Raw genomic sequence first — 144,179 nt, forward strand, 5'->3', positions numbered from 1 at the left:
GCATTGACTTCCGCTGTATTTCCAGGTAATGCAAGGACAGCCGCACTTGGTGACATGTGGTGCCATTGGAACTTCTGTCTGGATGGCACCGAAGACTCCGACGAGGCAGAGTTTAGGGCCGGCCTCCAAGGTATCGAAAGAAAAGAAACGGGGTACGGGGATTACGACTACTAGATATGATCCCCTTAAGGTACTTTAGCAGACACTGAGTCTGCGAACATCAGGAATGTTTCGCTAAACAAGATTTTAATGTCAAAATTACGTGATGCTGCTTTTCGATTAAACATCATAAACTTTAGAGAGCTTTTATGCGCGATCAGTTACCAAAACAACCAAACCGAGCTGAAATTGGTAATCTCGATAGAAGTTCCGATCCAGGGTCTCACTGGATTGTATATGCTATAGATCCACGTAGTTTGTATATTTTGATTCGTACGAAGTAGCGCTATCAATAGTCGTTTTAGAATATGTAGCTGCCCTGGAACTAGCTCCCCGATTTTTTGTCAATATTACCAACGTTGACATTAACAGGTGCACCTACATATGGTACATAGGCTCTTGATTACTTAGCGCTATAGCAAGGTCATCAGCACCGCCGCATAAAGCGACACACAAATACACTACTATATATCAGTCTAACGGCATTACCGTCTGTCATTTTAGACAGGTGAAGAATCTATAATGGCAGATATTTAAAGGATAGCAGATGCTGTTAAGATCAAAGGTAAACAGGGTCCAGGTGACATTCATTTGTCAGCCTATGCGACTAACGTTGAGTTCAGTGATCTTATGAACTTGGCTGTGGTTGACAGAGATTAAGTTGTTGTTTTTTTCAGGATCATTATTGATGGTTAAAGACGAGCAATATTAAGTGGGTAAATATCATCAATGGAGTTTTACATGCGACCATCGATAACATAATGTTATTTACTGATAGCAGAAGAATCAGAGATGCAGGTGTATCAATATAGGCGATCAGAAACGTGATCAATAAACATATGACTAAAAGCGGCGATACAATATCTGATGAACTCAGAAAGTAAATAGCACTGTTCTTAAGCTAGAACAAGCGTTTGACGACGACGCTGCAATGAGGAATATAAAGACGTCACAATCGATAAAATATTGAACACATGGCGAGCTGAATATGTTGTTTATGTAAACAGTTTTACAAATCTTCGGAAAAAACTTCATCCACACAATAAAATCAATGATGATTTCTATGGAAGTCGAACAGTCGTCGACATAATGTTCGCTGGAATCTATACAAAATATCAGTGATTCGGTCAACGGTAAAAAGTTAATTACAGCGATTGACTGAGCAGACGGAGATATATCGGGCGCGAGCCCTTACGCTGCTCACCGTTTTAGAAGGCTTGAAGTGCTGTAAATCATATGGCCTCCCATCATCAACGCTGAATACACGGTGGGGTCTAGATCTGCAACAAAGTCCACACAAAATAACACAATCAAGCAAGCCTCTGTGGTGATCATCGTGTTAAGGCTATCACTGTTCAGCTCTGCAGAGGTTGCTGAAGCAAAACGATTAATCGTTATGTTATCGTCCACATATGATAGCCACCGCAGTTGCAGTTGGCGTTACTGGTGTTCTTAATATTCTCTCGAAAAGTAAATTAACGTGTGAGAGTCTGAAATTACGCGAACACGCACAAATGATATCGACGACAACAAATGCACATGCCACTACACCATCACTGATAGCATCAGGATAAACAACTGTGAAATATTATATGATAAATGTATTGCAATCAGTAATATTTATCATTCCGTTCGCAAGTCATTGACGACGCCACATTTAGAATCAGTATAAATATAATAATGACCTCCAAAATAACTAATCGACTGGATCACACTGTCGCTAACACCGCCGCCGACGACTTCAATAATATGAGACACATCATCGCAGCAGGAATTCAACATCAGCTTTCCTCCATCAATAAAGGCATCTAATGTAGGTTTCTTGAGACCGCACTGGCACAATTACTACTTTTTAACAGATAGATATCACAAGACTTGAGCTAATGCAGAGTGCTACTGAGCGTCATCTAGTGTTGATATATATCAGTGATTCCGGATCCAGGAGTCTCCTAGACCCCCGATTGACTGACAAATACCTTAATAGGACTTAATGGCAAGGGGCCAGCTAGGAAAAGGAAGCTTTTACACTGGTCACACGCCCTGCCAAGGTATTTACGTACCAAGGCTAAGCTGAATGTGTCATAACTTTCATTTCTATTTTTAGCCGTGTAGTATAACTCTGCGGCCGGTTGCACTGTATCTATGTACGGAATCTTATTTTTGGACTATACTGCTTTGATGCAGCTGAATGAGTTGTACCATCAGCTACACTCTGTACTGAAGTTGGATAACATCAAAATATTTTCCAACAGAGGTTAGTGAGGGAAATTCTTTTCTTTCAGTGGTTTGGAAATTTATCAGGCAAACATTTCGCATATTTTCCTTTTTGTATTTGCTATCGGTACCTCTTCTGATATTCTCGCTCTGATTAATATAGCCTGAAGATTTTCTAACCCATTTCCAATATCATCACCATTAATATGATCCATAACAATGATGTTATTAATGAAGCCGTTAAAAGATTTATAAACAAATATATGATAGAGATCCTTTTTTCCCTTAGCAATACATGCTATGTAGCCGGTTTTACAAATTAAACCGATGGGTCTTTTTCAGCTGCAATAACAAATCACACCACAGCGAATGGGATGTCTTCAGAATAAATCATCAGTTTAGACTTGTTCCATTGTTACATATTTTCTTCAAGTTATTAATTATTTATAACTAAAATATTACTAATCACTCATCGAACAAAGAGAAGCTTGCCAGTAACTCTTTTTGTTTGCTGAGATAACCTATGCAATCATTAATATCTGTGGCCACAACCTCACGACCGTTTCTTTATTAAGTACAGTTTGCCGCTCTGTATTGTCTACCACGGAATCGAACACAAAGCTCAGAATGAGCTCTACACCCACACAATATTTAATGCAAGGTCTTGGCCCTGAAAATTACCTCTGAATGTTTTCAAAATTATATCCGCAGTACTCGTAGTAACAAGGTTTGTTTACATAGGGTTCTCGATCCCATCATCAGCCACTTCAAGCTGGAAAGGGTGCCCGTTACATTATTATATAATAACCTACACGATCTTTAATTGAATATAACTTTATTTTAATTATATAATAAGCTCCTATCCCTAGAATCATCTGATCGTAAAATACAGTGTACTTATTTTAAACCTAGTATCAGAGAGTCCTTACCTCAGAAGTGGCAGGCATCATGGAATGATGCAGTGAATAACAAACTTCATGCCGCCAAGCCAAGACGAGGAGAATGGACTCCTTCTTACAGAATAATCCGTAGGAAGGAAATAGTCATTGCAAGAATTAGATTTGGTCATACTTATATAATCCTCTCCCGCATCCTAAAAGACGAAGACCCAAAAGAGTGTGTTCTTGCAATGAACCAATCACTGTTAAGCACCTTATCATAGCGTGTTTCTACCTCCAACATATGCTGGATCAGTACTACATTATGCATGACAAGAAGGAACGGTTTGATACAATAAAAGTCTCTTGAAAGAAGTGATCATATATTTTAAAATATAATTTTTATGCTATCACCTTTAGTATTTATATCTAAGGTTTATACCGTCCGTCATACTCAATATCTTTTCATCTAAATCTTCATTGTCTCACGCCATTTACAATCCACGTTCATCGGAAACCATTAGATGTTACCTTTATCATCTTATCGTTTTGCTTTTAACTGCTTGAATTTTTCATTGCTAGTTGATAAGAAACCTTTTATCTCTTATAAATAATCCTACATATAGCCATTTGTACAGCACTAAATAGCCTAATAGTGCTGCTGAGCCGTAATGTTAAGGCAATCCTGGAATTACGAATTCATATAATCTTGATACTGGATGTTTCACGAATTCATTAATTTTCCGATAATGTGTGTCGTGAGAAAGCAGAATGCAACTAAAGGATCACGACTTAAGTAAAAATACATAAATTCCTCAAATTTAAATTATTTTTAATTAGTATTATTGCAAATAATAAGTCCATAGTATGGATATCCTGAATAATGACGATGCAAAATTAAGGTTTATGAAAGTATATAACATGAACAAGATGGAACGTAAACATTATGTTTTGCTTATATTTGATGAATTATACGATGCATTGTTCTTCAAACAGTATATATAACATCGAGAGAAGTTAACCATTAGATCATAATATCCAATGTATGGCAGTCACTTCTCTGATAGACATGGTTATCGTAATAACATGGATGATGTGATCTCCTAAAAGGCATTTGTTTTTCAGAGACGACAAACTCCATTACCGTAGTAGTTTGGAACTTATAAGTGTTGAAATATTATTTTATTTCAATGATTGTCTTCAAATTCCAGAAAATGATATTGCAGATAAATTTGTTTATATCTTATACGTTTGAACTGATCCAATTAAGACATTTATGTAATACATGAAGTTTTCTTCTGAGCTTTGTCCCAATCACACTGTAAACCTTCAAGTGTATTGTTATCTTCTTACTGCTGTTCGTAGAATGCCTCAAACCCATAAATTGTTGTCAACTTTTAGCAGCCTCCACTAGGGTGGAGACTGGCGTTGTCCAAATGCCCCCCCGATAAAAGTTTGAGAGGATTTTGACCCCAATGTGCCATTGATATGATGTGAACTAGGTTTACAGGCCTACATGGATCTTCAAGCTAGATAATTTGCAACACTTACTGAAGTTACATGTCTTCTTGGAATTTTCTACAGCATCATGTAGTCGTATAACTACGAATCTATTTGGTCTGAGTCTCCATCCTCTTCCTTATATGGTGCTTCTTCCTCAAAGTCCGCTGTTTCCTCTTCTCTTTCTTGATTTGTTTCGTGCTTTTGTTCTTGATCAGCTGAAACAATTTATTCCTTACTAGTATAATCGGTATAATAGGTACGCTGACTACAGTTGAGTTTCAGCATCTAAAGTAAGTTTCTTCCGCGGTTTTGTCAAACTGGGTATGGTGCTCTGCATCAATTGAGCGATTTGGAAGAAGTGAGTGAGTCCAGTATAGACTTGATTCAGCAGGTGTTGGCACAGATTGACGGCAAGCAATATAATGGCTTCCTTCCTCCTCTCCCTCCATTTATGCTTTTTCCTGATCCTCTCATTATCCATAACTAGAAACCGTTGTTCTCCTTTACTATATCAATAGACTCATCCCACTTTAATAGGTACATTGTCCTTTATCCACTAGCTGGTAAACTCCAACTACTAGCTAGAGCATTGCCTAGAGGTGTACTGGCAATAAGTGCTGTGGTTGGTATAATGGCAGTATCTGACATCCGATATGGCGACTCGCTTTAGTCGTTAATTTCTACTCATTTCAATTGCTGAGGTGCTCACTAGCTCGTCCCATTGCGACTAAAGTCTGAGACATTCTAAATAAAAATTTACTTTTGAACCAATCATTATGTAATCCCTTTAACACTACCGATAGCACTCACGCAGCCATAATAAAGTTATCCCACAAACCAAACGCATAAAACCCACACAAAAATGATTACACAATCATTCAAACACCCGCATTGACAATCACACAACTATGTACTCCGTCAGAGCATTTGCATTCAAAATGTATTCACTGCACACAATTATAACAAAACATAAACTGAAAATTTTTGACAGCTTAAAAATGATATAACACTTCAGAACTTCATCGTTTGAATGACTTTACAGACAGTTTGTTCAATGAATTTAACAATACGGTAGCAATATCAAATTCAATGCCTAAAGTGAATTTATTTACATGTTTATACGGGATAAACATGCATTCTAAATAATATTGAAGGAAATAAAACGGTCGATTTGTCGAATTTAGACATAGTTTTACTTTTACGATGTAGTCTCTTGGCTGGGTAAGATGTAAATTTAGAACTTGGAGTGACCCACACCGTTCAATTCTGATTCTACTCCATATCGTCCACAATGAATTCCCCTTTTGCGCACAGAAATACATTTTTAACATGGTGGCTTAATGTTAAATTGAATTGTACATTTATTGTTACATGGTACCGAATGCCGACTTATAACGCTTTTGTTTTATCCGCAATATTACTCTATCGTCTCATCTATCAGATGTTGAATGTATTCAGGATTTATCTGTTTGGATTTTGATTGCATTTATATTTTAAAATGTTTACATGGCCATTCATAAGTAACTGTAATAAATCAATGCTATTTAAATCAGCAATTATCAAATGTGTTCATGACTAAAGTATGTACATTGCGCAATCAACTGACTGTCATCGGAATATTCGACAGTTCTAAATATTTATACAGTATATGGTCTCCATATGTGTGTAGCTTAAGACGATTTCGTTTCAAAAAGGACATTAATTATACATGCAATGCATTTTCCATATAGTTGTCTAATTAAGGATTTTCGCACTGAGTGATTTCTGTCTAGCCCTTGTGTCAACTGGCATCATTTAAAAATTGTATTCGAGGTGAATACACGATCGGAATTCAAAATAGACGATACATGCATTGCGTGCGATTGACGTCGATGTCGTAAAACTTAATGGAAAAATATATTTTCTTCGTTTCAATAAAGGCAATATGATATGTTTTACATTGTAGGTATGTTTTGATGCCTGATCATCGTGGTTTCACCCCCTGAGGGTCCGGGGTTGTAGAACTGGACCGACGTGTCCTCACTACGTATCGTAAGAGGCAACTAAGTAGTGACCACATGTTTGCCGTGGGTTGCGTCCCATACCCGGGGGAGGAAAGGATCATGGTAGTTGAGCAGAGGCTTTCCGACGCAATACACTGATTTGGCCTCTGCTTCTTCTAGACACGTAGTCGGGATGGTCACTGTTTCGACTAATCGGCTGGTCACGCCGAGCCCTAGGTAGCATTTATTTACTAGCTCATTTTCTTTATCTGTCTCCTTGTGCCTCTCTTGATACCACCATTGCCCCTACTGTTTACCCATTTAGGTTTCCTTTCTCAGAACACTTCCTAGAAGTCGGTGACATAATCGGGAGGTAATCTTACCTACCGAGTACACCACTTGCGTATCCCTGGCACTTGAAATGTGTCACCATGTTGGACTCGGGTGACAAATCATGTGAGCGACCAAAAATAATGAAAAATCAAAACAAGTAACATCAGCGAAAGAGAACAAAAACCATTTCAGATTCGGATGATGAATCAAGTGGCGTGGAATCCTTTCCTCGCTTCATGGTCATTAAATCAAAGGATGAAGCTAATCCACTTGCCACACTATCGCCGTTTATGGTCGGAACGACTATATATGGATTAGCCGGAAAGCCGAAAAGTCTCAAAAACTGAAATCAGGTGGTGGGTTCTAGAGTGCAAACATAAAGCACATACAGAAAATATCCACAAAATTTAAAAAAAAATAATGATTTTCCGGTAATCTGTTTCTCCCATACATTGCTTAATGCATCAAAAAGCATCATTCGTTGCCATGACATGGATGGAGTCAGCGACCAAGAAATCGTCGAAGGGATTAAAACGTAGGTGTCACTGCAGTCAGTAGAGATTCGTATTAAACGTAACAACAGTCTGCAGGACACCAACACTATTTTGCTCGCCTTCAACAAACCCACAGTACCTAATGTGATCAAAGTTGGATTGTTACAAGTTAGGGTTGTGAATATATACCAAATCCCGTTCGATGCTTCAAATATAACAAATACAGCCATCATGAAGACCGATGCTTGAGAAGCCAAGTATGTGGCCGATAGAGAGGCCCTTCTCATCGGGAATCCGAGAGCAGAGCCACTCCGCATTGCGCTAACTGAGGAAAGGAGCACCATTAAAATTCAAAGGTTTGTGACACCTAGAATCAGGAAAAGGAACCTCAGAGGGTTGAGTATACGTCCAACATCGGCTATCCAGAGGCCAGAAAGCTTGTACAAGCTAGAACTTCCCTCCTCGGCCCGGAACCCTCCATTGTAATAAAAACAACCCAAAACAACGACGGACGCTCAGACTTAGACAGATCAATCCGATTCGCCATAACGCTTTAACATTACTAAGTACAGAAACCAAAGACATCTACTCAAGCAACTTTTAATAATACCCAAACCACCGAAATCACCAAGGAGAAAAGCAAATCTCAAACAAATAGATAGCAAAATTGGTAATTTGTCTTTTCAGTGACTTAACATTGAAAACCATGATGATGCATGCAAGTTTTATCAAATTATTTGTGACAACACCTTTGGTGGCTACAGCACCAGGAAATGTGACTTATGTCCGGTGGTTTCAAATCAACCCAGCCAATAAAATCAATGCAAAAATAATCGGACAACCCCATTTACGATGCCCATTGATTGGGAAGTTTTATTTATTACCGCACCATCTTATCGTTCTGCTTTCAACTGTTTGATTTTATTATCGCTGGTTGATAAGAAAAATTATATACACTCTTGTTAATGCTACACGTAACGATTTGTATGGCAATAAATAGCCTAGTAGTGCTGGTGCGCCGTAAAACTAAAAACATTCACTCAATCAATTCTGTTTTAAAAGTCGTCGAGTGGAATCAGTCTTGCAGTTGAGCTCAGTCTTATTTTGAGAAGAAATATTTATCTAATTTATGTGTTTGAATTGAAAGGTGTTCATATATACTTTTTACAAAAACATTTAATGACATTCTGCAATATATCATGGTGATGCTTCAAGACTGGTGACATATCAGCACATTCAGTGTTATTTGCACAACATCAAGCTCAATTCTATAATTATTTCGGACCAATATAATTTGGGACTTTGATATGAACATTTAGGACTATTTGGGATAACATTTACAAGACTGAGAGTTTCTTTTATGTGCTCACATTGTATTCTAGGGAATTACATTATTTGGTGAATGTAACGAAACTTCCTGTGCTCGTCCTTTTTGTCTTGCTGAGACTTTAATAGAATATAGTCTCATTAGTCATACGACGCTAACCAAGTTGTATCAGAGTCCGGACTGCTAATCAATATACGTATATGTGCCATGGTTGTTTGTAATGTTTGTTTACATTTTTACAAGCACAGATCACTTACGTAGCAGACATACAGAAGATATTAAATTAAATGATGCAAATAGAAATCAAGTGTATTAATCTTTCATTCTGAATACTTTTCTAACGGATAACATAGGGAATGAAATAACTCCACATTAAGTGAGTTCAAATATCTGGTTTTGATATAGAAATACAAAAGAAACACAGGTATTAGAGATAATGGTTTTAGGAAAACCGGAAATCATCATCCCCACCTATTTATGTAGGTTGTCATATGTTATAGTAATAAAGTAGCATATCTGCACATCAGTTTTTAAAACTCGACCTCGGGATGTGATACTTCGTGCCAGTTGTTCAGTCCTCACCTACATGAACAACTACAGGAGAATGACGTCATAAAAATTAAACAGACCTCAGATTAGGTGACTACTGCGCCAATAAGACAACTATTTTCTGCTTCGCCCCCCCCCCCCTTTTCTTTTTTTGTTCCTCTTGAACGTAAATAGTTATTCAAATCGTATTAAATATAAACTAATATGAAAACTGATAGTGTGGTTTGTAGAACCGCTTCTTTTGTATTATATATTATTATATCATTTAGCTACGATGTTCTTGTTCATTCGTGAGGGACTTCAGCCTAAATTTCTTTCAATTTTATCGACTGCGCCGGTGGCCTAAGAGGTTAGAGCGTGAAGGCCACGTCTTCGACCCAGGGCAGAGTCGTGCCAAAGATTCATAAAATGGTACTAGCAAATGCATTTTTCTATGATCAGTACTAAGAATATAGTCGAAGGACTGGTCGGCCTAATGTCAGGATCATACCACTTGATGGTACGTGATTATGCATGGCTGCGGCATGACTCCCCAGTACTGCACATTATGATAAGAGGAAACACAACAAACATGTTAGCTTTATGACTAAATTGGTAAAGCAACGTTAAATCTAAATAGAAAACTCATACGCCTTTAATGTCATACATGTTAGGCAATCATTTCTATCAAATTGAAGGAAAGAAAAACAATTACTCTTTAAATGTAAAGCCCATCTTTACAGGCCAACTTTCCTACTGGTGGCTGCTTAAGCCATGATCGACTGCAATGGTACAGTCAATGCAAATATTAGGAATATATCGCACGTGTCAGATATCCTTTTACCATCCACCCTTGCAAGCCCTGCACAGTGTTGGATGTAGAATATGGCCTCTTGACATACGATCCTACACCCGACGTAAAAGAAAACAATGATTAGTAAACATTAATGATGGGCCATGAAATGAAATTTCAGACAGTTTAGAACTCCATAATGTTTAGGAAACATTACTGATTGGACATGTAAAGACAGTTCATACATCCATCATGCATGGAAAACATAAATGAGAGGGCATGAAAAAACAATGCAGAGGTCGACAATGCATGAAAACTTTAATGATGGGGAATACAAGGACAATTTAGGCATCCACAATGACTGGAAAAGATAATGCAAACATCCACAATGATTAGAACACATTCAGGATGGGGCTTGATCAGAAAATTCTTGCAATTTAAAACTTCATAATGCTTGCGAAACTTTAAAGAAGGGGCATAAAAGACAATTCAGACATATGCATTGCATGAAAAGCATCAATCATGGGGAATAGATAGTTCAGACATCCACAATGCATGGAAAACATTAATGATTAAGTATGAAAAGACAATTCACACTTCTACAATTCATGGAAAACTTTAATTATCGGGCATGAAAAGACAATTCAAACATCCTCAATGATTAGAAAACATTAGTTAATGAGCATGAACAGATAATTCAGACATCCACTTACAATATTGAGAAATATTAATGATGGGACATGAAAAGACACATCAGACGATTTAGAGATCCTAAATACTTGGAACATATTAATGATGGTGCACAAAATGATAATTGACGCAATTTAGACATGCATAATGCACGGAAACATTGATGGTGAGGTATGAAAAACAGCTTAGACAGTGCAGCTCATATAGTGCGGTATTTGTGGCGCGTGATTTCGTGTGTACATGGATTTTACTGCTTCGAGACAATGCACCTACCTTGGAAGATGGCATGACGTACTGGATCAAACTGGTAAGAAAGAAATAGATTCTTTATAAAATTGTTTATTATATTCGTCTAAATGAGCTGTTCGTTCTTTCATTAGTTATCATCTGTGACAACTTGCTTGTATCCGGTTCCACCCACAGGGGCTCGTATCGTTGCTTAAAATTGACCTGTCATACATGTACTATTTACATGTACTATATAATACATGTACTATATAATAACTAATGCCTTGATTATTATATTTCCCATGTCAAAACAGTTCACATTGATGTGATAAGAGATGGTAAATGAAGAACCGGTTTTCTCTTTCTCTATGTCTCTCTCTCTCTCTCACACTATCTCTCTCTCTCTCTCTCTCCATTTCCTTTTCATCTTAATTGTCGAGAGAGAACATTAACTTTTTAGCACAAGAAGAATATGGTTCATTTTCTTGTTTTTTTGTTACAAAAAAGAAAAAGAATTTATTTTTAAAAAGTCAGATCGGCAAGGAAAGGAAAATGGAATACCCCTGTGTCAGTACCTGATACCCTTGAAAAATAAATGGTTGGTCCCTTTCAAACTAGTACAGTTATCACTCTTGATGAAACAATATATCCCCAACATAAAATAAGGCTCTGTACATGACAGGCTCATTGATAAACAAACTTGGTTAATATAGTCTGAATCCTGACTTGGTATCTCACAAGCAGGAGGGTTTCAAAATCACGTTCTAATGAACTAGTCAGCTACAATTAAGACTTAGTGATTCTCAGGCCGATGCTGGTTAGATATCCTTATCTCATCGCTGCTTTTGTAGCCGGATTGGTCTGAATATTAAGGGACGATAACATACACTGACACTATTTTACTTTTTTCTGCCCTTCCTATCATTACTCTTCTGACTCTCCTATCACTTTCATCTTTGACGACACACCATCCGTTGCTTAATAGCCAAGCCCAAGTGTGACTGAGTCAGCATATTTATATTTCTACTCTTCTTTACTAAGCCCTAACGAACTCTATCTGACTTAGGACAATCCCATACATATATAATGCAGTCAGCAACATCGCCATTGATTACATCAACGCACAGTGTTGACAACAGCTTTCTTGGGCAAATAGGTTTGTTGTAATATTTGTTTCACTGATATTCTGTTACAGTGATACAGAGTTATGGACTATTACATGTGTTATCTCCCTGTTATTATTAGCACATGATTAATAGTTGGGAATTTTGAACATCAGAAGACGTCACACGTCACTGTCCTGTGCCATAAACATATACACGTATTATCTATACACAGAGCTAGCTGATATTTGACCATACATATATAGTTCCCACATACAAATTTTGGTGACGTCGTTCATAAATATATGGACCTCAAACTACCCGAGTTAAGATTTGTCAAACTTCGCACCTTCACAGAAGTCTACTGCTCCCCGTGCCACTATTGTAATATATGCTCCAGTAGAAAACAGTGTTTTAAGGTAACAACACTAGTACATAAAAACTCAAATGTACCAGAAAAATGAGAAGAAAAAACACACTTTTACATTCCGAAAGATTTTCGTATATTTATAATAATTTTGAATGGGGAGAGATTTTGTCTCGAAAGCAAAAATAATAAAATTTGGGGAAAATAATGATGGCATTATAGTAAGATTGCTTACTAGTTAGTAACAAAATAGCCTATCAGATTTAGCTTGTGACCCGTTTTAAAAAAGAAATAAGTGGGCAATGTGCATATGCATACATCATAACTCATTCCTCGATAATCATAGACAAAAGACAAAGTTACATGAGAAGATTTTGATTTCAATTTATTAGTATTTTTACCATTATGATGATTATCTTCAAAAGAAATAAATTTTATAGGTAAGTTTGAGTTAAATATCAAGATTCTGTTAAAGGATTGTTGGAAATTGATGTTTAAGTAAAATTGCTTTTATCATCAGATTTAAGATCATAGTACTTTCATACATAAGAAATGATGTTTTTGAAGAATCTAATGCCATGTTTAAGCACAAGATGGGCTATACATGGAGGCCAGTATAACTGGTAGAGGAAGTACCCTGGAAAACCTGAGGAAGAACCAGCGACCCACGAGAACCTGCAGACAAGCTATCTCAAGTACCCACGTTAACCGAGCCTGAGATTCAAATCCACGCAGAAAGAAGTGAGATGGCAGAGATCAGGAACGGTGAGTGCTCTAGACACTGGCTCTCAGGGCTTATAAAAAATATGAAGGACACTGATACAGCTATAAAATGTATTATAAAGGTATTTACAGTAACAAAAAACCACCTAAGAAAATCGGTTACAACAGGTCCTCATGGAACTTGACATTTCATTACAGTATTCTGAACAGTGTTACTGTCTGTCAAATTGCCAACACATGTTCAGTAGCTGACTGTTTTAGGCGGAGGTTGGTTGGTCTCATCGAAATAATTTCTATGGACTTTGATTAGAACTTGACTAATTAAAACAGGATGACTAGTGTAATACATTTTTATGGCAAGTAACTTTTTGTCATTGAGAGACTCGATCTCATGAGAACTGGGAGCTGTGTGTGTGATTTGGATTTTTTAAAGTAGCTTTAACACTTTTTTCAGTTATATTGCTAGAACTGGGAGTTTACGACCTTGACTCAAAATAGTGCATCATCAAAACATAATAAAATGCCCCTGAGATTTTGGAATTAATTGTCATATGACTCTTTAGTTTGGAAATCTGTTGAGAACCCTGCCTCTGTGTGTAAGAAGGGCATACCTTGTCAAAACAGTAGCATGGTTGTTTCTATCTTGGGATTCCTTATCAATGATTTCTACAGAATCGAATCACTAGTGCATAGTTTTTCATACATATGCAGTATTTAATGTGTTTTATGATTAGCTTAATTTGAATCTTAAATGGTGTTTATGATTTAAGTAGTTGTCCTATTGAAGGCCCCGTTAAGTGGTCACTAAAGAATTGAATTTTCAAAGCACTGGCTGCATATTTGTTTCTAAAATTAGAAATTAATGCTTGAATGATGGACTACTATAGAATTAAGGTTGCTTTCTGAGAAACATAGCACTGTTATCCTAGTCTTACTGTGTAAGCTTTCTCCCCTGATAACTATAGTGGGATTGTGCCTGGTAATTGTCTTACTTCCTGAACAAACCGTGCCGCTGGCCTAGTAATTAGCGTGTCTGCCTCGGACGAGGGAGTTTCTGGGTTCGAACCCCGTCATTCCAGTCAATTGGTCTAAATATAACCACTTTGATTTGAATGACCTCATTTTACATGCTGATAATTTTTTCTTCCCATTGCAATCCAATATTTCTCATTCTAGTTAAAAATAGCTGGAAGGGTGATGTTGTCATTGTGCTATCAAACGTCTGTTTGATTATTCTGCAGTTTTGTTTGATCCATTCATATGTCCTTTTACTGACATTTAACCCAGATATTTATCATAAATAGACAGAGTGTCATGCATAACGAAACATTTCCTGTCTGATGTGTTTTACGTATCCAATAAAAAGTTTTGTTTTTAGCTTCTTGAAATATGATGATGAAACTACATGCAAATATACATTATAGCTCACCATTTTCACATATTTGATAGGTCCCAATTTTAAAGGTCAGATGATAGCAAGATATAAGATATATGCTCTTAAGATAAGTAACAGAAAAGAGTGAAAAGCATTATGCTTTGTAAAATTCAACAAAACATTTATTTCCCTAGAATACAAAGTGAAAATATAATTAAAAAGAACTGATTGTATTATGAATTAAATCCCAAATAATCCTATAATTACAGACTCAAGTCATAACCATTTAAAGGCCTGAATAAGTTAAATCCAAAACTGAGGTGCATATGTGTATGCAGTAGCTTGTTGAGTGTCAACGTTCCAACATTGAATCATAGTAGTTGAATTCCAGTTTTCACTATGTATTCCAGTGACTGTCTCAATCCAAGATTATTGTCAGAGCACTTTTGTATTTCCAGAGAAAATAATCACTTCAATTCAATAATATGAAGAGAAAGATTCCAGCCCGGAATAAAGTACTGAACACAACTCATAATTCAACTTGAAAGGGCTAGAGCTTAAAGCATGACTGAAAAATCCTCTCATTTACAAGATTGCATAGTACTCTACTTGACCTCAGGTCACTATTAGCATTTTCTAAAACAAAACCTAATACCTAATTGACAATAACCTTCTAGAATGATCCTGATGCTTAAAAAATAAAAATGTTAGTTATTATTAGAAAGCAGAACCTGGATTATGTGAATTAAACTGAGGGATTTTCAAAACCTAGGCCCGGACCCAATCAAACATATTTACTTCTTTGTTAATAATGTTCTTGATATTAAGCCTATACACATAGATAATATTTTAGCTATGCATTACTATGCATTAAACAAAAATCAGTTCAGGTCAAGCAGAAGATGAACTCAATTTTGCACAAGGTCAAGTCCAACATACAATGTTACATTACAATAGCATGTAATGAAATACAAAGCTATAAAAAAAACAACAAGCATTGCAAATTAAATTTACATGACAGCAGAATTTTGTGAAGATAATATATTAAACCTTTTGCCCCTGGAGTTTAGCACTTGAAATAAATTGATGTTCAATGCTTTAAAAAAAACAAGATGTGATCAGAAAAACCACTAAGGCATTGAATTCCTTTCTTGACGATTACCACAAACAACTAATTGCAAGAACCCTTGATAATCTGTATTGGAAGACGGGTTCATGTATTAAGGATATTGACTTAGTAACATCTAGAAGTTGAAATTACATGATTATAACATGTTATTTAAGTGTATCATATTAGATTGCTTGGACCTTTTGGTGTATGAAAGTAATTATATTTCAGAAATTATAGCACCATCAGAAATATATTTATTACATACTACAAGCGTTGACATGAAAATAAAGAAATCACTGTTAATGCTAACATCTATACTTTCAAAATTGTTTAACAACAAATGGCGATGACTATATCTTACAATATTAAACTGAGTTCATCTTATGTCAAAACTAATTGTTCCAGCATATCTGAATCATATTTAGTTAATGGCGCATTATTCCATTTTTGATTTGATATGTTGCTAGAGATTTTAACAATTAAACTTGTTTACATTTTTTACTGGCTACAACTCATAAACTTTATAGGTTTGATACTGAGGTTAAACCTTTTACATTTACTGTGCTTGTAGGTGATATTCACTGGTAGCTGTTGCTGTTAAAACAAATAAATTGTATGCTACAATAATATATTTGTCAGTGTGCATTCAAGATACTAATATTAATGTTTCCTATTGTCAGTATTGGTTTCTTTGCATTGCTTAGAGTTGTTCCATTTAAGCATACATGGTAACCAGGGAAGGCAGTTTTATAAAACTATATACCACGGTACTTTGATTTCACAGAGTTCATATTAAAATGAAAAGAAATTTCTAAATTGTATCTTTGGGTGAGTAACCACTTTAAACGTGCCTTCCCTGCATTCCATGTATGTTTTAATGGAACAGCTCTTACATGGTAAACAGTTGAACAATTCATATTTCAAATGGTATCAATGTTTGGGGAATGTAAGATCAGAAAGTAAAAGGGAATATTTTGGTTTAGGTAAAAACAGCAAGTCAAGTGTGAAAACAAAAAGGAACAAAATTACTAGAAAAACATGGTACATGGAGGAGAAGGCAGCTGTAGAAAGACAACTGGAACAATTTATAAGAACTGATTCACTACAAGGAAGAGGCAAAGATGAAGTAACATATTATGGCAAGGTGTCCATAGAGCCAGATTAATGGGACAATGCATACTTTAATGCAAGTTTAGTACAATTTTATTGCTACAACCTAAGTTTGTCAGAATATTCTGAAGGCAAAACCTATTAATCATCTTTCCGATGAATCTGTTTATGCGATTGTTCTGTTTGTCAGATGTTTAAAATGTTAATCGATGAGATTATGTTACATACATATCCTTGACTTGTACTATGCACCTTCTTTAAGTGTGTTCAAAGGTCTACTGCCCACGTCTCATTTTTATCATTCTGTTGGACTTAAGGAAAAAAATCTAACTGGAATTATAGCGCAGATAACGTAAACTATGTTTCTTCTTACTCTGAATCTGTAAAGATGAAATTATTTGAATTACTCAAATACATTTACACTTTACAAAGGAAATTGTGACAGTGTGACGCTTCTTCAAGTTTGGAAGAAAAAAGAATTATCTGATTATAATAGAGATTGTCCATGCAGACAGGAATGATATATAATATGATGTTTGCATGTAACAATGCAGCAGTATTGCATATGTCTTCCTTTGATGCCATTTTTAGATGGAAGTTATGTCCTTTCGTTCATCTGTCAACACCCTTTGATTACCCTCAATGGTACAGTTTTTTTGCCTATTTTCACTTTAATACCATTGTAACCAACCTTTTGAATGTTGTTGATGAGTGAACTCAATACACAGGCTGTGGCCAGTTTCTTGTATTTATTCTATAATGACATAAATATTGACTGAAATGACTTTATTTGGGTTGCATCTTTTATATTAAACATATGTGTGGAGATGAACATTTACTGTATGCAGTGAAATATATGTCATATTTGTACATGCATATCTGGCTCAATTAAATTATAATGCATTTTAATGCTGTTACCAGATTTTTTCTCAGATAGAGGTAATGTACCTGATAAAAGAATCTGAGAACCTCCTGTGTCCCTTAATATTTTAAACGGGATAGGTTTGTTAGAATTGCCCACAGGTGATATAGAACCTTTCAACAGAAATGGCTTATAATTTTCAATAATAAAATCAGACCGGTTTGTTTGATCCGACCAATTTATTGCATTCAGTTCAGGACTTTGACCATGAGCTCTTAAAATAGGAACCGTTGGAAAGTCTGTCTTTATTATGTTGCTTATTTTTCAATATTTAGCAATCAGAAATAGCATGAACTTTCATGTTCCAATATAGGTCTATCCAGTTTCCATTTTGAAATTCCTAACCTGTGATGATATATGTCAGGTAACAATTCATCACCACTCAATATACATTCTTAACCACATCATAATTAATACTATGTTGCAATGAAAATGAAGTGTAGATTTAATTAGTTTTGCCAGTAAGCACACTTTGTACAAATATATTTCAATGCTCTCTTGGCCATATTGATCTACTTCCTCTTCTCTAACAATTGATACTAACCGATCATTGTTATGATAGCATCAAAACATAAGCGTGCATGTAAAGGAGGGGACGCTTTTCACTTTTCAGCTCTAATGTTTAAATCTAAGTTGCATTTCCCCTTTTTCCTTTTCTCTCTGTCTTTTAATCTCTTCTATTTTATTTCCATTTGCCCATTGACCACTCCGGTGGCCTAGTGGCTAGAGCGTTAGCCCAAGATGGGAGATTTTGCTGGTTCGAACCCTGACCGAGTCATGCCAAAGATATGAAAATGGTACAGCTTTCTGTGCTAGGTGCTCAGCATTAAGAGTTTAATGTTGGCACTTGCTATCCTGGTGTTAGGATAATGTGTCTCGATAAAACAGCAGCAGTGATATGACTGTAAAATTGTAAAAGTATGATAAATATCCAAATCGCACACACACACACACACACTTCATTTGCATATCTTCCCTCCCTCTCTCTCTCCTTCTCTCTCTCTCTCTCTCTTTCTCTCTCTCTCTCTTTCTCTCTCTCCTCTTTCTGAAATTGCGGTTGTCTTTCTATTCTTCAAATGAATTCCAGTAGTGATGCAAATTCCAAAATTAAACTTGATAGGTAAATAGCCTAGAATGTGTTAATGTGCCAACAGTCTTCATGTATCGGGGTGATATAATCCAAAACGTCTTAAATCAATTCAGTACATTTCCAAAAGAGTGATTTAGTCTTTATAGTAAGAATGAGTACCTTTAAATTCCAGTGAATAATTTAAAGAAATGAATTCTTTCAAATATTAACTGAAATGCAACCTAAATTGGGTCCTCAGAAACTGTGATGTTAAGACGTGCACTAGAGACGTTCTGTTACTTCTCCCACTGTAACAAAAAAGCAAACTTGTAATAACAGAACCAGGATGAAGGTTATTTTGAGAATATTTTAAGTTTTAAACAAGGTCATGTCTGTTGCTAAAACTTCAGTTAAGAACATGTAATGCAGCAAGTACACTTGGAATTCCCAAGAGGAACACGAGTGTCTTAAATTAAAGCTCTAGTAAAGGTTTATCTCGAGTAATATTTATCTTAATATATAATCTAAAATCATAGATACATATTAGTTATGGATTATATTGTTTACACAAAAATAAGAGTTTTGTCAGGTAGGTATTAAACTCAATTACTGACCAAAGTCAATATCACAATTTAGAGATACGTAACAAATAATCATAAAGGCAAACAAATACAAATTAAATATATACCACAAGCGTTGTTAATTGGTCTTAAAGTTGTGTTTTTTTTATGTCAGCGGTATCTAGAGTCTTGACTGCTTCCCACATTTGTATTGAGAGATAAAATCCTTGCATTGTACCACCTGTATAATACGTACAAGGACAAACCACCACCAGTTTTGCTTGTATTGCAAAAAACCGTTGTAACAATGGATCTTTTGAGAACAGTTAAAACGAATGTAAAGTTTACAGCATTATCGGGTTATCCTGCTACCATTGGTCTTAAGATGTATTTCAAACTTAAATAGAGTATGTCTTTAATCAAGGATAGCTGAGAAAGTGAATATAAATTTAACTGTACAGAACTCCGCTCCCATCTTTGGTCCAGGATATTCACATGCACGATCACTTTAAATGAACTATGCTCATTGGATTTATCATACAAAAATGTGAAGATAACATTGTAAAGAAGCACTGTCTGCTGCTACGGCTCGACCTTGAGGAATGCCATGAATGTATGCCACACGTAGTCTAATTGGTTCTAAATCGAAATGATACCACTTAAACATTCAACATGGCCAACACAGCATCCATTATTCTCGCTACTTCTGAGTGGATAGTCCAAAATTAAAACAGTGCCGATCTGATGTTAAGTGTGGCCACCATGGTAGGCATCTTGAAAATCGCTTTCTGCTCCAAAATAGAAAGTAATACAGCCAGAAAAACGTATAAAGTCTAATCTGTTCTAAACACAAATGGTGCTGATATGATGTCTAATATGGATTCAACAGTGTTGTTTTGGTACTATTAATTTGATATTCTTGGAGGAGAGATCATGAACGTGTTACGATATGTGATCTGAAACTGTTTTAATCCAATATATCACATGTAAACAATTGAATATTGATAATGTCAGATGTTCACAAAGTAGGAATAAAAATAAGTGAATTTGATTTTATGCTCTTCCCCTAACCTATCTCGTACAATTGCTATAGTTGTAAATCTCGTCATCAGTTACTAGCACAAGTCATCAATTTGATGCAAAATATAATACACACTCGTATTATTGTTATTAAGACTTTCAGAATCTACTTGCCTGATGCCAGGAAGAAGTTCATATTAGTCTCGGGCATTATTTCGCAGGAAAGTCGAAACATAAATAAGAGAGGTCGCGTAGAATTAGCATTTCTTTATGATTTGCAATTTTTATATTTTGTGATCTCCCCAAAGCACATATATCATTCTTTTTGTGTATAATTACATATATCTCAATCTTCTTTTACATAATGGTCCATAGTTCATATAATCAGTCTATCCTGTTAAAGTGTTCAATTCCCATATTGTAATCCGTGACATAACATGAATATTTTAAGCAAATTTTGACAACAGGTACTATATGTTTATATTTGACCTTGTCAGTTATGCATATATAAATCAAAAATAACATTGCTTTTATAGTGTTGGCAATTTGATATAACAATAATGTTGGTATATTAATTTGTGATCCGCCCATGAAGCAATGATATGCATATATAAACATTCTTGCACCGGCTCCGTTGCTACTGTGTTCTGTCCACTTACCATTCACTAGTTACGTATGAAAATAACGATAAAAATATTGATAATCCCCGTTTTCTAAATGGATACACTGCAATCCTTTCTGCTTTCCGCACCCAGAAACCTGGAGTAAGGGAGATAAAGACTTTGGGAGGCACTAAGCACTAGTCCACCGAGGCGGTCCATATACAAAATATTTAGTTTTTGTTTCTTAAACCTATTATAGTGTTCTAAAATCGAGTATTATTAATTAAATATGAAAATATCCCCCCACCCCCACTCTCTCTCTCTCTCTGTCTCTGTCTCTCGCTGTCTCTGTCTCTCTCTCTCTCTCTCTCTCTCTCTCTCTCTCTCTCTCTGGACCATAATAGCAAGATACGGGAGAAAAACTATGAAAAGACGATCTAACAGGAGAATTTTCGTTTTGTGTCATCCCAAGATGCCCCTGGACTAAAGAGTGATTTTAAATGTTAATTCAAGCCGATTAAACGGTGAGAGAGAGAGAGACAGAGAGAGAGAGACCGAGAGAGCGTATGGTTGTTAGTACAGTTTTTAAAGAAGAATAATGATCAACTGTAAATATATTAAAATATTTTAATTACGTCTTGTTTGTTCATCATTTCGCATGTTTCTAGTCCCCACTAATTTCTATATGCTGGTCCTTGAAGGGCTCAGCGTTCATGTCAATGATTGAGCTAGTCATGTGTTTGTAGTGCTCTGCTTTCTTCATTAATACCATCTTTCAATTTTAAATCATAAATATTTCTTATATTAATTGTGACAATGTAGAAAGTAGAAACTCAAAAAGAAAACACTCAGCTTATAAAACTGCTAGGGTGATTTTAAATAACAACAAAAGGCACATACTGCATTTTGTAGTGGATACGCTTGGTAAGGATGCGAGTAACTCATTCGCTCGGTCAATACACAGTTGACTGGTATCAATCTTAAACTCCATTCACAGTGCAAACCCATGTATTAGCATGTGATATAAATATAATATATGTACAGTATGTACGTTGTGTCAGTTATAAACCACTCGTATTCATTTTTCATTGAAAGGATGTTCGACAAGCCTCTTTTTATTTAAATGAAAAATGTATAAATTTCGTGGTACGCGGACTTCAAGCCCTAACATAACCATGGAAAGATTGCGGGCTGCATTATATGCCGAGATTGTTTCTATTTAAAATCATATTCGCAATGGTACGCGGACTTCAAGCCCTAACACAACCATGAAAAGATTGCGGGCTGCATTATATGCCGAGATTCTTGACCCTAAACAATCGGCTTTTCAAAGATTATTTTGATGTATGTCGCCTATTTATAGTAGTTAGGTAATACTTGTACATGTTAATAATGTAAATCGTGTGAGATTTATTTTACAGGCATACTTAATAAAGAACGTATCCATAATTATTATAGCCATTTCTATTTTTTTAAATGCCCAAACAATCAACCTAAACACTACTAACCCATCGGCATATGATTTTAAGGCATAAACAAAATAAAAATTATCTGTTAAACGAATTGAACGCAATGTCCCTAACCTCCCGTTTTAGTTTGCCTAATAATTAAACTTTAGTTGTGATATATTGTCATATAATGAGTCAAGCGCATATTTCCCAATCGCAGCTTCAGTTCCAGTGAATTTGAATTGAGAAAACTGAATCATAACATTAGTGTTTCTTTGGTGTCAACTTAAATTTTTAAAAATCACATTTTTCATTTTAATAGATGATTTGACAATTTTTATATGTTTGATATTCTTAAGTTTTTATTTTACACTATCTAGACTTGATGCATATTTTTATAAAATGTTATTTCACACTTCCCAACTGGATGATAATTTTTGATTGTGTCAATAAAAGAGGTTACAAAGTTGCAAAACAGTGCCGAAGGGTTTGTTTTTTCAAACATAACTTATATTTAATACGATTTGAACATTTAAGCTCGTGTATATGTCTGTATATAGTTATAATTATATAGTTTCATAATTTTTAAAGAAGTATACGGCAAAAATGAAGTGATACAGATATTGCATGGCTTACAGTTAACCTTACTTTCAAATTTCTAACATAAACTTTCATTCCTTCTTAAGGTCCTCGAACTATAGTCATATGTCAAGGTCTCACAAGTATATAAATACGCGTATGTGTGAGTGTGTGTGTATACTCATATTGAATAACCGTACATACGTGGAGTACTAAATTTTGTTCTATTTTTGGGCCAGATAGACCATGAATTTCATGCCGAATTAAGAAATATGTATCAAGTTCATAATTACATATTTAAAGTGCCCCCATTCCCATATCTGAATGTGAGCCATCACTAACTTGTGTGTCAGATTTAATAACAGTGGTATATTAAGTCTTGAAAAATATACGTTGTGATATGTTTATAAAACATGACAAACAGAGGAAATTGACTGATCATGCTTTTTATACAATTGGACGATCTGCATTAATGGATTATGTTGCTATAGTAAAATCAAAAGCAAATGTATGCAGTCTTATAAAATTATGAAATATCTAAACATGCAAAAGCATGAAAGTTCAAAGAAAAGAAATGATAATCAGTGTGTTCCCTTGTAAAGAACACGTAATGTTGAATGTCTTTAATCTTAGCCAGAGTGTGTACCTTTGTTAAGCAAATGCACTCTTGAGTGTCATTGATATCACTTAATCAGTGTCTGTCTTTGTAAGCCAAATGTACTCTTTAATTTCATTAGTCTTTATTAATCATATTGTGCCTTTATTAAGCACATATGCACTTGAATTTCATTGGTCTATTTATAAGAGTGTGTTTTTTTAAGAACAATTACTCTCGAATGTAATTGGTCTATAGTAACCAGAGGGCTTGCATTTTTAGGTACATGCAATCTTGAATTTCATTTGACTATTAATCAGAGTATATACATTTGTTAAGCACAAGTGCTATTCAATTTCATTCGTCTATATTAATCAAAGTGTGTGCATTTGTTAGGTATGAACAGTTGGATTGCATTAATCTGTTAATCAGAGTCTGTGCCTTGTCAAGCACATTGATATTCTGACTATACTGTGTAACCCCTCTAACTCAAAGAACCACTATAGACAAATGTGAAAACTGAGTTTCTTACCCTGTCCTCTAGAGCGCGGAGTACCATGATTAGAACTTCTGGCAAGTACCTGGAGCGAGCAATGGACCAATATATTAACACCGAAGAAACTGGTAGCTACGCAATCAAAGGGCTGAAACGTTAATTTCGTATACATGAACAGTTGTTAACAGGTAACAAAAATGAATTGATTAATAGGCCAAAAGGTGTGGTCAGGTTGAAACTGAACGAATTAGATGAATAGATAAGACAGGCGTGAGGACAACCCCACTATGGGAACAAAGTCCCGAGATAGAGTCACTCGGAAACTGGACAAATGATGTTTTAGCCATTCCAGCGTTTACTGACATAGACATTTACAATTACCTGGTACTTGATATGAAATGCAAACATCAGCTGAGATCGAAAGCCTATATAGGAGATAGACATGTACACTCTTTGGAGTCTAGGAATATTTTAGAGTAATGCGGCCAATGTATCGTTAGATGTAAAGTGATTCCATCCATTCCCAAATCACAATAGAGACAAAACCCTGACTACAGTATATGGGTTTGTTTTTTATAAATCGCTGTGAACGTACAGTCAGCCAACTGGAATTGTACAGCAGGGTAAGTGATTTGTCTACGTTATTAAAAATCAAATCAGTGCATGAATTACGACAGCAACAAAATGCTACATTTAATATGATGGCTACCTGGAGTTAAAATATGTTAGCAAATAATAACAAAACCAAACAATAATTAGAAACTGCTTCTAACATGGAGTAGGGAAGGAATATTATATTTGTCTAGAAAGTAATGCTAGTTACAACTGAATTGTAATTATGGGCTGAACAGTGATAACTCGGCTTTGAAAAGATTCTTTGCTTTCTAGTGTGTGTGTACTTAGTTTCGTATACAGAATTCAGTATAATCATGACATCCAAAGTCTATACGAAAGCATATAATTGTGAACAGGTGCCAGCATCAACATACTGAGTTTAATCAAGATGCATTTTATTATGCTACTGGGGAAGAAACGTACACGTATATTTGCATTTGTTTATAATTACAATACATTCTCTTTCATTAAGAAAAAATTCAATATAATGCGTATTTGCAACTTCAACTTTTAAGCGAGGGCGAGGCATGTCACCACATTGGTGCACTGCTATATGCCATTGCAGAAATTACACGAGAGAAAAAAGATGGCACAATTTCCACTACTGCCGAAAAAATAAACTTGGGCACAAAGAAAACTCAAGAAAGATGTGAAATTTAAAAGCCACGTGTTACTAGCACAAATTAATGGCACAAACATTCATAACATTGAAGAAAATACCTGCTTCGAATTAGAAATTGCGCCTTTCAAACCAACTTCTGACGAGAACCGCTTCTGGCACAATCTTCTGGCTGCACAATCAAAATGCTGGTTGTCTGCAATTTGCCAGTATTAAACTAAAATATGAAAGTCCCAAACTAATACATGCCGTTTTTGCTTCTCATAATAAAATTAATTCTTGTGGCGACAAGTGCCAATAATATTTCCAAAACGCACTATATGGATGATGTCACTCCCAGTTACATTTTCCTGATACCAGGCCGACCAGTCCTAACACTAGCCAGTTAATGCTGAGCGCCAAGCGAGGCAGCTGTTAGTACCATTTTTATAAGTCTTTGATATGACTTGGCTGGGGATCAAACCGATGACCTCACGCATCCTAGGCGGTCACTCTAACCACTAGGCCACCGCCGCGGTACCTTCAATTGTAATTTGTCCATAAACCTGTGATAAGTTACACTGTTCTCAACTACAACAACATTAAAGGACATTCAGTTTCACACGCACACACTGCTTTACACTGGCAAAGACATGTTAAAACCCGACCTAGCTTTTTGCAAAGTAGACGCGTTTTCATTGCTGGCTATTTATTTATCATCTGTACATGCTAAGTTAAAACGTATGTCACAAGCGCTTCTGATGTAAAGGAATAAAACTTATTAATTGTCTGAAGCAAGTATATACACACAACATGAGACAATATGTTCTGAGTTTAAACCTATTTAAATGCTCTCTCTCTCTCCCTCTCTCTCTCTCTCTCTCTCTCTCTCTCTCTCTCTCTCGTCTAGTTTCTTTGGGACATATGCATGGAATGCTTCTTCTTCTTGTAATATCGTTACAAATACCTACCGAAAACTTAAATGTCCCTGTTGGAAAACTGATGACAAATTGTTGAAGTTCGTTGGTCATTTCTCTTCCGCAAAATGCTGACACAAATTCCTGTTTGATCCATAACCTGTGAAGTGGAAATCTGCCCTCACTAATTTGAACCGTTTTATCCAAATGTTTCGTCTTCTTGGACACGAAAGAATGTACAAACAAGCTGAATGATAAAAACCTAGCAAAATGTGGTAATAGTAAATGTACACATCAGTAAATAACCAACCATTATCGTTTTATCCATATAATTCAGATTTATTTCCCTTCCTTTGTTAGAACAGCAGATTACGTCAAAAGAACACTAACCGTTATGTAGATCGAAGTTTTCTTTCATTAGCCTCTTAACTGCAAGGGATTACATAGACCGATCTTCGCCATCCAAGAGCATTCGATTCTATATATACTAATATTGTAGTGTTATAGCTGGTCATGCCAGTGGTATATTATTATGATCTTCTGAAACCTGCCATATCTCTTCTTCGGCAAAAGGGGTGAGCTTGAACTGCAGGAAGATATGTGCAGTTACATTGCTTTAACTTCTAATTGTCGATCACGGAAATCACGGGGTTTATATAGATAAAAACTTCATATAAAATAATTTGGAAATAGTGAAGCAAAACTAATGAGCATAACTTATCGATGTCTAACTATTTCCAGATCAGCATCACATGGCCGCTTACGTTCTATCAAAACGTATAAGATGTGGTCAATTTATAAAATTGGGATTACATAATGATACAAAAGTTTTAAAACATCGATCCTAGTAACATTTTGGCAAATAAAACACAGAAAGCTATAAAAAGTGACAAATTTGTATTTATTTTGCATGCAGTTTAAAGCATAAAATGTTTATTTTTCTAAATGTAAAGGGAAAAAAATTACAATATAAATATTTTTAACAGGCCAATAATTTTAATTTAGCTTTTCACTTCAGCGAAATGTTTCCACATGTTTCATACGTTTAGAAGAATTAGTTCACTTCGATGTAATAACATTCTATTGGAGTGAAGTTAAACCAAGTCTAATTATTAAGATGGGTGTCTGATAAAAGGAAGAGACGTTTTGTCAATAAATGGTCTTAACTCCACCTTTTCTGTCCTCAACGACTGCGATATTAACTTCATGGTACTAAGTCTGTGTAACTGATGGAACATGTGGCTGCAAACATGTGCAAGTTTATCTAGGTGAATGTAGCAAATTAAGACAGACGACAAAACAAATCTGATAAATCTGTTTTGTAATATCAAATATTTTTTAACTATCACATACTTTTTAATCCAATGCCTATGGAAATAGTGATATTTGCCATGTGATTTGTGGCTTAAATTTATTAAACGCGCAACTGACAATGTTTTACTTATACATGTTTGATATAACAGTTGTCAATCTGTGTATTGTGAATATTTTTATCTTTGTTTCCTTGCTGTCATTTGTATGCCTTTTCGCCCAAACATTATTAGTTCTTCAAATGCTAAATCATGGATCGGGTGTTGAAGACTATTCGCAATGAAAAAAACTAATTTATGCTCTTCTACCATCATGCTGAATTCCTGGGTTACATGTACAACACCAACACCATAACAAGATGTTTTGAACCAAAACGAATAAAACGTATTATACACGGATTGCAATGATACATGTGGATTTTGAAGGACAAAATTTATATGCAACCGGGATATGGCTTTAGGTGTGGGGAAAAGTAAAAAGCAAAACTATGTCTACTTAATGTACGGGAATATACTTTTATAATATGAAACAGTCTCATCAGGTCAGGAATTTAAGTTTACCTGTGAAATCATATTTCAAATAAAACAACGATCTTCACGACAGTAAACTGTTTATTCACGTGCGAAACAACTTTGGAAGAATTATTTCATTCTCATGCAATAACATTCCACAGACGTGAAGTTGTTGTATATATAATTAATAAAACAAGCGCATGCTACAAGTAGGAGACGAAGTTTCAACTACATAGTCTCAGTTCCGCGCTCTCTGACCTTGCCGAATGCGATAAAAATATTCAGGGTAATACGTCTGTGTAAACTTATAGCAGAATTATGACGAACTTTTCGAAGACATTGTTTATTATCTATGCGAAGGTAGCAAATTAAGAAAGAAGACAAAACAGAAGCTGTGAATTCTGAAAAACACACTGCATTATTCAGCTCTGTTACACACGGTCTTCTCCATCCATATATGGAACTTTGATATCGTTCTGGATCGGGGTGAATTGTCAGTAATATATCGAATAAAACACCTTAAGAAAACGTTCTACTTGTCCATCAATCAGATACATTTACTGTGCAGATATGTCGGGGCTATTACGGTGGATTCTCCTCAAGTAATGGAATTAAATTACCTGGCCTTTGACGTTGATAATGTTTTTGTTTATTTAGGGTTTCAGCAGCTACAGTAATTATTCTATCACAAACAACATTCAACGGCGGATGAATCACAAATTGCCCCTCCTTATTCGACCATGTTGCTCTTGTGTAATTCTCAATCAGATTTGTAACCGTTGTCCGGGCATGTGATATATCTGTCTGTTTCTCCATCAAAATCAATACTCTTCTATGTTTTTCAATCGCATCTGAACATTCGTTCTGGCTCCATGGCGATTGAATGAAACCTGATGTTATAATGGGAACTACAACTAAACATTCATCGATGCATCTGTGTATTTCATCTATGATGAGCATACCAGGTATGAAATTTTCCATTCCAGTGCAAAGAACTTCCTTGTCTGTATTCAGTCTTTTCTTTATGGAGGTCCTAAGAGCTGGTAATATATTATTTTCAACAACATCGTAATCATGACTGGAGTAGGGAATAAATGCCACGTACCGGAAATTATGATGACGGTTTCTAATCTCCCTTTTTAGAATTTCAATATTTTGAGCCTTGCGACGATTTAAGTGAATCTTACGAACCACGAGAATTACAATGCTGAAAATCACAATGACGGAAAGAATTGCTGAAATAGCTTTGATGACAAGGGCAGGAAGCAGACAATCAAATGCAACGCTTTCGTGTAATTTCCTGTCAAGGAGAGAGTTCCTATTTCCATAATTGCAAACCAAACTTTCCGAATTGACGAATCGTATTTTTGTATTGACAGCCCATTTCAGAAAGCCTTCATTTTCACACCTGCAGTCGATTGGATTTTCAGATAAATCAATCGTTAGGTATTGTGGAATAGTCTTACATTTGACTTCAAGACACAAACTCACATTGAAATTGTTACCATATTTATATCCTTTCTGTAATACTTTTCCTATCAAGCGACTGCAAAATAAGATTATTATTTAAGAAGCTAAGTGTGCTTCCGTTGTTGTTTGCTTGATATGAATAAAGTACTTCCAATGTTTGATACATACTAGAAAACAGACCTCCTAGCCGATTTTTACCTAAATCTATGATCTTCAAGTTCAAGAAATGTCTAAAGTTGATACTAAATTCGTTAATGTCATTGTCTCTTAAATCAAGAAGCAGCAATCTGGTATTGGAAATGAGGAAGTTGTTTGGAATAAAACTAAGTTGGTTATTTCGAAGATATATTATTTCCAGCATCAAGTTCTTCCGCAGTAAGTTATTGAAATCACCCATATGTTGCATTTTATACAACTGGTTTTCAGACATGTCCAAGACCTTCAGTGCTGAGACACTACTTACCACTGATGGTGATATGTACTCCATACCGTTCTTGGAAAGGTTGAACTTTACCAGTCTAAGGAAACACTCGACTCCTGTTATTGTCACGTTGAAATGAGTAAGTCTGTTATTGCTAAAATCAAGGACTTCCAAACGATTACACAAGCTGCAATTAGTATATTGCTCTTCAAATTGTAATCGTGACTTCCAAACGATTACACAAGCTGCAATTAGTATATTGCTCTTCAAATTGTAAGCGTATTTCTCTTTGATACGAGAAAACATTTTCAAGAAATAAGTATTTCAGTTATGGAGGCAAACTACATTTGTGAATGTTGACTGTGTTTACCCTAGGATTCGTTATGTACGTTTGACATCCACTAAAATCTGCCACCTCAAGATTTTGGAGGGGACCACCGATCTCAAATCGCATTAACCTATACCAAGGAAGTTTGGAATGTGATATATTCAAATATCTTAAATTGTATAATACATCGTGTAAGCTATCATTTGAAGAAATTCCCGCTATATTGGCATAACTGACATCAAGGTATAGAAGCTGTTTTCCTTCAAGAGCATTCATAAAGTTTTTACCGATGAAACCAGCTTCATGAACTTCTGCTTGAAGATGCTGTAATGACAGATTCTTCAATTTATTGACTTTTCCTTTCAGAGCATTTTCGACAGCAGATAATCTCAACATGAGGTTCCCATCAAGATGTAATGTTTCAAGATCAGGAGTAGAGTCAAATAATGCAGAATCAATGACTTGAAGATAGTAGCATTCTGATATCGATAAAGATCTCAAGTGGTTCAGTCCTTTCAAAAAGGATTTATCAATTGAACGTATAAGTGTGAACATATGAAGGGAAAGTTCCGATACATTTGTCCAACTGATATCTTGGAAAAGGCCATTAGGAAAGGACTCTTTGATAGTCCTCGTTCCAATAAGCGTTAATTTCTGTACAACGATTGGCAAGTAAAGTTGAAAATCTTCTATATGTGATATATTTGTACATATATAAGACGTGCCCTCCAAATTACACGACCTTGATTCACTCATTCCAATAGTAAGAACAATTAGAAGACCAATTAAACATAAAATATTTCCTCGCGACATATCGGAATCGAAATCTTATTTCCTAATACTAAGGATGAAATCCGTAAAGTCTTCTAATAGTTAGGGTCCATGATCGGTCATCCCCACGGCAGCACTTTTGAGATTTTTAATATACTAAGGTCCATTGTGATATCCAGGAAACGTATCAATATCCTAGTTACATTCCAAAGTGGTAACTATTTCTGAAACAAGACAAGTTCGAAGTGATTAGAACACTGTTCGCATTATCATTTCCAAAAGGTTACAATATTTCAAGAGATAAATTCAAATCTTATATTCAAGTATGTTATGAGACATCTTTTTCAAATCATGGAATTGTAAGTATACCATGCCTACCGTAGCGTAAAATTGGAATTGAAGTAGAAATATGATCCTTATATAAAAATTAAAGTGAGAATTTGATGAGATATTTTTGAATGTTTAAATAATAATGTCTTGACTGCGTCAGCTTAATTGCATTGTACTATTTCCGTAGCTGGACGTTGCGAAAAGTCATATCTCTCTCTCTATTTATATATATATCAATTGAACGTATATGCTTCATGTACGTTACTTTAACAAAATTCATTGATTCGCTTTTTTGGATTTAGGAGATGTATATTAGAATCATGGTTACTTGACTCAGCAATACCATAACCTACAGTAATGCCGCAATGAAAGTCAGAAAATGAAATTTCGTATAGGTATTGAATTTAAATATTATTTCTACCGTTTCGTATACCTATTACGGCCTATACAGGTGTTACATTTCCGCGCATTATAGTGAAACTTTGCCGTCTTATACAGGATCAACAATCTTTAAACACTGGTGGTGCTTGTATTGGTTGAGATTCTGGTTTTTGGACTTAGCAAAGTGCATACTGAGGCCTTATCATTCCTTTGATACTTCCACAAAGCGATCCATTATTTATTTATACATGTATGGTTCTGATCATTTTAGTATCTTGGTTCATTGGATATTTTGAGATTTATAACCATTTAGAATACGTTTTTGCATCTTGCAATTCCTGTAGCTCTGGTGATGTGACTTCCTTCCATTAAGTCTACGGTGAGTAATTTCTGCAGCAGGAACTTCCAGTCACATAACTGGAATAAGGGAATTATGAATTGTTAACGATTTATACAACCTGCGTCTTATGATAGCAAATGTTTTCAGCGATTCCATTCAATTTACAATTTATTTTTAAATTTTTATACAGATAATTTTATTTAAAACCGCTAACAGAAAGAGGACTTGTGATTTCCGTTGCACAAGCGTCATTTCCGACTTGCCTAAAAGACAGAAACAAATAAAGAAACTAACCATGGCAAGTTTTTAGAATATACGAAGCTAAGCACTTTATAAGTGTATGAGGCTTACGTTATTGCATATGAATGTATACAGATCCACCTTTAACAGAGCACCGCATATCAGTGTCTATGTTAATATTTAGAATAATATCGGATTGCAATTGGGGTAAATGAGATTTAATTTCCCTAAAACAGTCACGTGTTATATTGAATAGAATCCTTATATAGGTTGATCATAGGACGTTACGTCAACGAATAATATACAGTACAAGAGATGAACGATGATTCCTAAGTAGCTAACTCTTATATGTTAAAACAGTAGAGTTAAATGTTGATTCACTCTAGCTAGGCATTCTACGCATGAAAATTTAATACAAATTATATACACATGTGGAGGATGATTAGATGCCTATCTGCAGTCGAAGCCAATGTAGCTATATCATCACCAATTAAGCCGTATTTTTGTGCAATGTACACATGTGGTATAGTTGAAAGAACCAACATTAGCTTGCGATGAATGCACCTGAGGACTAGTGATCGAATGCGACTAAGGTCGATGTAAGCATAGCTTCTCTGCAGATGAATTAGTGAAATTAACTTGATAAGCTCCGAAATCAACGTTTTCTTAATTAGGAAAATGACCGTCACCAATTTAATGTCAAATCTTTGCTAGTAAGTGAGATTCATATATTTATTGGATATAAATGTATGTCTCAGGGGCCTCTTGTTTCTTGACATATACACCAAGTGAAAAGAAACCTGTAAACATACGATTTTCATAAAACGTTTCATGACACCCATTATATATAAGATTTGCTTTTGCTGACAAAGCTTCTCTAGATTATTTATATATATTTTAGTTTCCATTGATTCCATATGTAATCGACTGTTTTTTTTTATTCTGTATCTATTCTATGTTTGCTTAAAACTTAAAGGCTGGATAGCTTGTTTTTCAAAATAGAAGACAGAAAGAACACGACTTTGAAAGACTGAGTAATGGTTGTATTGAAAGATGCAAACACTTCCTTTGAATAAGGTTTTCTCCCAAAGTTATCATTGATATAATTATGCATTTTTACCATTTCAGTAGACCGCTTCAGTGAGCTAAGTGGTTAGAGCGTCTGTCTCGAATGCGTAATGTCGTAGGTTCAGAAACATCTGACGAATCAGACCAAAATCATATATAATAGGACAAGCAGCTGTCTGTTAGTGTTAAGACTGTTCGGCCTAATATCAAGATAATGAGACTTGGTGGGACCAAATGATACATATCTACGGCATGATGCCCCGGTGGTAAACATCACTATACAATGCCACACAACACGAACTCAATCAGTTGTATTACCTTACATTGCATAGCATTTAAGAATATATAGGATGACACAACAGGATAAGTAGTATTAGTGACATCAGTGGTGTAATCCTAATTTACTATTACGTACACGCCGAAAATAAACGTGACAACAATTTTGACATATTCTAAATAAAGGTTTTACCTTGTACCCATAATTATGTAATCCGTCTAACACTACCAATTTCACCAACAAAACTACGATTATGTAATCCATTCAGTACTACCCATAGCACCCAAACAACCATAATTAAGTTGACCTTCGAAAACATCTACTACAACCAACTCATCATTGTGTATTCAATCCCTCCAAAACAAATAATAACTATCGCACAACTGTGCAATTTGCCAGTGTATAGACATTGGAAAGATACGGACTGCACGAAATCGTAATACATCATTAGATTTAAATTTGTTCACAGCTTAAAATGTGATACAACACTACAATGCATCAGATGAAAAACAAAATTCTGAGAAGTGTTCTATGGATTTATTAAGAACGTAACAATCGCAGACTCAATGACTAAAGTGTATTTGTTTACATTTTTATATGGACTAAATATCTCGTCTAAATAATAGTCAAGAAAATGAAACTGTCGATTTGTCGAATTTTGTCATAATTAAACCATTGCTATGAAGTGAAATGGCAGGTGCAAATTTTAGAACTTGGAATATCACACATAGTTCAATTCTGAGTATCCACATATTGTTCACCAAATATTATCTTATAATAAACATTTTCCCTTTTGTGCACAGAGGCATATTTTCAAAATGGTGGAATAATCTTACTGTTGTTTGATACACAATGCCAACTTAATACGCATTTGCTGTCTGTAATATTACTATATCTTTTCATTTAGTGCTGAATGTATCCAGGAGTTTGCTGTTCTCATTTTGATTGCATTTCTATTCTAAAATATTTACGAACTCATTTTTTCTTTAACTGTTATACCTGATCAATATATAAATCCATAATTATCACGTTTGGCTATGAGGAAATTATATGCATTGCGCAATCTGCTGATTGCAATATGATTATTCATCAGTTCTAAACATTTGAACATTCTGTTGTCCCCATATTTGTATAGTTTTAATCAAAGCTGTTTCAGAAAACACATACATATAAAGAAGGAAGAGCTAATATAACAAAAGCAAACACATGCGCTGGTTATACAGGTATTGGATTTTTCATAACATTTTGTAATTAAGGTTCTTTAAACTATATAATATCTTTATACGGAGAACTCCCTGTGATTATTATAGCTTCCTGATATAACAAAAGCAAGAAAAATATTGAAGAGCGTTCAGTCTAGCTCCTTATGTGTACGTTCGCATCATTCAAACATTGTACATGAGTTGAATAAACCATTGGAAATTAGAAGTGTTCAACGCATAGCGGGTGATTGACGTCGATGTCTAAGCTTTATTCCATCAAACTCTAAGCCTTCTATCTTTTCGGGGTGAGATTCGTTTTTCTCTAAAATACAAGTAATTTGTTTCAGCATAATGCAACTCTCTAAACATTAATTTTAAGTTTACGATTTTCATTTTCGTTTAAAGCATATACCTTTTACATATGCAAGAACATTTCACACGATAACTTAAAAATAATGTGAAAGTCAATTTGTCTGTTAGATAAAATCCCAGGACTTGTTGACCAAACGCAAGAAGACGCATACATTCACACTTCCTTCAGTGACATAAAGAGAACCATTTAGCAATATGGAATGATCGAACGAGCCTTAGTTTGAGATTTAAAAATTAAAAACTATTCACACAAGACAATGCTTACTTTTAAACTTTTCTACCATACTACTCAATATCATAAACCTCCAGTTTTCACTTCTGCATCGATTATCTCGGGTAGAATATACCTGGATTTTACATGCACAAACACGTGATTATTATTCAGAAAAACAGCATTGTGCTTATAGCAAAACTTGCCTACCGTTACTAGTTGATATTGAGAAGGTGTGGTTGGAGACTTTGGAATTATAAATGTCATTAAATAATGACCTTTATGAATTTAATGTCAAAACTGTTTTTAAATGACAACTGCCTCTTAAGTCCTCTTTTGTCGAGGTGCCTTGTTTAAATTTCATAACAAGATTTAGTGTACGCTGTATTGGTCTCATAAACAATGGTGTCATTATTATTATTATTATTAGTAGTAGTAGTAGTAGTAGTAGGTTAGATGAATCTGAGCTTAAGTTTATTAGGAATATGTCCCTTAGCCTCAGGTCTCTTAGTTTTCTCAACTGAAGGAAAACATATAAACATTAGATTATCATAAACCTTCCATATCACCCATTGCATAATTGGATGGTTTTCATTGACTAAACTTCTGTTCATTAATTAAAATATTTTTTAGTTTGCGTTGCTTTCATATTTAAGGGAATGTTCTTTATCCTTAACCGCTTCTCTGTTTGCCTAAAATGGAAAGGTAAGTAGGGCTTTTGTTTATAATGCGAGATTGATTTAGCATGACTTTGAAATTCCGAATAATGGATCTAGTCGGAAAATAAACTTTTTGATTTGAATACATTTTGCTACGACAGTTATAATTGATACAAGGATGCATTGTAATCACATGGGTATATTTTCAAAATGGTGTCTTTATGTTAAATATTTTAAATTAAATTGTGCATTTGCTGCTGTTTAGTACCCAATGCCGTCATTTGTTCTCTGTAATATTAGTGTTTCTTTTCATCTATCCACTGCGGAATTTATCCAGAATTGTGCTGTTCGCATATGGCTGCATTTCATTTTAATATTTTTGAAAAGTCATTTACATTTAAGTCTTATACGTGATCAATATATCAATCCGTAATTATCACGTTTTTCCATAACTAAACAATATGCATTCCGCAATCAGACTGATTTAATTGGAATTATTCGTCAGTTCTAAACATGTACGCATATTATTGTCCCTTTATTTACCTAGATTTAGACGATGTTGTTTCACAAAACACATACATAAAAAGTATAAAGGGTGCAAACGACAAGAGCAAACAAATGCGTTTGTTTATATAATGTAATGCATTTTCCATAAATCTTTTAAATGACAAATTAGGTTATTATCAAACTACAATGAAGATTGTGCGGCAAAACTCTTTTGCTTAATGCAGCTTTGTGATACAATAAAAGCAAAATATATCTGAAAACGATTTATGTGTAGCCCGTGTGTGATCTAGAGGTGAATAAGCGATTGGAATTTGAAATACGTGAATAGCAGGCAAATGGCATCATTTCTTGACAAAGGCCAAACGGATAAAAACATTTCTTCTTTTCAATAAAGTTGGTACGGTCATTTTTTCTTTGCTAATATGTGGTGATCAGCTTCTTCGTCGTGGTTTTAATACGTCAATATATGTGATAAGTGCTACTCTGTTTGACGGAAATTATTTCGGTAATATGGATGAGAGAGATAGAGAGAGGGGGAGATAACTAGATGAGAATAGGGAGGTTGTAAGAGCAAATCATTTTGATTTTTAGCAGGATTCTATCAGGTAATACACAATATTGAGTCTCTCGTTATGCCGTTAGAGGAATGGCTTCTTGTTGAATTATTTTGATAACTGCAATAGGAACACTTTAATAGCTCATAATGATAACAGCAGCAACGATGTTGGCCTGGTCGCTGGTGGCGAAGGCAAAGTTGTTGTTGTTGATAATGAACAGTTTTGATGTGCAAATTCAATTAGTTTTAAAGCAAGATATCTAATCTTGTGCGCGATATATGGATGCAGTTTTATGAGCGTAAAATAGATACGGGTTAAATGTGTTGCTGGACATTCAGTACAGATATTATAAAATAGATTGTGATCTGATGGGCAACTCATCAGTCAATTTAAATGTACAGTGTACTAATACATTACATAAGATTAGTAATGTTATCTTTGTTATAATACCTAATATTATTACCACCAATACGAATTGAATATTTATTAATATTTTGATTTTTACTGCTACAGTACCTAATAATGCGGTTAATATTACCACCTTAAGTACCACAAGACGACAACAATATTAATCTGAAAATTAAATATAAACAAGGACATACCTTCTCCTTCAGAATAAATTCTACTTGAGTTGTATTTGTACCCATGTTTGATAGCTTAGAACTTTATCTCATGTGTAACTATCCGTCTTCTTAAATGTACAACTTGTTTCATAATGGATCGCTATGCAAACCCATTGAGGTATTTATATCATGTCAGCCTAACGTGTGTAATGACGTAGTCAAAGCGATGGTTTTAGAATTGACGATCTTATAGTTGTCATAATACTTATTATACCATTTTATTATAGGTAACAGGATGTAGTCTATGTTAGAAGAAAATGTGTATTGGGTGCTTCCGGCACTCTATTCTGACGTATGTCACAACCTAACAGGAAGGGAAATGCCCACAACATTTGTAACATGATATTGAGTTCTTACCCGCTATAGAAACCCATTTTGTATACAAAGAGATATCCTTCAGTACCGTGCCATTGTAGCGCTAAAGAGATTCGATTTAGTGTCTGAAACGATATCTGTGACTACCACAAAACTGGGAAAAATAAATGAATCATATGAAAGAAAGCAAAGAGCGCACTGTATTGTTTGTATTCGTAGGAGGGGTGAAGGAAAATATTTCAAATCGAATAATTTATGGTATGTCACGGCATGTGAACACGGAAGTTATACAAATCTGACATGGGACTATTTAACGCTTTCTGTTTGTAAGGTAGTGTTTATACATACATACATACATACATACATACATACATACATACATACATACATACATACATGCATACATAGAGAGAGAGAGAGTACGAGAGTGTGAGGGAGAGGGATATAGAACAGAGGCAGGATATGGATACAAATTGTAAAACATATGAGAAGTAGTTAAAACTATAAATCTTACTTTCCTACATAAGTTAATGCTTGTCATTGGGCTTTATAAGACGACATAAACAACAAGCTGGATGCAACAAAGAAGAGAGGGATTTTAAATATTAGCATAAAGGTAATGAGGATGTTGCGAACAAATGTGGTTAGACCATTAATCAGACTGACTAAGACAAGTGGGCTGACGATGACTGTGCTAATGTCCCTGATGATGACATATATTTAGCAACAAAAAAATATCCTATTTCTCACCACTTTTATGACGTAAAAATCCTCCTAATTACATAAAACGGAAAATCGACATACACAAAATGTAGGAAGTTTGATTCTAAGCTTTATTCCATCAGGCTCTAAGTCTTCTCTTATTTCGGTTTATCACTAAAATACAATTAATATTTTCAGCATGATGAATTGTATTACCTTTAATTTTAAGCTTACTATTTTCCTTTTCGTTTAAAGCGTTTAACTTTTACATATACAAGTACATTTCTAACGACAATTTAAAAATGGTGTCCAAGTCAATGTATCACAAACATTTTGAGATATTCGAAATAAAGGTTTTATCTTGTACCCATAAATATGTAGTCAGTCCAACACTACCCATCTCACCCACACAAGTTCGATTATGTAATCCAATCAAAACTATCCATAGCACCCAAATAATCATAATTAAGTTGTAGATAAACAAACATCAAATAAAGGCAACACAGTTTTTTTTTTAGTTTAATTATAGTGGCGTGCGCACAATTGTGCATGTGCCCCTTTTTTCTGACTGCACCGCAGCCTGCTAGTTGTTCCTGGGGAAGGAGATGGTGCCACCTCCCCCAGGCTTTTATGGATTCAAGGAACCCTGATAGTTTGGCCTCAATCTGTGGGTCCATAAAGGTCCCTTACAGTTGAATGGTAGGCTGTCAGTAGTGGGAAGGAGAGCTTCGGAACGGTCCTGCTGCTTTAGATCGCTGGTTTCTTGTTGCATTTGCCTGGTGTTTCTTGCGATTTTTTTTTCGATTATTTTTTCTTCTTCAAAATGTTCTAAAAGGAGGGTGATGTTCTATACTGTTTATAGAGGTTCTTAGTAGAAATCATGTATGAAGAGAGATTTTCAAGGTTATTATGGTATTACTAGTCGAGGTGTTTATGGTGTGCTTCATACGTTATGTTATTTATAAGTTTTTAAATATTACCTCTTGAAGTCATTTATTAATTAATGGTTTAAGAGATTGAATGTTATTTATACTTTATTTAGCAAGAGACCGGAGTCCTAGCCGATTACACGGTTCGTTAAGGACATCTAGGACATCCGATTTTGCGGTTTTCTTAATTTTATATAGTTGCTTCTAAGTGAATTATTTATTAATGCTTTGATAAAATTGAATGATATGTTATGAGTTTTTATGTGGTGGCTTCTAAATTTATTTAGCTAGTTACTGGGTCTTTTGGTTTTGTGGGGATAGTAATTATATTTTGTTCCTAAGTCCTGCTGAGCCTATCAGTTTATTTATATTTTTATATGCTGATTGTTTATTTTTATTAGAGTCCACAAGCAACTCTGGGTATGTGTGTGGTGATCCAATCTCTTTTTGGTTTTTGATAAATATTTTCCGAGCGGGTTGATATTTTGGGCATATACTGAATAGGTGGTGTAGATCTTCGGTGGTGTGGCAGTTAAAGCAGTTAATGGTTGCTGGTTTGGGTCCTATAAAAACTTCCATAACTGTTTGCTGGTTTAGTTTTTCTGGTTATTATCCTGTTTATGGTTTTCTGTTCTAAATAGGTACCCTTAGGTAGCTGTATGTTCCTATCTACGCTTTTGGGGGTTTCATGGTGCCTTTTACCTTTTGTGGAGGAGTTCCAAAAATCTTGCCATGTTTGATCTATATATGTTTGTGCGAAGCTTATTGCTTCTGTAGAGCTATAGTTAAGCTTTATATAGTTTTGATCTCCTAGTTTGGTTTTTGCAACTTTGTTTGGTGTTTCGTTGCCAGAGATTCCAATATGCGACGGTATCCACATGAGCTCGACTAATTGATGTGCTGTGGTGATATCGTCGATTAATTGGCATGCCCTGTCGATGAATTGTTCCCTAGAGTGTGTATTGCGATTTTGGATCGATTTGATAACGCTCAGGGAATCGCTTATAATGACTCCTTTAGGTAATTGGTTGTCTTTGATCCATTGTAGTGATTCAAGTATAGCCCAGACTTCAGTGGTGTAAATGGAGCAATAGTCAGGTAATCTGGATCCCGTTTGTATATTGAATTCAGGGATGACTATTACTGCTGCTGTTCTTGGTGGGTTGTTTGTTTTTGATCCATTGGTATATATTTTAACATAGTCCGGGTATTTTTGGTTGATTTCGTTTACCAGTACAGGTTTTAGTAAGTTTTCTTGTCCTTTTTTATTGCCTAATTTGGTAGCTTCAATGTTTATCCTTGGTGGTTTTTGTAACCATGGTGATTTGTTCTTATCTGTATTGTTTGTTACCTGTTTTTTAGTAGCGGTATCTTTTCTCTTAGTTCAAGGATTTCTTTGCCACTTCGTGTGATGGGTATGATTTTATTTATAGCTATTTTGGTGGGATGGTTGTCTGGGTGGGTATAAAATCGAATGGAGTATCGGAGAAGCAGTTCTTGCCTACGTAATTTTAAGGGTCGTTCTCCTGTTAGTGTTTGTAGTTCTTGTAATGATGTTGAGGAGAGTGTTCCTGTGCATAATAGTAAGGCTTTTCTCTGGATAGAGTCAAGTTTTTGTAGTACATGTTCCTTAGCCGAGCTATATGCTTGGCAACCGTAATCCAGTTTCGATCTAATTAGGCTCTTAGATATCGTGAGGAGGGTTTCCTGGTTGGATCCCCGGTCAGTCCATGTGATGTTCCTGAGTAAATTGAGATCTTTGTTACAATTCTGGGTGAGTTGGACAATGTGCTGTTTCCATGTGAGATGGTTGTCGAAGAACATTCCTAGGAATTTTACTACTTTTACGTATTTGATTAATTGATTTTGTATATAGAAGTATGAATCGACTAGGTTGTTATTTCGTTTCGGGGTGAATATGATTACCACAGTTTTTTCATGAGATATTTTGAAACCCCATTTGTCCGCCCATCTCCCTATATTATCTAGGCTCTGCTGGATTTCTTTAACTACTGTTTTATTGGCAGGATTTCCATTCCTCCATATGCCACTATCATCTGCAAATTGTGACAAGTTTATTTTTGCGGAGGTTGCATTGAGGTCAAGGTCGTTTACCATTAGGTTCAATACTAAGGAACTTATTACACTGCCTTGCGGTGTTCCATTTTCAAGTGAAAATTCTTCCGAATAGGTATTGCCTATTCTTGTGGTAATTTTCCGGCCTGTGAGGAAATCGCCAATCCAGTTGAACAAGCGTCCAGTTATTCCAAAATTGGTTTAATTTGGCCATTAGTCCATTGGTCCATACTAGAACGAATGTTTTTTCTAGGTCTAAAAATACCGCTATGAGGTTGCGATCGGTTTTCCTATGTGCGTTAAAAGCGAGTTTGATGTCGTTTTCCAACCTGAGAAGTTGGTCAGTGGTGGACCGTTTGTTCCGAAAGCCAAATTGATTTATGGAGAGTAGGTTATTGGTTTCTAGGTGGTGTTTTAACCTATTTGCGATTAGTGTCTCCATTATTTTGCAAATATTGTTTGTAAGGGAGATGGGTCGGTACGAATTTATGTTGTTGGGATCTTTACCTAGCTTGGGGATTGGTATTACTATGGCCTGTTTCCATTGGTGGGTAGTTGGCCTTTATCCCATATCCTATTAAAGAGTTTGATTATGGCTATTGTTATATTGATAGGTAGTTTTTTGTAGATAATGTAACCTAACTGATAAATACCAGGGGATATTTCGTTATTGGATCGTAGGGCTATCTTCCATTCATGTACTGTGATGTCGCTATTTAGGTGAGATTCTTTTTGTTCCTTGGTCTTGAAACCTTTGAGGTTGGGTTCCCTCCATTACTTTTTTGTGTTTTTGAAAGTTTCTGATGTGATTATTGTTGCTACTCATGTTCCAAAAATGCTTCGCTAGGAGGTCTGCCTTATCTTTATTTGCTATGGCATTTTTAATTTTTGGGGCTGAGATAGTTGCTTTCCCTTTTATGGCATTTATCTTGTCCCATATTTGTTTTGAGTTTGATTTTAGACTCAGTTTAGAGAAAAGGTTTGCCATAGATTAATTTTAGCAGTTTTTATAGTTTGTTTTAGTGCTTTTTCTTTATCTTTATATTGCTGGAAGTAGATAGAATTTATGATGCGTTTATATTTATTTAAGGCCCTTTTTTGTCTTTATGTTCTATAGTGCACTGTTTAGTCCACCATGGTACAGGGTTTTTATTTTGGATATTAGTTGTCTTTGGTATGCATCGGTTAGCTGCTTCTATAATTGTGTCTCGTATGTTATCATAATACATGTCAATACTTGGGCTTTCTAAGTTATCTGGATTTACTCTGGCTAGTAATAATTGGAATTGGTCCTAGTCTGCCTGTTGGTACCTCCATTTAGGTGGGGTTTCTTTTGGAATGTGTTGAGCTTTTGTTTGAATATTGATAGTGATGGGAAAATGGTTACTTCCTAACGTATCTTCCTGATCCACCCACCAATTTGTGATTTGAGTCAATTTTGGGGTAGTGATGGTTAGGTCTATGGCTGAGAGAGTGCCATCCTCAGGGTTTAATCAAGTGTTCGACCCGTCATTTAAGATGACCAGATTGTTCTCAGTTATCCATTTTTCAACCATTTTCCCTCTTTGATCTTTCTTTTTACCTCCCCATAATTCACTGTGAGCGTTGAAATCGCCACAGATCATTAGATTGTTATTGTTGTTATTAGTGATTGCCTTTAGTGAGATTAGGTTGGTAGAGCAAAAGGTACCCCCTGGGTCGTATGCATTTATTATTTGAATGTTAGTGGTTCCTATATTTATCATTACTCTCATTATTTCGATGTTATTATTGATGTTTAGGTTAGGGGGTACTTCTATTACTTCACTGTAGATTAGTGTATCTATTAAACAAAATGCTAGTCCACCCCATTTCTGCCCCATTGGGTCTGTTTTTAAAGATTCCCTGGGTATAGCCTTGTTGTTTGGGCAGGCGTTTGTGTTCTTGTGTTATGAGGGTTTCCTGTAGGCATATTACGTCTGGTTTTAAGGCCGTATTATTCAGTTTGTTCTGCAGTTCTGTTTTTAAAGATTCCTCTGCAGTTCCGTTGCCAGATGGTGATTTTATTATTTGTTGTACTATTGATTTTTGATGTTGTCTTTATCTGTTAGTCTTGTATTCAAATCAGCTAGTATGGTCAAAATGGTTTTGAGGGTTCTAATTATGCTTCTGAGACCTTGCATTAGGGTTCCAGTTGTTAGGTTCATTACTTCATGTATTAATTCTGTGTTGGGGTGTGTGTTAGGTTTGGGGATGTTTGGGGTGACAGTTTTGTTTGTATCTGGAGTGTTATCAGGGTGGTCATGGTTTGTTACAATGTGGGTTGTAGTTTTTGGTTCTTTTGTTTCCTGATTCGACGGTATGTTTTGTGGTGCAATGTTTTCCCTTCTGATTCTGCGTGGAGAGTTTTGGTGCTCATTGATTGTTTCAGAGGTAGATTTTGGTGTGTTGGGGTTGTTTTTACAAATAATGTTTTTGGCAGTATGGTAGGTGAGGTGTTTTTCTTTCATTAAGTCCACTATTTGTTTCTCTTTTATTGCAAATCTGCATTCTGCCGATCTAGGATAATGGTTTTCTTTACAGTCAGCACATTTTTGTTTTGCTGTGTGGCATTCTCCTTTGTGTTGACCTCCGCAGTGCTTACATCTTGGTCTGAATCTACATCTGAGGGCATAGTGTCCCCAGTGCAGGCATTTGGTGCAAAATCTTGGCCTATTTATGTAGTTTTCCAGCTTATGGCACACTCCTGACTGTCCTAGTTTTATTATTGAGAGTTTTGGCTCGGTAGCCTCTATAACTGCTGTGTTTGTTCCTTGTCCCTTGTGATTTTTAAGACGATATTCTTTGGTGGTCTGTGTTCCATTTGCTGTGAGTTTATAAAGTAGGAGTTCATTGCTTTTGTCCTTGTTGTATCCGTTTAGTGCTATTACTTTTTAAAGATAGTAGTTTTAGTGGGTTCAGCCAGATTAGTTGTGGTTTCACTGTGTTTGGAGTTGGAAGTGACTCGTGTTTTCCTCTGAGTGGAATAGTGTCTCTCTACTTTGATCTTTATTGGGCCTATAGTTTCAATTTGGATGAATATTTCCACCTGTTGAATTGTGCTGCATTGGACAATCAGGTAGTTTCGCCTTGGTCTTATCAGTTTGAATTGTCCAGTGTGAATTTTGGCCAGTGCTGTCATAATACTATTGGTACTTAGACTAGTAATTATGTTGCACCTTCTGCTTATGTATATTGTGTGTTCGATGGAATGATAATTGTAAATTTTGTTTTGGGGGGTATGTTGTTGTTTTATTTCCTGTTTTGAGTTAACCTTACTTGTGGGTTTTTTTGTGGTTGTTCTGGGGTATTAGCGGGCCCTTGCCATTACCTAGGTATGTGTTTTGGGTGTTTTGGGTTGTTTGGGGTCTTTGGGTTGCCATATTAGTGATGCTACTGGGTAGTTTTGTAGTGTCTAATTCATTGGATTTGTTCCCATAGGTTGGTGGTTCCCTTGCTGTTATTATCCCAGATGGTCCAGGAGTTTGGCTTGAGTGTATAGTTTCTTTCCTAATGTTTTGATTTATTGTTGTTTGCTTGATTTCCTGTTGTTGGTTTGTTTCCATGTTTCTAGAATTGGTTATTTCATTTTTGGTGAATTTTGAGGTGCTGATTATGGTTATGTGGTCTAATTGTGGGTAGTTTAAGGTATGTACGTTACTGTCAAATTCATTTGTTAGGTGTGGAATAGTGGTGTCTGTGTCTTCATTTGTGTTTGGTTTTTCCGCTTCCTTGAAGAGGATTGGCGATAGTATTGGCATTGTATTTATATTGTTCCCTGGAGTGTAGTTTTGTATTTCTAGTAGTTTCTGTTGGTCGGGTGGGGAGGTGTTAGTTATATCTGTTGAATTCGAGTTTGCTGTGGTTGGTACGACTTGCGTCAATCTTGCTTGTTTTACATGCTTTATTGGTGCTGTTTGGAGTCGTGATACATGCAATACTTTTACTGCTTTATTGATAGGGTTGTTTGGTGGTTTGTGTGTTTGCGTGTTTGGATTGAATAGAGCCATTTGTATGGACCTAGTCTGCATTATTCTACTTAAATTGCGTATAGCACTGAATGATGACTTATCTTTTGTTTTTGTCCTAACCCAGTCTGCTCCTCCGCTAGAAGTCTATCCTTTGTTCCTTTGTTTTCTGTTACGTGTTCCTATCGTCCCTTTGATTGAGAGTTCATTTGTTCTGTGCAATTCCTTTGTTCACGGCTTGACGGTCTCCTAATGGTTTCCTCTTCTTGGTATTATTTCTTTGCTCTTGTTTTCCTGTTCCTTTGTTCTATTTTAATTGGTGATGGCGGTGGCCTCAGTCAGTAGAACTTTTAGAATTATACACCAAGCCGGTTTTACACAGTAAACAAATCAAGCAAAAAATATTTTAAAAAAAACACTGCTTATGCAATCCCTCCAAAACAATCCTTCACTATCGCACATCTGAGTATCTTAGCAGTGTATTGACATTGGAAACTTACGATTGCACGAAATCATAATACAACATTAAATATGTTCACAGCTTATAAAAATGACATAAAATACAACGCATTAGATGAAAACAAATTCTGAGAGGTGTTCAATGAATTATTCATAAACGTAGCAATATCTGACTCATTGCCTAAAGTGTATTTGTTTTACTTTGCAGGGTGTTATCTGACAATACGCGTATTGATGACTTAAAATTATCGTTGAAGGGTAAATTTGCTTTTTCAGATTTCCATATTAAAAATAAAGACGTTTCAATAACTGATGACGATAACAGAAACAACGATGATATCGTCTACGATGGCGAATCTGAGATTGTCATTGATGATGATAAATAATTTCGAAGTGCGAAGTTAATTATGTTTGCTTAATTATATATCTTAAATGAACTTTTTCATACTTACAGATAATATTTCCATAAAGATAATGATATGTTCATGTAATACAAATATCCAGTGGTCATGTATTATTACTGGACTTTTGTTTGGGAGATGGCGTCTTTGAAAGGACAAAATAACCCCCTCGACTCACCACGGAAGTAGAAATGCTACAGAATGGAGAGACAATATATTGTTTATAGTAAGATACAAATCATACGTAGGATATATGGATACATTTTAATCACATAGTACATATAAGTGTTAACGTGCACCTGGACATTCAGTAAACTTTAGTTTCTAATTGCTTAGATCGCCTTACGGTGTACAAGGAAGTTATAAACATGAAGCCTACCGGACCTCATTTCCTATAACTGTTTCCTTAATTTTTCACTCAATAATATTTAGTTTCGTCCATTACAAAATGGGTAGAGCGCAATCAACTAAGTGCATTTTACATGTCTTACCACGGTGTTTTACGAACGAGATGAGTGATTTATAAATGCTTTATATTATGACTTACCAGTACTTTTCCAAAATTCACTTCCCGGTAAAAGTGAACATAACAGCAGAAGTGTGAAGCATGAAGGTATTATATGCCTCAAGTGATTAATATCTTCCATTTCGTTTCCTTTGGTATCCTATTTATATGTCCTCTAGGACAACACAGCTAAGGTCGATTGAACAATAAAAATGCCACATCTAATACACACATAGAATAACGCCAAATAAAACAATGGGCTAGAGAGTAATCTGTTTAGAGATTCCAGCTTCCTTCAGTGACATAGAGAGAACCATTTAGCAATATTGAATAATGAAATTCATGAGTAGCATTCTGCTTACAGTATTGTGCGAATAGTAAAACACGCCAACCATTACTAACTGATATTGAGAAGGTCTTGTTGGAGACCTTAGTAATCGTAATTTCTTTAAAAAGTGACCTTTATGAATTTAATGTCAAACCTGTTTCTAAATAACACCTACTTCTTATGACATCTTTTTTTGGTGCCTTGCATGACTTTGATGACAAGCTTCAGTGTGCTCTGTATTGGTCTCATAAGCAATGGTGTCATTATTATTATTATTATTAGTAGTAGTAGTAGTAGTAGTAGTAGTATACAGCTCTAGTACGTTCGTTGAATCTGAGCTATAGTATAATCGATTATGACCCTAAGCTTCAGGACCTAAATTTCTACAAATATATACGAACTGAATGAAAGTATCTACACTTTAGATTTTCATCAAGTTTCCATGTCAACGATTGCATAATAGGTTGGCTTTCGCTAACAAAACTTCTGTTCATTAATTAAAAACCTTTGCTTTGATTCCGTATTTAACGGAATATTCTTTATTCTTTACTGTCTCTGTATTTGCATAAACACGAAAGGTGAGGAGGGTTTTTGTTTACAATGGGTGATAGATTTTGCATGACTTTGAAATTATAAATAATGGATATAGCTATAAAATGTCAATGTTTGGTTTTCATACGTTATAATTCGTACAAAGATATATGTCAACAATTGTAATAGACTATTGAAGTGGCTTAAATGGTTAGAGCGAACGCCACGGATGCAAAAGGTCGTGGGTCCAAAACAATGCCGAATCATCCCAAAGACATACATTAGTACTAGCAGATGCCTTGAAGGCACTCAGCATTAAGAGGTTAGTATTAAGGCTGGTCCGCCTGTTGTTTGGGACATGATGCTAACTGCATACGGCATCATAACCCACTGCTAAACGTCACCATAAACTGCCACCCAACACTGTTTCAATCAGGTGTATTACCTCACACTACATAGCATTAAAGAAAATATAGAATGAAATAGCTACACCAGTAGTAGTAGTAACATTAGCACAGTAATTATAATGTGATAACTTGTAACCGCTGAAACTAAATATATCAAAAACATTGAGATATTATAAATAACGTTTGTGTCTTGTACCCATGATCATGTAATCCCTCCAACACAACCCACTGTACCCACACTGTTTCAATTATGTAATGCATTCAGCACTACATAACAAAGATTACGCAATCCCTCTAATACAATCTTTAACAATAACACAACCATTTTCCTCCTCAGTGCATGGACACTAAAAGCCTATTTGTTTGCAGCTTAAAAAGTGATACAAAACTACACTCCATCAAATGAAACAATTTTCTGAGAATTGTTCAGTGAATTTATCAAGAACGTAGCAACCTCGGATTTAATGCCTAAAGTGCATTTGTTTACAAGTTTTTATACCTGACGAATTAATATTCGAGGAAATAAGTCGATCGATTCTCGAATTCGGTCGTAATTAAATTTGGCATACAATATGATTGCTGGTGACGACGTAAATATAAGAACACGGAATGACCCACACTGTTCATTTCTGATTCCGTCCATATCCACCACCAAATGATATATTATAACAATGAACTCCGCTTGTGCGCGCATAGATGTACTTTCAAAATGGTGTCTTTATGTTAAATATTTTAAATTTAATTGTGCATTTACTGATATTTGGCACCCCATGCCCACATTCGTTCTCGGTCTTATTCTCGGTCTTATTGCTATATCCTTTCATCTATGTTTGTTGAATATATTCAGAATTTTGCTGTTCCCATTTGGATGCATTAAATTTTAATAATTTTAAGAAGTCTTTTGTATTTAAGTGTTACACGTGATCAATATTTTTATCATGTTTTTCCATGTCTAAAGGTTATGCATTCCACAATTAGGCTGATTGCATTAGGATTATTCGTCAGTTATGAACATGTATGCATTTTATGGTTCCCATATTTGTGTATATTCACAAAGCACAAAAATAGAAAGTAGAAAGGGTGCACGCGACAAAAGCAAACAAATGCATTTGATTATACAGGGAATGCATTTCCCATAAATCTTTTAGTTGACTAATTGAGGTTATTCTCACTCTACAATACAGATTGTAAGGGAACACTCTTTGATTAAAGCATCTTTCTGATTTAACAAAAGTAAAAGGAATTTCTGCCTGGCCCTTCCGTGATCTAGAGGCGAATAAACTATTGGAATTCAAAATATGAGATACATGAATAGCAGGAGATTGGCGTAGATTTCGTCGTGACAAAGTCATACAGCTAAATATAGTTTCCGCTTTGCAATACAAGAGGTATGATCATTCTCAATTTTCCGTTCCTCTTATGTTGTGATGAGCTTTTCATCGTGATTTCGTCAGCAGGGTTAATATTTTATGATGGATATTATTAGGGCAAATTGTATGAGAGAGAGAGATAGAGAAATGAAATGACGGAGGTTTTAAAATCAAATCATTCTGCTTCTTGCATGAATTTACCAGGCAATAAACATTATTAAGACTTCCAATATGTCTTTAAGAGGAATTGTTGCTTTATGATACCTGTAATAGTTGATAATAATAATAATAATAATAATAATAATAATAATAATAATAATAATAATAATATCAACCACGGTATTAGCTTGGATGCGGATGGTGAAGTCGAGATGATGGACATTGATGCTGAACAGTTTTGATGTGATAAATTAAACAGTTTTGCTTAATTACATATATTAAATGAACTGTTTTATACTTACATCCAATAATGCTTTAAGGATAAAGATATATTCATATTAATATCTGCAACGATCTTGTATACCTAATTTTGTTTTTGAAAGGGCAATATGCCCCATTGTCCAAATCTGAAAGTTGAGAATGAAGAGACCTTATATAGTTTACAGCAAGATGTCCAATTTTGCGCAGGATATCTGGTTGCATTACTACCGGTTATTTTTTTCCTGAAAATAAAGTAAAGCTATTATAAACTTTTGTTTCTAAGCAAATAAAACACCATACTGCGTACAAAAAATTAAAAAGAAGCCTAACGCACTGTCATATATATATATATATATATATATATATATATATATATATATATATATATATATATATATATATATATATATATATATATAGATGTCTCTGTTTGTGTGTATTCTTGATTTGTTATATATTTGTAATAGTTCTTTACGTCCGTTGCTAAATAGATAAACGGCAAACAGCTAAATTAACTTTGCATCTCGCAGCATGATATTTTACGAAAGAGATAGCAGATTTGTAAATTAACGCCACTATGGCTTACCATTACATTTCCGAAATTCACATTCAAGTAAAAGTGATCATACCAGCAAAAGTGGGAAGCATGCTCCTTCATGTCTGCATTATATGTCGAACGTGAATATTTTTTGTTTTTATTTTCTTTTATATCCTGTTTTTTTGTCATCTAGACCAACTCTGGGAAAGTCGGTTATGTAAGAAAAACACCTTCCAGAGAAAGACCGAAATATCGCATGCTAAGGTTTGAAGTTACTCGCTGAATAGAGAGGTACGATAATACGAGTTGCAGAACAATGAATACAAATTGATAGGCGAACCACTGAATAGAACATGAACAGAAAATGGTGACAATAGGAGTTGCAGATCATTCACGAATGGCATTGTCATTATACAATGGTCAAAGGAGACGATCACATGGATAAATTTAGGATAAACATTAAGAAACAGAAAATACAATAAACGCACACTATATAATACACATACAGATATTATTAAATCAAATTCGAACATACAGATGCATATAATACACCAATGAGAAAATTACCGCCTTTCCTTAACCTGAAATAGACCAGTTTACAAAATGCTGATTCTTCTACAATAGATAATGCAGTTGGCAATGATAACAGGACGACAATATTAATCTGAAAAATGAATATAAAATAGAACATACCTACTCCCACAGAAATGATTCCGCTTGTACTTCACGCGTACCCGTGTTTGATAATTTAAACTTGATCTCATGGGTAACCCATCAGTCTTTTATTGAAATGTTATCTGAATTCTGGGACTATCCAGATCTGTAACCACATGGGCATTACAATTCAATATATAAAACTCTCTCTGTCTCTCCCTGTCTCTCTCTCTCCCTATATATATATATATATATATATATATATATATATATATATATATATATATATATATATATATATATAAATGTCCACCATATCTCCACGAATGCAGGCTCGCAGAAATAGCTCTGAACACCGACCTTTCCCGCTGAGTCGTTGATGATGCCCACCGAGTAGTGGAAGCAGTCTCTTTCAAATTGGAGTGGCGTCCTGTGTATCACCCCTGCAAACATCCTCTTTATAGGCTGAGAGAGACAGAGAGCAAGAGAGAGAGAGAGAGATTTTCATCAGGATTCGAACTTTGATTCACTTAGGACATTTCAGTGATAGGTATTGTGCTTTTTAATTCTTGAATTATTTTTGGATTTAGTTCGTAAACAGTAAGTTCTTTTCTTAATGTTTTGACTTTTTTGTTAGGGAAATAAATTATTTATTAAATTTTACAAAGCCTCTTGTCTTCATTCTTTTCTGTTACCTATTTTAAAAGATTCAACTGGTAACACTTGAAACATTTATTCGCGGCGCTTTTATCAAGAAGGAACATTTAGTAGAGGTTTTCTTTGATTTAGAAAAGGCATATAACACGATATGGATGTACGGGATTCCGAATGACCTGATTTACAACACCATATAAACAAGATTCAAAATGAGGCCAATGCCAACTCTTTTAAATTTTTCAAAGTCAACAACAGTATGCATGTATTTTTGTCAGCTACGAAGACATCACGATGAACCTAAACTCACACTGTGAATTTTTAGCCTTTATCATCGACAGAAAGCTGACTTTAATTGCACACATAAAGATTCTTGAAAGCTAAATGCTTGAAATTTCTAAATCTACTTAACCTACTAGCGCACACTGACTGGGGTCCTGATGGAAAAGTCATACTCAATGTGTATAGAACGTTTAATTTGGTCCAAATTGGACTATGGTTGCAGTGTTCTTGGTTCAGCTAGAAAGTTATACTTGGAGATGATTGATCCAATTCAGCATTAGGGTATAAGACTCGATCTGGGAGCATTTAAGACATCCTCATGTGATAAACTTCCCCCTGAAGCGACCGAACCACCTTTATCACATCGTAGATAAATGCTTTCGAACAATATGGTCTTAAATTAAGATCAAACCTTCTGAACCTTGCTTTTCCGGCTGTGTCAACCCAAAAAAACCAAAACCTTACAGGATATTAAACCAAACGAAATACGTTCCTTTGGCATTCGAATATGATCCAGCCCTGACAGTATAAACATTGATGTTTCTAATATTCAGAAAATGTATATCTCCTGTACACCTCCCTGGCTACTTTAGCAACCAAAATAACGTTTTTGATGAAAAGATCTTGTTATTGCCCCGACATGACTTTCACATACTTTGCGATTTGAAATTCGCGCAACGTCTCAATATTCTTTCCAAAACAAAACGTGTACGTCTTCGTTCTTTTACAAGCTTTAGGCGTTGCGGTTTGAAGCAAAAGCGTTTAATATTCTAACCCGAATTTGTTGGTGATCAAAATCTAAATTATATCAATTGTACATATATACCTGATGTTCCGCTAGAGGTCGATGTCGGCGATGTGGTTCGTGTGGTTGCCGTACTCTCGGTTGTTCGAGTAGAAGTGTTTGTCTGGATCTGTGTCGTTGTACTGATTATTGCTGTTGTAGTGCTTTCAGTAGTTGCAGACTGTGTGGTTGTGGCACTGGTCTCAGCTTCAGTACTCGTTGCAGTTGGAATCGAACATATTCCGTCTTCCGTCTTCCTCAACTCTTATTATGAACACCTCATCGAATTTAAAACTACACAAGAATGTATACTGATGAATCAAAAGATGAGGAAAAGGTTGCTTCAGGCTTCGTTAGTGGAAAAAGCATAACAAACGTTTGACTACCAATAGGCCTTGCTCTGCAATATTTCAATAGCAAACGTTTTTTTGTTTTTTTTTATTACATCAACCTTCCGTAGGGAGGAAGTAATCATTGCAATAATTATAATTGGTCATAATCATATAACCCACTAGCACTTGCTAAAAGGCAAACATCCACCAGAGTGTGTTTCTTGCAATGAACCAGCAGTCACTGTTAAGCATTTTATGATAGAGTGTTTCCATCTCCAACCTTTGTGCGAACAGTACTTCAGTGCGCACGACATGAGGAAACATTCTGATACAATAAACTTCTTTCTCTTGCATTTGAGCATTCCTGAAAAAAGCAAACATTTAACCTAAGATATAACTGGTATGCTATCACATTGAGTAGTTTAATTACTGTATATACTGTCTTTCAAACTCAGTACCTTTTCATATAAATCTTCATTGAAAAACGCCATTTATAATGCCCTTTGTTTGAGAAGTTTTATTTATTACCGCACCATCTTATCGTTTTGCTTTCAACTGTTTGATATTATTATCGCTGGCTGATAAGACACCTTATATACACTCTTGTTAATGCTACACATAACCATTTATATGGCAATAAATTGCCTAGTAGTGCTGGTGCACCATAAAGCTAAAAACATTCACTCATTCAAGCAATTATATTTTAAAAGTCATCTAGTGGAATCAATCTTGCAGTTGTGCTCAGTTTTATTTTGAGAGGAAATATTTATATAATTTATGTGTTGGGATTGAAAGGTGTTCATATATACTTTGTACAAAAACATTTAATGACATACTGCAATATAACATGGTGATGCTTCAAGACTGTTAACATATCAGCATATTCAATACTACTTGCACGACATCACACTCAATTCTATAATTATTTCGGACCACTATAATTTGGGATTTGATTTGGACATTTATGACGATTGGAGATAACATTTACAAGATTGAAAGTTTCTTTTATGTGCTCACATTGTATTCTACGGAATTGCATTGTCTGTTGTATGCTACAAAACTTCTTGTGCTCGTCCTTTTTTTTGCTGAGAATTTAATAGAATATAGTCTCATTAGTCATACGACGCTAAACAAGTTGTATCAGTGTCTGGACTGCTAACCAATATACATGTATGTGCCATGATTGTTTGTAATGTTCGTTTAATTTTTTACAAGCACAAAGTACTTACGTAGCAGACATAAAACATTAAATGAAATGATGCCAATAGAAATCAAGTGTATTATCCTTTTATTTTGAATATTTTCTAACGGATAATATAGGGAATGAAATATGTCCACATTACGTGAGTTCAAATATCTGGCTTTGATATAGAAATACAAAAGAAACATAGGTATTAGAGATAATGATTTTAGGAAAAGCGGAAATCATCATCCCCACCTATTTATGTAGGTTGTCATATGGTATAGTAATAAAGTAGCATATCTGCACATCAGTTTTTAAAACTCGACCTCGGGATGTAATACTTCGTGCCAGTTGCTCTGTCCTCGCCTACATGCGTGTAATGTGTCATATTTTCTCAATACATATTTTAGACAAATCCTGATGTAAAAAACAATAAACGTTGTAACAACTACAGGAGAATGACGTAAGAAAAAGTAAATAGACCTCAGATTAGGTGACTAATGCGCCAATAGGACAACTATTTTCTGCTTCGCCCCTTTTTGTTCCTCTTGAACGTAAATAATTCTTCGAATCGTATTAAATATAAACTAATATGAAAAATGATATTGTGGTTTGTAGAACCGCTTCTCTTGTATTATCTTTCATACTGGTCGGCCTGATGTTAGGATTATATGACTGGGTGGAACATGATTATGCATAGCTACGGCATTAATCCCCAGTACGGCACATTATGATAAGGGGAAACACAACAAACATGTTAACTGTATTACTAAATAGGTAAAGCAACGTTAACTCTAAATAGAAAATGCACACACCTACAATGTCATACATGTCAGGCAATAATTTCTATCAAATTGAAGGAAAGAAATTTATACCAAAATTGAAAAACAATTACTCTTTAAATTTAAAGCCATTCTTTACAGCCCAAATTTCCTACTGGTGGCTACTTAAGCCATGATTGACTGCAATGGTACAGTCAATGCAAGTATTAGGAATATATCGTACGTGTCATATATCCTTTTACCATCCTCCCTAGCAATCCTTGCACAGTATTGGATGTGGAATAGGGCCACTTGACATCCGATCGTACACCCGGTGTAAAAGAAAACATCAATAATAGGGCATGAAAAGACAATTTGGACATCCACAATGATAAGAAAACGTTAATGATGGGTCATGAAAAGAAAATTCAGACAATTTAGAACTCCATAATGTTTAGGAAACATTACTGATTGGGCATGTAAAGACAGTTCCGACATCCATAATGTATGGAAAACATTAATGATGTGGCATGAAAAGACAATTTGCACATCTATAATGCATGGAAAACATCATGATAGGTCATTGAACGACACTTCAGACATCCACAACGATTAGAAAACATTAATGATGAGACATGAAAAGACACTTTGGACATCCATAATGATTATAAAACAGTAATGATGGGTGATGAAAAAACAATTTAGACAATTTATAACTCCATATTGCTTCGGAAACTTTAATTATGGGGCAATACAATATGCATGGAAAGCATCAATGATGGGTCTTGAAAAGACATTGCAGACATCTACAATGTATGGAAAACATTAATGATGGGGCAAGAAGAAAAGACAATTAAGATATCGATAATGAATGGAAAACATTAATGATGGGGCAAGAAGAAAAGACAATTAAGTCATCGATAATGCATGGAAAACATTAATGATGGGGCAAGAAAAAACAATTAAGACATCGATAATGCATGGAAAACATTAATGATGGGGCAAGAAGAAAAGACAATTAAGACATCGATAATGCATGGAAATATTAATGATGGGACAAGAAAAGACAATTCAGACATCGATAATGCATGGAAAACATTAATGCTGGGGCATAACAAGTCAATTTAGACATCTATAATGCATGGAAACATTAATGATAGGGCATGAAAGACAATGCAGACGTCGACAATGCATGAAACCAATAATGATGGGGAATAAAAGGACCATTCAGGCATCCACAATGACTAGAAAACAGTAATGATAGGGGATGAAAAGATGATGCAAACATCTGCAACGATTAGAAAACATTAATGATGGGGATGAAAAGAAAATTCTTGCAATTTAAAACTCCATAATGTTTGCGAAACATTAAAGAAGGGGCATGAAAGACAATTCAGACATATGCATTGTATAGAAACGAAGAACCGGTTTTCTCTCTCCATCTCTCTCTCTCTCTCTCTCTCCATTTCCTTTTCATCTTGATTGTCGAGAGAGAACATTAACATTTTAGTACAAGAAGAATATTGTGCTTTTTCTTGCTTTTTAATTCCAAAAAAGATCGAAAAAGAAAAGAAATGTTTTTTTAAAAAAGTGAGATCAAACAAGGAAAGGAAAATGGAATACCCCTGTGTCAGTACCTGATACCCTTGAAAAGTAAATGATTGGTCCTTTTCAAACTAGTACAGTTCTCACTCTTGATGAAACAATATATCCCCAACATAAAATAAGGCTCTGTACATGACAGAATAGTTGATAAACAAACTTGGTTAATATAGTCTGAATCCTGAATTGGTATCTCATAAGCAGGATTGTTCCAAAATCACGTCGTAATGAACTAGTCAGCTACATGTAAGACCTAGTGATTCTCAGGCCTATGCCGGTTGGTTGTCCTTATCTCATCGCTGTTTTTGTAGCCGAATTGGTCTGAATATTAAGGAACGAAAACATACACTGACTCTCTTTACTTATTTCTGCCCTTCCAATCATTACTCTTCTGACTCTCCTATCACTTTTATCTTTCACCACACACCATCCGTTGCTTAATAGCCAAGCCCATGTGTGACTGGTCAGCATATTTATACTTCTACTCTTCCACACTAAGCCCTAACGAACTCTATTTGACTTAGAACTATGCCATATATATATATATAATGTAGTCAGCAACATCGTTATTGCTTACATCAACGCACAGTGTTGACAACAGCTTTCTTGGGCAAATAGGTTTGTTGTAATATTTGTTTCACTGATCTTCTGTTACAGTGATACAGATGTATGGACTATTACATGTGCTATCTCCCTGCTATTATTAGCACATGATTAATAGTTTGCCTAGATTGGACATCAGAAGACGTCACTGTCCTGTGCCATAAACATATACACGTATACTCCATACACAGAGCTAGGTGAAATTTGACCATATATATATAGTTCCCACATACAGATCTTGGTGACGTCATCCATAAATATATGGCTCCCAAACTATTCGAGTTAACATTTGTCAAACTTCGCACCTTCACAGAAGTCTACAACTCCCCGTGGCACTATTGTAATATATGCTCCAGTAGAAAACTGTTTTAAAGTAACAACAGTAGTACATTAAAAACTCAAATTTACCAGAAAAATGAGATTAAAAAAAAACTCACTTTAACATTCCTTAAGGTTTTCTTATATTTATTATAATTTTGATTGGGGAGAGATTTTGTCTCGAAAGCAAAAATAATAAAATTTGGGGAAAATCATGATGGTATTATAATAAAATTGCTTACTTGTTAGTAAAATTGCTTACTTGTTAGTAAAAAAATAGCCTAACAGATTTAGATTGTGACCCTTTTTTAAAAAAAATAAGTGGGAAATGTGCATATGCATCCATCATAACTCATTCCTCGATAATCATAGACAAAAGACAAAGTTACAGGAGACGATTTTGATTACAATTTATTATCATTGTTTACCATTATCATGATTATCTTTAAACAAACTAATTTATATAGGTCATATTGTGTTAAATATCAAGATTATGTTAAAGGATTGTTGGAAATTGACGTCTAAGTACACTTGCTTTTATTATCAGATTTAACATCATAGTAGTTTCATACATAACAAATGTTGTTTTTGAAGAATTTAATGACATGTTTAAGCACAAGATAGACTATACATGGAGACCAATATAACTGGTGGAGGAAGTACCCTGGGAAACCTTAGGAAGAACCATCGACCCAAGAGAACATGCAGACAAGCTATCTCAAGTACCCACGTTATCCGAGCGTGAGACTCAAATCCACGCAGAAAGAGGTGAGATGGCAGTGATCAGGAACGGTGAGTGCTTTAAACACTGACCACTCAGTGCCCCTTATGAAATATAAAGGACACTGATACAGCTATGAAATGTATTATAAAGGTATTTACAGTAGCAAAGAACCACCTAAGAAAATCGGTTACAACAGGTCCTCATGGAAATTGAGATTTCATTACAGTATTCTGAACAGTGTTAATGTCTGTCACATTGCCAACACATGTTTATTAGCTGACTGTTTAAGGCAGAGGTTGGTTTGCCTCATCGAAATAGTTTATGAGGACTTTGATGAGAACTTGACTAATTAAAAACAGGATAATTAGTGTAATAGATTTTTTTATGGCAAGTAACATTTTGTCATTGATTCATTCTCATGAGAACTGGGAGTTGTGTGTGTGATTTGGATTTTTTAACATAGCTTTAACACTTTATCAGTTATATTGCTAGAAATGGGAGTTTATGACTTTGACTTAAAACAGTGCATTATCAAAATATAATAAAATGCCCTTGAGATTTTGGAATTAATTGTCAAATGATTCTTTAGTTTGGAAATCCGTTGAGAACCCTGCCTCTGTGTGTAAGGAGGGCATACCTTGTCAAAACAGTAGCATAGTTGTTTCTATCTTGAGATTCCTTATCAATGATTTCTACAGAATCAAATGAATATTGCATAGTTTTAATTACATATGCAGTATTTAATGTGTTTTATGATTAGCTTTATTTGAATCTTAAATGGTGTTTATGAATTAAGTAGTTGTCCCATTGAAGGCCCCGTTAAGTGGTCACTAAAGAATTGAATTTTCAAAGCACTGGCTGCATATTTGTTTCTAAAATTAGAAATTAGTGCTTGAAAGATGGACTATTATAGCATCAAGGTTGCTAACTGACAAACACAACACTGTTAACCTAGTCTTACTGTGTAAGCTTTCGCCTCTGATGACTATAGTGGTACTGGGACTGGTAATTTTCTTACTTCCTGAACAAACCGTGCCGCTGGCCTAGTAGTTAGCGTGTCTGTCTCAGATGAAGGAGTTTCTGGGTTCGAACCCCGGCCGGTCATACGAAAGTCATGCAGCTGCCTCGCTAAGGAATCATCATTAAAACGTTATAGCTAGAACTGGTTGGCCGGGTGTCAGGATAATGTGACTGCATGGTCGGTCTTAGTATGATGGGACCAATTGTAAGTTCAATATCATAAAAAATTAAGTTCAACATCATATAAATTTTGTTTTATGATCCGAATTGGGCCCCACATTTGCTAAGTCCATTGATGTGTGACTGAGTGCGACAAGATGCTACATGTCTGCATCATAATGCCTGTTGCTAGACATCACTATAAACTTTCTCACTGAAGACATCATTGCGATTTGACTGAAAATATTTTAAAGCTACATACAAAATTCAAATCACGCTCACATTTCCTGAATAATATCTACTGCATACATGTTCCGTTGTCTAATTGCTTTGGGCATTCTAAAATTACCTTTATGCCTTTTTACATCTGGAAGTATATCCAGATAGAATCAAGTAAGTTTATTTTTTTTATTTTTGGACCACCAAGAATTATTAATCACTTTGTTAAAAGAACTTAGTTCACACATATTAGTCATATCTCTGCTTCCATAACTCTTCAATCTAATGAAATGATGGTCAACACATTTTGAAGAAAAAATACCTGATTTTACCTGTACATACTTCTGCATGGAGAAAGACATCATAGTAAATTGTATACGACTAACATAGTTAGAATCAAATCTGAGCAGTTTTATCAACATGGACTGTATGAGAGAGATTCTTGAAAACTTGTCCTGACTGCTGATAGGTTATGCTATAGATCAGTGATTGTTCAGGCAGTACATGGACCCTCCACCAGTATGTATCAGGGGTTGTTTCCTAAATGTTATGACTGACTGGTACACTAGTAGCAGTTTCTTATAATGTTTATAACTTCTGTAGTAAAATTCATAGTATAAACGTGAATGGGTTGTTGATGCAACCAAATACTGGTTATCCTGACTCCTTGGAAGATATCAACATTGGGCTTGATAAATGGTCTTATAAATATTGAAATGATGTAAAGCACAAAGTTTAAGTATAAATTACATTCGGCTTCAATTCCAGTTAATTGGTTTAAATATAATCACTTTGATTTTAATGACCTCATTTTACATGCTGATAATTTTTTCTTCCCATTGCAATCCATTATTTCTCATTATTGTTAAAAATAGCTGGAAGGATGATGTTGTCATTGTGCTATCAAACGTCTGTCTGATTATTCTACAGTTTTGTGTGATCCATTCATATGTCCATTTACTGACATTTAAAAAAGATATTTATTATAAATAGACAGAGTGTCATGCACAGCGAAATATTTTCTGTCTGATGTGTTATACGTATCAAATGAAAAGATTGTTTAGCTTCTTGAAATATGATGATGAAACTACATGCAAATGTACATTATGGCTCACCATTTTCACATATTTCATAAGTCCCAAGTTTAAAGGTCAGATCATAGCAAGATATAAGACATATGCTCTTAAGATAAGTAACAGAAAAAAGTAAAAGGCAGTAAGCTTTGTGAAATTCAACAAATAATTTATGTCCCTAGAATACAAAGTGAAAATATAATTAAAAGGAACTGATTTTATTATGAATTAAATCCCAAATAATCCTATAATTACAAACACAACTCATAATCATTTAAATGCCTGAATAACATAAATCCAAAACTGATGGTGTTACTGTGCCTGTAGTAGCTTGTTGAGTGTCAACGTTGAAACAGCCTTTTGTTGAATCATAGTAGTTCAATTCCAGATTTGACTTCACTATGTTTTCCAGTGACTGTCTCAATCCAAGATTATTGTCAGAGCACTTTTGTATTTCCAGAGAAAATAATCACTTCAATTCAACAATTTGTAGAAAAAGATTCCAGCCCGGAATAAAGTACTGAACACAACTATTAATTCAACTTAAAAGGGCTAGAGCTTAAAGCATGACTGAAAAATCCTCTCATTTACAAGATTACATAGTACTCTACTTGACCTCAGGTCACTATTAGCATTTTCTAAAACAAAACCTAATACCTAATTGACAATAACCTTCTAGAATGATCCTGATGCTTAAAAAATAAAAATGTTAGTTATTATTAGAAAGCAGAACCTGGACTATGTGAATTAAACTAAGGGATTTTCAAAACGACCCAATCAAACATATTTACTTCTTCTGTTAATAATGATCCTGATATTAAGCCTATACACATAAATAATATTTTAGCTATATATTATTTGTTAACAAAATAAAATTTAAGCAAAAGTCAGTTCAGGTCAAGCAGAAGATGAACTCAATTTTAGACAAGGACAAATTCATCATACAATGTTACATTACAATAGCATGTAATGAAATACAAAGTTAAAAAGCCAACAAGCATTGCAAATTAAATTTACATGACAGCATAATTTTTGAAGATAATATATTAAACTTCTTGCCCCTGGTGTGTAGCACTTGAAATAAATTGATGTTCAATGCTTTAAAAAACCCAGATGTGATCAGAACAAACACTAAGGCAATGAATTCATTTCTTGACGGTTACCACAAACAATTATTTGTAAGAACCCTTGATAATCTGTATTGGAAGACGAGCTCATGTATTAAGGATATCCACTTAGCAACATCTAGAAATTGAAATTATATGATTATAACATGTTAATTGAATGAATCATACTAGATTGCTTGGACCTGTTGGTGTATCAAAATAATTAGAAATATATTTATTACATACTACGTTCACATGAAAATAAAGAAATCACTGTTAATGCTAACATCTGTACATTCAATATTGTTTAACAAAAAATGATGATGACTATATCCCACGATATTAAACTGAGTTCATCTTATATCAAAACTAACTGTTCCAGTATATCTAAGTCATACTTAGTTAATGGCGCATTATTCCATTTTTGATTTGATATTTTGCTATCGATGTTAACAATTAAACTTGTTTACCTTTTTTACTGGCTACAACTCATAAACGTTATGGCTTTGATACTGAGGTTAAAACTTTTACATTTACTGTTCTTGTAGGTGATATTCACTGGTAGCTGTTGATGTTAAAACAAATTAATAGTATGCTACAATGATATATTTGTCAGTGTGCACTCAAGACACTAATGTTAATGTTTCCTATTGTCAGTATTGGTTTCTTTACATTGCTTAGAGTTGTTCCATTTAAACATACATGGTACCCAGGGAAGGCAGTGTTATAAAACTATATACCACGGGACATTGATTTCACAGAGTTCATATTAAAATGAAAATAAATTTCTAAATTGCATCTTTGGGTGAGTAACCACTTTAAAAGTGCCTTCCCTGGATTTCATGTATGTTTAATGGAACAGCTCTTGCATGGTAAACAGGTGAACAATTCATATTTCAAATGGTATCAATGTTTGGGGAATGTAAGATCTGAAAGTAAAAGAGAATATTTTATTTTAAGTAAAAACACAAGTCAAAGGTGAAAACAAAAAGGAAGAAAATAACTAGAATATAATGATATATGGAGAGGAAGGCAGCTGTAGAAAGACAACTGGAACAATTTATAAGAACTGATTCACTACAAGGAAGAGGCAAAGATGAAGTAACATATTATGGAAAGGTGTCCATAGAGCCAGATTAATGGGACATTGCATACCTTAAATGCACATTTAGTACAATTTTATTGCCCAACCTAAGTAGGTCTGAATATTCTGAAGGTAAAACCTATTAATCATCTTTCAGATGAATCTGTTTATGCAACTGTCCTGATTGTCAGATGTTTAAAATGTTAATCGATGAGAATATGTCACATACATATTCTTGACTTGTATGATGTACCTGTTTTAAGTGTGTTCAAAGGTATGCTGCACACATCTCATTTTTATCATTCTTTTGGACTTTGGGGAAAAATCTAACTGGAATTATAGCGCAGATAAATTCTTTCTCTGAATCTGTAAAGATGAAATTATTTTAGTTACTCAAATACATTTACACTTTACAAAGGAAATTGTTTTGTTTCTTTGTGTTCTTTCCAAACACAAATTGAGAGTGTGCGTTTCTTCAAGTTTGGAAGGAACAAACTTATCTGATTATAATAGAGATTGTCCATGCAGACAGTGATGATAAATAAGATGATGTTTTCATGTAACAATGCAGCAGTATTACATCTGTCTTCCTTTGATGCCATTTTTAGCTGGAAGTTAATGTCCTCTCGTTGATCTATCAACACCCTTTGATAACCCCCAATGGTACAGTTTTTTTTACCTCCTTTCACTTTAATACCAATGAAACCAACCTTTTGAATGTTGTTCATGAGTGGACCCAATATACGGGCTGTGGCCAGTTTCTTGTATTTATTCTATAATGGCATACATATTGACTGAAATGACTTTATTTGGGTTGCATCTTTTATATTAAACATTTGTGTGGAGATGAACATTTACTGTATGCAGTGAAATATGTATCATATTTATACACGCATATCTGGCTCAATTAAATTATAATGCATTTTAACCATTTAATGTTTTCCTTTTTCTTTTCAACTTCCTACTGTTATTTATTTTTAATTCTTTGGCTTCAAACATTATTGGATAGGTGGCGACAGCTGCTCAGTAGGTGGATCACTGCCTTTCCTAATCAAAAGATTATGAGTTAACTACACTGGAGACGAAAAACAAAGCCTGACTATACATCCTGAATAAGAACACTGTGCTGTGACCAGATTTTTTCTCAGATACAGGTAATGTACCTGATCATAAAAGAATCTGAGAACCTCCTGTGTCCTTTAATATTTTAAACGGGATAGGTTTGTTAGAATTGCCCACAGGTGATATAGAACCTTTCAACAGAAATGGCTTATAATTTTCAATAATAAAATCAGACTGGTTTGTTTGATCCGACCAATTTATAACATTCAGTTCAGGACTTTGACCATGATTTCTTAAAATAGGAACCGTTGGAAAGTCTGTCTTTATTACGTTGCTTATGTTTCAATATTTAGCAATCAGAAATAGCATGCACTTTCATGTTCCAATATAGGTCTATCCAGTTTCCATTTTGAAATTCCTAACCTGTGATGATAAATGTCAGGTAACAATTCATCACCACTCAATATACATTCTTAACCACATCATAATTAATACTATGTTGCAATGAAAATGAAGTGTAGATTTAATTAGTTTTGCCAGTAAGTACACTTTGTACAAATATATTTCAATGCTCTCTTGGCCATATTGATCTACTTCCTCTTCTCTAACAATTGATACTAACCGATTATTTTTATGATAGCATCAAAACATAAGCGTGCATGTAAAGGAGGGGACGCTTTTCACTTTTCAGCTCTAATGTTTAAATCTAAATTGCATTTCTCCTTTTTTCTTTTCTCTCTGCCTTTTCATCTCTTCTATTGTATTTCCATTTGCCTATAAACCACTCCGGTGGCCTAGTGGCTAGAGCGTTAGTCCAAGATGGGAGATTTTGCTGGTTCGAACCCTGACCGAGTCATACCAAAGATATGAAAATGGTACAGCTTTCTGCGCTGGGTGCTCAGCATTAAGAGTTTAATGCTGGCACTTGCTATAGTGGTGTTAGGATAATGTGTCTCGATAAAACAGCAGCAATGATATGACTGTAAAATTGTAAAAGTATGATAAATATCCAAATCGCACACACACACACAGACACACACACACACACACTCCATTTGCATATCTTCCCTCCCTCCCTCTCTCTCTCTCTCTCTTTCTCTCTCTCTCTCTCACTCTCTCTCTCTTTATCTCTCTCCTCTTTCTGAAATTGCGGTTGTCTTTCTCTTCTTCAAATGAATTTCAGTAGCGATGCAAATTCCAAAATTGAACTTGATAGGTAAATAGCCTAGAATGTGTTAATGTGCCAACAGTCATCATGTATCGGGGTGATATAATCCAAAACGTCTTAAATCAGTTCAGTACATTTCCAAAATAGTGATTTAGTCTTTATAGTAAGAATGAGTACCTTTAAATTCCAGTGAATAATTTAAAGAAATGAATTCTTTCAAATATTAATTGAAATGTAACCTACATTGGGTCCTCAGAAACTGCTGTTAAGACATGCACTAATAACGTTCTGTTACTTCTCCCACTGTAACAAAAAAGCAAAATTGTAATAACAGAACCAGAATGAAGGCTATTTTGAGAATATTTTAAGTTTTAAACAAGGTCATGTATGTGCTAAAACTTCATATAAGAACATGTAATGCAGCAAGTACACTTGGAATTCCCAAGAGGTACATGTGTGTCTTAAATTAAAACTCTAGTAAAGGTTTATCTCGAGTAATATTTATCTTAATATATAATCTAAAATCATAGATACGTATTAGTTATGGATTATATTGTTTACACAAAAATAAGAGTTTTGTCAGGTAGGTATTAAACTCAATTAATGACCAAGGTCAATAACACAATTTAGAGATACGTAACAAATAATCATAAAGGCAAACAAATACAAATTAAATATATACCACAAGCGTTGTTAATTGGTTTTAAAGTTGTGTTTTTATATGTCAGCGGTATCTAGAGTCTTGGCTGCTTCCCACATTTGTATTGAGAGATAAAATCCTTGCATTGTACCACCTGTATAATACGTACCAGGACAAACCACCACCAGTTTTGATTTTATTGCAAAGAACCGTTGTAACAATGGATCCTTTGAGAACAATTAAAACGAATGTAAAGTTTACAGCATTATCGGGTTATCCTGCTACCATTGGTCTTGAGATGTATTTCAAACTTAAATAGAGTATGTCTTTAATCAAGGATAGCTGAAAAAGTGAATATAAATTTACAACTGTACAGAACTCCGCTCCCATCGTTAGTCCAAGATATTCACATGCACGATCACTTTAAATGAACTGTGCTCATTGGATTTATCATACAAAAATGTGAAGATAACATTGTAAAGAAGCATTGTCTGCTGCTACGACTCGACCTTGAGGATTGCCATGAATGTTTGCCACACGTAGTCTAACTGGTTCTAAATGAAAATGATACCACTTAAACATTCAACATGGCCAACACAGCATCCATCTTGACAATATTATTCTCGCTACTTATGAGTGGATAGTCGCACCAATACGAGGTTCTAACCAACAGACTTCATGAAATATCTTTGTCCAAAATTAAAACGGTGCCATTCTGATGTTAAGTGTGGCCACCATGGTAGGCATCTTGAAAATCGTTTTCCACCCCAAAATAGGAAGTTATACAGCCAGAAACACGAATAAAGTCGAATCTGTTCTAAACAAAAATGGTGATGATATGATGTCTAATATGGATTTCACAGTGATGTTTTGGTCCTATTAATTTGATATTCTTGGAGGAGAGATCATGAACTTTTCACGATATCTGATCTGAAACTGTTTCAATCCAATATATTACATGTAAACAATTGAATATTGATAATGTCAGATGTTCACAAAGTAGGAATAAAAATAACTGAATTTGATTTTATGTTCTTCCCCTCACCTATCTCGTACAATTGCTATAGTTGTAAATCTCGTCATCAGTTACTAGCACAAGTCATCAATTTGATGCAAAATATAATACACACTCGTATTATTGTTATTAAGACTTTCAGAATCTACTTGCCTGATGCCAGGAAGAAGTTCATATTAGTCTCGGGCATTATTTCGCAGGAAAGTCAAAACATAAATAAGAGAGGTCGCGTAGAGTTAGCATTTCTTTATGATTTGCAATTTTCATATTTTGTGATCTCCCCAAAGTACATATATCATCATCTTTGTGTATAATTACATATACCGCAATCTTCTTTTACAGAATGGTCCATTGTTTATATAATCAGTCTATCCCTGTTAAAGTGTTCAATTCCCATATTGTAATCCGTGCCATAACATGAATATTTGAAGCAAGTTTTGACAACAGGTACTGTATATTTATGTTTGACCTTGTCAGTTATGCATATATAAATTAAACATAACATGGCTTTGATAGTGTTGGTATAAAGCAATTTTATATAACAATAATGTTGTAATATCAATTTGTGATCCGCCCTTAAAGCAAAAATATGCATATATAAACATTCTTGCACCGGCTCCGTTGCTATTGTGTTCTGTCCACTTACCAATCACTAGTTACGTATCAAAATAACGATAAAAATATTGATAATCCCCGTTTTCTAAATGAATACACGTTTTCATTGCAATCCTTTCTGCTTTCCGCACCCAGAAGCCTGGAGTGAGAGAGATAAAGACTTTGGGAGGCACTAACCACTAGTCCACCGGGGCGGTCCATACAGTTGTATATAAAATATTTAGTTGTTGTTTCGTAAACCTATTATAATGTTCTAAAGTCGAGTATTATTAATTAAATATGAAAATGTCCCCCACCCCCACCTCTCTCTCTCTCTCTCTCTCTCTCTCTCTCTCTCTCTCTGTCTCGACCATAGTAGCAAGATACGGGAGAAAATCTATGAAAAGACGATCTAACAGGAGGAGTTTCGTTTTGTGTCATCCCAAGATGCTTATGGACTAATGAATGATGGTAAATGTTAATTCAAGCCGATCAAACGGTGAGAGAGAGACAGAGAGAGGGACACAGAGAGAGCTTATGGTTGTTAGTACAGTTATTAAAGAAGAATAATGGTCAACTGTAAATACATTAAAATATTTTAATTACGTCTTGTTTGTTCATCATTTCGCATGTTTCTAGTCCCCACTAATTTCTATATGCTAGTCCTTGAAGGGCTCAGCGTTCATGTCAATGATTGAGCTAGTCATGTGTTTGTAGTGCTCTGCTTTCTTCATTAATACCATTTTTCAATTTTAAATCATAAATGTTTCTTATATTAATTGTGACAATGTAGACAGTAGAAACTCAGAAAGAAAACACTCAGCTTATAAAACTGCTAGGGTAATTTTAAATAACAACAGAAGGCACATACTGCATTTTGTAGTGGATACGCTTGGTAAGGATGCGAGTAATCATTCGCTCGGTCAATACACAGTTGACTGGTATCAATCTTAAACTCCATTCACAGTGCAAACCCATGTATTAGCAGGTGATATAAATATAATATATGTACAGTATGTACGCTGTGTCAGTTATAAACCACTCGTATTCATTTTTCATTGAAAGGATGTTCGACAAGCCTCTTTTTATTTAAATGAAAAATGTATAAATTTCGTGGTACGCGGACTTCAAGCCCTAACACAACCATGGAAAGATTGCGGGCTGATGCCGAGATTCTTGACCCTAAACAACCGGCTTTTCAGAGATTATTTTGATGTATGTCGCCTATTTATAGTAGTTAGGTAATACTTGTACATGTTAATAATGTAAATCGTGTGAGATTTATTTTACAGGCATGCTTAATAAAGAACGTATCCATAATTATTATATCCATTTATATTTCTTTAAATGCCCAATCAATCAACTTAAACACTACCAAACCATCGGTGTTTATCATATCTTGTGTGATTGTTTACATGAAAATTACAGAAGACTGATAACTATCTCTTGTTTGAAAAAGAAGTAAACGAATTAAGATAAGTGTATGTAACTCCTTCTCAAAAGTCAGCTCGTCAGAGAGAGTTTAAATGCATGTCGCCGACTTCGTGGTGACTAGATGATTATTGTTAAGCAAATGGATAAGTCAGTGTTCTCAACTCATTTTGTTTTAACAATAAAATAGTATTCCATATAGTTTAGCTTTCATTACTGTACATGTTCATCTCGTAGCATATACAATAGTAGAAATGTGAATTTAATAACGGTATATGATTTTAAGGCATAAACAAAATAAAAATTAACTGTTAAACGAATTGAACGCAATGTCCTTAACCTCCCGTTTTAGTTTGCCTAATAATTAAACTTTAGTTGTGGTATATTGTCATATAATGAGTCAAGCGCATATTTCCCAAACGCAGCTTCAGTTCCAGTGAATTTGCATTGGGAAAACTGAATAATAACATTAGTGTTTCTTTGGTGTCAACTTAAATTTTTAGAAATCACATTTTTTATTTTAATAGATGATTTGACAATTTGTATATGTTTGATATTCTTAAGTTTTTATTTTACACTATCTAGACTTGATGCATATTTTTATAAAATGTTATTTCACACTTCCCAAATGGATGATAATTTTTGATTGTGTCAATAAAAGAGGTTACAAAGTTGCAAAACAGTGCCGAAGGGTTTGTTTTTTTGAAAATAACTTATATTTAATACGATTTGTACATTTAAGCTCGTGTATATGTCTGTATATAGTTATAATTATATAGTTTCATAATTTTTAAAGAAGTATACGGCAAAAATGAAGTGATACAGATATTGTCTGGCTTACAGTTAAGCTTACTTTCAAATTTCTAACATAAACTTTCATTCCTTCTTAAGGTCCTCAAACTGTAGTCATATGTCAAGGTCTCACAAGTATATAAATACGCGTATGTGTGAGTGTGTGTGTGTGTATACTCATATTGAATAACCGTACATACGTGGAGTACTAAATTTTGTTCTATTTTTGGGCCAGATAGACCATGAATTTCATGCCGAATTAAGAAATATGTAACAAGTTCATAATTACATATTTAAAGTGCCCCCATTCCCATATCTGAATGTGAGGCATCACTAACTTGTGTGTCAGATTTAATAACAGTGGTATATTAAGTGTTGAAAAATATACGTTGTGATATGTTCATAAAACATGACAAACAGTGGAAATGGACTGATCATGCTTTTTATACAATTAGACGATCTGCATTAATGGATTATGTTGCTATAGTAAAAGCAAAAGCAAATGTATGCAGTCTTATACAATTATGAAACGTCTGAAAATGCAACAGCATGAAAGTTCAAAGAAATGAAATGTTAATCAGTGTGTTCCCTTGTAAAGAACTCATAATCTTGAATTTCTTTAATCTTAGCCAGAGTGTGTACCTTTGTTAAGCAAATGAACTCTTGAGTGTCATTGATATCACTTAATCAGTGTCTGTCTTTGTAAGCCAAATGTACTCTTTAATTTCATTAGTCTTTATTAAGCATAGTACACCTTTGTTAAGCACATATGCACTTGAATTTCATTGGTCTATTTATAAGAGTGTGTTTTTTTAAGAACAATTACTCTCGAATGTAATTGATCTATAGTAACCAGAGGGCTTGCATTTTTAGACACATGCAATCTTGAATTGCATTAGACTTTTAACCAGAATGTCAAAGAGCTGAAATGTTAATTTTGTATACATGAACAGTTGTTAACAGGTGACAAGAAAGAATTGTTTATTAGGCCAAAAGGTGTGGTTAAGTTGAAATTGAATGACTTAGATGAATGGATAAGACAGGCGTGGGAGGAGAGAAGACGTTGTGATAAAATGACAACCCCACCAGTGGAGCAAAGTCCCGAGATAGAGACAATCGGAAATTGAACAAGTGATGTTTCAGCCATTCCAGGGTTTAATAACAATGACATTTACAATTACCTGGTACTTACTATTAAATGCGAACATGAGCTGAGATCGAAAGTCCAAATAGAAGATAGACATGTACATCCCTTGGAGTCTAGGAATATTTTAGAGTAATGCGGCCACTGTATCGTCAGATGCAAAGTGATTCCATCCATTCCCAAATCACAATAGAGACAAAACCCTGACTATAATATATGGGTTTGTTTGTCATAAATCGCTGTGAATGTACACTCAGCCGACTGGAATTGTACAGCAGGGTAAGTGATTTGTCTACGTTATTAAAAGTCAAATCAGAGCATGGATTACGACAGCAACAAAATGCTACATTTAATCTGATGGCTAACTGGAGTTAAAATATGTTAACAAATAAGAACAAAATCAAATAATAATTAGATACTGCTTTTATCATGGGGTAGGGGAAGGAATATTCTCTCTCTCTCTCTCTCTCTCTCTCTCTCTCTCTCTCGTGTAATTTATTTGGGACATATGCATGGAATGCTTCTTCTTATTGTAATATCGTTAAAAATACCTACCGAAATATTAAATGTCCTGTTGGAAAATTCATGACAAATTGTTGAAGTTCGTTGGTCATTTCTCTCCCACAAAATGCTGACATAAATTCCTGTTCGATCCGTAACCTGTGAAGTGGAAATCTGCCCTCACTAATTTGAAACGTTTTATCCAAATATTTCGTCTTGTTGGACACGAAAGAATGTACAAACAAGCTTAATGATAAAAACCTAGTAAAATGTGGTAATAGTAAATGTACACATCAGTAAATAACCATCCATAACAGTTTTATCCATATAATTCAAATTAATTTCTCTTCATTCGTTAGAACAGCAGATTTCGTCATCATAACACAAACCGTTATGTAGATCAAAGTTTTCTTTGATTAGCCTCTTAACTGCAAGGGATTACATAGACCGATCTTCGCCATCCAAGAGCATTCGATTCTATATATAATGATATAAGGTAGAGTGTTATAACGGGTCATGCCAGTGGTATATTATTATGATCACTATTTTAATATATATGTATATATATATATTTATATTTTGCAGAATTCTTTGTTATTATTTACTACCCATTTCGTTCTTCCAAAGCAAAATCGTGTCCATTATGGAAATCCCTTGCTTGACATATGACACTGACCTTTAAAAACAGCTGACGAAACAGTTTGTCCAGGCGAAAAGCAATAATTTCCGAAGAAGGTCTTCTGAAACCTGCCATATCTCTTCTTCGGCAAAACGGTTGAGTTTGAAGTGCAGGAAGATATGTGCAGTTACATTGTTTTAACTTCTAATTGTCGATCACGGAAATCACGGGGTTTATATAGAAAAACTTCACATCAAATGATCTGGAAATCGTGAAGCGAAACTAGTGAGCATAACTTATCGATGTGTAAAAAAATTCAGATCAGCATCACATGGCCGCTTACGTTTAATCAAAACGTAGAAGACGTGGTCAACTTATAAAAATTGGGATTACATAATAATACAAAAGTTTTTAAACATCGAGCCTATTAACATTCCGGCAACAAAAACCCAGAAAGCTATAAAAAAGTGACAAATTTGAATGTCTTTTGCATGCAACTTAAAGCATAATATATTTATTTTCCTAAATGTAAGGGAAACATAAAAATAATTTACATTATAAATATTTTTAACAGGCCAATAATTTTAATTTAGCTTTTCAGTTCAGCGAAATGTTTCCACATATGTGAATTACGTTTAGAAGAATCATTTTACATCGATGTAATAACATTTTATTGACTTGAAATTAATTCGTATTTAATTCATAATTTAGGCGTCACATACAACGAAGAGACATTTTGTCAATAAATGGTCTTAACTCCACGTTTTCTGTCCTCAACGACTGCGATATTATCTTCATGGTATTAAATCTCTGTAACTGATTGAATATGTGGCTGCATACATATGCAAGTTTATCTAGGTGAATGTAGGAAATTAAGACAGACGGCAAAACAAATCTTATGAATCTGTCTTGTGATATCAAATATGTTTTTTAATCATCACATACTTTTTAATCCAATGCCTATGGAAATAGTGATATTTGCTGTGTGATTTGTGGCATAAATTTATTCAACGCGCAACTGACAATGTTTGACTGATACATGTTTGATATAACATCTGTCAATCTGTGTATTGTGAATGTTTTTATCTTTGTTTCCTTGCTATCATTTTTATGCGTTTTCGCCCAAACAGTATTAGTTCTTCAAATGCTAAATCAGGTAGCGAGTGTTGAAGACACTTCGCAATGAAAGAAACTAATTCTACCATCATCCTGAATTCCTGGGTTACATGTGCAACAACAACACAATAAGAAACAAAACGAAACATCAATAAAACTTATTTTACACAGATTACAATGATAAATGTGGATTTTGAAGGACAAAATTTATATGCAACAGAGATATGGCTTTAGATGTGTGGAAACGTAAAAAGCAAAACTATGTCTACTTAATCTACGGGGAAACTCTTTTATAATATCAAACAGTCTCATCAGGGCAGGAACTCAAGTTTACTTGTGAAATCCTATTTCAAATAAAACAACGATTTTCACGGCAATAAAATGTTTATTCATATGTGAAACAACTTTGGAAGAATCATTTCTCTCTGATGGAATAACATTCCGCTGACGTGAAGTTATTGTATATTTAATTAATAAGACAAGAGCAAGATACAACTAGAAGACACATTTTCAACTAAAGAAAGAAGACAAAACAGAAGCTAAAAAGCTGCGAAGTCTGAAAATCATCGCATTAGTCATTTCTGTTACACGCGGTCTTCTCCATCCATATATGAAACTTTGATAAAGTTCAGGATCGGGTGAATTGTCAGTAACATATCGAATAAAACACCTTAAGAAAACGTTCTACTTGTCCAACATTCAGATACATTTTACTGTGCAGATATGTCGGGGCTATTACGATGGATTCTCCTCAAGTAATGGAATTAAATTACCTGGCCTTTAACGTTGATAATGTTTTTGTTTATTCAGGGTTTCAGCAGCTACAGTAATTATTCTATCACAAACAAGATTCAACGACGGATGAATCACAAATTGCCCCTCCTTATTCGACCATGTTGCTCTTGTGTTATTCTCAATCAGATTTGTAACCGTTGTCCCGGCATGTGATATATCTGTCTGTTTCTCCATCAAAATCAATACTTTTCTATGTTTTTCAATCGCAACTGAACATTCGTTCTGGCTCCATGGCGATTGAATGAAACCTGATGTTATAATGGGAACTACCACTAAACATTTATCGATGCATCTGTGTATTTCATCTATGATGAGCATACCAGGTATGAAATTTTCCATTCCAGTGCAAAGAACTTCCTTGTCTGTATTCAGTCTTTTCTGTATGGAGGTCCTAAGAGCTGGTAATATATTATTTTCAACAACATCGTAATCATGACTGGAGTAGGGAATAAATGCCACGTACCTGAAATTATGATAACGGTTTCTAATCTCCCTCTTTAGAATTTCAATATTTTGAGCCTTGCGACGATTTAAGTGAATCTTACGAACCACAAGAGTTACAATGCTGAAAATCACAATGACGGAAAGAATTGATGAAATACCTTTGATAACAAGGGCAGGAAGCAGACAATCAAATGCAACGCTTTCGTGTAACTTCCTGTAAAGGAGAGAGTTCCTATTTCCATAATTACAAACCAAACTTTCCGAATTGACGAATCGTATTTTTGTATTGACAGCCCATTTCAGAAAGCCTTCATTTTCACACCTGCAGTCGATGGGATTTTCAGATAAATCAATCGTTAGGTATTGTGGAATAGTCTTACATTTGACTTCAAGACATAAACTCAGTGTTGATATTGTTACCATATTTATACCTTTCTGTAATACTTTTCCTATCAAGCGACTGCAAAATAAGATTATTATTTAAGAAGCTAAGTGTGCTTCCGTTGTTGTTTGCTTGATATGAATAAAGTACTTCCAATGTTTGATACATACTAGAAAACAGACCTCCTAGCCGATTTTTACCTAAATCTATGATCTTCAAGTTCAAGAAATGTCTAAAGTTGATACTAAATTCGTTAATGTCATTGTCTCTTAAATCAAGAAGCAGCAATCTGGTATTAGAAATGAGGAAGTTGTTTGGAATAAAACTAAGTTGGTTATTTCGAAGATATATTATTTCCAGCATCAAGTTCTTCCGCAGTAAGTTATTGAAATCACCCATATGTTGCATTTTATACAACTGGTTTTCAGACATGTCCAAGACCTTCAGTGCTGAGAAACTACTTACCACTGATAGTGATATGTACTCCATACCGTTCTTGGAAATGTTGAACTTTACCAGTCCAAGGAAACACTCTACTCCTGTCATTGTCACATTGAAATGAGAAAGTCTGTTATTGCTAAAATCGAGGACTTCCAAACGATTACAATAGCTACAATTAGTATATTGTTCTTCAAACTGTAAGCGTATTTCTCCTTTAGATAAGAAAACATTTTCAAAAAATAAGTATTTCAGTTTTGGAGGCAAACTACATTTGTGAATGTAGACTATGTTTACCCTAGAAATCGTTATGTACGTTTGACATCCAGAAAAATCTGCCACCTCAAGATTTGGGAGGTGACATACGATTTGAACGATACTATACCAAGTACGTTTGGAATGTGATACATTGACATATCTCAAATTGTATAATGCATCGTGTGAGCTTTCATTTGAAGAAATTCAAGCTATATTGGCATAACTGACATCAAGTTATAGAAGCGTTTTTCCTTCAAGAGCATTCATAAAGTTTTTACCGATGAAACCAGCTTCATGAACTTCTGTTTGAAGCTGCTGTAATGACAAATTCTTCAATTTATTGACCTTTCCTTTCAGAGCATTTTCGACAGCAGATGATCTCAATATGACGTTTCCAACGAGATATAATGCTTCAAGATAAGGGGTAGAATAAAATAATGCAGGATCAATAAACTGAAGAGTGTAGCATTCTGATATCGATAACGATCTCAAGTTGTTCAGTCCATTCAAAAAGGATTTATCAATTGAACTTATACGTGTGAACATATGAAGGGAAAGTTCCGATACATTCGTCCAACTGATATCTTGGAAAAGACCATTAGGAAAGGACTCTTTGATATCCCTCGTTCCAATAAGCGTTACTTTCTGTACAACGAATGGCAAGTAAGGTTGAAAATCTTCTATCTGTGATATATTTGTACATATATAAGACGTGCCCTCCAAATTACACGACCTTGATTCACTCATTCCAATAGTAAGAACAATTAGAAGACCAATTGAACATAAAATATTTTCTCGCAACATTTCGGAATCGAAATCTTATTCCCTAATAATAAGGATGAAATCCGTAATGTCTTCTAATAGTTAGGGTCCATGATCTGTCATCCATACGACTGCACTCTTGGGATTTTAAATATACTAACGTCCATTGTGATCTCCAGGAAACGTATCGATATCCTAGTTACATTCCAAAGTGGTCAGTACTTTTGAAACAAGACGAGTTCGAAGTGATTAGAACACTGTTCGCATTATCATTTCCAAAAGGTTACAATATTTCCAGAGATTAATTCAAATCTTATATTCAAGTATGTTATGAGACATCTTTATCAAATGGCGTTATCATGGAATTGTAAGTGTACCATGCCTACCGTAGCGTAAAGTTGGAATTGAAGTATAAATATAATCGTTATATACAAATTAAAGTGAGAATTTGATGAGATATTTTTGAATGTTTAAATAATAATATCTTGACGGTGTCAGTTTAATTCCATTGTACTATGTCCGTAGCTGGACGCTGATAAATAGATAGATAGATAATTCATGTACGTTACTTTAAAAAAAATTCGTTGATTTTCTTTCTTTGGATTTAGGAGATGTATATTAGAAGCATAGTTACTTGACTCAGCAATGCAATAACCTCCAGTAATGCGGCAATGAAAGTCAGAAAATGAAATTTCTTATAGGTATTGAATGTTAATATCATTTCTACCGTTGCCCATACATATTACGGCCTATACAGGTGTAACATTTCCGCAAATTATAGTGAAACTTTGCCGTCTTATACAGGATTAACAATCTCTAAACATGGTGGTGCTTGTATTGGTTGACAGTCTGGTGTTTGGACTTAGCAAAGTGCGTAGTGAGGGCATATCATTCCTTTGATACTTCCACAAAGTTACAAAGTTATCCATTATTTATTTATACGTGTATGGTACTGATCATTTTAGTATCTAGGTTCACTGGATTTTTTTAGATTTGTAACCATTTATAATAAGTTTTTGTTTCTTGCAATTCCTGTAGCTCTGATGATGTGACTTCCGTTCCTTTAACACTACGGTGAGTAATTTCTGCAGCAGGAACTTCCAGTCACAAAACAGGAATAAGGGAATTATGAATTGTTTGAAATTTAAACAACCTGCGTCCTATGATAGCAAATGTTTTCAGCGATTCCATTCAAGTGACAATTTAATTTTAACATTTTATGCAGATAATTTTATGTAAACCAGCTAACAGAAAGAGGACTTGCGATTTCTGTTGCAGAAGCATCATTTCCGACTTCCCTAAATGACAGAAACAAATAAAGAAAATAACAATGGCATGTTTTCAGAATATACGAAGCTAAGCACTTTAAAGTGTATGAGGCTTACGTTATTGCATATGAATGTATACAGATCCACCTTTAACTGAGCACCGCATATCAGTGTCTATGTTAATATTTAGAATAATATCGGATTGCAATTGGGGTAAATGAGATTTAATTTCCCTAAAACAGTCACGTATTATACTGAATAGAATTCTTATATATTTTGATCATAGTACGTTACGTTAAAGAATACTATACAGTACAAGAGATGATTCCTAAGTAGCTAACTCTTATATGTTAAAACAAGAGAGTTAAATGTTGATTGACTCTAGCTAGGCATTCTACGCATGGAAATATCATACAAATTATTTACACAGGCTGAGGATGATTAGATGCCTATCTGCAGTCGGAGTCAATGTAGCTATGCAATCACCAATTAAGACATATTTGTGTGCAATGTACACATGCGGTATAGTGGAAAAAAAAAAAAACATTAGTTTGCAATGAATACACCTGAGGACTAGTGATCGAATGCGACTAAGGTCGATATAGGCATAGCTTCTCTGCAGATGAATTAGTGAAATTAGCTTGATGAGATTCGAAGATTATGTTTTCTTAATTAGAAAAATGACCGTCATGAATTTAATGTCAAATCTTTGCTTAAATGTCACCCACATCCTATGAACACTTTCGTTGTCACCTTGTATAAGTTTACGTTGTATTACTCTAATAAGCATTCAAGTCATTACCACTATTATAATTACTATATTTATTATTATTATCATTTATATTATTATTATTATTATTATTATTATTATTATTATTATTATTATTATTATTAAACAGAGGTAGTAAGTAAGAGTCATCTGATCTTTATTTTTATCGGATATAAATGTATGCCTAAGGGGCGTCTTGTTTCTTGAAATATCCACCAAGTGAAAAGAGACCTGTAAACAAGATTGGATTTTACTGACAAGGCTTCTCTATATTATTTAAATATACTTTAGTTTCCTTTGATTCCATATTTAACCGAATTGTTTGTATTCTGTATCTATTCTATGTTTGCTTAAAAAATACAGGCTAGATATGGTTTTATTCAAAATGAAACACAGAGAAAACACAACTTTGAAAGTCTGAGTAATTGATGTATTGGAAGCTGCTAACACTTTCTTTGAAATAGGTTTCCTCCCAAAGATATCATTGATATAATTATGAATTTTTACACTTTCGATAGACCGCTTCAGCAAGCTGAGTGGTTAGAGCGTCTTCGTCGAATGCGGAATGTCGTGGATTCAAACATCTGACGAATCATAATAAAATCATATATAATAAGACAAGCAGATGTATGTGCCTGGCCTGGAGCTCAGAAATAAGAGGTTAGTGTTAAGGCTGTTCGACCTAATGATACATGTCTGCGGCATGATGCCCCGGTGGTAGACATCACTATACAATGCAACACAACACGACCTCAATCAGTTGTATTACCTTACATTGCATAGCATTTAAGAAGATGCAGGATGACACAACAGGATAAGTAGCATTAGTGACGTCAGTGGTGTAATCTTAATTTACTATTATGGACACTCCGAAAATAAATGTGTCACAAAACGTTTGAGATATTCTAAATAAAGGTTGTATCTTGTGCTCATATTTATGTAATCCGTCCAACACTACCAGTCTCACCAACACAACTACGATTATGTAATCCATTCAGTACTACCCATAGACCCAAACAACTATAATTAAGTTGACCTTCGAAAAACATCTAATAAAACCAACTCGTCATAGAGTATTCAATCCCTCCAAAACAAATATTTACTTTCGCACAAATGTGTACTTTGCTAGTATATTGACATTGGAAAAATACGGATTGCACGAAATCGTAACACAACATTAGATTTAAATTTGTTCACAGCTTAAAATGTGATACAACACTACAATGCATCAGATGAAAAACAAAATTCTGAGAAGTGTCCTATGGATTTATTAAGAACGTAACAATCGCAGACTCAATGAATAAAGTGTTTTTGATTTCATGTTTATATGGACTAAATGTCTCGTCTAAATAATAGTCAAGAAAATGAAAGTATCGATTTGTCGAATTTTGTCATAATTAAACCATTGCTATGCAGTGAAATGGCAGATTCAAATTTTAAAACTTGGAATATCCCACAGAGATCAGTTCTCATTATCCACCTATTGTCCACCAAATATTATCCTATAACAAACACTCTCCTTTTTGCACACAGAGGCATATTTTCAAAATGGTGGAATAATCTTAAATTGAATTGTGCACTTACTGTTATTTGATACATAATGCCAACTTAATACGCATTTTTTGTCTGTAATATTAAAATATATTTTCATTTAGTGCTGAATGTATCCAGGAGTATGCTGTTTTCAATTTGATTGCATTTCTATTTTAAAATATTTACGAAGTCATTTTTTCTTTTAACTGTTATACCTGATCAATATTTAAATCCATAACTATCACGTTTGCCTATGACGAAATTATATGCATTGCGCAATATGCTGATTGCAATAGGATTATACATGAGTTCGAAGCATTTATTCATTCTGTGGTCCCCATATTTATATAGTTTGAATCAAAGCTGTTTCAGAAAACACATAAATATAAAGACGGAAGGGCAAATATTACAAAACAAACACATGCGATGGTCATACAAGTATTGGATTTTTCATAACATTTTGTAATTAAGGTACTTTAAACTATACAAAATCTTTATACGGAGAGCTCTTTTAGATTAGTATAGCTTTCTGATATAACAAAAGCAAGAAAAATATTGAAGAGAGTTCTGTGTAGCTCCTTTTGTGTGTGGTCGTGTCATTTAAACATTGTACTAGAGGTGAATAAAACATTGGAATTAGAAGTGTTCAACGCATACCTGGCGATTGACGTCGATGTCTAAGCTGTATTCCATCAAACTCTAAGCCTTCTATTTTTTCGGAGTGAGATTCGTTTGTCCCTAAAAATACAATCAAAGTGTTTTCAGCATAATGCAACTCTCCAAATATTAATTTTAAGCGTACGATTTTCATTTTCATTTCAAGCAATTACCTTTTACATATGCAAGTACATTTCAAACGATAACTTAAAAATATTGTTAAAGTCAATGTGTCTGTTAGATAAAACCCCAGGACTTGTTGAACAAACGCAAGAAGACTCATAGATTCAAACTTCCTTTGGTGACCTAAAGAGAGCCATTTAGCAATATGGAATGATCGAACGAGCATTTGTTCGAGATTGAAAAATTAAAAACTATTCACACAAGACAATGCTTACTTTTAAACTCTTCTACCATACCACTCAATATCATAAACCTCCAGTGTTCACTTCTGCATCGATTATCTCGCGTAGAATATACCTGGATTTTATATTCACAAACACGTGAGTATTTTTCAGATAAAAAGCATTGTGCGTATAGCAAAACTTGCCTACCGTTACTACTTGACATTGAGAAGGTGTGGTTGGAGACTTTGGAATTATAAATGTCATTTAAAAATGACCTTTATGAATTTAATGTCAAAACTGTTTTTAAATGACAACTGCCTCTTAAGTCCTCTTTTGTCGAGGTGCCTTGTCTAAATAGCATGACAAGATTTATTGTACGCTGTATTGGTCTCATAAACAATGGTGTCATTATTATTATTATTATTATTATTATTATTATTATTATCAGTAGTAGTAGTAGTAGTAGTAGTAGTAGTAGGTTAGATGAATCTGAGCTTAAGTTTGTTAGGAATATGTCCCTTAGCCTCAAGTCTCGTTGTTTCCTAAACTGAAAGAAAACATATAAACATTAGATTATCATAAACCTTTCATGTCACCCAAAATTAGTTGGTTTTCATTAAATAAACTTCTATTCATTGTAACAGCAAATCATTTTGATTTTTTGCAGGATTCTATTAGGCAATATACAATATTGAGACTCATTATGTCGTTAGAGGAATGACTTCTTTTTTATTATTTTCACAATTGCAATAGGAACACTTTAAAGGCTGATAATTATAACAGCGACAACGATGTTGGCCTGGTCGCTGGTAGCGAAGGCAAAGTTGTTGTCGTTAATGATGAACAGTTTGATGTGAAAATTTAATAAATTTTAAAGCAAGATATATAAGTTAGTGTAGGATATCTGGATATGAACGTAAACTAGAGACGGGTTAAATGTGTTCATGGACATTCAGTAAAGGTATAATAAAATAGATCGTGATCTGATGGGTCTATTTAAATTTACAATTTACTACTACATTACATAATACTATTGATGTTATTTTTTACTATAACCCTAATAATATTGCCACCAATACTAATTGAATATTTAATAATATAGTGATTTTTATACTGCTACAGTACCTAATGATGTGGTCACTATTACTGCTGTAAGTACCACAAGACGACAACAATATTAATCTGAAAATTAAATATAAAAAAGAACATACCTTCTCCTTCAGAATCGATTATACTTCAGTTGTATTTGTACCCATGTTTGATAGCTTAGAACTTTATCTCATGTGTAACTATCCGTCTTCTTAAATGTACAACTTGTTTCATAATGGATCGCTATGCAAATCAATTGAAGTAGTTTTGTCATGTCAGCCTAACGTGTGTAATGACGTAGTCAAAGCGATGGTTTTATAATTGACGATTTTGTTGTTATCATATGTTTGTTATAGGTAATGGGATATAGTCAATTTTTGAAGACAAAATTGCATTGGGTGCTTGCGGCACTCTATTCACTAGCTAACAAGAAGGGAAATACCCACAACATTTGTAACATGATATTGAGCTCTTACCGGCTATAGAAGCCCAATTTGTATACAAAGAGATATCCTTCAGTACCGTGTCACTTTAGCACTTAAGAGATTCGATTTAGTTTCCTTTTTTGCAGGATTATATCAGGTAATATTCATTATTGAGATCCTCATTATGTCTACAGGAGTAGTGGCTGCTTTTTATTTTGATAAATGCAATACGAACACTTTAATAGCTGAGAATGATAACAGCAACAACGATCATAACGTGGACGCTGATGGAGACGTTGAGGTTGTTAACCTTGATGCTGAACAGTTTTGATTTAATTAGTTTTACTTAATTATACGTCTTAATGAACTGCTGCATACTTACAGCTAATAATTTGTTAAGGATAAAGATATATTCATAATAATATATGCAACGATCTTATATAAGTAATGAAGTTTTAAAATGGACGAAATGCCCCATTCACCAAACTTGAAAGATGAAATGTTCGAGAATGAATGGAACATATGTGCCTTAAAGCAAGATGACGAAACTTGTTCAGGATATGTGGATGCAGTTGTATTAAAGTATGTAGATACGGGTTACATTTGTTCATGGACATTCAGAAAAGCTATTATAAACTTTAGTGTCTAAACTTAATCACCTTACCGTGTAAAAAACAAAAACAAAATCACCGTAAGATATGTGTGTGTGTGTGTCTGTGTGTTTTCTTGATTATCTGTTTATTATAGTCATTTACGTCCATTGCCAAATACGTAGACGGCAAACAACTAAATGCATTTTACATCTCGCAGGATGGTGTTTTATGAAAGAGATAAGCGATTTATAAATTCGCACCACTATGGCTTATCATTACCTTCCAACATTCAAATTCCAGTAAATGTGATCATACCAGCTAAAGTGTGAAGCGTCCGCCCTTCATGACTGCATTATATCTCGAAAGTTAATATGTTTTATTTTCCTTCCTTTTGTATCCTATTTCTTTGTCATCTAGACCAACTCAGCTAAAGTTATTACATAAGAAAAACACATTCCAGATAAAGCTCAAAATATCGCACGCTAATGTTTGAAGTTACTCGCTGAATCGAGGCATGATAATACGAGTTACAAAACAGTAAATACAAAGTGACTAGATAGGCGATGAAACACGAATTTGAAAGCATCTGATATAACCGGAACAGAGAATGGTGATAATAGGATTTGCATAACACTCACGAAATGGCATTGTCATTACTCATAAGGAAAAAGAGGCAATGGCAAGGATAAATTGAAAATAAATAATATGAGACATAAGTAAAATACAACGTACAAGATATAACCAAATTTGAACATACGTATGCACGTAACACAACAATGAGAAAAATACACCGAATCATTATGCTGTAATACAACAGTTTTCAAAAAGTTATTTTTTCTACAATAGAAAATGCAATTGGCAAACACAAGACGACGATTAATGTGAAAACGAAATATAAAATAGAACAAACGTTATAAAATGGACCTTACCTTATCCTCCATAAACGATTCTGCTTCTATTTTATGCGTACCCATGTTTAATAATTTAGATCATGATGTTATGGGCATGTCGTCTTTTTAAATTTACTGTTTGTTTCATAACGGATTGCTATCTAAATCCGTTGAGGTATTTTATATTGTTATGTTCGCCAAACAATAGTAATGGCACAGAAGAAGCATTGTTTTTAGATTTGACGATATCGTTGATGTCAGTATATTTATTAGACAATTTTAATATGTACATAATATGGAATTCACCTAATTTACAAGAGGCGTTTGAGTGGGTGCACACTAATATATATGTACTGTTTGTATTCGTGAAAAGGTAAATATTACAAATGGTATAATTTGTGTGATCTTACTCCGGAATATGATCCGGGCAATTATATAGCTCTGAGTAGGTACAGACTATTTAAACACTTTCCCTGTCTTACGGCAGTCATATATACTGTTCTGCATCAGTAAAGGCTAGACATTATGCTTTATGAAGAGGACATAAACAATAAGATGGTAGGAGCAACTGAGTGCGGTTTGTTTAAATATTAGGATAAAGGTAGTGCGGGTGAAGTTGTACAAAATGGCGTACAATGGTGTTTACTACTTTCATTATTCTTTTATTCAAGTGTCAGAACAACGGTGGCCACGAAGACATTCTCCATACACCTTGTATATGGCCGATGCGTTGAAACCTGCCATCGAGAAGCAAATTGCAGTGCGAACAAATATTGTACAAATTGTTGAAACTGTCAAAATACCAATTCTAAAGACTGCCAGACGTGGAAATCAGATACGAAGAGGTTAAGTGTAAAATATTCGTCGAACATTCCTTCCTATAGGCCAGCAAGATTGTCGAATCTCGAACCCATCTAAATGGCCCATCCTTCACAACTATTGTAAAAAGCAGTCCAATGACAACCACAGATGGAAAAAATCAAACAGATCTACCCGATACAACATCAACTGCTAATATTCCACACTACAAGGCACAAACAAACGCAATCTCCACTCATGCAACTTTCAACAACCTCCCCATTACTTAAATCTTTAAAACATAAAAAGAGACTACAAACAATCAAACAGGCAGCAAAAGGTGTCTAAGGACCCCATTAAGCTGCACAATAGGTTTTGGGATTTTGAGGACATCGATGCAAAAGAAATTGCTCCATGTTCTCTGGATGTCGACAAACCTACAACTAAAAATGTAACCCCATACTTCCTCCAGAAAAAATAACCACATACTTTATCCCCACGCCGTAAAATTTAAATGAGTACTGCATTCTCCTGGTCAAAGCACGCCGCATGATTACAGAAAGCAAACGAGCATCATGGAAGAAATAACTTTTTTTGTTTTTAAACTCCCTTTCCCCTATTACGAGAGTTAATGACACTATCTTCAAAATAAATGGTAGAGAAAACACAAGTATTTCATACAAAAGAAATTGAACAATAACAATTTTATTCAAAACATGGCATAGCAAATATTATTCCTGACAGTATCTCAAAAGTTGCATCATCATCCAATGATTCCGAAGAATAAAAATCAAAAAGAAAAGTCACGTTTAAAATTCACATAATTCAAATCGGAAATGTATAACCAGCTGTGCTCACCATCGGAGCTTATTGGGGCTTTAAACAAAGCCGATGACACATCCACTGAGCGTGACGAAATACATTACCAGTATCTGCAACACCTTCCGGAATCATCGTTATTAACTTTTTTTAATATATTCAGTGATTTCTTGATTACTGATAACTGACCTAAGTTTAGAAAGAAGCAACAGTAATATCAGTTCCCATACCAGGTAATATAGCATACATCTTACCAACGATCGCCCCATTGCACTGACAAGTTTTGTATGCAAAGTAATTCAATGGATGATCAATTCGCAGCTTGCATTGTACTTGGAGACTATTAATGTATTATCTCCTTTTCAGAGTAGCTTTCGATATATCCACAGCACCAATAACCATCTAGTTACACTGGACACATTTATTCGCGACAGAACATTTAGTAGCTGTTTTAATTGGTTTAGAAAAGGCCTATGATGCGAAATGGAAGTACATGATACTAAATGACCTACACAGTCTGGGTCTAAAAGGCCTTCTGACCCTTTTCAAACTTTCTGTCAAACAGGAAATTCGAGGTACTAGTGGGTTCTACATTTCCAGATATATACGAACAAGAGATGGGTGTACCCCAGGGCAGTATGTTATCTGCAACGCTTTTCAACATCAAAATTATTAGTGTTACCAAGCGTTTAGCTCCTCGTGGGTATAGTTATCTACACGTTGATGATGTCTTAATATGGTATCGATCTAAGCACATGCATACAATCCAAAGATAACTACAACAACTTATAGACAATATTCGAAAATGGGCCAATACCAACGGTTTTAAAGTCACAAACAGTGTGCATGCATTTCTGTGAGCTACGACATCATGATGACCTAAACCCACACTGGGAGGTTTTAGGTATTATCTTCGACAGAACACTGACTTTTATTCCACACCTAACCAGCATGAAAGCTACATCCTTTAAATCTCTAGATTTACTTAAAGTAGTAGCGCACACTGACTAGGGTGCTGATAGAAAGGTAAGCCTCAATTTATATAGAACGTGTATGCGCTCCAAACTGGACAAAAGCTGTTTTGTTTATGATTCAGATAGAAAGTTGCACCTAACGATGATTGATCTAATTAATTATCAATGATAAAGACTCGCTCTGGAAGCATTTAAGACATCCCCATGTGGAAGCCCTCTGGTTGACGTATTTTAAATAGCATTATCTTCAGTCACTACACGACAGAAAACAGGAAAACCCATCGTTAACGAATATTCTCATCGATTATACTGAGTTGAGTATCTCCCACAATATACTATACTATTGGTTACCCAGACACATTTATGTTTCAACCTGCAACCTACGCGCAATTAGTATAACATTGTGCATGACATGAAGGAAATTTATGATCCAATAAATTATCTTATATTACAGGATTTCTGAAAGAAGTGAACGTTTATGCTAAACTATAATGTGTATGCTTCACTTTGTGCATTTGTATGTCAAGTATATACCTACCGTTATATTCAATTCCTTTTCATCGATATCTCCATAGACATATACGATTTACATTCACCTTGATTGGGAAGTTTTTACCTTTACTTTCTTATCATTTTGCTTTTATTTTTTTATTTTTAATCGCTGGTCGATAAGAAACCTTTTATTAATTTTAATTGATCCTACTTTTAACCTTTTGTATTGCGCAAAAACAGTCTGACGTGCTGAAGCTGCGTAAAATTCACTCAATCAACCTAATAATTTTTAATTTGACCACCAGTTATGATACCAAAATGAGTTTTGTTAACTTAATTTCACCCCCAATTCTGAGGCCAAGGGGATATTTTATTCTCAAGTATGCACACCATGGAGGTACACCAGTCTGTTGGTGAAGTCCAATAAAAACAAATAAATGCGATTACTTAATGCAGCGAACTAAGTGAGAGAGAGAGAGAGACCAATAAATTTGGTCATTGTAGGCTTGCATGTCCATTTGGTTCCTCCCAGTGCAACCAGTTTTCGTCTGAAGATGGTTTTCATCGGTCGGAATAAAAGTCCTATTTCATAAAGGTCTTGTGTGTGCTATATTCATTTTTGTGTCGTTTATTTCAGGGTAGGCGGGATTGTCTGTTGGGACTATTAGTTTGCATATGTATGCTATACCTTGTATATTTCATAGCTGTGCTTTTCTGTGTTTTTGTGCTATATTGTATGTGTTTTATAGATGTTAATATCTGTCTTATAATAATAATAATAATAATACTGATAATAATAATAATAATAATAATACTGATAATAATAATGATAATAATAAATAATAATAATAATAATAATAATAATAATAATAATAATAATAATGATAATAATAATAATTAGGAATTTGTAGAGCGCCTAATCTTTAGAAGATCTAAGCGATTTACAATAGTAGACAAACGTATATAATGATATGATTACAAAAAACAAAGAAAATGATATTGGAAAATAGACAACATGCTGTGTCTAAGTTTAGTGGGCAATTCGCTTAACGTCGAAGAGCTCTGGTATGCAAAAAAGAACGTTGTCCATATGACTTCATTCTCATAGTGGGAATCATGCGAATACGATTTTCAGAAGATTATCTTAAGTATATTGCTGGTTTGTACACATGGGTGAGGTCAGATAGTTATGATGGATTCGAACCCTTCAGTTAAACGTAGCACATAGAGCAAACTTTATACCTGATTCTGGATCGAATGGATAGCCAGTGTTAGGTACAGAGCAAGGGGAGGTCTGCTCTGATCGTCCTCCTTTAAGGATGTGTTTTGAACTTTCTGAAGATTCTGAAGTACATATTGAGACAAACCAGACATAACTGAGTTACAATAATACAGTCTTTAAAGTACTGACACACAAATGTTTTAGTGGCATCACCTGAAAGATAAATGTGAATGGAACTGATGCGTCTCATCTCAAGATATGCAGCCTTGCTTTTGTTCAGGATGTGTTGGTGCAATGAGAGTACTGTCGAGAATAACACCTAGGTTTCGTATAGGCCGTGTGAATTTAAAGTTGGTGTTGCTGATATGTATTGCTTGAGGAAAGGAGGCGAATGAGAAAGTCTTTGTGTTGTAATCAGAATGGCTTCAGTTTAACATCAATCATCTGTAGCTTGTCACATGTCATCCATGATTTCAAATCAGAAATGTACATCTCTACACCTTGGACGGTAACAACAACTTCACTTGGGTGGCTAGATTTGTATAATTGGGTGTCATCAGCGTGCAGTTGGTGAGACACTATATCATGATCTAGGACACTTGAAAGCGGCTGAGTGTAAGGGGGTTATTTTCTTTGATGTTGCGTTTGGATCTTAATTACATGTATTTGGGGTGGCAATAACAATGTATGCTTTCTGATTGGTCGGGAATGTAGTACTATGTGATAATCACTTACAATGACTACCTTGGTTATTGTTTTAGTTCTGAAGTAATAATATCGCTGCTAAGTTCATTGTGAATTATGCAATGCAGATTGCGCAATCGTTAATGTAGACTTCTTCTAAACGATACATTTTCTTGGGGATTAACTACTCCTGTGCTGTCGTGTTGGTATTTATTGTTTTAAACAGGTCTGGCTATATACTGCGTATCAAGTCAGGTAGATTTAATTTATATTCCTATTTTTATACGACTGTCGCCACTCCCTAGAGTGTACAGTGCTTGCAATTCCGCTCGCCATACTATTTTGTCGTACATAGTGACAGGTCGAGAACCGATGTTCGTCTCGTTATATTATTTAATCGGGTGCATGATCCGTCATGTAGATGACTAGGTTGTATCTATTTGTTCTATAATCAAACCTCTATAACCAGATATTTTGTTTTCAAGACTTGAGTGTGGGCGTTTAAATCTCCACATAATATTACCCATTCTCAAACTTCTTGTTATTTTATTAAGGTTATCCAATGTAAAACCATGTTTTCATACGTTTTATATGCGCTGGATAAGGGGCTTGTTTAAATTTGCTTGAATTTCCAAATCAGAGGCTGGTCTTGTTTCCGGCATATAATAGTTTTCTATTATGATACCATCTTATACGTAAATAATAACCTAACATATTTGAATGTTTTTATGTCGTTCAGGTGGATTTCCTGATTATATATAAATTCCGCCTGTCTGAAACTTTATTTTATTTTATAATATAGCTAGTAGGTGTTGCCTCTAAGGCAGCGTTGTATTATTCCATAATACTTTCTTTTTTATTCCTCATTTCTGTTTATTTTGTTTATCTTTGTTCCTTAAATATTTTCATTTGGCGTATTTACTATATAATCCTGTGCTTTATGTTACGTAACGTGAATGTTACTTCCGGTTTGCAGATATCTCAGCGTGATTTCACAGCATTATATCCAGTCTAACAAATATTTCTCACTGGAACATCTTAATTTATTTAGAGAATCTGTCGTTGACATATAATTTCCTGCTCGTTTAGGTGCGCCAGCAGAAGCAGCTACTGGTTGTAGCTTTGGCTGTGATATTATCAGGCAAAACAATACAGCAAAAAGTCGTTGATGGACAAATGACGGTCGTCGAAATGCAATTGATGTTGAACCTCCTCATCCAAAGATGTTATTCATCTATTCATGGTGTGGTATAATATTCATATCAGGAGGTCAATATTACCTTGGCAGCTCTGCAGATGTGAAAAGATATAATCAGCGTCGGCAACGAATCGTGGAACAACAATATTTCGGAAATTATCAAATTTGCCAGGCCCAAATAAATTATCGTTCGCCGAATGTCAAATTAAAACCTTTAATGACATCAGAAAATCGAATACTGATATTAATTATTTTCTCAAGTCTCATCATCGATAAAATAACGACCGACATTATTTTTTCACCTTTTGCATCTATAACAGCATTGATTTCCGCTGTATTTCCAGATATTCCAAAGCCAGCCGCACTTAATGCAAGTTGGTGCCATTGGAACATCTGTCTTGATGGCACTGAAGACTCAGACGAGGCAGGGTGTAGGGCCGACCTCCAAGGTATCGAAAGAAAAGAAACGGGGTACGGGGATTACGACTACTAGATATGAACCCTTAAGGTACAGGTACATTAGCAGACATTGAGTCTGCGAATATCGGGAATGTTTCGCTAAGCAAGATTTTCATGCCCAAATTACGTGATGCTGCTTTTCGATTAAACATCATAACGTTAGAGAGCTTTTATGCGCAATCAGTTGCCAAACAACCAAACCCAACTGAAATTGGTAATCTCGATAGAAGTTCCAGTAAAGGTTCTCACTGGATTGTATATGCTATTGATCCACTACTATATAGCAGTCCAACGGCATAACCGTCTGCCATTTCAGACAGGTGAAGAATCTAAAATCGCAAATATTTAAAAGAGAGCACATGCTGTTAAGATCAAAGGTAAACATGATTCAGGTGAGATTCATTTGTCAGCCTATGCGACTAACGTTGCGTTCAGAGATCTTATCTACTTGGCTGTGGTTGACAGGTATTATGTTTTTTTCAGGATCAATATCGATGGTTAAAGACGAGAAATATTAAGTGGGTCCATGTCATCAAGATAGTTTTACATACGACCATCGATAACATAATGGTATTTACTGATAGCAGAAGAATCAGAGATGCAGGTGTATCAATATAGGCAATCAGAAACATGATCAATAAACACATGACGAAAAGCGGCGATACAATATCCGATGAACACAGAAAGGAAATAGGACTGTTCTTAAGCGAGTTTGACGATGACGCGTCAATGTGGAAAAACGTGGAATACAAAGACATTACAATTGATAATAAATTAACCACGTGGCGAGCTGAATATGTTGTTTATGTAAACAGTTTTACAAATCTTTGGAAAAACCTTCAACCACAGAATAAAATCAATGATGATCTTTTTGGAAGTGGAACGTTCGTCGACGTAATGCTCGCTGGAATCAATACAAAATATCAGTGATTCGGTCAGTGTTAAAATGTCAATTACATCGATTGACAGAGCAGATGCAAATATGTCTGGCGCGACCCCTTACGCTGCTCAACGTTTTAGAAGGCTTGAAGTGCTGTAAATCATACAGCCTCCCATTATCAACGCTGAATACACGGTGGGGTCTACATATAATAGCCACAGCAGTTGCAGATGGCATTACTGGTATTCTTAATATTCTCTCGAAAATTAAATTAACGTGTGGGACTCAGACATTACGCAAACACAAATAAATGATGTCGACGACAACAAATGCACATGCCACTGATAGCATCGGGATAAACAACTGTGAAATATTCGATGATAAATGTATTGCAATCAGTATTATTTATCTTTCCGTTCGTAAGTCATTGACGACGCCACATTTAGAATCCGTATACATATAAGAATAACCTCTAAAATAACTAATCGACTGGATCACATTGTCGCTAACAACGCCGACGACGACTTCAATTATATGAGACACATAATCACATCAGGAAATCAACATTAGCTTTCCTCCATCAATACAGGCATCTAATATAGATTTCTTGAGACCGCACTGGCACAATTACTAGTTTATCACATATAGATATCACGCAACATGAACTAATGCAGAGTGCTACTGAGCGTAATCTTGTGTTGATATATATCAGCGATTTCGGACCCAGGAGTCTCTTAGACCTCTGATTGACTGACAAATACCTTAGTAAGACTTAATGGCAAGGGGCCAGCTAGTAAATAGAAGCTTTGGCACCGACCCCGCGCCCTGCCAAGGTATTTACGTACCAAGGCTAAGATGAATTTGTCATAACTTTCGTTTTTATTTTTTAACGGAGTAGTATATATGTGCGGCCGGTCGCACTGTATCTATATACGGAGCCTTATTTTTTTTTATTATACTGCTTTGATACAGCAGATTGAGTTGTACCATCAGCTACACTCTGTACTGAAGGTGAATAACATCAAAATATTTTCCGAAAGAGGATAGTGAGGGAAATTCTTTTCTTTCAGTGGTTAAGAAATTTATCAGGCCAACATTTCGCGCATTTTCCTTTTTGTATTTTTTAGTGGTACCCCGTCTGATATTCTCGTTCTGATTAATACCCTGAAGATTTTCTATCCGATTTCCAATATCATCAGCATTAATATGATCCTTAACAATGGTGTTATTAATGAAGCCGTTAATACATTTATAAACAAATGTATGATATAGATCCTTTGCTCTTTTAACAATGACTCTTATGTAACCGGTTTTACAAATAAAACAGATGGGTCTTTTTTCAACTGCAATGTCAAATTACAAAAAGGCGAATGTGATATCTTCGGAATAAATCATCAATTTACACTTGCTTCATTGGTACAGATTTTCTTCAAGTTAATAATTATATATAACTAAAATAGTATATGTCACTCATCGAACAAAGCGAAGCTTTGCCAGTAAATATGTTTTTGTAGAGATAACCTGTAAAATCATTAATGTGTGTGGCCTCAACCTCACGACCATTTCGTTATTATACAGTTAAGCACAAAAAAATTATTAAGCACAAAGTTAAGCACAAATCTCAGAATTAGCTCTACATCCACACAATATTTAATGCAAGGTCCTGGCCCTGAACATTATCTCTGAATGTTTTCAAAATTATATCCGCAGTACTCGTAATAGCAAGGTTTTTTACATAGGGTTCTTGATCCCATCATCCTCCAGTTAAAGCTGGAAAGGGTGCCCGTTACATTATTATATAATAAACTACACGATCTTTAATTGAATATAACTTTGTTTTAATTATATAATAAGCTGATATCCCTAGAATCATCTCATTTTAAAATATCGTGTACTTATTTTAAATCTAGAATCAGAGAGTCTTTACGTCAGAAGTTGCAGGCATCGTGGAGTGATGAAGTGAATAACAAACTTCATCAAGTCAAGCCAACACTAGGCGAATGAACTCCTTCTTACAGGCCATCCGTAGGTAGGAAATAGTCATTGCAAGAAATATAATTGGCCATACTTATATAATCCCTTCCCACTTGCCAAACGACGAAGACCAACCAGAGCGTGTTCTTGCAATGAACCATTCACTGTTGAGCACTTTATGTTAGTGTGTTTCTACCCACAACCAATGTTCGATCACTACTTCATTATGTATGACCTGAAGGAACATTTCGATACAAAAAAGTCTCTTTTTTGGAGTTCGTGAAAGAAGTAAGTATTTATTTTAAGATCTAGAGTTTATGCTATCACCTTGGATATTTGTATCTACGGTTTATACCGTCCGCCATACTTAATACTTTTTCATCTAAATCTTCACTAATACACACCATTTACATTCCCCGTTGATAGGGAAGCATTATATGTTACCCTTACCATCTTATCGTTTTGCTTTTAACTGTTTGAATTTTCCATCGTTTGTTGATAAGAAACCTTTTATCTCTTATATATAATCTTACATATAACCTTTTTAAACAGCGCTAAATAGCCTAACAGTGCTGCTATGCCGTAAAAATACAATCAATCAAACAATCAATCAACATCCGAATATTTTCAACATTATATCCGCAGTACTTGTAAAAATCAAGGATATTCTAATGGGGTTGTCGATCCATCATCGGCCACTTAATGCAGTTATTTTTGGTTGTTGTGCGCGTTACTTCATTATATAATAATCTACGCGATCTTTAATTGAATATACATTCACTTTAACTGTATAAAGAGCTGGTGGAATGTAGGAAAGGACTTAAGTGATAAATATTTTCAGCTAACTGTAATTAAGGCACTGTATCCTCGATTAAAACTTGCCCAAGAAAACGAGAAATCAGAACAGGGTATTAGAAACATTGAAGAAGTTTGCAAGATTAACTATGCTTAAGCCCCAGATAGCTACTACAAGGTTTGATTTTTGCAGAGTAACTGACAAGACAAAAGCCCTAAAATAGCATTTGAATTGCAATTACACGTGTATATCAGCGCGGCTAAGGAGGAGTTTTGGTAAGGTCGATCAGCACACGATTGGTCAAAGTTCCTGACTGATAATCCTGGGATTGATCCAAGTGACCATATTTTCATCAATGCGTCGAAGATTGACGGAGGGCAAGTATGATTATTGAAAAGACATGCTTATATATTGTTGAACACGATGGGATTAATGAAGCTCATCATGTTGTCCCAGTGTAGTCTGCACATAACCGTTTTAGGTAAACATTTGAAGCCGGGAATGCTAACAGGTATTAACAGACTGTTTAGAACACTAATCATGTGACGGCATAATTTACTCCATGTATATGTTAAACGAACCTACTATTTATATCCTTCAACCGATGCAAACCGGTGTTTTAGTCTGTGTAGCTCAACATTTTATAAACACATGATGAGGAAATGGACTAGCATTATACCGTTTAGAGAGAATAAGCGAATGTGTCAAAAGGTATTAGAGAGAAAGGAATCAAAATAGAAGTCATCGCAGTGTTATAAAATATTCCGATAGTAGCAAAAACAATAAACGACGAGGGTTTGAACGTTTCCGGCAATTATCAAACAAAAAGCAACGCAATAATGATGGTCGACCGCAACCCCCATGAGTGGACTGAAAACATTACAAAATTGTCGCCTCAGAAACCACCAGATTTTATAAAGGTAATATTTTAGTGTATTTATACTGTTATTGAAAACGATCCAGTATCAATCGCGATGTTACACGGTAACGACGAATCAAATGGCAGCTTTGATCAATTCGTGCTACCATCTGGAAAGCTTTATCGTCCAGAATCTCTTCGTGAGCAGAAGGCACTGGCAGTATTAAAATTCAACGAAGGTAAAGATGTTGATGAATTGCTCAATAATTGTCTTACATTGTCACCTGTCATTTGATCATTTTGCACAGCAAACAATAAAAAAGAATCATTAACGTACAACGCCATTGGTCTTCAATGAGGATATACAACATTGGCTTTAAAATACAAAAAACAAAATCCCCATGATTAATTTATGTTGCTATGATAGCTTGTTATCATGCAAGCTTTCTTCGAAAGGATGGATGCGAAACGTATTTTATGCAATTTGGTCATCTGATGCACGAAGTAACCCAAGTTGAAATACGTGGTCCGCTGACAATGAATCCCATTGATTTAACTGGATTTGCCGAGACCACATCATTCGATTTTGTCGAAAATATCTATCCGGTTATTCCTGCTTGGTTTGTTCGTATTTTTAATAAGCCAGACCCGAAGATAAATCCACTACACTGCTGAGTAAAAACTAAACAAGGGTGGGCTGCAGTGGGTTTTATTAGGGTGCATGCATGGTAAGGGGATGCTGACATTGTTGCCAGTGAGTGAAGCAATAATTTCGCATATACCACAAGAGAGGGTCTGGCTGCCTAAACCAGAAAGCAAGGATAAGGAAGAGATATCTTTTGCAAAGGATGTGGGCCGAAAAATCTTTGGCAAATTTGAACGTGAAGTTTTATCTAGATCCTGAAGATATCATGGAGTTGAAATAACGACAAAATAATGACTGGGCGCATTCTAACACAATAATATTGCAATCCTGGAATTACGAAATCAATTAAATAATCTTGAAATTGAATGTTTGACGAATTCATTTAGTTTTCCGACAATGTGTGTTGTGCGAAACATCGATGCAACAAAAGAATCACGACGTAAGTAGCAATACATATATAGGATGTGAAAAGATGGCCGCTAACGCTTAAGCGCCTTGAAACAGCTGTTTCCTTTTTTAGTGCCGTTTTCATGATATTTGTGCTTGTTGCCTGTTTTATCTTCGTTATTGTGTTCATTATGTACTGGCTGTTAAATTCGTATACGTTTTTCTTCATATCCTTGTTTTGGAAACGAGAACAATTAGACTTTTTCTCAGCTGTCTTGCTCCACTGCTTGTGAACAAACCGCCATCAGTCAGCCCGTTTATGCCACGATGGACCCTCACTAATTGCTCTAAATGATCACTCCTTGGCTCTCCACACGACATTGTGCTCTAGACTAAACGAACTGGGACCAACTGCATCATTACCTAAATGTAAACAGAAGCGAGAAAAGAAACGTTGTTTCAAAGCTGGACGGCGTAGAACAGGAAGAAGAATTCAAGTTATCTCCCTTATTTCGGATAAACAATTTAAACAAAATTCGACCGTTAATTTAGATAACATAATTAAAATCCCAATTAATTCGTCAACCTTTGTGTCAACTATGCAAGGTATACTTCTGCGTACTGCACTATTCAATGCCCTTTCAGGAGGACCACCGGAAAAGCGCACAGAAATAGGTAATGTTATCAACGACCAGAATATTTACATCTTTTTCCTGACAGAAACATTGCTTAAAACATCAGGCGATGAGCCCAAGTGTGTGGATCTAACACCCACTGGTTATTCCATCAAGTCGTTCCAACGTAATTCTCGCAGAGGTGGGATTGCTGTCATCACAAAGAACTCTTAACCACACCACAACATTCAATTTCGACCACACATCGTTTGAACTAGTCCAAACCACACTCACACTGGAGCAAAGGTCAGTCCATTTTTTCTGCCTATACCGCCCTCCTCCTAGTAGAAAAAACCAGTTGGCTGAATATCTCTTTTTGCAGCAGTTTCCGAATCTTGTAGACTATGGAAATTCGACAGGTGGCAACCTAATTATTCTTGAAGATTTTGACTTTCACTTTGACTGTCCCGGAAACCCAAAACCATTAAAACTCATAGACTCCATTATTGTTGTCAACCTCAAGCCATCAGTTAACCAACCTACCCATAAACATGGTCACAGTTAAGACTGGATTCTTCATCGACCTGATGATATAAGTATACGGTCCTCCCTGGTATCCCATTATCTTGCATCAGATCATCTCTGCATTATATGCCATATTGATGTATCAGTCCCTAACTCTCCACTTATATATGTTACTAAGAAAAATATCCGTATGATAAATAGAACCAAACTAATGTACGACATCCTAGCAAACCTTACCTCCTACCGCTGAACAATTTGATAACTGCCTGCGTTCATTGCTTGACAAACATGCCCCGGCTACCAAGTGCAGAGTATCAATTCAAAAGTGTTCTCCATGATATAGCATTGTTAGGGACCAGCTTCGCACTGCTAAAAGAGACCGCCGTAAAGCTGAGAGCCTTTGGCTTTCCACCAGACTCACCATTCATAAACAAATATATGAAGCCGCTAAGAAGAATGTCACAAATATAGTCCATGCAGCGAAATCAGCCCACTATACTACTAAGATCATGGAAAGTTCCAGCTGCAAAGAGCTCTTCGAGATTACTAACAAGCTACTGTCAAGGAACAAATCAACACCACTTCCAACTACCGTCTCTCCAGTCGACCTTCCGGACATGTTTGCAAATTTCTTCCGTGACAAAGTACAAACCATTAGAGATAAGCTTGACACCACAATTTTAATTGACTCGTTGTCACCATACAGCTGGGTTACAGAATTTGAGCGGCAACCATTAGCAGCATTTGAACCTATCTCTATGGATTTCGTACGTACAATCCTGATGAAGAGTGCACCAAAGTCATGTGAACTTGATCCAATTCCATCATCACTGCTCATTGAGTGTTTAGATCCAGTATTGCCTTCACTAACTGATGTTATTAATACCTCTCTCTCATCTGGGAAATTCCCATCATTTTGCAAAACTGCCATTGTAAAGCCTCTGATGAAGAAACCAACACTAGACCATAACAATTCAAAGAACTACCGCCCAGTTTTTAATCTCCCATTCATATCAAAAATCTTAGAAAAGGTTGTTCTATCCCACCTTGTATCTCATCTAAATTCAGACAGCCTTTTTAGCCATGTACAATCTGCATATCGCCCTTGCCACAGCACTGAAACTACTCTTCTAAAGGTACATAATGACATTCTCTCTGCGTTGGATAGCGGAAAGATTACAGTCTTCACCCTCCTTGATTTGTCTGCAACATTTGACACAATAGACCATGATATATTACTTCACCGTCTCGAGCATGAATTTGGCATTGATGATACAGCCTTACTGTGGTTCAAGTCCTACATGGTCAACAGGACACAAATTGTATCTGCAAATGGAATACACTCCAGCACAGTTCATCTATGTTGTGGTGTTCCACAGGGGTTTGTTGTTGCACCTGTTCTCTTCATCCTGTACACTCAGTCGCTCTCAAGTGTCATAGATCATCATCCAGTGTTTCACCAACTATACGCTGATGACACCCAAATATACCAATCTAGCCACCCAAGTGAAGTTGACGCTACCATCCAAGGTGTAGAGAGGTGCATTTCTGATGTGAAATCATGGATGACATGTAACAGGCTGCAGATGAATGATTTTAAAACTGAGACCATTCTGATCGCAACACAAAGACTTTCTCATTCACATCCTTTACCTAAAACAATAAATTCACACAATCAGTACGAAACCTATGTGTTACTCTGGACAGTACTCTCACATTGCACCTACATCTCATGAACATATGCAAGGCTGCATATCTTGAGCTGAAACGCATCAGCTCAATTTGCAGATATCTTTCAGTGGATGCCACTAAAACACTTATTCCATTATTGTCAGCTGCAACTGCAATTATAACTTCTATCATCCAGTAACAAAATCTCTAGGCATCCAATCCAATTTTTATTTCAGATCGTCTAGCATGATAAACATCAGAAACCTACATTATTTGAGATTGTCTGCCAATCTAGACATCAAAAACCATCTGATTTTAAAATGCCATATACTGATTTTAAACCTAGTATGAATTAGTCTTTATGTCAAAAGTGGAGGGCATAACAGAATGATACAGTGAACAATCAAGTATCTGCAAGAATTAGAAATGGTCATACATATATAACCCAATCCCACATGCTAGAAGGCAACGACCCACCAGAGTGTATTTATTGCAATATACCATTCACTAAATACTTTGTGATAGTGTTTCGACTTCCAACCAACGACCAATCAGTACCTCAGTGTACATGACATGACATGAATGCACTTTTAATACAATAAACGTCTCTTGTATGAAAAAATTAAACTGAAATAAGTAAACATTTATTCTAAACTATAATTTGTATGCAATCACAATGAACATTGTTATGAAATGTATATACCGTCCTTTATATCTTTTCATCTAAATCTTCATTAACATACACCATTTACAATCCCCGTTGACTGGGAAATTTTATATATTACTTGTATCATTTTATCGTTTTGTTTATTTAATTATTTAATTCGCTGGACGATAAGCAACGTTTAATCACTTTCATATAATCCTGCATATAACCGTTTTATGCCCCGTGAAAATACAATAAATCAATCAATCACATTTTAACGTACAATATGTACATTCCCCATTAATCGGTACGCTTTATACATTACTCTTGCCATGTTATCGTTTTACTTTTAACTGTTTCGGTTTCTGATATCTGGTCGATAAGAAAACTTTTATTACTTTTAAATGATCCTTCATATAACCTTTTTTTGGCACTAGATAGCCTAACAGTGAAGGTGCACCTTACAAATACAATCACTCAATCAATCAATTTCATGCGGTGTGTTTCGATGTAATATTTGTTATGGCTGATAAGCGGCTACACCATGCCGCTTGATGACGACCAATTCCAAGTTTTTTGATTGACACATCACTCTCCAAATCAGCATCATAGTACGACTAGTACCTGTGCCATATTTTCAACTGTGTATTAAAAGTATTTTATCCATGTTACAAAATTGACAAGCAATATGTCGTTTATTAAAAAAATGTATAATCTCCTAAACGATATGGATGAATTCCTTTGAAAATATGTAAATAATGGTTTGATTGTAAAACATGCAATCTTTTCGACTCTGTTACCCAAATCTATGTGAAGCAGAGTGTTGCTGTCCTGACGCAAAAGCTAATCTGTGTCTAATTAACATAGTTCGTTTGCTATGTGTTCAAACATAATATTCATCGTTAAGGGCTTGGCAGTAAAGAAACATATGCACGACTCTATATGCAACTAAAGTTTTACAACTGTTCCGTTTATACTCATCCATTGACAAAATTGAGCACACTGTTAAATAAGCAGTGTTTTCGAAGGACCAAGCTTTATGACGCAAACATTTTCCGAACTTCCAGAAAATAAAGTGTTCAAAATCACTATCAACACTTGCATAATGTAAACGTTCAGGTCTTCATTCAAGTTTAGATCTCCACAGTCCTTCTTCGAAACTTTGAGCTTGAATAATCATTTTTCTGATAAAGTTTGGCGTAGTGTGTGGAGTGTTCACATAAGAAGTAAAACGTTCGAAGATGCTATTTCACAAGAACACTGTATATATATTTAAATAAAAACAATGCTATAAACTTGAGCATCAGAAAATCAATAATTCTTCTGTGAAACAAAATTGTCCATGGTAATGAACCATTAGCTGTGCAGACGTTATTGATGAAAGCTACTTATCATCTGATCACATCTTCCTACGATGAAACATGCAAATATATTGAATATATACAAAAGTAAGAAATAAACACTCCCTGCGATTCAAGTCTATTTTTACGGCTTCACAGTGCAACACTAAATTTTATAGAAATAACAAACTAAATGAGCAAATATAACCGCCGAAACAGTTGAGACATATTGCAAATATAATCCTTAAATATATGGATCAAGACAAAATATGGGATGAATGGAGCTTGAACACTTTGTATGACACACTAATATTAGTAAAACATACATTCTACGATCGAATCTGAATGAACACAAATTCAACTGCTACGCGAGGAATAATGTATAATACCTTCTCGAAGTTTTGGTTACAGAAGAAGTAATCATAAAGAGATATATTAACGAAATCGCTTGTGTGAGACGGGTTGTACACAAAAATATGTAATGCATGCTATACTACAAATTTATAGAAATAGAGAGCACAATAGTAAAATCAAATAGCATAGCTAAATTAGAAACTGTTAGGGACAGTACGATATTGAATACAACTCAGATACATGGCATGACATGACATTATGTAATTAAATTGGAAGATATTATAAATATTGTAACTGAATAAGACAAATGTGTATCAAAACTACTTTGACTCTTTATATAAAAGTTTAAATTTTAGTTGCAATGTGGACACCTTGACGACTACCAGTTTCACGATAATTGAGGATCCAAAAGGGTATCCATCCATTGATTTTTCACCAGATTGCCAGGGTGGATGTGTTCGAGGAGTGATCGTTGTACAACTAGCTTGAATCACATACTGTTTCCCTTCGTTTCCACCGGTACTAATCCAAATGGAGTGCGCCGTTAACGCTCGGTCTCTCAGTTCAGTGGATCTGAATCCATTTGCCTACCCACTCAACGATTTTATTTCATAAGATTATAAAGACGTTGAGAAACAAGAAGTGCAAAACGGATCTGATTGTCCTTTTCAGCAGGAACAAATCCTGGATCAAAGAGTGTCTCGATCTAGTTATAGATCTAACAAGGAAGATCCTGGCCGGGCCGAATCTTCACAAACACCGTCGAATCCATGTGTTCCGCCCTAACCAGGACCATCTGCTCCTTCTCGCTTAGTTCTTATCCCAAGAGCCTTACATAAACAATTCAACCGTTCAAGCACAAGCTAGGATCTTTTCTACACTAACGGCTTGAGGATGGAAGAAACTGAATCTCGAATATCGCTTCACAAGTGAAACCTTTCCTGGCTTCTACCTTGACAATTTTAAAACAAATTCGCACCTTTATTCAAGATCTCGCTGAATCTCCTTTCATACAAAACCTATGTTATGGTGAACTTTGCTTTGGCTTACGGAGACAGTGAAACATATGCCCTCTGTTGACCGATCCTACCTTCATTTTCGATAAGATGGCTTTGTGTTCATTATGACAACTCGGTTTCACCGCCAGGAATTGGTTACTGTCAGTTGGCATTCAAAATATTATCATACAGCCTCTCTCCTGTATTGTTATATCCCACGAGACTTTCAATCAATACCAGGTACTTTTGCGTAGAATTTATCTAAAGCAGACTGAGCCAGTTTGTGGAGCCCAAAGATACCTCTGGGAGAGCGGATATAACCCCTCTAGCTCGTATCGTATCTGAAGTGTAATATGCAGCTGCATACTATGATATGTCAGCTAGAACAGAGTCGCCTCCTGAAAATCTCTGCTCATGAGAAACGTTTATTCTACGAAACAAATGTCCATGCCTGTCATACCAAACACAGGGTTGTGTAACATCCCAAAAATTTGCCTATTTATTTTGATAATTCATTTATGCTCAACTGAAGTTGACTTTTTCAAGCCTTCATTTTTTGATGGAAAATGCGGAAAAATAATAAGCACAATATGAAATAACAAACGAAAATGTTTGAAAAAAGTTATTGCAGTACAATTATTTATGGAACATACATAAACTATAGCTGGTAAAAAAAACAAGTTACGTAAAGCGAAGTAAGACAATCCGGAAACATATGGGATTTGTGTTAAGGATGTCTATGTCATCTATCTAATTTATAATAAAGTGATACTTGTGATATTTGGCTTACTCCACTCCGATTATTTAGGGGTAATTATTAACGATTCGTATCCAAGGATTCAGTATCACTTGTTGCTTGCACTGTATCATTTGTTGTTGATTAAATATCATCTGGTGGTGATTTAATTATAAGTATGCTTAGTAAGCTATCCTAAACACATCTATTGCGAGTTATTACACTTACATTGATGACGACATCATATATAACGACACCTGAAAGGACACTTACGACCACATGGAAACCATCTTGAAGTTTTTCGAAAGGCTCAGCGAAGAAATTCTGTCAGTGGACTTGAGTAAATGTTACTCTTGCCGTGCTTGGGTTACAGTTTTAGGACATCGTGTGGGCCAAGGTCAAATAAACCAGTAGAAGATAAGGTTAGGCCGAGTTATACTTCCATCTGCCTATCATCAAGACGCAACTGATGCGAGATTTGGGTATGGCTGGTTATTACTGGAAATTTTGCTCCAACTGACCCATGATTGCCCAACACCTGACTAATTTATTCTGTAAGACGTTCAGGTTTGTCTGGCTAGAAACAATTCAGGAGGCCTTTGATAAGTTAAAGGTCATACTCAAAGGTGCTCACATTCTGTCAGCTCCGGACCTAGCAAAATCATTCGAAACGTCTGTAAATGCAAATGATGTAGATGTTATTGGAGTGCTTTGCAAGAAGAAAACTATGGTGTAAATCATCCAGTTTGCTACTTTGAAGGAAATTTAATAGGCACCAGCGAAATTAGTCCACTTTAGAGAAGGAGTTTTGGCGGCTTGGATAATGACCTTGCAACACTTTGAGTTATATGTTATGGGTTGTTTTCACAGACGTCACGACTGAGTAAGCAAAAACCCACAATGCAACGCGAGCGCACCTTGAGCGACCATCTTGAGTCCCTAACAAACCTTTATCAACATTAGTCATTCATGTATATTCAAGATAATAATTTGATTAAACTGTCGATAAGGACATTTACTTCATCGTAACAATGCATAGATTATACTTAAAATTAAGTACCATATAGCACGAAAATAAAAATAAAGCTGGACGTTCCCTTGCTTATATCGAAAGACACAAGAGAAGTTGAACCATGATCGTGCATATTGCTATGAAACAGAAATTCATTTTTTTTTTTTTTTTTTTTTTTTTACAAACAGACAATATTTAAATTTTTAAAATGTATCGTATCATATCGCTAAGCTTGTCATATTCAAAGAGTAATTCCAGACAATGATGTTCGGGATCCAATATCAGTTACGAATTAAAATTTCATAGCATGTGTTTTACGCCAGAACGTTTAGGTACAAATACTTTTCGCGCCAACATGTGTTTGTGCCAAAGACAGTTGACAAACCAATTTAATTAGCATGGTCAGATATTGTATTTGTGGTGGGGATGAAGGACGTAGGATGATACTGAACGAAAGCGATAACCATTCAAAGAAGTTTCATCTCCAGTGTGTTCAAACAAAACACGTGCCTAACGGAATGAAAATCAAGCAAACGTCAGGTAAATCTAGGAATGTATTTGTTCTGTAGAGCTACACGCTCTTATTGTGCTTCGCTTCAAAACAATGAGAAAGTCATATTACGACTGCCTCGTTATTCTAAAATTATGAGATATAAGTCTTTGAGAATCCTTTATTGACTCCGATTTTATTGTGGTGACCATATATTGAATTAAGTGCGTACCTGCTGGTTCTTCAATCAATGTCAGCTTTGCAAATGTCGTTCAGAAGATATCGTGATTTATTTTTATGATATTTATTCGCTGTAATTATCGGAGTGGAAGATCTCTAATTGAGACTGTCAGTACCTATTAGATTATATGCTGTTTTCAAGAACTTGACAATTTAGATAATTGTATTGGATTATGTGAATTTAAGAGACTCTATGATATTCGTTTTTCAAGAAATGATTACAATGAAGAAAAGGAATTTGTATTTAGAAATGTGACTCTTCAGAGGCCCTAGAAGGTAAGAACATAAATGCATTATAATCTTCATTCGGAATACCCTTGGATAGCTTGATTTTATATTTTATTTAAAAGTGCTTGTATTATGTAAACCTGAATGCTTTTGGGGTATACTTTGTCTTGTTGCTTCTGTTTAAGCCACAAGATGTAACATTAATCATAGGCAAGCAAAAGCTTAGCATTTATGTATTTGCATAATTGTTAATGGTTGGTGATGGGTGGACAATGAATAGGAATTGTATAATACTAATATAATCCTTTTACACAGAAGAGTTACATCTCAGTAACATTAATCTGAAGTGGCATAATTTATGTACAAGTTTATAAACTGACGTAAAATCCTTTTACGCTGAAATGTAATTTGGATCATTTGATTGGATGCAAGTAATTAAATAACTTGAATTAAATTCTACCAATCATTTTCGTTGCGCCCTTTTCAGACCTTTTTAACTGTTATAAAGCTGGCAACTAAGACACCGGCATAAAAAGTAGCTTTGGACCCACCCATGCTTCCCATTCATAGTGGAAACCGGATAATTGTTATGTAGTACTTCGAATTGCACAGCAAAAAAAATAAAAAAATAAACGTGCTTGCAAAATAAGGGATATAAGAGCTAAACACAAAACAATAAATGCAATTACAGTCTGTATGGCTTTTGAAATCACAATTTTTAATATTTATCTTCCTCTTCCTACAAACGGATTCAACTATTTCATATGTTTCCGTGTTTTGTTCAACCTTGTTATATGTTTCATTGTCGAAATGATAATTCGTATTCCATGGTTACATGTGATTTGCTTCCACTCACAAAATGGATCATATTGGACACATCCTACGACACAAAAATCCATCATATTCACAGTTTAATTCCACAATGTTGTCAGAGAAGTCGATTGTTCGGATAAAAACATGTTCCATTTAACCGCAAAACATATGCATTTTGTAATATATTTTCTGTCAATCAACTAAACAAAACAAATTTCTTTCAAATAGGTAATATTACATTCTTTATCTTTCTCTTGAAATGTATAACCTACACCAAAATTTGGTGTAAGTACCTGAAGGCAAACGTCTTGATAATAATTTGCCTAAATCTAACAACTTAAATTTCAGCATGAGGCAGAATCCAATACTGAAATCGTTAACATCGTGTTTTCGTAAACCACGCAAAAACAGTTAGGTGTTAGAAGACGGAATGGTAATTGAGCTAATGTGGTTTTCAGTAGCATCTTAGTGGCACAAACGTGAGAGGAAAACTTCATTTGTATGTTTCAAATGAAATAAGACCTACCCCGCTTAGAAATAACTGACTTTCAAATAGACAGTTTCAGATTTATACCATTTCACTTCCTCCAACATACATTTATCTAACTTATCCGACAAGATATCTGAACTGTAACTGTGAATTACTTATTGTATATGTACGAGAAACATGAAATATATGGTCTTGAAAAATGATCTGTTTATCATTTTGCTGTTTCCAAAATTAGTTTCATGCCCTCCTTGGAAATGTTATAAGTGTGGCATTTGTATCGCGTTCCAGGTAATTAGAAAGGAAAACCTGTCGGTTATTCCCCTCTTTGATAAAGGGAGTTTGCATGTATTTGCATAGTTTACAATGAGCGTGTTTTAGACATGTTTACCTCCTTTGACGATGATAGCCTGCGAATATATGTACGATTACGCAATTCTTCAAGCCCATACACAAAATCCGAACCTATATCAGTGATCACCAACTTTTTCTCCTGCTGAAGTCGACATGCAATGGCACAGGTCCAACTCCAGCTACCTTACAGCTAATGTATACATTGTATTGTCAAGTAATCCTTCCGATATAGTCAGAAATAGAGGGGAAAAAGTGTCACTCACCCCTAAGGGCTTGCTGTCGTTTGGTTCTCCCTGTTCCTGTTGCCTCGGCACGTAAACAAAAGAAAAGGAAATAACACGAAAGTATCAACGATAGTTGTCAAATGATATTATGCTATTGCCGTTATAAAAAGCACTGTAAAACGATGTGATTCAACACCACACTACTTGAAACGAATGAATGATTTCAATTTGAAATACTAGACAATATAAATATACAGGCTGTGCGGGTATGGGTTTTCAAGATTATTTAAAGTCAGACAATTATTTACAATGTGCAGTTATTCTTTTAATTGTATAGATCAGCAGTAAAAAATGTCGTTCCCTCTTGTATTACATACATCCAGTTAAAAATGCCATAACTGCATAAAATAATGTGATTTTTATAACGTGTCGAGGGTATCAAAGTCCATGATTTTGATTCAAACAGATTTTTTCCTCAATGAATAAATTCGTTTATATGCCTTTGATTGTGATGGTAGTTATATGGTTTCCGTAGATGAAAAGGTTTGTGTTGGTCTCTCTTTCTTCAAATTTTGTAGCAACTACAACATCCACATGAACCGGTACCATGCTAATAACGGTCAATTCAGTAAATATTTTACCGTCAGTTTTTAAGGAAACCTTAAAGCACTTGCTAAAAGCCTGGTTGGTATAGTATAAATTGTTTAAGCCCCATTGCTCGTGGATTAATATGAGAGAGAGAACAATAATATCCGTTTAATGTTATGATTAGGCATGAAGACTTCACGGCAGTTCGTTCATATATTTTGAGACGAACGTTAATGACACTCCTTACTTTTTCCTCATAAATTTATAAATGGTCTTAAAGACCATTAATTTTAAGTAAAATCGTCATCGCGACAAGACGATGACGCAGTAAAAATGCCTGTTGAAAAGGTAAATTATGCACCGTGCAATATGTCAACAAACCCGTGGCGCCTTCGTAAGATAAGATTTTAAGTTTTTATTTATTGACATGTCAGAACATTATCAAAACAAGAATAATTACTGATTGCGGTAGGGGGTCCTAGTGGCCGAGTGGTCTAAAGCGCTCTCCGTCACGGATCACTGCCATCTCACCTCTGTCTGCGTGGGTTCGAGTCTCGGGCTCGGCCAATGTGGATATGTGAGAAAGCTTGCCGGTAGCTTCTCGTGGGTCGGTGGTTCTTTCCGGGGTTTTCCCGGGTTCTTTCTCCACCATTAATACTGGCCGCCAAGTATAGCCTCTCTTGTGCTGAAAAATGGCGTTAAACCCTATAACAACAGCATCAACAACTAATTGCGGTAAATCTCTCACCTCTACAACGCTCTTCATAGTCTCAGCAGCCACACAGAAGATACGATCCTGCCAAAAATGATCGTAACCTACAAATTGTTGGAACTTAGGGCTAAGCCAGATAAGCCGATACAGGACATTTCGTTCTGCAATACAAAAGTAGTGTGACCGAGAAAAAAAGTAATAATTAATTACTAGGCCGTCGTGCGAGTGTGTCTGATACACACGAGTGCATATAACACCGATTGAGTAACATCATTTTGTGGTAATGTGTGCTTAGTGTTGAAAGATTATAGGTTCGTGTGTGCGGGCAAGGCGATGGGTGCCGTTTACCCGCGGACCTGGTTACGAATCTCCATAGCATACGAATTTTAAAAACAATCTCTAATCTGCATGATAGTATTATTTGTATTAAAATATTAATTCTGAATACTATTATCAAGCATTATTCTATAGAAATCCAGGGATTATTCCATTGACTTTTATGTCATTTGATGTTTTTCATTCTCTGACAGTTTGACATGGCTTAGAAGACAAACAGAGCAGGCTCTACTAAAATGTTTTCATTTCCATCCTCTCGTTAAATTCCATATATCTATGTTTACAAACAATTACTGGAAGCAACACACTTAGATATGTGTTACCGCTTACTTATTTCAATAACGGAAATTTATTTTTCAATGTGGTAACAAGTGCAAGGAACATAGTCAATTCATTCATGGATTTATAATTTATAACCCGACTGTGACCAAAAAGCCCTAACGCGGGCATCATCAGCGCCCTTCATGCTTAACGGACTTTCCATACTAACACGGCACCATATTGCGTACATTACGGGCGAGTCTGTTTTCCTCAGACAACAGAGTGACATAGTTTATCCTATTTGGTAACTGACGGATAATTCCGTAAATCACCATCATGTTGCAGACTGCTCCGGTGTCCTAGTGGTTACAGCGTCCGCATCGGATGCGGGAGGTCGTGGGTTCGAACCCCGACCGAGTCATACCAAAGACTTATAAAAATGATACTAACAGCTGCCTCGCTAGGCGCTCAGCATTAAGAGGTTAGTGTTTGGACTGGTCGGCCTCGTGTCAGGACAATGTGTCTGGGTGGAACATCATGATACATGTATGTGGCATGATGCCCCATTGCTAGACATCACTGTAAACTGCCACACTACAGACATAGTAGCGATATGACTGCAAAATTGTTAAAACTACGTTAAATTTCAAAACATACACACACATCATGTTGCGAAATACCTTCGCACTCATGAACATAGAAATTACACCGCTTGCCAAATCCACGTGAAAGACAAAGTTGTTGTTGTTGTTATTTTCCTTTGCTTGATTCGACATTGTAAATATCGAAAGGAGACCACTTAATATTTTCCTTCGATATAAAAATATGCGTAGTGGTGAATGCACCCTTTTGCTCAAAATGGACTCGTCCAGGAACTGCAATAACTGGCGAGCCGGGTCGGCTTTTACACATAAAACTTCCTTTTGGAATAAAACGTACAAACGATAACTGTTAGCCCCCCACCCCCCACCCCACCCCACACACACACACATATTCAGGTTTGAAAATATGAATCATTAAATGAACTAAGTTATATGTATTTTTTATCTCATTTGTGATTTTTTGTAATCGATGGGGGATACAAAACAAATGTGAATGTATATTCAGACTATAATATATGTGCATATAAAATAAACATTTACGAGACCTTGCTTTGTCTGTTTTAAATGATATTAAATATTTTTGCAAATAATAATCAGAAGATTCTTATGTTTTGACAATATGACTCATTGAATAATTAATGTAATTCATTACAAGGTTGAGCACAAAAACATATTTAACGAAAACAACTACCGCCAAAAAGACTAGGCAAACAGGGGCCTCGTGTGGCCGAGTGGTCTAAAGTGCTCTCCGTTACGGATCACTGACATCTCACCTCCATCTGCCTGGGTTCGAGTCTCGGATTCAGCCAATGTGGGTAAGTGAGAAAGATTGCCAGTAGCGTCTCGTGGGTTGGTGGTTCTTCCAGGGGTTCTTCTTCCACCATTAATACTGGCCACCATGTATAGTAAGTATATCGTGTGCTGAAAAATGACGTTAAACCCTACAACAACAACCAAGCAATCGTTTCTAATTCTTGCACGTTTATTTGAAGAAAATAAATTGCATCAACAGTAAATATTTTACATCATTATCCGTTTAAAAAAGTAAATGTGCCATCTTTGTCATATCTTTTCGCGTCTTTGCGGTATTTAGTAGGACGGGCTAATCAAGAAAATGCATTTTCAAACTAATTTTGGATCAGCTGATGAAGTTTGCGGAAAATCGGTCCTACTAATCAGCACAAAGTCATACAAGGTCACACAAAGTCTATTAGTTTTGCTTAATTTGTATATATTTACTTGCATTGTACTATATTAAACTTTATTTTGACACTATTATAATTAAAATAAGCAATTTTGGATGCAAAATTTGTACAAACGCCCACTTACTTGTGTCCCTTTATTTCATATATGCCGAAAATTATTAATAAACATTCATTAGTGAGTTATTTAACAAAATAAGTACATTATAGTTATAAACATACAATAATATTATGACAGTTTTATATGACATAAGAATAATATTAACATTTAATAGAACAAAGGCAGATAGAGTATGACAGCCATGTAACTCAGCGTACGACAAAGCCAAACTCAGGTGAAAAAGCAGGCTTTATCAATATCATAAAACAACTATATTATTGACGGATAAACAGTAGCATAAATAAACAATATAATATAATGACAGTAATACATTTCATACGTTTAACAAATGTTTCATGGAACAAAGGGAGATAGAGTTTTACAAAGACTAAAATTAACCAGATATCGAATGGCAAAAGAGTGATTCAATGTTACCGAGTCAGATTTAATATTTTTGTATGATAATAGTATTAAGAGACACATGATATTAATAATATTAAAGTTATATACAATGCACAAGTTTAATATAAGCGATGTAATAAACGTGATATTGTATGATAATGATAAAGACAGATTCATTGTGACAAAGTACGATGTACCAAAGCTTTACCATTACAAAATAATCACTATAAAAACCGACCGATTATAGAAAATTGTATTCAATTTAATTAAATTTTGCATGTTCATCCTTACGTTTCAATTAAATATTTATTAACATTCGTAACCATGTATACGCGATGTACTTTCAGCGAGAAAAGATAAACTATGGCAAGATGTATATACATTACAAATAGTGAACACAAATTCATATGTAAATGCACTAATTTATTTCATTTTAATCATTACAGTGCCTTAAGCGGTAATGCAAATTTTTGTATGTGCTATTGATGATTGTCTTATATGATTAAAGAAGCTTTGTCGCGATGTAATTGGGATATGGAACTTTTTTCAAAGTAGAAAACCCTTAGTATATAAAAAAAACAACAAACTCATTTACTATTTATTTTTGTCAATAACGATGGTAACTGCGCCATAATTGGGTCCCATGGAAGGGCTGTACGTCTATTTCAGGGAATATGTGTGCATGCGTGCGTGCGTGTGTGTGTGTGTGTGTGTGTGTGTGTGACTTTATTGTATAGAACCTGCCAGTGACAAACGTTATCTTTTATATCTGCCTTTGTTATAAGTACTGATATCATTATTAAATACATAAATGTTATTATATGTATATATCACTTACATATCATTAGTAGTAGTAGTAGTAGTAGTAGTAGCAGTAGTAGTAGTAGTCTCTCAACAAGATTTTTTTTATTCAATTATTAAATCTGGCTTTATCACATTGAGTCTGCTTTTGTCACGCGATGGGTTACAACTTACAATACTGTCATATTACATCGGCCACTGTTCTATTAAATATTGATATTATACTTATGCAGTATCATTCTGTTATAATATTACTGTTTGTGTCTCAATAATATAATTATTTTTAAACAACTAGTTAATGAACGTTTATTAACAATTGTCGGTATATGTCACAACGCCAAATAAAGGGAGACCACTCAGGTTGTGTATGTACCAATCTGACTTTCAAACAGCATTAACACATTCTTTTTAAAACTTTAAAATACAATTTTATGAAAATAAATTTAACAGGTACAAATAAAACAAAAGTAATCAGACTTTGTGTGGCTTTGCATGACTTTGTCTGACTGCGGTGTTTAGTAGGACCAGCGGAAAATTGTTTAGCGCGCACCACTCGTTCAAATAGCAAACGAAGACGCATATTGATGACAAATCATAAAGATGTGAAATTTGTTGCAAATTGTTTAACCAACGATTAGATTTGGAAAAAACGTTTGAGACACACTGGTAATAAACCACATACCTATGTAAAACTTCTAGTAAAACTTTTAACGCGAACTACATGACACATCCTTTGAACAGGGATACTGTTCCTGGTGCTAAAAAATGCAAATGCGAAATATGTTGAAAAGTGTTTAGCCGTAACTCAAATTTTGGCAACATATAATAGGATACACACTGGTGACACGCCATACACATGTGAAGTATATAATAAACTATTTACTTGCAATTCTGGTATGGCGAGACAGGTGAAGGTACATACTGGAGACAATACAAATGTGAAACATGTTATAAAGCGTTTGCCGATTACGCTTTTATGACGAGACACGTTCTGATTCATACTGGTGAGAAATCATTCAAATGTGAAATATGTAGCAAAGTGTTTAATCAAGAATCCAATTTGGCAAGACACTTCAGAATACACAATGGCTGCAAACCACATAAATATGATATTGTGGTAAATCTTTCAGTGCAAACAATGATTTGAAGCAACACTTAAACATTCATACTGGTAATAAGCCATTCAAATGTGAATCATGTGGAAATGTTTTTAGCCATAAATCAAGTTTGGCAGCATATTCAAGGATACACACTGGTGACAAGCCATACAAATGTGAAGTATGTGATAAATGGTTTACTTGCAGTGCGGGTATGACAAGACACAAGAAGGTAGATACCGGTGATAAAACATACAAATGTGAAACATGCAATAGAATGTTTGCCGATAATTATAGTATGATGAGACACATCATGACACATACTGGTGAAAAATCATTCAAATGCGAAATATGTGGAAAATTGTATAGCCATAACAAAAGTTTGGCAATACGTAAGGATCAACAAAAGTTGACAAGCCATACAAATGTGAAACATGTGACCAATTGTTTACTGTGAAGCAGGATTTGATATCACACATGAATATACTCAATACGCAAAGATGGGCTGAGTATTGCAAAGAACTGTACAACCATAGTCCACAGGAGACCCAGAGGTGCTTGAAGTTCCAAACTCCTCAAATGATGATGACTTCCCCATTCTCAAAAAAGAGGTGGAGTCAGCAATAAGAGCACTGAATAATGGGAAGGCAGCTGGAGTAGACAACATCCTAGCTGAACTTATCAAGAATGGGGGAGAATCAGTGAAAGAGCTACTAACAAAAATCTGCAACAAGATCTGGCAGACATGTGAATGGCCAACACAGTGAACCCAGTCACTGATTGTAACACTTCCCAAAAAGGGCAATCTCCAGTTGTGCCAAATTTGCAGGACTATCAGTTTGATCAGCCATGTTAGTAAGGTAATGCTGAAGATCATCTTGAACAGACTGAAACCACAAGCAGAAGAAATAATCGCTGAAGAACAGGCCGGGTTCCAGAGTGGAAGAAGCACAACAGAGCAAATGTTCAATCTCAGAGTTCTGGGCGAAAAGTACTCGCAACACCAACAAGACATATATCATATGTTCATAGATTTCAAAAACACCTTTTACAGAGTGTGGCATGAGGCATTGTGGGCCACATTGAAGAAGTATAACATGGGTCAGCAGCAGAATTACAACGAAGAATCCAGTCACTTGAAATGAGATGGTACAGAACCATCCTTGGCATCTCTTACATGGACCACATCACAAATGAAGAAGTGCGTAACACCATCAGGCGCAAAGTAGGCCAATATCAGGACCTCCTCACCACCGTCAAAAAGAGAAAGCTGAAATGGTACGGCAATGTCACTAGAGCCAACAGTCTATCCACAACAGTCCTACAGGGCAGCGTCCATGGTGGCAGAAGGAGAGGTAGACAGAGAAAAAAGTGGGATGACAACATCACAGAATAGACCATGAAAAGTTTTGCGGAGACACAGGCATTGGCACATGATCGAGACAAGTGGAGGGAACTGGTCAGATGTTCATCAGCACAGTGCCTCGACGACCACACTAGGTCAAGAGACTAATGATGATGATGATGATGATGATGATGATGAATATACATATTGTAGATGAATCTATTCAGTTGTAAACAATATGGATATTATTTGGATAGAGATCTTGTTTGGCTCGACATTTTAGCACATACTGTTGACAAAGCATAAAAATGGGAATTAATGCAGAGCAAGACATGTCAGGTAGTCCTTTTTATACAGCATATGATGTCAGCACAAAGGAGAACTCAGCGTTAATGCAGAACATGACAGCTACTGGCACGAAGGTGTCAGGTAGTCTTTTTTATACAGCATATGATGTCAGCACAAAGGAGAACTCCGCTTTAATACACCACACGAGAGCTAGTGGCACGAAGGTGAGCTCTGTATTAATACAGCATATGACATCATCTGCTAGGACAAAGGAGAACTCTTTGTTAATACAACACATTGTGGTAATACATGGTATTAACATTCTGTAGCTAGAAATGATCCGACAGTTACAGGTCACCAAAGATCAGCTCCAGACTCCACACTGAGTTGTAACCCTATATGCCTTGTGAAAACATTAGCTTGAGAAAGTTGCCAGTAGCTTCTCGTGGGTCGGTGGTTCTTTTCGGGTCTTCCGGGGTTCTTCCTCCACCAATAATACTGGCCATGTATAGCCTATCGTGTGCTGAAAAATGGCGTTAAACTCCACAACAACAACAACAACAACAACAAAAGCTTGAGAAAGCAGTGTCCCTGTGTTTTCTCTGTTTTAGTCAGTTGTAATCTAGCCAATAAAGTAGTTAGACCAAACGATTTTTTGGTGTTATTTAGCAAAACATAACATGGTGATGGAAGTGAACATTTTGAATAACTTATTATACCATTAAGAAGTATATTTCCATAACAATACTCAGAGGTTACTAGGACTTTAAAACTAGCAGTCAGGACTCCTAACTTGGTAAAAATCGGAGTCCCACTTGCAAAAGTTGCAGTCCTCTCCCTGAAACATGTTGAATTGGCTAAATGTCCATTAAAATGCCCAGAATAAACAGACACAAAACTTTGTCAGTTTTATTTATTTGTAATTATTTATTATTCTTTTTAAAAAAATATTAACATTGATATTCTTTAACTACAATATAGTTCACTTATGTCTGTCACATTTCACAAAATTTTAGAGAAAAAACAGTAGTTGTCATTGAATTTAATTTTCCACATTCTTTACACCACTGGCATATAGCTCTTGTTTGTCAATAATAATTAATTTTATAAATCCATGGGAAGTTTTCATTCCAAACACTAAGCTAGGCATCATGCACTTTCTTACACTTTTGGCTACTGTCCCATCCGAACTATCAGTTCTAGCGACTTTAGTACAGTTCCAAATCTCATTAAAATCTGCATCAGTTTTCCGTTAAACTCTAAAATAATTATCCAAAATTTGCAGACGGCATTTTGTCCAAGTCTCAACGTGCCTTGATTTCGAGGTCACATGCAATATTTATATGATTACAATCACAAACAAACACAATAACAGGGATCGCTCTGGGCTTCGCCAATGTCGCAAATTGCGATTTTTTTTTTCCTTATCGGTAAGCTCAACTAATCCAGAATGTAGTGTTAACTTTCCAAATGCAATTCCAGTGAAAGAAATCGCACTAGCACAATTACGAGTATATTACAGCTGGCCAAATATCAAATCAAAATCATTTGGTGGATTACAGGCGAATAATTTGCCTGTATTTGCAAATGAAAATAAAGATGATTGAACGCCAGACTGGAATAGTGTTGATATTCATACAGGAAATTATCAGATTGAACAAATCAATGATGAATTCCAGTGTAGAATAAAATATATAACCGAAAGAGAAGCAAAAATAGCTATAACAGTTCACAAACCAACATTATAGGCTGATTTAAATATATTCTCTAGATTACGTTGTAGATATTTATCATTCATCAATTAGATCTGTTTTAGGTTGGCCTTAAATAACACCAGACTATCATGGACCACTAAATCCAACGTTAAATGAATTTCTAACAAATGAGAAAAAATATATAACAACTCCAAAATATCGAAATATTTTCCGGTGGAATGAAATTGATGGTGTATATAATATTTATGCTTTTAGTGATGAGCTAAGATACATGGAGGTTTATAAAATGTATTCCGATTACATTAATTCCGAGATCAATCAATCAACAAAATGCAAAATCTGTTTTTGTTGTTATCACAATGATATAATGATGATATAAAACAACAGATCAATGAGTCAATACAACATCTAACTCAAGTAGAATCAGATTATGATTATGTCAGTACAACTTTCATTGAAGATGTATATAAACATGTTATCTATTTCCCCGCCCTAGAAAACTATTTATTAATCATTATAAAATAACAGAAGAAGAGTATAAGGGACTGGGTGATTTTACATTTGTAGTACCAAAATTTAATAATAAGGAACGATAAACAATATCATCAAAACCTTTCCGAATCATTGAATCATGAAAATGAAAATAGCCCTACCAGCATCACTTCTAAGACATAATAATAATCCGTACGGTGAAGTTCATCATATGTCACCAGGAATCGTCAATATAACATCAACAATGGCAGTCAATCTTATACGCGATGTAATTGATGGCAGTTATCAAATAGATCTTAAAAAATCAAATCAAGCTCAGCAAGGATGTATTTTATATACATTTACTCCGTAAGTGCCTCCTGGATATTTCATTGTACAAGTACTTATTAATCCTGTTTAACGACGATGTCATACTAATTCATTATCAAGAATATATTTCAAATTTACTGACCAATCCAGACACTTCATTGACTTGCGAGGAGAACTTTTAAATATAAATTTATACGTATTATCGTAATAAGACATTTTTGCAGAGTGTGTTACAATTAATTATTTAATCAAGAGGTATATTATATAATGGACCAAGAAATGAGTTTTCTTACGCGACGAGGAGGAGGTACTTGAAAACGCCATCAGAACAATAATGACACAGTCTCCAGTCAGCACACCACAATTTAATGTTAATATAGTTATTGATGAACACAGCAACGAAGACTTCTTGTTGACGTAGGAACAATTAGATGAAATGCGGCGAAAATATATTATTATGATAACACATGATAGAGATCAGATTATGAATTATGGACATTCCTGCATTTAATTTTATCAGCTTAACAAATATCTAATTCTGAATAAACATTATAATCTGAGTAATTTTTTTTTTCAGATTGATGAGAATATTATCTAAAGAAATAACAAAATTTAAAACAAATATTATAAAATAATATTTTTGTTTCCTGATTCTCGCTAATCACTAGTGACGACAGTAACCCCAGTTGCCTTAACTTTCATTTTCGTCACTACTCTCACAAGTGACGTATTTACTACAGTAACTTTCATAAGTGAAGGCGTTTTCGTTTTCACGAAATAATATACACTTTCTCAGTTGTCGTACGCGTGTATTTATAATCCTTTTTGTTTTGTATTTGTCATATAATATTGATCTAATTTTTTCAATCGTGATTGAAAGTGGGACGAATTTCTCCACTTCTGTATCGTTGACTGTTGATAAAGATTGTAACAAAATTTGCTGGATGATCTTAGTCAATTTATAGTCTACTGGCATTGTATATCCATCTTCAAATTTACGATTTTGTAATGACTAAAAATAAAAAATAATTTTTTCAGGATCGACTTGAATTTTTATGCCGTCATGTTTTAATTTTTTAATTGCAGCTATAATAGAATTAATATTTTCAAAATTCATTTTATTGTATATATATATATATATATATATATATATATATATATATATATTGTTTATGTATTATAAAATATATATTTAAAATAAAATATATTAGGTCATCCTTGACCGTTTTTGAGGATGATGCAACATATAATTTTTACTTTGAGGACGACACAACATATAATTTATTTTTTGAGAATGGCACAAATACATATAGAAGCATATTTACAGCATTGTATAAGCATATTTACAGCGTATATATGCTTAATTCTAAGGACGTCAAATATACGTTTGTCTAGTGAGAATAGCCAAATTGACGTTTGTCTAGTGAGAATAGCCAAATTGATAATTTTCTAGTGAGAATAGCTACATTGATACTTTTTTCTGGCAAGAATAGCCGAATTGATATTTTTTCTAGTTTGCCAAATTGATGTTTGTCTAGTGACAATAGCCAACTTAAGGTTTGGCTGGTGAAAATAGCCGACGTGCGTTTAGTTTAATGAGAATAGTCAAAGTGATGTTTGTCTAGTGAAGATAGTCAAATTGAGATTTGCCTAGTAAGTTTTTTAGATATATACAAGCTTCATTCTAGGGACGGCACGTCATATAATCTTAATTCTAAAACATAATTCTAAGGACATCACAAATACGTATACATTTTGTTTTAAGGACGGAACAAATACATATATGCGAGCCTTCTCTACTTTCAACATGCTTGCACACACACACACACACACACACACACTAATCAACCCCGGGAGAGTGCAAAATAAAACGCCACCTGGTGATATGGTGGGGAGAGTGTGTTTTATTCGTTCTGTTGAAGTTCTAGTTTTGGGCTGGACACATAATGGATGAACGGGTGCTATGATATATAAGCTAACTAATACTCAGAAATCCACAAATTGGTTCATGCAATGGGCTTGACTTGATAGCTGTTTTTATTTATTTTTTTATATTAATTATTATGGATGACAAAATCTAGATGAAGCAAGAAACCCGATAAATTCAGAAAAAATAAAGATAATGGTTCTGAAAAAATAAAACAAAGAATATTATTGTTAACATATATTGTTTTAATGGCTTTATTACAGGCTTTAACTTTCTAACAGAATTATTCCCATTGACGTATATCACCGACGAAGTCATAAAAACATTAAATTACTCTGTCATATGATAGGGTTATACCCTGAACCAAGATACCTTTATTAATATTTCTTTAAATATACCGACTTTGTTATATTATTTGCAACACCTCTGTCTGCGCCGGTTCGAGTCTCGGATTCAGCCAATATGGGTCTGTAAGAAAGCTTGCCATTAGCTTCTCGTGGGTCGGTGGTTCTTTTCAGGGTATTCCCGGGTTCTTCCTCCACCATTAATACTAGCCGCCATGTATAGCCTATCGTGTGCTAAAAATGGCGTTAAACCCCACAACAACAACACGATGAGGAAAACAATAATCTCAACGGAGAAATAAATCTACAGAGTTATATCTTTTATTATGGTCATTGGCAGTAAGAAGGGGAGGTAACTGGTAAGTTACTATGCCGAAGAGACAAGAGTTATCTCCCTTAAATATTGGAACTCTCCATTGACATGTCAAGGATGATAACATAAATGTTCTATCTTAATTAATTACTGAATGATGAAAAAAGTTAAAAAATTAAATGAATAGTAATATAATCTAGATAACTAATTAATTACTCTACCGGAGATCTCTTAGCTTGACAGTTATCTCTGTTAACAATAATGGAAGATGAGTTATTGTTTATAATTTTTTGAAGACGCCGATTTGGTTATATTTGAGTGAATATCGAAATATTTTTCAGCTGATTTCATTGATTGCAATATTTCTTCGCCAGTCACTGTATTTACAGACTTAATCGCCCACTTTTCAATTGTTTTATATTTACAAATACCATCACATGCATAATTCTGGCTTTGTGTGATAACTTGCAAATTATCTAAAAAGCTATGGAGTTTTATACCGTTGACTGTCACAAGACTGTCTTGGATTACTCCGTAATAATATTCGAATATAAATTGGTGACAGAAATAACTTTTTTCAAACAGTAAATTTAAGATAGCCAGTATTTTCAACATTACCGACTGTTCTTTTAGTCGACAGTTTCTAACTACACCATCACGAGATGCTTCATAATTCTTGATGATGGATGTCTCAAATTATTTTTGTTCCATTTATATATGATATCATTTGTTTAAATTATTATTTTGAAAATCTTGCTAGGTAATCATCTGCACTTTTTATAATTTTGTCATTATTGTCCTTGTTATTATTTTTTTTCATAGTATCTTTTCAGCTCTCAGTAATTTTACCACTACATTGCACACACAAACTCTTCCTCCTCTAACTCCAGCACCATGGTGTTTGTCCTAGACTTCCATTACGAACGCTTTACGAATGATATCTGCAGAATTCGTTTACGCAGGCTTTGTTACAAGGAGTCGTAGAAATTATCATTAAACACCTGCATATGTTCTTTGTTTGAATCAATATATATATATATATATATATATATATATATATATATATATATATATAGTTGTCTTAATTCTAATATGAACCGATTTGAGAGATTATCTAAGATTAAACCCTCTAAAGATAACTATTTAATCTTGACAGAATATCCCCCGACTTACCGATGCGAGCTCTGGTTGATCCGGCGAATAAAAGTGTGATTAATACCATTCATTACGCCAAGAACGAATGTAAGAATGATGGCACATCTCATGTGTGGTCAACGTTCAAAATCATACGCAACTCCAAATGTGTCGATGCTACGATGAAGGACAAACGAGCGGCAACGATCAATAATTATCTCGATAATCGAAAATATATTTTAAAGTAAAATCTGTTATATTAGCAGACAATAATACCTTGATTATCCGTGACAAACATGATCATGTCCTTCGTAATGAGTAAAAATTCCAAGCCAGGAATGTTGACTGCTACTAACAAACCGTATCATGAACAAGCGTATCCGATAAATGATCAACCCAGCGTTAATAATTTAAGACCAATGAAATTATCAAGGCTGAATTGCGTAGCCGAACGAGTAACGGAATACTTTACCGTTTCGATTCGTGGACACGATCTAACGGATAAAGGACGTTAAATAATAAATTAGCTGGTAGAAATAGTTAAAGATCCCGGAAAGTCTGTCAAAGACGTCGCTGAGCTAGGAGAGAAACGAACATTCTCAATATTAATAAAAACGATAACAGGAGAGATTTTGTACGAATCAAAACCTAAATCAAAAGGAGCTTCGATCGAAATTACTGATCATAATGCGCATGCGTCGACTAATGTAGTAAAAATATTTCCACGAAATCGAACTGTTCAATTTTATAACGATGATATATTTGATTTTATTAACAGAAGAAGTAAAAAGATCCTGTATCAGTATGGTTTTTTCAGAGTTCTGATGATGGAAACTGTGATGAGTTTGTAAGACCTAATGGTCTTCTTTATCGCAAATAATCTCTCCACGAAGAAATGAAAAATCTTGCGTTACAATATACCGATGGTACTGAACAATTACTATGTAATTGTTTTACAGTTTCGTCAGTTGCAGCTCATTTTGCAAGAGAGAAAAATTCGTGGAAACCAACTCGGTTTGATTTTCTCGATAATATAATATCGAGTTGTGTCGAATACGCACAGGGTTAATTATGGAATAGCAATTACGATCAAAAAGATGTTATCTCGGTTGACATGGTTGCACGTTATCCCGGAAGTTCTCTTGGAGTGGAAGAATGTTCCGTATATTTTAAGAGATTTGGACATCCAACACACGAGATGATCAGGGCATCGATAAACGGACCATTACCGGATTTTGTCCTGACAGGATTAACTTGTATATAGTCATTTAAGTTTCTCTAAAATCTTCATGGCTTGGCAAACATTTTTTCACAAAAATATTGGGCACCTACCGTATTATTTCGATATTTGCTTGATGTAAAAATAATGATATTTCTGACATAAAGTGAAGCAATTATATCATATCGTCCGCAGAAAGAAATTTGGTTATCGAAACAACAAAAAATATTATGATGATGAAACTCCTGTTATAACCGATCACCAAGAAAAATCGCAAAAGATCTCGGCAGAAACGTAATCGGTAAATTTACCCAAGGAGGGTCATATGCTCACAAACGACTTTGTACAAGCTTGATTATAGACGATGCTGAGTTAGATTTTATAATTGATGATACAACGAAAAAATATACGTTTATAAGTCGAAGTAATGGGAACTTATCGGACGAAACTAAATTAGGTATAAGTGTGGTTTATAATGATGTTGAGTCACCGCAGTTAACTCATTTAAGATCTTCAATGCTCGCGTACGTTTCGATACATATATTATCAATGTTAAACTGATTTCATGATACCGCAGTTAGAGTCGCTACGGATTCGTTTTATATCAATACAAACTATTCAGGATAGTTGGAAAAATGTAATAGCGGCACATATGAATCATGGGGCGAATGGAGAATAAAACAAGAAAATATACTCGATTATTCTGAATCCGCCGACGTTGAAATCAAATGTATTTATTACAAAAATAATCAAATATTAAAACTTTCATCTGCACCGCCAATGTATGATCCTGTAGCTAGACATAAAACAATTTATCTCAACGGACTTGAAGGCTCTGGTAAAATGACTCGTGTGATTGAACTATTTCGGAACTTTGATATAAATGTTTTAACACACACAGACTCACAAGAGAAAGGAGAGAAAGAAATATTAAATCATATACTTATCACAAATTCTTTCGATGGAAGGGAGATAAATGGACTCGAATGGGCGAAAAATAATTTCCAACAATTATCGTTTGTGATGAATTATTTACAGTATCATTAGAAACAATACACACATTTCTTGATTAGTAATTAACAAAAAATAATGCTGTAATAATGTGCAGCGATCATGGTAAATCGCCACCTTTTGTTGGATTGTCGCCACACGAATGGTTCACAAACTTTGTGGAAAATTATGAAGAAATAACCGATGATCATAGAGCGGTGGATCCAGAATTAAGAGAGCTTAAGAAAGTAATTAGAATACAACCGAATAAAGTGCATTGTGAAATAATGCGTGATATAATTTCAGAAACTTTTATTAACAATTTTTTGGAATTTATGGAGACCAAATGATTTGATAGCTGCAAGTAGAAAGATAGAGATACACTTCAACAACAATTATTTTTGTTACATAAATTTAAAAAAATCAATTGTACATGTACCATTGTATTATCGACCAGTAGATACGCGACGAGAAAATATTGACGTTGAATACGAGGAGCCCTGACAGAGTCAAGAAGGAAACTAAATCTTGTGTTAAATGATATTGTTTCAGTTGATGCCAGTGTTGATGAAAGCGCGTTAATGGCAAAACTCCGTGGACGCTAGGCTACACAATGACGAATCATTCGTCTCAGGGATTAACCATTTCTGATACAAATGTTTGGATCGTCGATGAACGTATCGAATGGTCGATTTAGTTTACCTTGCAGTGTCTAGAGTTAAAAAAATATCTCAGTTGCGGAGGGTTATCATAGACTTCATAGAAAATAATAATCAAACTGCTAGCAATAGCGATTATATAGCAAGAAAATAAATAGTTAGCTATAAGCAGTATGACAAAAAATAAGCGCGACTTTGATCTTGAAGCTGACTTTATCATGACATTAAAACAACAACATAATAATCTTTGTGCGAACTGTAATACAATAATGTTGTGGCAGTATTCAAATAATGATCCAAAACAATTTGTTGTAGACAGAATTAAAAGTAATTATTGTCATACGCGCGAAAATGTGATGATGACCTGTTTTGAATGTAATCGTCGTCGAGGTGCTAGTTTACAAAAGTGAATGCGATAGTAATTGTGTGTCTTCAGGAATTACTTGTAATTGCTCGCGTACGAATCCACGTTGAGGAACAGTTGAATCTAGTCTTGATATTGCAGGTTTACCCGTAGATCTTACCACGCTAGAAATAGTATGTGTCGTTAGACTCCAAATACGATCACTCGCGCTTTCTTTACCACCCTCAAGTTCAGCAGATTTATATAAATATCTTACAGTCACATTGCCTAATACTGGTCGTTTTGAAAAGTCGTGTCGTTGTATTGGTATATTTTTTTGTAATTGCATTAACGGGTTTTTTTTCATGGCAGTTGCACGAGTAGTTTTATTATTTAATGCAGCTATCACATGTGGTAGTCTTGCAACCCAATCGCGAGATCTTACATATTTCTGAATTATTTCCTTTGTATATTGATATCCAAATAACCACTCAGCAAGTGTTCGATTAAATTGTTAAACAATTGTCTGATAACGATGAATTACGGTATGTAATCGTCTGATTTCGATATTATGTTTTTTTATTAGAGATGACACTAAACCAAGAAATTCTTTACCAGGATCAATATGTTATAGTTGTGGCTATCTCAAGGGTCCTCGTTGATAAATTCGTTCAAAGGCAGATATAACTTCAGCATCTGCTTTAGTTGATAGTGGCTCTGCTTCCTTATATCTACTTCCAACATCAACGACTGTATGTACGTGATTGACGTCTTCCAATTTTAATAGTATCGTGTGGTAAAAAAACAACATCAGCCTGATTAACTTCTTTAGGTGTGCTGACATCACGATGTGCATAGTGAATTCGTTTAGGTGATGATAGATAAATTTGCGATATTTCCTGGTTAGCACAACTAGTTTGCAGCAACAGAACGTGTAACGTTTGCTGCATCAGCAAGTTTACTAATTGCTCCTTTACGTTTCTAATATCCCCTTGAGCTAAAAGAAATCGATTCCATTATTTTAATAATTGATAAATTAATTACCGGTTCACAATAATTATATCAGGGAATGTGTTTTTCTACCGGGTATTTAGCCCATAGAGTTCCTGGTAATTTTCCTATTGAAGAGACGATATCACACAGATTTGACTGGTAGAAATAAATTTATATTTTGTTTGGCCACATTTTACACATTTACCTGCAAGTGCGCGTTTTTTTTTTGTTTTTTTTTTTTTTTTGTTGTTGTTATTGTTGCTAATCCACTTATGGGGTGGATGCTGTACATCCAACACAATATAAATTCATATTATTTATCATATTTCTACAACATGAATGGCATTGATTTCTCAGCGAAACGAAAGCAAGAGCCAGTAAAACGTCATCCAGAGCTACCAAATTCAATCAGAGCAATTATCATAGATCCATCTGGGTCTGGTAAAGCTCAGTTCCTGGTTAATTTGATAATGAGAGGGCTCAAATGGGATAAGTTATATTTTGCAGCTCCGTCAGTTGATGACCAGCGATGTTACGAAGTACTTAAAGATTTTAATGATTACGAAAAATTGCTGCACGAAGACGGAAATGATATTATTGATTTTATCACCGATATTGATGAAGTACCGTCTATAGATGACCTTGATGGATTTATTAATACTCTCATAGTATACGATGATGCGATGCTGGATAAACAAATCCAGAGGCAGACATAAAATGCAGATATAATTTATGTCACTCAACGATATACACAAATACCAAAAGTTATCAGAGATATTAATATTTTAGTTGTATTTAACGGAATTGATACACATACCTTAAGAAATATTCATCAAACTTGTTGCAGCGGATGTATGGACATGATTAGATTCAGAAATTTCTTTTCAAAAGCACAAGCTGCCCTACATGGATTTATGACAATAAATTTACATGATCCTCGATCGCGATATCCTATATGGTCTTGATAAAATATTTGGTTAAGAGACTGATATAATAAATTATAGCAGCAGAGAGGGTGCGACCTCAGTGAGACGTAAGGCGGGTAAATAGAAATACACAAATGTCGACAAAAATAAAGTAATAAAAAATAACCCAATTACAGAAACTCTCGGTAAGTTGGAAGCTTCGGTTAGGCGTTATTGACCTTATTTTTTTCATTTTCGTAGGAAGCTTTTATTTTAAGCAAATGACGTTTCAGCAAAAAGTATGTTCACCCTCTCTGCAACACATGAAGTCATATACTGGCACCAAGGAGAACTCCTTGTTAAATAAATTACACGAAGGGAGATACTTCTAATAACTATTAAACTGTAAACTATGTAGCATATTTATTTATCATCATCTGTAATCTGGCATTGCACATGGGATGGTGGCTGATTTGAACCATAGTATGGACTGATTCTTCGGCTACCCTTTGAACAACACCTATATTTCGGTTCGAGTTCTAGCAAATGAACTTATATAAAGTTTGAAGTAAATTTCCATGGAATGATTAAGTTAGGTGGGTTGTATTGCAACATAAGTCACTTGGGAGGTATGATGATATAGAGACGCATTAGAGTCGTACAGATGTATAAATACACACACACACACACACACACACACACACACACACACATATATATATATATATATATATATATATATATATATATATATATATATATATATATATATATATATATGATCTTTTGTTTTGGTTGAGATTTAGTAATCTTGAGGATTATGACTTCAACAATACAGCTTTAGAACGTATATTAATGAGCAGCTTTATGGAAAATTACAGGGTAGTTGAAGATATGTCTTTTGCAATATACCACAGTTCAGCAAGACCGAGAATTTATTGTATAATCACTCCTTATGGGTGTTGTTCAAAGGGTAGCTGATTTTAACATGTGGAGGCCAATTGCTCATTCATCAACAAAAGAAAGAACGTGCACAATTGATTTTAGCTGATGATGCGAAAAGAAAGTCTTGAAAATGTATTATTTTTTAACAGAAAAATCAATCTATGAAAGATCAATCCTTTTGTGGATTATATAGATCTTGCAGAAAATGAATATCTAAATCCATCTGAGACATTCAATGTACAAACGTATGGCAAATGAAGTTTAATTAATACATTGTGCATGCATAATAATTAACAGAAATACTTAAGGTACCTTAAGCTCCCACGCAAAACAATAACATTGATTTAATGATGGCATATCAAGGTTTATGTATATTTAATTTAATTGTTTGTTTGTTAGTTTTTTTTTAGTTTTCTTATTTAATTACATATTATTGTAATGTAACGTTTTATGTTGGACTTGACCTTGTTCAAAATTGAGTTCATTTCTGCATGACCCAAATTGACTTTTTTTCTTTGATTCGTTTTAAATAACTAACACGAAGCTAAATTATTCTCTATTCGAATGGGTTTGAAATAAATATTATTATTACTAGAAAAAGTAAATATGTTTAATTGGGTCTACGTTTAGGAATTTCCTGAGTGTATTCAAGGATATGGCTTTGATTTTGTAAACATCAGGATCATTCTAGAAGGTTTTTGTTCACTATATAATGTGTTTTATTTAGGAAATGATAGTTATGACCTGAGGTCAAGTAGAGAACTATATAATCTTTTAATTGTGAACACTTAGTCATTCGTGCTTTAACATCTAGCACTTTCAAGTTGTATTATCTTGTCTCCAGTTGGGATGAATCTTTTTCTTTAATTTATTGAATTCAACTGATTCATTTTTTCTGGAAACAGAAAAGTGTTCTGATAAAATTCAGATTATAATATATGTGCATATAAAATAAATACTCACGCGAGCTATCTGCGTCTCTTTTAAATGGGATAAAATATTTTTACAAATAATGATCAGAATGTTACACGGTTTGACAATATACGTTACTGAATATTTAACAATTCTTTACAATGTTGAGCGCAAACACGTATTTAAAGAAAACAACTATCACGAGATAAATCAAGCAAACATTTCTAATCCTTACTCATCTGGTGCGAATAAATGTTGCATATTTTACAGTATTGCTCGTTTATAAGGTGTATATGCAGTCTTTGTCATATATTTGCTCGTCTTTGCGGTATGACCGGTTAAAGCGTGCACACTCAAGAAAATTCGTTGCGAAACTCGGGAGCCACTAGTGAGAAACCTTTCTTTAAAAACATCAAGTCTCCGGAAAATTGTTAAGCATGCGCGGCTCTTTCACGTTGCCCATAACGACACATATTGATGACAAATCAAAGATGTGAGGTCAAAGATGTGAGATTTGTTGCAAATTGTTTAACCAACGATTAGATTCGGAAGAACGTTCTAGAAACACTGGTAATAAACCACATACCTATGTAAAACTTCTAGTAAAACTTTTAACGCGAACAACATGACACATCACTTGAACAGGGATACTGTATATGGTGATAACAAAGTCAAATGCGAAATATGTGGGAAAATATTTAGCCGTGACTCAAATATGGAAATACATAAAAGGATACACACTGGTGACACGCCATACAAGTGTGAATTATGCAATAAACGGTTCACTGGCAACTCTGGTATGACGAGACACATGAAAATATATACTGGAGAAAAACCATACAAATGTGAAACATTTTAAAAAATAAAAAAAATAAAAAAATGGGGATGGCAATTGAAAGTCGATCTCTTTTCGAGAAATGTGGGTGGCCCTGAAAATGGCCTTTGGGTTTCTTCTTCTTCTTCTAACACCTCCACTTCTTCCACCAAGTTCTCACTTTTTCCATTATTCCTTTCTTCTTCTTCTTCTTCTTCTTCTCATCCTCCTCTGTTATCCAGTCAGGATGACCCATCTCTCTGAATTTCTGTTGGATCTTCATCCAGTTGTTATTCAATCTTTCAAACTCTAATTTCTTCTTATTCTCTTCTTCCTTTCTCTCTTTGCTCCATTTTTCTTTTATCTTCATCACTTCTACTTTCATTACCTCTCTAATTAGTTCTTCTGCTTTTATCAACTGGTTACAACCCTACTTTACGTACCACCAGTCAGTCCAATGAAAGCTATTTTCTAGGAAGCTCCTAACTTCTATGACATGATCCAAGGCTTCCTTTAAAGTACCTACTCTCACGTAAGGTGGGTCACTGAAACCTCTGATTCTTTCTACTTCTTCCTCAATCATTCCCCCTATTTGATCTTTTGCTACTCCAAGACTCTTCACATTGTTCAGGCTACCTTCAAATCTTCCTTCCTTATTCAATCTTTCTACTACATAAGTCCCATCCATGATCCAAAAATAGCTATCTCCCAAATTGTTGAATAATTTTGTTACCTCCATCTTCGTTTTGATTATTCCTTAGAATGGTTGGAACATCAAACTTTGTGGGTTCTTATAGTGAAAGTGCGGACGTGAAGGAAAACATCCCCTAAGACAAAATATTGATATTACCTAGATCATTAATTAAAACGTGCGGACGTGAAGGAAAACATCCCCTACTTTTCTCATTTCATATGATCTACTATCCACATACGTGAAGGAGCAATAAACTAACCCCAAATCTACTATCCACACACGCAAAGCATTAAAATGAAATCCTAATCTACTATCACACAAACCAACTTAAGCTCTTACATAACCCAATAATCGACTATCCACACAAACCTACGTGATCGTTTACAAACAAACACACACACACAACACAAAATTAAAAAAGAGTCAGTGTTTATATTCACACTACTCTACATACACACACATTGACAAATCGATTACTATTTATTTTCTAAAGGTTTGGGTAGCCCTGAAAAGGGCTGTTTGTTTTTGAACCACATGGCACCTGGTTAATGATGGCACCTTCCAGGCCTGGCACCACACACACATCTTCTTCCCCAGTCTCTTTTCACTCTTTTTGGGGGGAGAGCAGAGGCGGGATAAGTGGCTTCAGAATCCCAATCTTCTGTCTCCGGGATTCTGAAATTTCCTCTCTCCTTTTCTTCCTCTTCTTTGTTTCTTCTCTCCTCCTCTTCTTTGTTTCTTCTCTCCTCCTCTTCTTTGTTTCTTCTCTCCTCCTCTTCTTTGGTTCTTCTCTCCTCCTCTTTCATCCTTCCCTCTTCTACGATGGCCTCTGCAGCCAGCTCATTCACTATACGCCTGGCATATTCCAGGTGTACATGAAGTTCAAGCAGTTTAGCTAGTCTGGTGTTCATTCTGGTGGTGTTGATCAATCAACAAGGGTAGCTAGACTGCCGAAGGATTTTTAATTTATACTGAAAGCGCGGACGTGATGGAAAACATCCCCTAAAACAAAATTGATCTTACCTAGATCATAACCAAACAACGCGCGGACCTAAAAGAAACACTCACTCACTTTTTATACTAACCCTCACTATTCTAAAAGATTTTATTAATAATATACTATCCACATACGCAAAGTAATCCAATCAAACCCCAAATCTACTTTCCCCACACGTCAAACAGCAAAATAAACATCATCATAATCTACTATCCACACAAACGTACGTGAGCACTTACAAACACACAATCATATACACAAACACATACACTCACACTATAAAAAAAGAGTCAGTGTTTATATTCACACTACTCTACATACACACACTGGCACATCGATTACTATTTCTTTTCTAGAGTATTGGGTAGCCCTGAAAAGGGCTGTTTTTTTTGTTTGCTATGGCAATCTTTTAGTTTCTAAGAATGCGATGTCCTCTGACGATAGACTTTCTGACGATAGGTCTGCTTCTTCGGAAAGAGAAGAAGAACTCTTTGGTGTCGGTACGACAATCGACAAAGCCTCTGTCAGGTTCAGGTTGCTGCTACTGTTGCTGCTGTTGCTGCTCTCTCTGCTGTTTCTGAAGTCTGTAGTTCTCTCTCCATTCTTCAAGAGCTCTTCTATCAGGTCTTCAGTGACTTTTAGCATTCTCACATTCTCTATCTCTTCTGGCTTCGGTATCACACTGTGTCTGACCCTGTGCAAATTCACGTAGGCTTCGTTTAGCTTAGCTAGTTTGGAGCACATCTTCGTAGGAGGATGAGTCGACAATGAATGGTTAGACTGGAGGCTACCCCGGCTTTAAAGTCAAAGCGCGGACGTGAAGGAAAACATCCCTCCACGGTTTTCGAGCCGGAACGTAAATTGAGTGCCATGAGAGGGATAGTAAGAAGTCAAAGAGCATGAATCAAGATTTCTATAGTCAAACAAACCACAAAGGCATTTTTTCAAAACACAACATTTTTTATTCAAAATCACTTGACACTAACAAACAACTCTAACATTTTTTAACAATAATCCAACAATATAACATCAAACATTTTGTTTCAAATGACAAACATTTTTTTCCAACTCACACATTATTTTGGACAAAGCTGACAACGTTGTGAATGAAATTGTGATTTCCATTGTTGGAAGGCATTAGGCCATTGATGGACACTACGTTTCCTAGCTTGAGACAAAAGATAAGCATAATGGTCACAAAACCATTGATCTACTTTCACATCGTTTCTAGAAGAAGAACGAGGATCAAAATGAGTCACTAAATGTTCTAAGGAATAGCCCAGGCTGCGATGATGCAGAAAATACACACAATATTGTCCACACACCAAGGAATCTGTGCCTTGTAATTTCACATTATTGAATCGGGTGGTCTGAGCATTTCTTCTCATAAAGTCAATGATATCGTCTTCCAAAGGGGGCAATCCATACGAATCGAAATATCCCATACATCCTTCTTGAGGAAAGTAGACGGCTACCCAGTATCTTCCTGGGACATGACTGTCGTCCGTGTTGATGACATAAGCTAGATGGTCTTGAGGTTTGCGATGAGGGAGTTCATCTTTAGCACAGACGACAGGATTCCAAGAAGCCGTGTACGAACTGTGGTTCAAAAGGTTATAAAGTTCTCAGGTATCCATGTTTTGTGTGTGTGTTTTTTTTTCTTCACAGGTAATAATAAGACATCAATTCGATCCTGACTTTTTGCTTGAAAATGTCTGACGAATAACCGTTTCTTCGTTTCGTCTCCTCACTTTGATTCAGGAGAGCTTCGATACGATCGATCTCTTGAGTGGTTAATGGTGGACAAGAATGTTCACGCAAGTCTTTATACCACTGATGCAACACGACTTCGTCCGAGATGAGACTCCAAGCTTCGTCCAGATACTCGTTCAATTTTTCTTCTTGATTCAGCATTAGGCATTTATCGTGTTGAATTTGACTGGGATGATCGTTTTGACATCCATAGCAATCTTTCTTGATCAATTCCGTCATTTTTTCGACCAAATGTTTGGCAAAACAGGAGACTAAATGGGCTTCTTGTTCTATCCATCTTGACTTCATCATGATAACTTCTTCGTCTTTGTCTTGAAATTATTCTTCCCCGGTCTCCTCACATTCCATCTTCAAAGTTTCTCCACTAGGTAAAGAGGGATAACAGTTTTCCATGGCTTCTAATAGTCTAGAATGACTTCTCTCAAACTGTTGATTTCTATGGTATTGTCAAATTCTGCATACAGGAGGACGTTCACTGTGTGATCTGGAGGTGGATTTGCAAACTGAAGTTCCACACGAATCTGACCCGATTGTATAGGGTGGAAATGTCCCTCGTTGCTGCCTTGGTCTGGAGTGAAATCAAAACCCCACAAAGCATAGCCTCCTGCATAATCGTCGTACGAAATACCGTGACTGGTGTTGGTTCCTAACTGTCCCGTGGTTTCGTACAGGGACAAGTACGATCTCAAATAATTCTGCTACGATTCAGTCGCAGACGGATATCCGCCCCGTTCAGCAAATACTTTTTTTGTAACCACAAATGCAAACGATCCATCAGTTCTAAACTTCGCCCTTGCAGAATTTTCTTACGACGGTCGTTAAACCCCACATTGTGAGGATTGTCATCTTCTGTCAGGACTGTGTCGCTAAACGTGCCTACACCTGCCGTCAGGTTTCCATACCACGCAAGCATCCAGATGAGTATTCTTGGCTTATTTTCCGTACGTCAAGAGATTTTCCAGGTAGGCACGATATGGGTAAGAATCCATGCTGCTGCTGACCAGTTTGTTATTCAAGTACAAGTCCACTTCGCTGAACAAGGAATGCATGAAATTGTTGACAGGAGCTACTCTAGCATCGCCTCCTGGATTGGTGTTGTCCGTTTTGATCACTTTCACTTTCAAATACAGGTAACTGCTATTCAGATCGATGTAATCTTCGGGTTGTCCTTTGATTTCAAACTCGATGGGAGCGGAATCCGTCAAAGAGGAGACGGGATGAAATTCCACCCACTGGGATTCTTGCATGGTCATCATGGTGGGGGGCATGGCAAACAGATCCAGTTCCGACTTGGAACAGGCGCAAGACTCTAGGTGCATCATTTTTTTCTCTTTCTCAATAATCGAAAACGCCTAAGTCTCGAACGGTTCTTCTTTTCTTTGCCTTTCTAGCTTTAGACGTGTGAAGTCTTGTGAAAGGGTGTTTTCTTCGTCGTTTCTATCTGCCTTGTCCTTGCTGAATGCCTGACTCGGTAGCGTGCAGGGCATTTATAGGTGTGTCTCGTCGGCCCAAAAGGTCTTTGCCCGTTTGCAGCAAGACATTTTTGCCTGCCCTCATGAAGGCTTCTTTAGGATTTTGTTTGTCGATGATGACATTTTGGAGAAATTCTTTGCCTTGCATCAGTGCCGCATCTTTCAAGGCGTGCAATCCGCGTGTCACCATCGGTTTCAACACCGGGGCCACCGAACGAAAGGCCGATTTCAGCATATCGCCTAAACCGTGTCCTCGCTGTCGAGTAACCCCTCGGTACACTGGATCCATGACTTACAAGTCGTGAGAGAACCATCTTCGAAAATGGGGTTTCACCGTGACTTTTCCTTTGGTGAATGGAATATTTTGTCCCAGATCTCCTTTTATAGCATGTTGACCGTGTCCAAATAAGACTTACTAACAGGCAAATAGTGAGGATGTACAAATTCGCGGTGAACGTGGTAAGTGTTTCCACCTTCCTCGTCAGTGTTCGTGGCAGAATCCACTTTGAAAGGAATGACACGCAGTAACGGCACAGAGGTGTGTCCCACCACGTTATACTCCACCACATCGGAGTACACAAACATCAAATTCAGTCCTTGGTTCAGTTCTACCGGGGCACGAAATAACTTGCTAAAAGACTCGTCGTCGTAAATGACTGGCAATTCGTTTTTCTTCATCATGGCCATTCTCATGTCCATGTCTCCGCCCAACATGTCAAACAATTCAGGACAAAATAAAATGGACACGATTTTACTCCCGTCAAATTTCATCAAGAAACGACGAGCTGCTTTGTGGTATTCCATGGTGACACTTTTTTGACACTTTCCAAAGCTTTCAGAAACACGACACTAAACCTGGAGGCTATGGTGCTCACCAAATGTTGACCACTAAAATAATAGCCTGGGGGAACGAACAAGTGATAGGTGTTGTACTTTTGATTTTTGTGCCAGGGGTTTTCTAGTCATATTTGCCATGGGTATCCAAGTACTGTTGCAATTGTTAGTTATGAACTTCCACATCAAAAAAAATTTTGATTTGGAAGGACATTGAGGACTTGAGTCGGGTGAATGATTTCTACTAAAGCCACTTCCCAATGGGCTTCGTGATCTAATGGGATGGTCTGAGGTAATTTGGCCGTGTAACAGCACAACGTGTTCTTGGGAAACACCTCCATGGAACTGTCACTGGGTAAGGTTATGCAAAATTGGTTTTGGTGACTCATAATTTCAGAGTTCTGTGGCTGTCCGAGGGGTTACTGGACGTCGGAGGCGTGTATCCGCCCAAAATAGGGTTGTTGTTGTTATTGGAGTGGTGACTGACACTGGCACTGGACACAAGGTTCCCGTGGTTCCCGTTGGAAGAGAATTTCATGGAGGGATTGGGAAGCAGGTAACCGATGCAACTGCTCAATAAAATGGTCCACAATTGTTTGTCTCCTTTTTGTAAACTCAAATTGGCAATGGCTGCACCGATGACACAATACACCACGAAGATTTGGCAGAAAAAGACGTTTTGCGTTTTAGTCACACGTTCTCCACACCACACCCACAAGGGTTGTTTCTGTAAATCTTGTAGAGAAGAACTGGGTGAAGGAGTGGTCGACGTAGCTGCGTCTGTGTGAAAGGGCATGATGGTCACTTCTTTTTATAGTCGATGACTTGCGAAGCGTCGATCCAAGAATCAAAACTGGGTGGATATCCTTTCCAACGTACTTTGACTTCTTTGACACGTCGTTTACCCACTTTACGGGTTCTGCGTTCGAGAATGCTTTCTATGTCGCACACGTCGTCTTCTTTTTTGGTGACACGTTGTAACTCGGGTAAGTAAAACGTTCCTTTGAGCACTTCTCCCTTCATGTATTCCAATTTATAGACGGCAGGATGACGGCCATTTACTCGTCCAGTGACACGAAACAATTCGGTCGTCCAGTTAGGTAAGTAACCTTTGTCGAAAGTGCGTTTGGTTTTGCCAATGCGTACCCAATCTCCTACGTTCAACACTCCACTTTTCTTACGGGCAGCCCTCGTCGGGGACGTACCAAACAGGCGCTCAAACACCAGCACTTCGTTCTCGGGAGTCACTTCTTGCGGGGCACGTCCGATGCTTCGATGGTAAGATTGGTTGTACGCTTGTACCAGGTGCGGTAAGATGTTGATGTACTTCAGAGTGTGGTGATGCGTAAAATATTTCCACATACGTTCTTTCAAAGTGCGTTGAAAACGTTCCACGATGCTGGCTTTGGTTTCGGGATTCTCGGTGGTAAAAAATGAATGTCACGTTTCTTTAATTCTTTTTGGAAAGTTTGGTTCAGAAATTCGGTGCCTTTGTCCGTTTGCCATCGAAGGGTGACCACCTCTTTGTTTCAACACTCGTTGCAGGGCTCGCACTAACTGGCTGCACGATTTGGAAGTCAAGGGTACGACCCAGGCAAATTTGGAAAAGACGTCGATGACACAAAACAAATATTTGTAGCCACGATTGTAGCTGGCCAAATGAGAGACATCGGCTAAATAGGCTTGCAATTGATGATCGATGCCTTCCACTTGGGTGCGACTTCTGGAAAACTTGCGTCGAATGGGTTTGTGTAAAGTGTAGGTAGCTTGTTCTTGTAACCATCGTTGCATTTGAGGTAAAGGAGACTTTTCAGTCGCATTTTGGCAGCACGATACAATTTTTGAACTCCTGCGTAACCTGCAGGATGCGAGGGATCGTAGTAAATGCTGGCTAGCACTTTTTCCATTTTGTGTTTGTGTGTTAATAAGGCACCCACTCTTGGAAGATGCTACTCTTTTTCTCTTGGGGTACTTTCTTGGATTGCAATGCTTTGCGTGTGCGACCAGCAATAGGTGTCGAAGAGGAGGATGTCGGAATAAGGGATATCGGTTCTTGTTTCACTTCTGTCTTCACTTCTGTCTTCACTTTCTTTTTCTCTTGTGATGAAGAAGGGGTGGTCATCTTCTTTTTAATCCATCCAATTCTGGAGGTAGGTGGTGTTGTTAACTTGCGTACTTTTACTGGTGGAGTTTGAAACCCTTCTTCTTCTTCTTTTTCTGTATTAGTCACTGGTAGTGGTGGTGGTGGTACTGGTGATGGTGCTGGACTTTTCATCAAGGTCTTAAAATCTTTCAGAGTGGGTAGAGCTGTTTCGTCTAAAGCTTTCTGGTGAAAGAGTTGTAGTCGTTGCAAGAGTTGACCGTACTTTTGCGATTTTTCTGTTTCGGACAAATCTTGGCTATCCATCAAGGACTGCAATTCGTGTTGTAACTGGGACATTTCGCTCAAATGGGGATTAGGAGGTAAATGCGGGGTGCGTTGTTCTTGCCAACGATGGTATTCCATCCATCGTTTGTAAGGCACTAAAGCTAGTTTTCGTCCTTCCATGGGGTTGTCAAGGGTCGATTCTGAGATCTTATGACTTCAGAGGGCCTTTTTATCTTGCTCCCATCAGTCCTTCCAACATGGTTCCCAAGACTCCTTTCAGCAATGGGCCTAACAAGAGGGGTAAAATGCTTCCACGTTGGACCAACATCTTGTTCTTTTGACGAAGGGGGATTTTCTTTTGAACCATTTGGTGAAGAACGTGACGATGTTTGCCTAAGCATTGTTTCTGGTGTTTGGACAAAGGGATCGTACCTTTCAAGACGTTCAAACAACATTCGCACACGGTATCGATGACCTCTTTGGAAGCTGATTGAATGAGTTCTTTTTCGTAGGGGTGGAGAAGCTTTGGACAGGACAGATAACATGTCCCCATGTTTGACTAAACGTGGTGGCAGTCCTTTCCTTTTCTTTCCTTGGGGTTGTTTAGAAGAGGGATGTTTTCTGGAGGGTGGTATCTTCAGGAGCACCAAAACACTGATACCCCGACTTGGTCACACACCTTTTTTATACTGGAACGCGTCGCCACTGATTATCTTTACGTAATATCAACTTCAGGACAGGCATGACCCGTCGTGCAGGGGTACGCAACGGACTAAATCGAGCCAGTTCTTGCTTGGACAAATCCAGTAAACTTTGTAACATGCCCGATATTTCTTGGACTTTGATTTTGGGAGAAGGTACATTGTGAGCAGCGGCCACTGCCACTAAATCGGAGGGCCCTGCACTGGAGAAGTTCTTGGGGTCATCAACGGAGAAGTTCTTGGTGTGATCAACGTCTCCAAGTACTCTTCAGTTCTTGGTAACTTCAACGGAGAAGTGAGTGAACCTGAGGCTACCGGAGACGCGGTCACCGCCGTGGCAGGTCGTGCTTTGCGAGTGTAAGGTTGCGTCCTGGCCGAAGTGCCTCTCTTGCGACTAGTTTTCTTCTGTGGACTTTTCTTTTTCCGGGGTGGTGTCTGGTAAGAGAAGGGTCCCGCCACTGAAGAAGTTCTTTGAGACACGGGTCTCCTTGGGGACCTGGTCTTTTTCTTCTTCTTGGAGCTTCGTTTGACTTTTTTCTTGGGGAGAACTTTGGGGGCATTAGGATCCCATCTTAAGAGAGAGCGAATAATCACCCCTCCTAGAGTACCGCTCCCTCCAGGTTTCAAAATGATTTGTTTTTTGGTTTGAGTGTCGATGCGAGGATCGGCCAGTTGGGTCAAAGCGACTTTGTTTCGATCAAAAAAGCGTTTGGTTTGATGAGGAATCTGAATGATCCCTTGGAGTAATTGACGTGCCGTCACCGTGAACCATCGTAAGACTTCTTTGAGACTACCTTCTAAGACACGAGCTCGTGTTTGTGGATTTTTTTCTCGACTGATGCCATACAAGGCATGAATCAATTTGACGGGAAGGTGCGACTGAAGGGACGTCATGTTCAAACTGTGCGAGACAGACGAAAAGTGTCTGAGGTTTTTATAGATTTTTTTGTGGAATGAAATTAAGTCGAGGACGGACACGTGTACAGGACAGGCCCTCCGTCTTGGCACCAGTGGTGAAACAAGTGGGTACGAAATCGTAAATCATCGGGGGTCGTAGGTTTCAAATCGACGAGTAAATAGGCGTGTGGAGTTTGAGTGGCATCGTCGTACGCCTGAGTCAGCCAAGGCGTTCCTAACTGTTTGGCTAAGACTTGCACTTGCGATTTATCTCGAGGGCTTTTAAACAAGACCACGTAATGTGCATTGAGGCTGATGGTGCGATGGGATTTACTTTGTTGAAACAAATTTTGGGTGATGTAAACGTCACTGGCATTACGGTGATGCCCTTTGCGCGTGAACCACAGTTTAATTTCTTCTTCGTCTTCTCCTAACATGTCGTCAAAAATGACCAAATGGGTTTGACGGGAGTCAGAGACGATGCCGTCGTCTTCTTTAGGAATGCCTTCCACAAACATGATGGAATCGCCTTGGCTTTCTCGGAAGAGGCTGTACCCCGATTGCCACTCTTTGTAACACCACACGATGCGTTGAGGTGGTCGATCGATCAAATGATGTTTATGTTCGATCAAACGTTTGACGAATGAGCATGTTAAAGGGATGTCGAAGATACAAAGCCTCCCAACTGGCACGATCTAAGTGTTCGTCGATGACTCTGACAGTAGCGGAAGAGGGAGCAGAGACAGCAGAGGTAGCCATAGTGTCAGGAATGTCACTTGTGACACGAAAACAAACAAGACAAGAGTTTATATACTTTTTTCAGGACACGTTTATTGAATGTTTTAAACATGAACACGAAAGACAAAAATACATAAAAGCCATAGGCTTAAGTACAACGATAAAAGGCACATGATAACCATGAACGTGGAATAAACACAAGTGTCTGTACAACATATTTTGGGTAATGTTCTGACCAGTTCTATAGGGGGTAAGGTCACACAAGTGTCCTCCCGAAAGGGTCTTTCAGGCATGTCCACGACCGTCCTGTCCTGGGTGACGGGTTCTTCTGGCACTGTCACTAACACAGGTTGAAAAGTAACTTTTTTCCTTGAACAACTCTCGTGCATACTGGGCCACTTCTTGGCTCTAAGCCTCAAAACCCCCTTTTTTCCAGTCACGGACATCTGTCCAATGGGGGTGTAAGTCACAAGCTACACACACATCGTCATACACGTCTTGGGTAGCTAAAAGTTGACGAATCTTTTTTTCCTGTTGAGGTCGAGAAGTATCCAGATGAAAACGCAAGGCTTTGAGCAAAAGGAGTCTTTCGTGACCATTTAAGGCCATTGGGGTGGTAAGTACTGTTCGTAAAGAGTCCACAAGGAATCGGCTGGTAAACGAAATCCCAGAAAACAAGTCACTAAGACACACACTATGCGTCGTCCCAAATTGAATGGATACAGTTCTTGTAATAATTGATGGTAATAATCCACGGTTTGAATATGGTCATTGAGTTCCTTCCACGGAATCTGTTCAATCACTTGTGTCATAAGCAGTGGCATGGATTCCGGATTTTATAATCTCTTTATTTTGGAAGCAATAGTACCAGTGGTTAAAGATCTGGTGACGTAACGGATGCAATCGTTCTTTACGTTTGACTTGTATTTTGACCAGCTCTCGGTAAATGCGTTCTCTCAACTCCACAGGCAAAGCACGAAGTTCTCTTGCAAAGTATCCATGAATAGGTCAGTCCGTACAATTCACAATCTTCTCCTAGAGCAAAAGTAATCCACATAGTGAGTAATTTCTGGCCACTGCCGTTCAGGGTAACGTCCAAGAATCTCATTGAACTCTTTTGATGTAAACGGTCTAGAGTAATATAATAGGACGAATGCACACTTGACCCAGAGAAATCTAACACACTGGTTGATTTTTTTTCACTTTCCTCTTGTGAATTTCTCGGCACAAAAGTTCTACAGTCACCCATTGAGATTTCATTCTGGCAAACCCCTGCCAAACTTCCTTGTAAATCTTCTCTTGCAGTTCTTTAGGTAATGATTCAATATCGTTTTTGAAATGAAGTTTAAATACTGGTCTTGGTGATGTCCAACATTTGACTCCTAACCAATCTGGTTTCTTCTTCTTCGTCAACGACATGGTAAGTTATTTCAATGTCTCGGTCCCACTAAGGGTAAGTAATGACAATTCGGTGACCATCGAGCATGTTCTAGGTAGGCCGAATCTTGCGGTTCCCAGTGGTGAAGTGACACACCGCAACTGAAGCACTTGACTTTATACCCTTCGCCCAAGTAGAACAATCCGGATCTGGCTAATTCTTCGGGGGTCGGTCCTCCCAGATACTTAGGCCATTTTCCTTTGAACGATGAAGACGATTTTCAAAGTCGCAGTATTCCGACAAACGTACAGGGAACGAATATTCGTCTTTCACAGGTTCGTTTCGATGAGGGTTGGGTGAGATGGACAGGAGCTTGCTCAGGGCTGGATGACATCCGTACAGGGGTAAACGTGAAGGTGAACATCCACCTTTAAAACGAAACCCAGTAAAGTGTCCAAGAGGACGAGCGGCATCGCTTTCGCATCCCTCAGGTTTGACACGCACAGCATCACTTTTCATGATAGGGGTAGTGAGAACAAAGTTCTCATGATGCTTTACGGCATCACTAAGGTCACAACGTACAGCATCGTTCCCATCGCAAGGCTCACAATCGCATTCCACTTCAGAAGCCCCAAACTTGAATTGTGCCTGTCTGAAATTGTTTTGTGTTTCTCTGAAAGTATTCATCTTGTTCGCTCGGTCTTGGTAGTCACAATGAACTATCGATCTTGCCTAGGGTTTCTTTTTATATACAGACCAATACCGACGTGTCCATACGGTAAGGTGAAATGATTGGGAAGTCGCACTCGCTTCTGGTACACGATTTGATAGACTTTTTCCAAGGGTCCACTGACGATGTGGTGAGTGGGTAAACGTACAATCTTGTTGGGTTGATAGGTGGTCACTTTAAAGTGTTCATCCTCTCCAGATTGCAAGGCTTATTTCAATACCCCAAAGTTGACCACACGACTGGTACGATAATTCAGAGTCAATCCTTTCACTTTGCACTTCGTGTGCACTTCTCCTTGTGGGTCCCGGTATTCGTAGCAGCAATTTTATGGACCGCCACTGACGAAACTTAGAATCTTGTCGTCGGGATGCTCGTCTGTCCAGGCTCCTAAACGGTCTCCTTCGATGTCAGGGTGCTGTTGACTCGGGTGATGGATGTAAATGCAACTGTCCGTGTCAAAGTACAGGACGCGTTCTCCTAACAGTTCTAAAGCTTCGTACAATTTTAAGCGAGCATAAGCTGTCACGTAAGCCGCAATGATGACATTTCCAAAAGGGTCGTCTTGTACAAAGTCCAGATCTTCTTCGTAATTGACCAAGATCAAATCCTCGCGAACGACGTCCACGTGTTTCATGAATTTGGTTTTGTCGTGAATCATCTGAAAGTAGCGGGAAGGTTCTGTCAAATACTCCGTCTTGGGTAAACACGGACGTTGTGCCATTTTACCCCACAAGCAATTTAACATCACTTTGGAAAACGATTGCCTGCCTTCGTTTTTCTCGAAGTGATCTAAAGTAATGTCTTCTTGTGCCCAGTATTTCTCTTTTAATGTCTTTTGGTCTTCGGGAGTGTGACACCAGGAAGGATAGCCACTGGCTTCTTGTTTCAGTTTCAAAAAGGCATCCACGTAGTCGGCGAAAATGCCTTTCTGCGTGGGGTCACCCTTGTCGTATTGTTGTGTCTTGGGAAAGGGACAAATTTCGTACACTTCTAACAGTTGATATCCCATGTCCAGAGCTTTGAACAATTCTACGCTGACCCACGTCCCCGTCAAGGCGCGTTCTTCCTGGGTGTGCTGGCAATGTTGATCTTGGTTGCACGTTTCGGTACAAGTACGGCACAAAGAAACATCAGTTTCCCTTGACAATGGTGAGGTACGACGGAGTGGTATAGGTTCGTGGGAGGCAAAACTTTGCACTTGATCAAGTCTTCGTATTGTCGAATGTTTTTCAGGTCGATGTGTTCCGTGAACAATTGTGGGTGTCCTGCAGGAAAGTGACAATATTTGCACACGTAGGGATACAGCGAACACACGTCCAAGTATTTAATTTCTTCTCCTTTCTCTTCATCGGCTTGGTACAGCAAACAGGTGGCATTGGTCCTTCCTCCGTACAAACTATCCCTCGGGTTCAGGGGGTCCATGAACTGGTAACTTCCCACAAGGCATTTAAACTCGGGATCGGTTTTCAAACGGTGATCGTATTCGTGTTCCCACATTTCCACCACTTGGTATCCTTCCTGTTCTAACTTTAGGCGTCGCTGACAAGTGGCCTGGTACAAGTCTTCCATGGTTCGTTGTAAAAACCGATTTTTAGTGCCACGGTCAGGGTAACAGACGGGACATCCGTGAAATAAGCAACCGTTAAACTCGTACACGATCTTGGGGTTTTCTAAGTCCCAGCCATCGACCGAATGCGTTCCAATAGTCTTTTCGCCTCCTCCGTTGCGGGCATGCTGAATCAACTTGTCTTCCTTGTCGCACAAGTAATGTAACCAGCGTAGGGCTTTGACCGAGTATTGACGTTTGACATAGTTGGTCGTTTGAGGACTGATGACAGCTACGGTGTTTTCAGGCATGAATCGTTGCCGGTACACTAAGGAACACGCTTTGGCAATGGTGCAAGCTTCTTTCAAAGGATCGACCCCTCCGTGTTCCATGAACAGTTCTCGAAATTTTCCACAGCAACGTCGTAAAATGTCCACGTCGGAACGACGATACTTTAACATTTCTTCCTGAAAGTCGAAAGGGTCGGAGACGTGAGCCTGGTACCAAGCGTAGAAAGCTTCTCGTTGTTCGGTACGCATGTTGTCAGGTCGTAATAGTGAGCCTCAGGCAAATGGGGTAGAACGGCATGTTGATTGGCTTCCGTATTGAAAAAGTATGGAAAAGTACCCTTTAATCATTTCTGTCATTCCAAACGTTTCAGGCATTCGGCTCACAGGCATGGCCAAGTAACTCGTCGAATCTTTAAACTGTACTTGTCCCACTTGCATGAAAATGATTTTGGCTCCGTTCAAAGTCACTTTAGGACGCTCGGTGCCTTGTTCCGTATAGTATCTGAGAAGAAACTGTCCATCGTATCCGGAGAAATTGTGAGCCATCACCGTGGCATGACGATGACAATCTCCGTAACGTTCGATGTCCTCTTGGCTCCACGTCTTGTCGATGGGGTCTACGACCCATTGGGCAAAATCGGCTAGCGTGTTCGGTCCCCGAAAGATTTTTTCACATCCTCCAGGAATCTTGCTGCAGTGAGAGCAATAACTGAAGATAGGTTCCTGAATACACTTCTCGCACGCTCGATAAGCCACGCAGAAGTTTGGAACGTGAATGCCAGTCTCTTGTATGCATTCGAAATCGAAAAAAATGAAATTGCCTTTCTTCTTGTGACCGTCCTCTTTCTCTGGTGGTGGTTGGTATTTTTGCACGTAGCATTCGTGTTCCAAGTCCACGATGTGGTGACAAATGTGGC

The 144,179-nt window shown here is 35.8% G+C and overlaps 2 protein-coding genes and 1 long non-coding RNA gene across 9 annotated transcripts; all 3 read right to left on the reverse strand.

Moving 5' to 3' along the window:
• Nucleotides 1-27,221: 27,221 nt before the first annotated feature.
• LOC149787013 (toll-like receptor 1) lies at nucleotides 27,222-29,725 on the reverse strand (the record flags this gene model as incomplete). Its single annotated transcript, XM_089976017.1, has 1 exon — nucleotides 27,222-29,725. A coding segment is annotated over one exon (981 nt), but the record flags the coding sequence as incomplete, so codon positions are not given.
• A 4,585-nt stretch (nucleotides 29,726-34,310) lies between these two features.
• LOC149787014 (uncharacterized) lies at nucleotides 34,311-37,999 on the reverse strand. Its single transcript, XR_016425069.1, has 2 exons — nucleotides 37,899-37,999; nucleotides 34,311-35,312 (listed from the first exon to the last, which is right to left on the reverse strand). It is a non-coding gene; the product is annotated as an uncharacterized LOC149787014 (long non-coding RNA).
• An 11,613-nt stretch (nucleotides 38,000-49,612) lies between these two features.
• On the reverse strand, nucleotides 49,613-107,232 carry LOC149787015 (uncharacterized). 7 transcript variants are annotated; one of them, XR_016425071.1, is made up of 7 exons: nucleotides 107,136-107,232; nucleotides 80,833-80,913; nucleotides 72,468-72,672; nucleotides 71,846-71,950; nucleotides 65,918-65,977; nucleotides 53,303-53,956; nucleotides 49,613-50,590 (listed from the first exon to the last, which is right to left on the reverse strand). XR_016425071.1 is itself a non-coding variant. In XM_089977559.1 (6 exons), exons 4-6 carry the CDS (start codon nucleotides 71,926-71,928, stop codon nucleotides 53,782-53,784), a joined length of 318 nt encoding a protein of 105 aa, XP_089833685.1. In that variant the 5' UTR covers nucleotides 71,929-71,950; nucleotides 72,468-72,672; nucleotides 80,833-80,913; nucleotides 82,391-82,527; the 3' UTR covers nucleotides 53,302-53,781. The 7 variants fall into 7 exon arrangements, 1 of the variants encoding a protein (XP_089833685.1); XR_016425070.1 differs by lacking the exon at nucleotides 107,136-107,232 and adding an exon at nucleotides 82,391-82,527; XR_016425073.1 differs by lacking the exon at nucleotides 72,468-72,672.
• Between the last annotated feature and the right edge of the window lie 36,947 nt (nucleotides 107,233-144,179).

Source organism: Sinohyriopsis cumingii, chromosome 12 (genome assembly GCF_028554795.1).
Source record: "Sinohyriopsis cumingii isolate HCF-2022 chromosome 12, ASM2855479v2, whole genome shotgun sequence".
NCBI lineage: Eukaryota > Metazoa > Mollusca > Bivalvia > Unionida > Unionidae > Sinohyriopsis > Sinohyriopsis cumingii.

What these genes read in the sequence shown, in the direction of transcription:
- LOC149787015 (XM_089977559.1), bottom strand. Translation starts at nt 71,928, where the DNA reads ATGTCAGCATTTTGTGGGAGAGAAATGACCAACGAACTTCAACAATTT. An exon ending in ACAGGACATTTAATATTTCG is followed by an intron (nt 65,978 to 71,845) that starts GTAGGTATTTTT and finishes TTTTTGTTACAG; the next exon opens with TGGGAGAAGTAACAGAACGT. An exon ending in GCAGTTTCTGAGGACCCAAT is followed by an intron (nt 53,957 to 65,917) that starts GTAGGTTACATT and finishes TGCTTTTTTCAG; the next exon opens with GAATGCTCAAATGCAAGAGA.